Here is a 121,896-nt window from a genome sequence, read left to right on the forward strand (position 1 = left end):
GGGCCCTGTACAGTGTTATACACGAGATACCTCCTGATCTAAAGTGACCTGCAGTACTTTTGAGACCATTGTGTCTTCCTTTTTCTTGTTGGTTGCAAATCTGATTTTCCTCATCTTATACTTGAAAGATGCGCACAGTGCCGCCCGTTAACGGACATTATGTACTGTGGATTTGGGGAGATGGAGTGGAAGGTGGATAACTTCACTTGGTTCTGGTTTCTGTTGGAGAGCAGAAATAATTTTTGCCCCTCATATACAATGTATTGCTTATTTTGGGGCCCAGTGAGGAATGGGAGAATAGAGTGGGAGTGAAAGTTGCCTCTTGTCACAAAGTGTACTTGTACTGATAGGCATTTACACAGTACTGCTCAGGGTATTAGGCTTTATTTCTCTCTGCTGGCTTTATTTAATCCCTCACTAGTTTTCAATTAATCAGGCTTTGTAGAGGCTTGATGTCCTACCAGCACTTTGAGTGTCTCTCTGGTGTTCAGAAGTGCTGTGGAAAAACAGTGCTTTTTCCTGCATGCGTGCGCCTGTCCCATGACTGCACATTTTTTACAGGGGGGGGGGTTCTTATTTCTATGTTAACATGGGTTTTGTGCATATATTTAGAGCTTTACATGGAAGCACTTATTCCTGAGATGGAGTTGAAGTGGAGTTTAGTTAACCTGGTATTCTTTTTTTTTTTTTTTTCTTCTCTGAAAACTGCAGCTGTATTCAGAGGGTAAAAGTCATGCTGCTTTAGTCAATGAAATCAAGCTGTAAAAACTGAATTTTGAGTCTCTTGGATCTGTAAGCTCCGTTAAAAAAAAGTGCAAAAACTTTAGAAGGGGTAAATATATTAATGTGGTGTAACAAAATTGAGAGGCAGGTGGCACCTGATAGACTGACTGACTAATTTATTGAGGCTCTGGTCCTCGATAGCTCATGCCTCAAATTGGCTCCGCCTCTGTTAGTTTAAAAAGGTGCAGTATGTCAAATACATGTTAACATCTCCAGAACAGATGAAAGGCCCTGTTTACTAAAATTAGCATGTGCTAAACGCAAGAGACACCTATATATTCCTATGGGTGTCTTTCGTGTGAGTGCATGCTAATCTTTAGCATGTGCTAAAAACGCTAGCGCGCCTACAGCACGGCTTAGTAAACGAGGCCCTAAGAGACATGTCTTAAAAGTACAGTTGGTAATATATAATAGAAATAAATTAGCCCCTGAGGATGTAAAGCTGATTGATCTGCAAGGCTCTCATTCTGGGGTCCTTATGTAGCTTGACATGTCACGGAGAGAGTTTTGTGTCTGGAAGGCACAAACACAATTTTAATTCTAACCAAAGGGATTTTAGTTAATGAAGCAATGTGATTGATTGGGAGTCTCAGGCAGCACAATGCAGTGCTACCTTTTGCAGATCTTGGGGTCCCCCCCACCCTCCTCCTCCATGCCAGAGAAGCTTCTCCAAATGGTGCTCACTCCTGTTTTTCCGTTCTTTCATGCTTTTATCTTGAATTTGTTTCTCCATTAACTTGTTTAGTGCAGAAGTCAGGAAGAAAAATTTGGTTCATCCTCCCAGGTGTTTCCATTCTACTTTTCCCTCTAATTTTATTTGGAAAACAAAATGAAATGCATTGGCTGGTGCACTTAACTTCTCTATTGTCTGTCTCTTAATAGTTACATTTTTGAACTGGTTAGAACTTTGACTGTGAATGGATCAGTTTTTATAGATTTGGTTTTTTTTCAGATACAGGGAGGATGCCTTTTTATTTTACATTTTTTTTTTAATTTTCAGTTTTTTATTCTTTCCTTCCAAATGAAGACTGCCAAAGTTGGTTCTATGTAAGCGGTGTTCTGTATATTTGAAACCCCCCAGGTAAGGGGGTGCAGTACAAAGCAAACTTTGAAAAAGAAAAAAAAAGCACTTTACATTATGTATCAGGTGACTGACAGTTCAAATGAAAAGTTATTTTTTTCTTTTCTTAACTGTTGATGCAAAAATTTCTTTTGTATTCTGTTTTTTGTAAGGATTCAATAAAAGCCTCAAGGCCTAACTATGATTATGCATTCTTTATTATGGCTACATCTCTACAGGCAACTAGTTATATCATAATACCACCATGTATATGTTACAGATGTTGAGAATCTTTTAGCAATATCTTTAATTTTTTTATCACAAAGATTTACTCCCCTCTCTTTACAAAGCTATGCTAGTGGCTGCCGGTGTGGTAATTCTGACACAGCCCATTCAAAGTGAACGGGCTGTGTCTGGATTGCTGGTAGTGCGGCTTTGTAAAAGGGGGGGGTGGGGTTAATTTAATTAAGGTAGGAAAAAGCCTCAGAAAATTTGGGTTGCTTTTACCACAAACGTATTATATTGCTCCCTTCTTTTCAATCACTAACTTAAAAAGCCTCCCATCAATAAATCCTATCAAAATGTGTATATCAAAAAATCACCCCTTTAAAACATTCCAGCATCTCCCACAGTCTTTAAATATCAGTACATTATCAAAATCAGTTCTAAATATGGCTCAAAAAAATCCGCTTGTCTTTTAAAATTCCAATTCTCAGACTGGCTGACTTGACAAATTAAAAGTTGTGTAGCATGGATGCAGTCGGTCACAAACAGAAAGGAATGCACCAGGCGAAAGTGAAATCTCTCACAGGTGGTATCCAACAAACTTCTTTATGTATACAGCGTCAAGCCAGTGGTTTGTTGTCCAAGTGCTTTTTCATGATTGCAAGTGGAGACTTTATCTGATGGTCTTTATGGGAATATGTAAGATTTGACTTAATTCCTAGACCCCTGATGCAGGCCAGTAGGGCCGAAACACGAGTCGTGTCACGTCTCCTTTATTGCTTTTGAAGTTTGCTGAAATAAAGAAGTTTGTTGGACGCCACCTGTGAGAGGTTTCCCTTTCTTTCCTTCTACTGTTTTTGCCTAGCATGGATGCAATCCATCAAATTAGCTCTGACATGGCTCTCCCACCGCTGTGTCAGGTATTCTTCAGTCATGCTGCATAAATTTCTTATTCTTTCACATTACATTACATCTGGACTTATATACCGCTACCATCTTTGAGTTCTAAACAGGTTACAGACATAAAAAAAATAGACCAGAACAAAACCACTTAAAAATCTACAAAGCCTACTTATAATATGTATTTCTTAAAGAAAGTTTTGATCTTTCTAAATAGAAAATGTGATTGTGAAAAGGAAAACATTCCAACAATATCCTTCCACAGTCTTGCGGCTTGAACAACCAAAGACTTTTCAAAGAGCAATAGTCTCATTTTATCCTAAGCAGAAGGAAAAGTGAAAAAAATTGGCGCTATCACATCTCCTAGTTCAAAAAGGGGCTGCAAAGCAAAAGTGGATGAGCAAATAGGAAACGAGCCTTATGTTTTTAAAAGAAAACAAGATAATTTAAAAAGCACTCTAGCTTCAATTGGTAACCAGTGAAGTTTAGCATAAAACGGGGAAACACTCAAATTTAGGGCCTCTTTTCCAAAGCCACACTACCGATTCTCAGTACGGCAAATGAGAGGAAGCCCATTCAATTCCTCTGGGCTTCCTTTCATTTGCTGCGTGGGAATCGCTAGTGTGGCTTTGGAAAAGAAGCCATTAGAAAGCCCAAAGATTAGTCAAATAGCTGTATTTTGCATGGTTTGAAGGCTCTTCGGTAGCCTCTTCATGCAACCCAGATAAACCGAGTTGCAATAACGCATGTGCTAATGTATTGATTTGTGCTTCCAAGGAGATGGAACTGGCTTATTTCACCTACCAAGATCCTAACAACTGAAGAAAACTTGTATTCAACTTGATTAATAGTAATAGTCTTAGGAATTTGCTCAGGGTACTATTGAAACATAGAAATTTTGTTGATTTTTTTTGTATTAAGTTTTAACCTGTGGGCATGTGTCCATTTTTCTAACAAGTCAATACAATGTTGAATCTTGGGAAAATCAATGTTAGACAGATGGAATCAGGATCAGCACAGAAATGTCATCAGCATTATAATGAAGACAACTGTTTCTGTTGTAACAAGGAGCCCAAAGATCGTAGAAAAACATTGAATACTGGAGAAAGGGGAGAGCCTTGCAGTACTCCACATCGATTACTCCAATTAAAAGATAAATTCGCATGCAATTAACTATACAATCTACTGGATAAGAAGCCTCTGCTTGTTCTCGACAGTGCAAGTTGTTAGTTTACACCACTGTGCTCATATTTTGCAGTGATTTGTACATCCCTACAGGCCCATTGACAAGAACAAAGTATGGGAATTAATATGTCCAGGTATGTACAATCCAGATGTACATGTATTTGCTTACTTATGCAGTGGGAGCTGCCATTCTAAAATAACACGTGCTATTCATTAACTTCTCGATTTTCATTTTGGAGAGCTCCCTTAATCCCTCTATCATAGGAGCCAGCTCTGTGGGTGCTTGAGCACCCTCAATGTTGAGCAAATTCTTTGACTGTGTCCAGGGAAGGGTAACTTCCATTGGGTTTAGCACCTGCAATCCTTTTGAAAAGTTTAATCCTAGGCCCTCCATTGAGGGGTGCCCCAAAAGAGCAGTATGCAGGTCCCTGGGGGGGGGGGGAGGTATGTGTGTGTCAGCGTAGGCATAACGAGGGCGTGGACATCCTTTCAAACATTTTGGACGTCCTGAACTGCCCCCCTCCCCCCCACAGGGATGGCCAAATTTCAAGGGAGTGAAATGAAATGGAGTGGCTTAGTGGTTAGAACACTGGTGAATTGTCAGCAATATTCTTAGAAACAAATTGCTATACATTGCAAAATAAGATAGTAGATGTAAATTCTCAAAGTGGGCATATTCCAAACACTAAAATGAAAATAAAATGATTTTTTTCTACCTTTGTTGTCTGGTGACTTTCTTTTTCTGATCATGCTGGCCCAGTATCTGATTCTGCGGCTATCTGTCCTCTTAACTCCGTTTCCAGGGCTTCCTTTCCATTTATTTCTTTCCTTTCGTCCTTCATTTCTGGTCCTCAGCTTCTGCCTATTTTCTTCATCCATGTGCAATTTTTCTCCTCTTTTCCTTTTCCCTCATTTCATCTCCTTCATCTCTCTTCCCTCCCCTTTATGTCCAGCAATTTCTCCTCTCTCCCTGAGCCCTGCCCTCCCAATCCATGCCCATCCATGCCCATCTGTCCCCTGCCCCCTCCATTCATCCCTATCCAGCAATTCCCCTCTCTCCCTGAGCCCTACCCTCCCATCAATCCATGCCCATCTGTCCCTTGCCCCCTCCATTCATCTCTGACCCTATCCAGCAATTTCCCTCTCTCCCTGAGCCCTGCCCTCCCAATCCATGCCCATCCATGCTCCTCTGTCCCCTGCCCCCTCCATTCACCCTATCCAGCAATTCCCCTCTCTCCCTGAGCCCTGTCCTGCAATCCATATCCATCCATGCCCCTCTGTCCCCTGCCCCCTCCATTCATCCCTATCCAACAATTCCCCTCTCTCCCTGAGCCCTACCCTCCCATCAATCTATGCCCATCTGTCCCTTGCCCCCTCATTCATCCCTGACCCTATCCAGCAATTCCTCTCTCTCCCTTCCATGAACCCTGCCCTTGCATGCTCCTCTCTCTCCCCTGCTCTCCGGCAACTATTCCCTTTCTTTTTTTTTTCTTTTAATTTTACCTCCGTGACCATCCGGCAGCGCAGCATCAGTGCAGGAGGAGGTGCTCCCGATGTGTCTAGCCTTCCCCTTCGCTCATGTTCCGCCTTCTTCTGACGTCAAGGAAATGACGTCAGAAGAAGGCAGAACATGAGCGAAGGGGAAGGCTAGACCGGGAGCGCCGCCTCCTGCACTGATGCTGCGCTGCCGGACAGAGGTAAAATTAAAAGTATTAAAAAAAGAAAAAGGGATCTTGCTGCAGGAGAGAAGAGAGCGCGGGCAGTTGGGCAATGGGAGTGGGAGGGCGAGGAGGTAAGCAGGGTGCGGCGGCGCCCCCCAAATGACGGCGCCCCCCTGCCATGCTTACCTCGCTTACCGTATTGGCACGGCCCTGGGTCTTGCAATCCAGAGGTGGCTTGTTCAAATCCCACTGTTACTACTTGTGATCCAAACTCTAAATAAATAAAGGGGGTGTTGGAGGCATAGCAGGCATGGATGTCCTTCTCACAAACATCCACATTTTGGACCTCCATAGCAAAGGACATCCTCAACTAAAATCTAAATAAATAGCAAAGGATGTGCTCAACTGCCATCACGGAGGCATAGCAAAAGACATCCTTCACCCATACTCTAAACAAAAAAAAAAGACAAAAGTTTTTAAAGTTGTTTTTTTCGGGGTAGGAGGTGGTTAGTGACCACTGCATGCCTTTTTTCATTGTTAGTGCATTAGTTAGTCCACTGCAGTGCCCCCTAGGGTGCCCGGTTGGTGTCCTGGCATGTCAGGGGGACCAGTGCACTACAAATGCTGGCTCCTCCCACAACCAAATTACTTGGATTTGGTTGTTTTTGAGATGGGCATCCTCGGTTTCCATTATCGCTGAAAACTGGGGATAACCATCTCTAAGGTTGACCTAAATGTTGAGATTTGGGCATCCCCGACCGTATTATCGAAACGAAAGATGTATGCCCATCTTGTTTCAATAATATGGGTTTCCCCGTCCCTTCACCGGGACGTCCTTAGAGATGGGCACCCTTAGAGATGGTCGTCCCCATTTGATTATGCCCCTCCACGTGTACGGTGTTGGCTCCACACTGGAGACTCCTGGGTCTCTTTAGCTGGTGGAGCTTCAGCATCCCTTCCAGTAATGGAAACCTGTGCTGTAATTGACATGGGGCTATTGGAAGAGATTGAGGCAGATGTAGAGGGGTCTGCACCCTTTAAGGTCCACCCAGGTTATACCCTTGGCTTCAGGCCCTTGCTTTCATAGGGAGAGCTGGAACTCCTAGACCTATCCGTTTCAATTACTTTGAAAACAGGAGGTGCATTGTGAGAGGAATCAGGAAACTTCTGCTTAACAGCTTCTCTAGGATGTGGGAGCTGTTTCCCCTCTTGATAAGAATCTCTCTCTGGCCTAATCTTTAAAAGGGCATAGGGAAAAGAAGTAATTTAGAGGGTTGAGCAAAGAAAGAACTGGATCCCGAATCCATGACGCTTTTAGCCAAGGGCAGCAGAATTGGGTTGGCCAATGGGGCCATGCCCTGACCAATATTTTGCTCAACACAAAACTGACAACTAGAGAACTTGAGGACAGGGCTGGAGATCAGTTTCTTTGGACCCTTCAACCTTACAAGTATTGGTTTTATTCAGTTATTTGCTATCATCGTTTGTGAACAAGCAGCAAAGTGGTTTATAGGAGGATATAGAAGCAGCAGGTTAGGTAGCATCACAGACTCCAGAAGGCAAAGTTGTCGCTCTTCCCTCTCAAGCTAGCAAAGCCCAAGGGGTCCTGTCCTGTTCTGCTTATGCTTCCAAATACAACCACAGAGAAACTGATTTTAAGTCTTCCAGAATATCACCTTCTGGAGAAACAGAAGCTGAGCATTCCAAGGGTTGGCTATAGGAAGAAAAACACCATTTGTTAAACCTAGACTAAGGAAGGTTCGTGTTATGAGGGAATAAGAATGGATATAGGGTATAAGGTACAAGCCAAGCTGATGAGATGGGGCAACAGTTGAGATTGCTCTATGTATTAACAGAAGGATCTGAAAGAAGACAAGTAACCAGTGATTTTGAAATAACAAAGGAGTAACATAGTCAAACTGAAGTACTTTATAGAGAACCTTAATCACAGTGTTCTAAATGGATTGAAGCTATTTACAGAGATACCCAGTTCCAAGCTGGAGACTTTTTGGCCGGTCCTGGTTTTGAACTTACATCTCAATGCAGTGTGGGATTTGTAGTGCCTGATTCTACCCATTGAAAAATCAGTTTTGCAAGTCCCATAATACACCAGGATGGCATGGTCAGAAATCCAGGACTGTCCCAATCTCCAGTCTGGAACTGGGTAACTTGGCATCTCTGGGTTTAGGGTCTCAAATATTAAACACAAAGTAAATGAGAGTTGTGTAACCAGCATGAACAAGTGAATGGTGAGATGGAGTTGCATGCCACGTTCTGACAGTGGCAGATTCTTAAGCCTGAGTCCCAGATACTTGGAGTCTGTTAAAGGGACAGCAACCCTTGCAGAAGACAAAAAATAGATGGATGAGAAGACCTTCCAGTATCCCATGTGGCTACGGGTTTAGATGGCTTAGGGCAAGTTTATTATTTTCAAGTCAGAAGGAAACTTCCAGGCAGTTCTCCAGGCTGAAATCAGGAGAAATAGAATCTATGTAGGAGACTAGCAGAACAGTGGCTTCATAGTAATAGCCGCTAATACTAAGATGCTTAACTATACCTGAGAATGGTGAGAGAAAATATTAGAACAGAACAGCAAGAACTGACCCTTGAGGCACCCTGCAGCTTAGCAGATGAAAGGAAAAGGATGAACTCACAGAGGAGCCACACATGGATGGCTGAGCACCTATCATAAGTATAATACCATGTCATGCTCACCTACAACTAGCCCTCCTCAATGCCTGCTCTGAGGGGGAAACACTTTCTACTGAGGGATATATAGACATTTTCCATATTATGGAGACGTGCCTGACAGACAGTAATCTCTCATACTTCAGCCAAGCAGCTTCACTAGGATACTCATATCTCTATACTAATAGAAGTGATAAAAGAGGAGAAGGGCTGGCCCTCCTGTATCCTTCCACTCTACCTATTCGTCCAACTTTCCCTATCATCCCCCCCAACTGAATTCCTACCTTTCAGACTAACCCAGGGGTTCCAAAAGCTGGTCCTATTTGCATACACTGTAGTGGAGGCAGTGTATGCAAATCTCTCTCATTAATATTGTAAAGGGGTCCACTTCCTCCACTCTGGGTTGTGGCCAGCAGCCCTGTTAGGTTCACAGGTTTCCAGCAAAGAACCAGACTGCCATATGGACTTAAGACCAAAGTGCTTTATTCTCAATTCAGTTCCACTCTCAAAATTGAAATGCAGTTCACAAACAGGGAAGCTCCAGTGGCAAGCTCTTTCCATCCTCCACCTACTCCATGGCAGCTTCTCTCTCAATCAGTTTCCTCTCCCTCCTGGTGGCTGAGAACCACCCAGAAATCTCTCCCATTCTCACGTCTGGAGGGAATTATATACCGGCGATGCAGCTAAGGGACAGCTTCACTTCCCCTTCTCCCTCTAGTGGGGAAGGGAGTAACTGGCTCCCCTAGCACTGAGCCACTGCTCCCCCTGCTGGGGTTGGAAATACATTCCACCTTTTTGGGGCTACCCTCCTCTCTCCTGCTTGCAAGGGCTTCTAGGAACTGTAGTTCAGGGATTAGCTGCTTCTCTGTGGGGCCCCGAGTGCTAGCTTTGTCACAATATTCATTGTGGATATCCTGTAAACCTGACTGGCTGGGGTGCCTCCAGGACCAGCTTTTGGAACCACTTGAACTAGCCACTTCCTCCTTATCTATCACTGTCCACTGCTCACCATCCAATACTACCAACGTCTCCAATCAACTATTATTGATCACTACTGACATTTACAAAATCCAAGTGCTTGGCAATCTTAACCTACATCTAGATGTCCCTAAAGCCCCTTTCAGTGAAGACTTTCTTCATAGCCTACCCCTCCACCTTCACACAACTGCTCCCACTCATAGCATTGGGCATACCCTTGTTACTATCATCTCTTCTTCCTCATCCCCTGTGGAGCTACAAGCATCTAAACCAATCTCTCTTCTGTTAACATATCACCTTATAAACTTCAATATTAAAATTAATCCTGTTGCCAAAGGAGCCCACACACTTCCTAACTCATTTTGAGACCTTGAGAATCTCAGAACTGAACCTTTCTCTGATAACCTTTCCCTTTTTATGCTTGAATTCTAGAAGCACAAACTAAACAATGGAACCAAGAACTCTACAACATCTATAATACATTAGCCCATTGAAATCCTGTGCCTGTTCCACTCTTTAGATTTAAAAAGGACTCCTGGTTTATCTCTATTCTACTTGTACTCAAATGCCAACTTAGACAACATGAATGATGATGGAGAAAACATCAGACCATCACCTGAATATATATCATTCTACTGCATACTACTATAAATCAACCATTAAAGAGGCAAAGAGAAAGTACTTTTCCTCCCAAATTGCTCATGCCCCTAACGCTGGCAAGTTCTATTACGTACTATCCTCTCTTACCCATGATTCCAGAGAGCCCTCCAACTACAGTCCTTCACCATCTGCTAACGACCTAGTGTCCCATTTCACTAACAAAATCACCTCTCTTCTATCTTCGCTGTCCTCTCTGGCTTGTCCTACCATCTCTTCTCCTGCCCCTAAGAACCCACAGCATTTCAGCAATTCCATTCTTGGTAGTCATCTAACCTCTTTCAACCTACCATCGACTCGCACCATCTCATAAGCCCTTCAGACCATGTGGACTACAGCCCCTCATGATCCTCTTCCCTCCTACTTTAAGTGCTTTGAATCCACCTTGCTCACTTCCTTCATATAATGATCTCTAATTCTCTCAAAACAAGGATACTTCCCTATGACATGAAAGACAGCTTGCATTTATCCTAAACTTAAGAACCCAAAATTGGGCCCTACTGCTGTCTCCAATCTCCATTAAATTGCACAGTTATCTTTCCTATCTAAACTGGCAGAAAAAAAATTGTGCTCAACTAGCTCAAAGACTACGTTGATAAGATAAACGGCTAAACATACTTCAGGAAAAGCCGTTGTAAGTAAGCCTTGCTCCTCAGACTCATTATTCACATCCTTCAGAATCTAGATCAAGAGAAACTGGTCATTCTCATCTCTTTAGACTTTTCTGCAGCTTTGATCTGGTTGGCCACAACCAACCCCTTACCAGACTTTGTTCTATAGGTATTACAGATAAAGCCTCTCCAATAGATTCTACACTGTTCATTAGCTCATACAGAATCGAATCCCTATACTTTGACAAGCAGTCCCCAAAGGCTCCATACTGGCCCTCACCCTATTCAGTATCTCCCCCTCCCCACACACACACACTTTCCTTGATACACTCATTTTATCTCACTGCTTTCATCTATGCAGATGATATTTAAATAATTGCTTGCCTTCAAAACAACAATGCCCAGGAGATCTGAACCTTGAATGACAAATTGGATCAGATAGCAGAATGGTTTCAAATCTATAAACATAAGCTTAATACTGAGAAGACAAAAGGACTCCTCTTATGTGATGCAAACTCCCCTACCCTTTCCGTCCCAATCACTATGGCCAGCATTCAAATTACCTTTCAAGAATCCCTAAAGGTGCTGGGAGTAACTTTAGACAGCATCCTAGCTTTCAAACAACACATCTCCAACATAGTACATACTGGTTTTTACAAGCTTAGAATGATCTACCTATTATTCATCGCCTCTTTCCCAGGACTACCCTCTGAATCCTTGCCACTCCCTAGTAATATCACATCTAGACTACTGCAACGCTCTTCTCCAATGTGCCAGAATCCATGGCCTACGCCATATCAAACTCTCAGCGATCAGATTAGTAACTGGATTTCATAAATATGACCGTGTCACCCCACTCCTTCGAGTAGAACACTGGCTCCCACTTTCTCACCAGATAACATATATAGGTGTTCATGTTTAAAGCACAAGGACTTACAAAGTTACATAATAATCTATGTAACTTTCAAAATGAGCCTCTAAATCTTGCTACTGATTTTCAAGGTATATCTCTCAGGATTTCCTCTTTATCTTTCTCACCTTCTCATAACCTACATACTGCCTAGAACACTCCAATTCTCCAACCATAACCACTTGATTGTCCCTGTCATTCGCCAAGTCTGCAGACCAAAATTTTCAGTATTAACAGCTCTTCCTTATGGAACTGTCTCCCCATACAACTTCGCCTTGAACATTCCTCTCAATCTGGACTGAAGACATTCTTGTTCATGGGTGCCTTTGGCTATTAATTTACCAAGCCCTCCTCACACCCCCTCTGCACATAGCACAGCGGATGTACCTAGAACTGAGCCCCTACCCTATCCTCACTCTCTCTTCTCTGTCATATTTACTATTGTACTTCTTTTCCATTCAGACTATTTGTTTATTTTCTATTGTAAACCGCCCTGAAAGGAACCTCTAGTGCAGTATAACAAAACTTAACCCTCCATTGCCTCAGGTACAAACTTAGATTGTGAGCCCTCCTGGGACAGAGAAATATCCAGAGTACCTGAAAGTAGCTCACCTTGAGCTACTACTGAAAAAGGTGTGAGCAAAATCTAAATAAAGAAATAAAACTGAATAAAACTTTAAACTTAAATGTATTCTAATTTTATGCATAGAAAACTTGTGGCTAATAGGGGGAGGGGGGAAGAGCGTGCCGGACGCATATGCAGATAAGTTTTGCAGTAAGTGCAAGTTTTCTGCACATATCAAAAAGAAAACAGAAGAGCCAGCACTCATTGGCACCTGATCTTCTGCGTCTAAATATGAGCCTCACAAAAATTTGTGGGCAGGCAATTTTTGCCAGGCTCATATTTAGGTGCAGAAGAACAGGCACCGATATGTGCTCTCATTTTCGGTTTTGTTCAGACACTCACCTGTCTGTAACCTTCTGTTTGCCTTTGAAATTGCAGGAGCTTCCTTTTGGTTGCAAAATGTATTATGAAATCCTCTTCAGGGCCCTTGTATGCAAACTGGAACCTATAAAAAAAATGTTTCACAGTAATCGCATGTCAAAAGCCCCTGTTACTTCTCTGCATTGCTGTGGAATACTCAATGGCCTCATTAGCATTAATTTTAATGTGCTCAATTCCTCTGCTCAGTATGTATAACCTTTGGTAATCACACACTTAGGTCTGCTCTAGCTTTCTGCATCAGCCCCAGAGTCTGGACACTGGAAAAGATCCCCCTTGGAGAACAGAGGTAAAGCACTACCCCTGTGTAGAAATGGCTATATAAAGTGAAAATTCAGGGTGGAAACTGGGTGGAGCTTAGGCTTTCCCAGATGAAAAGCCATTCCATTGCCCCTATTTTTACCACTGACCTGAAGTTAATTTTCTTGGCCTTTCGGCTAAGATAATTTCTTCACCTTATTGAGGTCCTATACATTGTGTGTGGAGGGGAGGGGGACATTAAAACTCTGCATTTTACCCTGTTAATTACATACTTGGCAAAGCAAAATGATTATTCATTTATTTACTTTTAATACTGCACCTCCTCAAATGACCTAGGTAAGTCACAAATCAAGTACATAAAAAAGACAACTGTCTATTAAAACAACCAATTGTACTTCACAAAACAAACACTGCTATAAAAGTCACTTTGTTTACTTCAGGCAACCAAACTGCAATGTTAGAGATATTCTACTTTGCCTGCTAGAAGTTTAGTAGAAGACCAGAAACGGAGCACTCACATTATCCACTGCTGGAGACTGGGTTCTAGATTGGCCACTGTTGGACCAACACACAACAAAGGGTAAGAATGGCCAGAAGAACCACAAATGCAGCAGGTCGAAAAACCAGAGCCTTTGTTCCAAATGGTGATAAACAGGTGCAAGTGATAATCCTGGACCCAACATAGGGTCCTTTGTGAATGCGACACACAGCACTAAAGTCCAATGCTAAGGATAATCGGCTCTTGGCACAAATCAAGTATCAACCGCAAAGAAAGCTCTCAACCAGGTACAAGGAGCCAAAAGTGGTTTTTCATCCTGCTGCATTTGTGGTTCTTGTGGCCATTCCTACCCTTTGTTATGCGTTGGTTTATGTGGGAGTGGACTGGTTCTTCTTTGTGCATTGTATTTGGCCACTGTTGGAGACAGGACAGTAGGATTAATAGACTTTTAGACTGTCCCAGTGTGGCATTTCTTATGTTTCTATGTTACACACTAAAGGGAACAATCTTTCTCATGGAAGAGGTGCCAGATTATAGGTCTTTCTGGTCTAGGTAAATTATTGTTTAAAGCTGATCACGTCTTCTAACATTTGTCTGCAAAACCACCAAGGTGGAAAAGAATGACGGTGTCCCACAAATAATCTCAGGAGCAGATAGAGGAGTGGGAACAGAACCAGGCTCTTCAAGAAACAGACCGTAGACGTCCAATATTTGATGTACAATTTATTGAGAGAAGACTCTACAAGGTACCCTGTTTTTGGCACTAAAAGTGTCCGTTACGTTTTACTTGCTTATATGTTTTTACTTATTGTTCTTTTGCTAATATGTTTGTATATTTTTCATATCAATATAGACTCCTGAAGAAGGCACTTTTAGTGCTGAAACAGGGTACCTTGTAGAGTCTTCTCTCAATAAATTGTACCTCAAATATTTGACGTCTCTGGTCTGTTTCTTGGAGAGCCTGGCTCTGTTCCCACTCCTCTATCTGCTTTTAACATTTGTCTAACACCCCAACTCTACACGCTCTTCCAGTTACATGTCTTGTCTTTTGTTTTCACTCCTCCTTTATTTTTATATACTCTGTAAAGTACTTCGATGCGTTTCTTTTGATTTGTGATATATAAAAATTGAAGTATGAATGCCTGACAAGACAAAGTGCTAAGAGGCTTAGACTTAAAACAGGTCCAGTGATTGGGAAGATCTAAAACAAATAACTTTATTGTTTTCAAGTGGCAGCTTTGCTATTACAGGGGTATGTGCCTCAGGAAGGCTTCAGTACAGTGACCTAAACACAGCAGGGATGCTAGACAAACCTACACTTAGAACAAGCTCTGACAAAATCCAAGCTTCAAGGAGTTGGTGATTGCTGCATGACTTTCCAGAAACACGTCAGCGACTGGCGGAGTTGCGCAGGATGTGGATATCATGCTTGGCTCCTTAATGCAATTTCAAGCAGCAATCTTGTGTGTAATTGCTACAATTCTAACATGCAGCAAAAATCACACGGAAAGCCAGAGATGTGGGGGCTAGGGTGCCTAAGTGCCTGTTTAAAAGAAGCTCCTAGAATGACCCCCAGAAGAGCATAAATGCACATATTTACACCTGTCAAAGCAGATATGCATGTACTGTACGTGTGTATTTCAACCATGAATTTTCAGTGGGTCATGGCTGGCTATGTTCTGCTGAAAATTCACAGATTATAGGGCATTTAACTGGCCAGGTGACGATTCTGCCGGTTAAATGCTTTTGAATATCGGGGGGGGGGGGGGGGCACATAAACAGCAGTCCTATATTTATGCGCTAATGAATGGTCAATTAGCTTTAAATTATGAGTTAACCGAGGATGTGCTAGCTGGCTTAAAAAAAAAAAAAGGATATTCAATGCTGGTGACCAGATATGGCCCGGCATTGAATATCCAGGATCCATGTCAACAGCAGACATTAACAGCGCTGCTCGCCACCAGCTGAATATTGGTTTGTTTTTTTGTTTTTGGTGGGACTGTTAATATCTTTATTTTTCATAATTTAATCATCTCTCTAACCTCATGTGCAACTTTCTTTAAATTAGTCTCCTTATTTTCCAACTCCTCCTACTCTCTTACATATCAATATGTTCCATCTTTGCTCATACCCTTCACTGTCAATTAAAATGTTCTATTACGCATTGTGTTGACATTGTAAGTAGTATACTATGCCATACTTTGTATAGTTATTTGAACATTTTTACTGCTGTAATTGTGTATTGCTTATGTTTGATTTATTCTTACTGTACACCGCATTGAGTAAATTCTTTCAAATAGGTGGTAAATATAAATAAATCCAAATAAATAATAAATAAATAAATGTGTCCAATACAACTCCACCCAATGATTCTAGGAACACTTACACCCCAAGTAATTTTATAAGAGCCTTTTTCTGCATGTAAAAACATGCTTTATAAATCTACTGCCTCCTTTCCCCATTATAGAAAAAGAAAAGAAACCTAACAAAAAAAAAACTTTAGTACATCTGCACAGCTCCTTGAGTCAGAAGAACATAAGAATAGTCATACTGGGTCAGACCAATGGTCCATCTAGCCTATTATCCTGTTTCCAACAAGTAGCAAATCCGATCACAAGTACCTGACAGAAACCCAAATAGTAGTGACATTCCATGCTATCAATCCCAGGACAAGCAAGTAGCTTCTCCATGTCCATCTCAATAGCAGACTATGGACTTTTCCTTCAGGAACTTGTCTAAACCTTTTTTAAACCTAGATATGCTAACTGTGGTTACTACATCCTCCGGCAAAGAGTTCCAGAGCTTAACTATTCTTTGAGTGATCTGAGAGAGTTCTGAGAGAAGAGGACATTTCTCTGGTAAGTGAACACTATTTTGCTTTGTGCTTTGGGAACTTAATGATTGGGGTTTAAAGGAGGAATTGTAGGTTAGTGATAGGCAAAATAAAAATATAAAAAAGCAAATTTTATCAACTAATCTCCATAGTCTTTCCCCCTTAGTTTTAAAAACTTTGTTCCACAGCATTAACAGATAGACTCTAGCAGGCACTGCAAAGAGGTACATAGAGGAGACCTACAGGGATGTTGTAGAGAAGTCCCACCTCCAGTCTGGTAGCCCCTGTGCTACCTTGGAGGAGGGAGGTCTCCTAGATGGAGAGCATCACCCTGGTGAAGTAGGAAGTACTCCTGTAGCTAGGACTTGCTCACCAGGGGATGTACTATCCTCTCGCACCGAGGATATGTCTCCAAGTGTTTCCCGGGAGGGAAGGGTTAGGACAGCTGTTGTAGTTGGTGATGCGATAATTAGGCATATAGATAGCTGGGTGGCTGGTGGACGTGAGGATCGCCTGGTGACTTGCCTGCCTGGTGCGAAGGGGCGGACCTCACGCGTCACCTAAATAGAATTTTAGATAGTGTTGGGGAGGAGTCGGCTGTCTTGGTACATGTGGGTACCAATGACATAGGAAAATGTGGGAAAGAGGTTCTGGAAGCCAAATTTAGGCTCTTAGGTAGACAAGATTCAATTTACATAGACATCACATGAACAATACTGGTGCCAGTAGGGCTCCCACCCCTGTTGGTCAGCATTTTACAGGACCAGGTCACTGTACCAGTGACTTCACAGTGACAATCCTGAAAGGTAACTTTAAAACCATACAAGAATGTAAGACCTTTGAAGTCAGAATGATTGAATATTTTAACACCCAACAGAAAGGACAACAAGGATCTGGGGTTCCTAGCCCATTATAAACCATAAAGCTGTATTCCTCTATTGATCACCCCACCCCTCACCTATCCACACCCATCCTGTTAGAATATCAATGATATGCTTTGATGTCCCCATGCATACCTCCTACCCACCCCCATCCTCCCACCCTGTCAGACTGTCATAGTAATGCTTGAATGTTTTCACTTATATACACTGTCAGCTAGCACATTTGCTTATTTCCGATCTGACGAAGAAGGGCAACCTTCGAAAGCTAATCAAGAAATATATTAAGTTATGTCCAATAAAAAAGGTATCATCTTATTTTCTTTTCCATGTTTTATTTTGTTTGATTTATATTGATGGCTCTTAGGTAGAAAGCTCAAATCGAGAACCTCTAGGGTAGCATTTTCTCAATGCATGGATGAGATGATGGTGCAGGGAGGAGGGTTTTAGATTTGTTAGGAACTGGGCAACATTCTGGGGAATGGGGAGCCTAATCCAAAAGGATGGGCTCCACCTTAACCAGGGTGGGACCGGGCCGCTGGCATCGGCATTTAAAAAGGAGATAGAGCAGCTTTTAAACTAGAAATGGGGGGAAGGCTGACAGTCACTCAAAAGTGCATGATTTATTTATTTATTTTATAGCATTTATACCCCGCTCTTTCCCACTCGATAGCAGGTTCAGTGCGGCTTACAAGGTGTGGTACAAAGTATAACAGAGATAACACAAAGTATGGTACAAGGTATGGTACAAAGTATCACAGAGATAACACGAAGTATGGTACAAAGTATCAAAAGATGATCAGTTAAAAGAGTAGGACAATAGGAAGAGGTGTGGAGGAGAGGATAGGAGTATGGGTAGTGCCAGGACCGGTCCTAGCAAGTGCGGGGCCCTGTGCAAACCAATTTGGTGGGGCCCCATCCTAGCCCTGCCCCTGCCCTAGCCCCGCCCCCACCCCAGCTCCACCCCATTGATATTATTCAATTTTTAGAATTTTTTTTATTTATTAAATTTCAAATAAAGACAAATGAAGCTAAACTTGTACAGAAAAGCTGATTGAAATAATAAGCACAATCCTTTCATGAAATCCCCCCTTCCCAGAAATTATTCAGTTCAAGTCCACTACAATTAGTAGTTCCAATTCTCATAACCCCAGGGGGTCAGAGGTGCAGACACACAATCTCTCCACTGCAAAACACTATACACAAACTTGTGCAAAAACACACTCATAACCTTACCAAACCATAACAGCACTAATTCCAAGGACAGGACGAGCTACAACCTTATGCGTGGAAAGGCAGAACTGTAATTACACCAGGCTCTAAAACACCAATACACTACCTCGTGAAAAAAAAACAAAACAAAAAGGGCTGCAAATATTACACGCTAGCAGGATACTGCACCTTGATCACACATGAAAAACACATGACACAGCAGATATGAAGGCAAAATACTGAACTGGAAAGTTACCTCAAGAAGTCAGACTCAGCATGCAGCAATACTAGAAAAACTGAAACTTACATGTAAAATATCACAGATGCGCATTTCCAAAAGCTGACATATTCCAATTAATAAATTCTGAATAAAATAGTTTTTTCTACCTCTGTTGTCTGAGCATTTAGTTTTTCTGTTCACTTTGGAGGCAGGATGAGTGAGAGCGGAAGGATGAATGATGTTAAGGGAGCACTGCAGCAAGGATGACTAAGGCTGTAATACAGGCTACTGGGGAGATGAGAGGCTTGGACATAAATATTGGGAAAGGATAACAGGATCTGGAGTGGGAGAGCACTAAGGGAGGAAGATGGATGGGGATGTGTGGCAGCACTAGTGAGAGAATGAATGATACTGGGAGGGTGGAGGGTGACTGAGGTGTAGTGTGGAATACAGGTGAGACTTGGGGTGAACCCTGGGGAAGGATGAGGCATATGGGACCACTTAGGGGAAGATGAGTAAGGCTCAGAAGGAAGAATTAATAAAATTAAGGTGCACTGAAGAAGGGAGGTAAAAGATGATTAAAAGGATATCTATGGGTAAAGGTGGGCAGGGACTGAAAGGGGAGGAAGGGGACTACTGTGGCTCACTGGAAGCAAGGGTGGGTCCCACAGGCAAAAAAACCTTTGACAAAATGGTGGACATACAGGCAGCTGAAACATTTCTCAAACCACCACAGACAGAGACAGACAGACAGACAGTACTTTAATTTAAAAAGGTTCTTCATAGAAAAAAAAAGCTATCAATCATACCTGACTTGCTGCCTGCCTGCCTGCCTTAATGGAATCCGATTGATTTTGTTGCAGGCATCAGCAGCGACGATGGCTCACCTCACCACCTCGGACCAGGCTCCAGCTTTTCCCGCTCAGTGACTCCCGCCCTCGCGGTCCGGAAACAGGAAATACATCAGAAGGCGGGACATTGAGCGGGAAGCTGGAGCCTGGAGGTGAGCCGTCGCGCTGCAACTGCCTGTCGTCGCTGTCGGGGGCGGGGCCATCGCTGCCTGGGCTGGCTCGCTGGCATCACTGCAAAGTTAGTCGCTGGGGTCCGGGGACTCGGGAGCTGATGGCAGGCTCAGTGGGCCCAAGCTGGGGGTGGGCGCTGCGCCGGTGGTGGCAGGAGCGGAGCGGGAGTGGGATGATGATTATGCGGACGGTCATCCGAGGCGAGCAGCGGCAGAGGTTGGAGCGGAGGCACGAGTGAGGCAGAGTTGAGGCGTGCCACGCGGGGCTCCCTTAGGCGCAGGGCCCTATGCGGCCGCCTTGGTCGTCTCTGCCTAAGACCGGCCCTGGGTAGTGCTAGTGGTGTGGATTAAGTTTGAGAATTAAGTTGGGTTGTTTGGGTAAGCTTGTTTGAAGAGGTAAGTTTTCAGCAGCTTTCGGAAGGGTAGGTGTTCATTGGTTGTTCGGATGTGTCGAGGTATTGCGTTCCACAGTTGGCTGCCTATAATGGAGAAGTTGAATGCATAGTATGTTTTGTATTTGAGGCCTTTGCAATTGGGAAGATGAAGATTGAGATATGTACAAGAAGATTTGGACCCGTTCCTGGCTGGAAGATCGATCAAGCTGGTCATGTAGCTTGGAGATTCGCTATGGAGGATCTTGTGGATCATTGTGTGGGCTTGGAAGTTTATGCGTTCCTTGATAGGGAGCCAGTGAAGTTTTTCACGAAGTGGTGTTGCACTTTCCAATCATGATTTGCCAAAAATGAGTCTGGCTGCTGTGTTTTGGGCGGTTTGGAGTTTTTTCATGATTTGGGCTTTGCAACCGATGAAGATGCTGTTGCAGTAGTCGGCATGGGTGAGTACTGTGGATTGTACTAGGTTGCGGAAAGTTTTCTGTGGGAGGAATGGTTTTACTCTTTTCAGTACCCACATCATGTTGAACATCTTCTTCGTTGTGGCTTTTGCATGAGTTTCCAAAGTTAGGTGGTTGTCTAATGTTACTCCTAGGGTTTTTAAATTGTCAGATATTGGGATTGTAACGTTGGGGGTGATCAGGGTGGTTGGGAGCAGAGTAGCGTGTTGTGATGAAAGGATTAGGCATTGAGTTTTTTCTTTGTTCATTTTCATCTTGAAAGCGCTGGCCCAGGATGTTAGGATGTTCATGGCAGTGATTATTTTCTCCGAGATTTCTGTAAGGTTGGATTGGAAAGGGATGAGTATTGTGACGTTGTCAGCGTAGATGAAGGGGTTAAGGCTGGATTTGGATAGGGATTTGGCCAGAGGAATCATCATGAGGTTGAAGAGGATCAGGGATAGAGGTGAGCCTTGGGGGACTCCGCATTTTGATGACCACACAGGTGATGTTGATGAGGTTGATTTGACCTGATATGCTCTGGTAGTGATAAAGCTTTTTATCCACTTAATGATGTTTCCGCCGATCCCTAGTTTGTCCAGTAATTTTGTGAGAATGGTATGGTCTACCATGTCAAATGCACTGGATAGGTCGAACTGTAGAAGGAGTATTTTGTTGCCAACTGAAATTTCCTGTTTGAACCTGGATATCAGGGTGAGCAGTACTGTTTCTGTGCTGTGTGCAGGTCGAAAACCCGATTGTGATTTGTGTAATATGGAGAACTTTTGAGTGAATTCGTTAAGTTGGAAGGTTACTCTGTTTTCCATCAGTTTGATTAGAAGCGGGATGGGGGCCACAGGTTGATAATTAGTGATGTCATTCGCTGGTTTCTTGGGGTTTTTCGGTATTGGTGTAAGTAGGATATTGCCGTGTTCGGAGGGGAAGGAGCCTTGTTGAAGTAGGAAATTTAAGTGGGTGGTGAGTTCTGTAATGAATCGTTCTGGGGCATTTTTCATAAGATAATTGGGGCGTGGGTCCAGGTGGCAGTGAGACTTGGAGAGTTTGGATAGTGCTGAGGAGATTTCCTTAGTGATGAGGGGGGTGAAATTTGTCCAGTAGCGACCTGCTGGGATCTCTTCGGGATCTCTTCAGAGTCGGGGTCCAGTTCATCAAGGAAAGAGTCAATATTGGTATCATCATGGGGAATTGTACTACACAGATTAGTGATTTTTTTTCATTGAAGTATGATTCAGGATAAGGCATCTTTTAAAGATATCACCAAAACAGGGAAGATAGGGTATCCCGATAGTGAGGTTGCAAAAGAGACCGTAGTAGATCAGATGTCCTTAAATAAAAATAAAAATCAGACAAAAGATTGTAAATTAATACTGTCAAGTACTGAGCATGATGTAAATAGGAACAACAAACATAGTTTGAAATGTCTATATGCGAATGCCAGGAGCCTAAGAAATAAGATGGAAGAGTTAGAATATATTGCACTAAATGAAAAATTAGATATAATAGGCATCTCTGAGACCTGGTGGAAGGAGGATAACCAGTGGGACACTGTCATACCGGGGTACAAATTATATCATAGTGATAGGGTGGATCAAATTGGTGGAGGGGTAGCATTGTATATTAAGGAGAGCCTTGAATCAAATAGATTGAAAATTCTGCAGGAAACAAAACACTTCTTGGAATCACTATGGATTGAAATTCCACTTGAGAAAGGGGAAAAGGATAGTGATAGGAGTGTACTACCATCCGCCTGGCCAGGATGAACAGACGGATGCAGAAATGTTAAAGGAAATTAGGGCCGCAAACAAACTAGGCAACACATTAATAATGAGTGATTTCAATTACCCCAATATTAACTGGGTAAATGTAACTTCGGGGCACGCTAGGGAGGTAAACTTCCTTTATGAACTCAAGGACTGCTTTATGGAGCAGCTGGTACAGAAGTCGATGAGAGAAGGAAAAATTCTAGACCTGGTCCTTAGTGGAGTGCATGATCTGGTGCGGGAGGCCGCTTGATAACAGTGATCATAATATGATAGGATTTGATATTAGCTTTGAAGTAAGTATACATAGGAAATCAAATACGTTAGCGTTTAACTTTAAAAAAGGAGACTATGAGAAAATGAGAAGAATGGTGAAAAAAAAACTTAGAGGAGCGACTACGAGGGTCAAAAATTTACATCAGGCATGGATGCTGTTCAAAAACACCATCCTGGAAGCCCAGGCCAAATATATTCCATGTATTAAAAAAGGAGGACGGAAGACTGAACAACAGCCGGCGTGTTTAATATTTCAATATTTTTATTGATGACATAATACAAAGGCAATAAACCATATAAATATAAACTTAAACAGCGCGGTAATAAACTCTCATGTAACAGGGTTAACGATAGTGCAAAACAGCCATCAGATTTGTGGTTTAACAACTTTTTCCCCCGACTCCCTTTACCCCCCATCCCCCCTTCTCAAATTGTTATGCTTCTATAGCTACATAATGATATTAGCATATATCATCCAGAAACTTCCTTGTAACAGAAGGTAACACCATGGGACATATTGAAACACGGATAATATAGACAATAGGAAATCCTTATTAACAGGACCAGAACTTGTCTTTAATCTCTCTAACCCAAAGCTCTTCTTCCCTATCTCCCAAAAACTCCCCAGCCGGCGTGTTTAAAAAGTGAGGTGAAGGAAGCTATTAGAGCTAACAGAAAATCCTTCAGAAAATGGAAGAAGGAACCGACTGAAAATAATAAGAAACAGCATAAGGAATGTCAAGTCAAATGCAAAGCACTGATAAGGAAGGCTAAGAGGGACTTCGAGAAAAAGATTGCATTGGAGGCCAAAACACATAGTAAAACTTTTTTTTTAGGTATATTAAAAGCAGGAAGCTAGCAAAAGAATGGGTTGGACCGCTAGATGACCGAGTAGTAAAAGGGGCGATCAGGGAAGACAAAGCCGTAGCGGAGAGATTAAACTAATTATTTGCTTCGGTCTTCACCGAGGAAGATTTGGGTGGGATACTGGTGCCAGAAATGGTATTTGAAGCTGACGAGTTAGAGAAACGTAATGAATTCTCTGTAAACCTGGAGGATGTAATGGGGCAGTTCTACAAACTGAAGAGTAGCAAATCTCCTGGGCCAGATGGTATTCATCTCAGCATACTGATAGAACTGAAAAATGAACTTGCTGAGCTATTGTTAGTAATATGTAATTTATCCTTAAAATTGAGTGTGGTACCGGAAGATTGGAGGGTGGCCAATGTAACGCCGATTTTTTAAAAAGGTTCCAGAGGAGATCTGGGAAATTATAGACCGGTGAATCTGATGTTGGTGCCAGCCAAAATGGTAGAGACTATTATAAAGAACAAAATTACAGAGCATAATCAAAAGCATGGATTATTGAGACAAAGTCAACATGGATTTAGTGAAGGGAAATCTTGCCTCACCAATCTATTACATTTATTTGAAGGGGTGAACAAACATGTGGATAAAGGTGAGCTGGTTGATATTGTGTATCTGGATTTTCAGAAGGCGTTTGACAAAGTACCTCATGAAAGACTCCAGAGGAAATTGGAGAGTCATGGGATAGGAGGTAGTGTTCTATTGTGGATTAAAAACTGGTTAAAAGATAGAAAACAGAGAGTAGGGTTAAATGGTTAGTATTCTCAATGGTGAAGGGTAGTTAGTGGGGTTCCCCAGGGGTCTGTGCTGGGACCGCTGCTTTTTAACATATTTATAAATGATCTAGAGATGGGAGTAACTAGTGAGGTAATTAAATTTGCTGATGACACAAAGTTATTCAAAGTCGTTAAATCACGGGAGGATTGTGAAAAATTACAAGAGGACCTTATGAGACTGGGAGACTGGGCGTCTGGCAGATGACATTTAATGTGAGCAAGTGCAAAGTGATGCATGTGGGAAAGAGGAACCCGAATTATAGCTACGTCATGCAACGTTCCACGTTAGGAGTCACAGACCAGGAAAGGGATCTTGGTGTCGTCGTTGATGATACGTTGAAACCTTCTGCTCAGTGTGCTGCGGTGGCTAAGAAAGTAAATAGAATGTTAGGTATTATTAGGAAGGGAATGGAAATAAAAAAATGAGGATGTTAAAATGCCTGTGTATCGCTCCATGGTGCGACCGCACCTCGAATATTGTGTTCAATACTGGTCGCTGCATCTCAAAAAAGATATAGTGGAATTAGAAAAGGTGCAGGGAAGGGCGACGAAAATGATAAAGAGATGGGACGGCTTCCCTATGAGGAAAGGCTAAAGTGGCTAGGGCTCTTCAGCTTGGAGAAAAGGCGGCTGAGGGGGAGATATGATAGAGGTCTATAAAATAATGAGTGGAGTTGAATGGGTAGATGTGAAGTGTCTGTTCATGCTTTCCAAAAATAATAGGATTAGGGGGCATGCAATGAAGCTACGAAGTAGTAAATTTAAAACAAATCAGAGAAAAAGTTTCTTCACTCAACGTGTAATTAAACTCTGGAATTCGTTGCCAGAGAATGTGGTAAAGGCGGTTAGCTCAGCGGAGTTTAAAAAAGGGTTGGATGGCTTCCTGAAGAAAAAGTCCATAGACCATTATTAAATGGACGAGGAAAATCCACTGTTTTTGGGATAAGCAGTATAGAATGTTTTGTACTTTTTTGGGATCATGCCAGGTATTTGTGACCTGGATTGGCCACTGTTGGAAACAGGATGCTGGGCTTCATGGACCTTTGGTCTTTCCCAGTATGGCAATACTTATGTACTTATGAGTGAAAAAAATATTTCCTCATGTTTGTTTTAAAAGTATTTCCTTGTAATTTCATTGAGTGTCTCCTAGTCTTTGTACTTTTTGAAAGAGAAAAAAATCGACATCTCCCCTCAGCTGTTTCTTTTCCAAGCTGAAGAGCCCTAACCTCTATAGCCTTTCCTCATATTAGAGGAGTTCCATCCCTACTACTACTAATCATTTCTATAGTGCAACTAGATGTATGTAACGCTGTACACATAATATGCAGATACTTTCTCTGCCCCTAGAGGGCTCACAATCTAAGTCTTTGTACCTCCTGCTACCGTAGTCAGAAAAGCTGGGCAAAAATATTATTTGATTATGTTTGACAGTTTGCCAAAGTCTGGCCTGATGTTCCCTGAATTCCTGGAAAGTTTTCATTTTATTGAAGATGAGAGGGAGTCAGTGTTTTGCTTCATGTCCGAATTAGGATTCAAATAAACTAGGAGTACAAATATGTCTTTCAGTCTAAAAGGGTGTCGAGCATAAAATTAGTCCAAAAGCACTAACACAAAAAAATAAAAAAATGAAGGGAGCTGAATGAACAAATTAAAAAAATAAAAAGTGAATGCAGAGAGGCAGCTGTACAATGCCCCATTAGTAAGGCAATGCTTCTCAACTAATGCAGCTTCCTTGATCCACTTCCCTTATATTAGGGGTTCCTAACCTTTTTGTGCTATAAACCATTTTGAGATGATGGTGTAACCACTGGGTCAACAGGAGTCTACCCAGAGGTGGCGCACCCTTGCTATGGCTGTTGAGGATCCCCAAGCTCCACCAGCTGAAGACTACCAGCATCATCTCTATGTCTCTCCTCTCCCACCCTCAGCTGACACAGGATAACATAGGATAACATATTAATAAAGCCATGTATTAAACGGGATATAAAGCTGAGCAACAAGCATGCATTGAAATGTTCAATTCTGGTCGCCGCATCTCAAGAAAGATATAGTAGAATTGGAAAAGGTGCAGCGAAGGGCGACTAAAATGATAGCGGGGATGGGACGACTTCCCTATGAAGAAAGATTAAGGAGGCTAGGGCTATTCAGCTTGGAGAAGAGACGGCTGAGGGGAGACATGATAGAGGTATATAAAATAATGAGTGGAGTGGAACAGGTGGATGTGAAGCGTCTGTTCACGCTTTCCAAAAATACTAGGACTAGGGGGCATGCGATGAAACTACAGTGTAGTAAATTTAAAACAAATTGGAGAAAATGTTTCTTCACCCAACGTATAATTAAACTCTGGAATTCGTTGCCAGAGAAAGTGGTGAAGGCTGTTAGCTTAGCAGAGTTTAAAAAGGGGTTGGATGATTTCCTAAAGGACAAGTCCATAAACCGCTACTAAATGGACTTGGGAAACATCCACAACTCCAGGAATAACATGTATAGAATGTTTGTACGTTTGGGAAGCTTGCCAGGTGCCCTTGGCCTGGATTAGCCGCTGTCGTGGACAGGATGCTGGGCTCGATGGACCCTTGGTCTTTTCCCAGTATGGCATTACTTATGTCTATACATAAATGCAAGGAGCCTGAGACATAAGACGGGAGAGCTGGAATACATTGCACACAATGAAAAATTGGATATTATAGTCATCACTGAGACCTTGTGGAAGGAAGATAACCAGTGGGACACAGTCATATCAGGCTACAAATTATATCGTAGTGATAGGGTAGATAGGATTGGAGGAGGGGTAGCACTCTATATTAATGAGAACCTTGACTCAGATAGGCTGCAAATATTGCAGGATACAAAACCCCTATTGGAATCTTTGTGGATCGAAATTCTACGTGAAAAGGGGAAAAAATAGTGATAGGAGTGTACTACCATCCGCCTGGCCAGGATGAGCAGATGGACGCAGCAATGTCAAAGGAAATTAGGGAAGCGAATAAAATGGGCAATGTAATAATAATGGGTGATTTCAATTATCCGGATATAGACTGGGTTAATGTAACATCGGTACACACCAGGGAGATAAAATTTCTTGATGAAATCAAGGACAGCTTCATGGAACAGCTGGCTCAGTGTGGGGGGTAACGGTGCGAGGGCCTCTTGATAACAGTGATCACAATATGATCAGTTTTGAAATTGGCATTGAAGGAAGTGAACTTAGGAAATCAAATACAGTAGCGTTTAACTTTAGAAAAGGTGATTAAGATAAAATGAGAAAACCGGTGAAAAAAAGACTAAAAGGAGCAGCTCGCAGGGTAAAAAACTTGCATCAGGCGTGGATGCTGTTCAAAAACACCATCCTAGAGGTACAGGACAAATATATTCTGCGTATTAGAAAAAGAGGAAAAAAGACCAAACGTCAGCCGGCGTGGCTAAACAGTAAGGTAAAGGAAGCCATTAAAGCCAAAAAACAATCCTTCAGAAAATGGAGAAGAGAACCGACTGAAAATAATAAGATAAAACATAAGGAATGCCAAGCAAAATGCAAAGCGGAGATAAGCAGGGCTAAAAAGGACTTTCAAAAAAAGTTAGCGTTAGAAGGGAAAATACATAGTAAAAAATTTGTTAGATACATTAAAAGCAGAAAGCTGGCTAAAGAATCAGTTGGGCTGCTGGACATAAGTGGTGTTAAAGGGGCGATCAGGGAACACAAAGCCATAGCGGAGAAATTAAATGAATTCTTTGCTTCGGTCTTCACCGAGGAGGATTTGGGAGGGATACCGGTGCCGGCAAGGGTATTTGAAGCAGGCGAGTTGGAGAAACTAAACGAATTCACTGTAAACTTGGAGCATGTAATGGGTCAGTTCTGAAGAGTAATAAATCACCAGGACCGGATAGTATTCATCCCAGAGTATTAATAGAACTGAAGAATGAACTTGTAGAGTTACTGTTAGTAATATGCAATCTACCCTTAAAATCAGGTGTGGTACCGGAAGACTGGAGGGTAGCCAATGTTACGCTGATTTTTAAAAAGGGTTCCAGAGGAGATCTGGGAAATTATAGACCAGTGAGACTGACGTCGGTACCAGGCAAAATGGTAGAGGCTATTATTAAGAATAAAATTACAGAGCACGTACAAAAACATGGGCTGATGAGACAAAGTCAGCACGGATTTAGTGAAGGGAAGTCTTGCCTCACCAATCTACTGAATTTTTTTGAGGGGGTGAACAAACATGTGGAGCTGGTGGAGTGGAGGAGTGGCCTAGTGGTTAGGGTGGTGGACTTTAGTCCTGGGGAACTGAGTTCGATTCCTGGCACAGGCAGCTCCTTGTGACTCTGGGCAAGTCACTTAATCCTCCATTGCCCCATGTAAGCCGCATTGAGCCTGCCATGAGTGGGAAAGCGTGGGGTACAAATGTAAAGAAAAAAAAATATTGTGTATCTGGATTTTCAGAAGGCATTTGACAAAGTGCCTCATGAAAGACTCCAGAGGAAACTGGAGAGTCATGGGATGGGAGGTAGGGTATTACTATGGATTAAGAGCTGGTTGAAAGATAGGAAGCAGAGAGTAGGATTGAATGGTCAGTATTCTCAATGGAGAAGAGTAGTTAGTGGGGTCCCTCAGGGGTCTGTGCTGGGACCGCTGCTTTTTAACATATTTATAAATGACCTATAGATGGGAGTAACTAGTGAGGTAATTAAATTCGCCGATGACACAAAGTTATTCAGGGTCGTCAAGTCGCAGGAGGAGTGTGAAAGATTACAGGAGGACCTCGCGAGACTGGGGGATTGGACGTTCAAGTGGTAGATGAAGTTCAATGTTGACACGTGCAAAGTGATGCATGTGTATGAGAGGAATCCGAATTACAGCTATGTCATGCAAGGTTCTGCGTTAGGAGTCACAGACCTAGAAAGGGATCTGGGAGTCATCGTTGACAAGATGTTGAAAACTTCAGCTCAGTGTGCTGCGGCAGCCAAGAAAGCACACAGAATGTTGAGTATAATTAGGAAAGGGATGGAAAACAAATACGAGGATGTTATAATGCTGTTGTATCGCTCCATGGTGCGACCGCACCTCGAATATTCTGTCCAAGTCTGGTCGCCGCATCTCAAAAAAGATATAAAGGAATTGGAGAAGGTGCAGAGAAGGGCAACGAAAATGATAAAGGGGATGGAACGACTTCCCTATGAGGAAAGGCTGAGAAGGTTAGGGCTCTTCAGTTTGGAGAAAAGGCGGCTGAGGGGTGATATGATAGAAGTCTACAAAATAATGAGTGGCGTAGAGCGGACAAATGTGAAGCATTTGTTTACACTTTCAAACAATAATAGAACCAGGGGACACAAGATGAAGCTAGAATATGGTAGATTTTCTTTACTCAGCGTGTAGTTGGACTCTGGAACTCGTTGCCGGAGAATGTGGTGGCAGCGGCTGGCCTTACAGAGTTTAAGGGGGGTTTGGACAGATTCCTGAAGGAAAAGTCCATTGAACATTATTAAATTTTTTTTGGGGGGTGGGTGGGGTTGCCAGGCTCTTGAAGCCTGGATTGGTCGCTATCAGAGACAGGATGCTGGGCTTGATGGACCCTTGGTCTTTTCCCAGTATGGCGGCGCTTATGATGCAACATCTCCCACAGCCTGTCAAACACCCCTCCCCACTGTACCTTGGAAAACTTCTCTATTCTTGCAGAGATTGGTGGTAGCCAGCAGTGATGCCCACCCAAAATTGGCCATCTGGCAACACCACTGGTGTGACTTAGCCCAAAGTGGATGGACATGCAATTCTCTCTCCTCACACCCCCCCCCCCCTCTCTGCTCCTCAAAATGTGACACACCTGCAGTACTTATTGAACAGATGCGCTTTGCCACTAATGCTGACATGCCGTCTCTCCTGTGCATGCTCATTTCAAGTCTAAATAAACATATGTGAGAGAGACTACATTAACGGTGAAGCGCGTCTGCTGAATAAGTGCTGTTACAGGCGTGACTCAGGCAGGAGAGGTCTTCAGCTGGTGGGGCTTGGTATCCCTGCCAGCAAAGAAAGCAGAGAGGTCCTGAACCAAATGTGAGGGGGCCTAGGCCCCAAGATGGAGAAATGCTAGACCAATGGACAGAGGAGGGGGGAGAGAAACTTTTGTACCCACTCACGTTGGGCTCAGGCTGACTCAAAATTGGCCATCTGGCTACACCACTGCTTCAGTTTATTAGAAAGGAAACTATTATATTCAAATACAGTTATTAAAATATTGAAAAATAATAAATATGTGTTGGACCATTATCAATTACATGCCTTCAGAGAAAATGGGATTCACACAACCAAATTTATTTATTGCATTTGTATCCCACATTTCCCCACCTCTTTGCAGGCTCAATGTGACTTACAATACATCATGAGTGGTGGAAATATATTAAAAAATAGACAATTAGTGTTATAGAAGGATCAGATTTTTTCTGGTTCAGATTTTTTGGGGTATAATAATTTTAGATAATGTCTTTATTGAAGTTAAACATTTTTGGAGTCTAGAGGCCATAAATTACTTACTTGCCTACATTCATTATTGAACCAAAAGCTAAATTTCAGTTGGATGGGAAAAATATAACTTTATTTTCACTAACCTCTGAATTCAAGGACTACAGGTTCAGAAACACTGCGTTAGGTGCACATGGGTCAGTATTTAAAACCACCTGCTATCCTGTGCTTAGCAATATCCAAATAATGCTGTGACCACAAAATTGGCTCAAAAATCAGTGCCGACTAACTGTATTCTATAAGCAGTGCCTAGATTTAGGCGCTGTATATAGAATATACTTAGTTGATATCTTGGCGCCTAAACTATGCACCTCCATTTACGCCATCGAAAACATGGTGTAAATCCCAGCTCGTAGATTTAGGCGCACTTGGCCATATTCTATAACTATGTGTGTAAATTTCAGAATGCCCATTCCCCCACCATTTTGTCTGCATGCATTAGAAATTAGGCACACCGCATTACAGAATGTGCTTAGCGAGTTGTGTGTGTAAATTATAATTATTGCCCAATTAGCTCATAAAAGCTGTTATCAATGCTGATTAGCTTGTTAAGCCAATTAAGTTATGCGCATTGTTATACAATACGCTTGGATTTTGTTGCAGATCTCTAGGTGCGCTATATAGAATCTGAGAATATCTGCATAGCTACAGGGCTGAGCATAAACAGTCCCTGGGATTATCCACATAGCAGCGATAAAATGCCCACTATACTGTCTGGATAACCTATCCAGATAATCCCCAATGCCCACTATCCGAATTTTTTTTTGTAAACCACCGCAAGAGCACATCAATAATATTTGGCCAACAGTTCCACATCAGTAAAGCAAGACGGATTGGAGCGCCCCCCAACGGTATTCATGTGACAGCCACTAACAGATTCAGTCGAACAAGGAGGAGACAGCACGCAGTTAAGGCCCCGCCCACTAGTCCCCTTCTACCAGAATGAAAAATGGCGAATTGGGAGGCATCTTTTAATCACTGATTCCTCAACCGGCCTCTTTTCCCAGGCACCCGCCACTCACTCATCCTTTCAATGCCCACTTCACCCCTGCCTCCATCTTCCCCCCACCTGTTCTTCCTAACCTCTAGTTTATTTACCTAGATCACTACCCCTCTAGCATCCCCGACTTGTGTGCTCCCTTTCTCCGCCCCCATACTCCACTGCGACCCTATTTGTAAACAGCTTGGCCCCTCCCATTTCCCCACAGCCATGGCAACAGCCGCCCGGCTCTATTTGTACACTAAACATCCGGTTCTTCGTCCTTCCATTCTTCCAGCTCCATGGCCCGGTTTCATTTGTAAACAGATTGAAACTTCGCTCGGCTTCTCTTCTCAGTCTCCACACACATGCATCTCTGCTGCCCGGCTGTATAATTAAACAGCTCGGCCCCTCCCCCTCTGTGGCTCGTTTCCGCCCCCATGCTCCGCTGCTGCCCGCCTCTATTTGTATACAGTCCAGCTCTCCATCTGGCTCCTCCCTTTTCCTTGCCCCCTATTTCAAGCGCTCTGCCGCTCGCCTCTATTTGTAAACAGTTGGGCTCCTCCCTCTCTGTGGCTCCTCCTCTCTCCACGCCCCCATGCGTCGCTGCTGCACAGCCCTATTAGTAAACAGTCTGACCCCTCCCTCTCTGGCTCCGCCCCTCTCCCCGCCCCCATGCGCCGCTGCTGCCCGGCTCTATTTGTAAACAGTGCGGTTCCTCTGCTGCGCCTTCGGTGGCCTCCACACACCAAGATGGCGGGGGGCGGGAGCGCCGGCTGCGGCCTCTCGTGCCCGGCCGCGGCGGGCAACGATGTTGGCAACGGCGTCACCAGCGGCAACAGTAACGGTGGCTCGGGCCTGACGTACAACCGCGGTGGGGCAGTCTCGTCCATCTCCGGCGGCCCCGGTAATCCAGCGGCCGCGGCCTCGGCCTTGGCCTCCTCCTCCGCCGCCTCCTGCCCGCCAGCCGCGCAGGCCGCAGAGGCGGCCCCTGCCCCGTCTCCGTCCCCGGTGCTGGTGTTTCGGGAACCCGTCTACAACTGGCAGGCCACCAAGACCACGGTGAAGGACCGCTTTGCCTTTCTCTTTAACAACGAGGTGCTGAGTGACGTGCACTTCCTGGTGGGCAAAGGGATGGGGAGCCAGCGCATCCCCGCGCACAGGTAGTGGCTTCCCAGCCATCCTCCTCTATCCGCATAAATGTGTGCATGTGTACAAATTAGAGAGGGCAATTTCTGCACACTTGCATCACTTCGGCAGGGAGCAGAGGGTAGTTAGTGTGTGATGTTTACATTTGCCATTTTATTTTTTTGTGATTTTTATTCTCTGCTTCTGTTGCATTGTGTATTGATCTTTAGAGCAGCATTTGTATTTATTTGGATTTATTAACAACCTTTATGAAGAGATTCACCCAAGTCGGTGTAAACTGTTTTGTGCAGTCACAGTAACACAGTCAATGATGACAGATAAAGACCGCATGGGCCATCCAGTCTGCCCAAGAAGGTAGCCAGACCCGCACCCTTTGTGCGGGCCCCAGTCACCAATTTTAAATGCTGGTTGTCAATCATTCTACCATGCCAACCATATAGGCAGCCAAACATTATGGAGCCTTGGTTATAACCACATATCATCCCCAAGTATTGCAGACAGTATTCAACTTACTAATCAAGATAGCTTCACTTCCCCCCCCCCCCCCCCCCCCCCCCCCCCGAGTTGCATAGCATCCTCATTTATTGCACATGACAATAAAGTGATCACTTGCCTTTTGCCATTTGGGACAGACTGTAGAAGTCTGTCCAGTATCAGCGTCCATTCCCACTACTCTTGCCCAACATAATACCTTAACAGCCGTGTTGTGTTTCTATTGCCTTTCTATTTAGGCATTCCCTGTGTCTATCCCATGCATTTTTAAATTTGCGCTCTTATTTGACTCTACCACCTTTGCAACCGCACCTCGAATATTGTGTTCAATTCTGGTCGCTGTGACTCAAAAAAGATATAGTTGAATTAGAAAAGGTGCAGAGAAGGGCGACGAAAATGATTAAGGGAATGGGACGGTTTCCCTATGAGGAAAGGCTAAGGCGGCTAGGGTTCTTCAGCTTGGAGAAAAGGCGGCTGAGGAGAGGTATGATAGAGGTCTATAAAATAGTGAGTGGAGTTGAACGGCTGTCATGAAGCGTCTTTGTATGCTTTCCAAAAATACTAGGACTGGGGGGGCATGCGATGAAGCTACAATGTAGTAAATTTAAAACGAATCAGAGAAAATGTTTCTTCACTCAGTGTGTAATTAAACTCTGGAATTCGTTGCCAGAGAATGTGATAAAGGCGGTTAGCTTAGCGGAGTTTAAAAAAGGCTTGGATAGCTTCCTAAAGGAAAAGTCCATAGACCATTATTAAATCGGACTTGAGGAAAATCCACTATTTCTGGGCATAAGGAGTATAAAAAGTTTTGTACTTTTTTGGGATCTTGCCAGGTATTTGTGACCTGGATTGGCCACTGTTGGAAACAGGATGCTGGGCTTGATGGCCCTTTGGTCTGTCCCAGTATGGCAATAGTTATGTACTTATGCATCTCTCCTGGAAGGGCATTACAAGCATCCATTACCCTGTCTGTGAAAAAGTATTTCCTGATGTTACCCTTAAGTAACCTCCACTCAAATCCTCCTCCACATGTCCTCAAGTTATACATCCTTTCTGTCCTTTTTGGATTGAAAAGTCGAAGTGTAAGTTCCAAAGTAGAAATAGCTGTCTAGATATCTATTTATATTTTTATGTAATAGAGATGTAGGTTTGCAAAGAATGTATACTGGTTGGATCTGAGAGCCCTTATTTTATATTTTCACATCTTTTATTCTTGCTGGGTCAACGGTCATTATTATAATAACTTGTATTTTATTGCGTTATGGTTCATTATTCTGTCTCATTAATTTATTTAATTTAAAATGTTTTTATTGATGGCAAATAAACATGTGCAACAATACACCAGTCATCCCATTTTAAGTATTATAAACTCTCCCCCTGCAAACCCTACTACCCCCACATCAAATACTAACAAACAGCCTGTACGCTTTTGATTCAGAATAATTGACAGAGCAGAAGGAAAAAAAAAATCCTATGCTTCTTGAGTTCCATAGCAAGATCCCCACTACCCTTTCAAAGGGTATATTCAACACTCCACTACAAGCTCTATGAGAAAATGATTGGATATAGTTTCCCAGATCTGTAGAAAAGCCGTGTTGGGATGTTCTGTTTCCATGTTTTTTCATCAACATCAGTGAATGGAATTTGTTTTGCCAGGCTCAGTAAGAAGGTTAATCGGCTACTGTCCACACTCCCAAGATTTTTTACCCACAATACCTGCCTTCTGAAAACCTAAACAAAAAATCCAAGAGGAAACCCATTGGATAAACTGGTATAGAAGAGCGTAGTATCTTCTCCAAATATAATATGACTGACTTAAAAAAGCATGGGCATAACCAAAAAGCATGAAACATTGAATTGTCAGAAATGTCATTTGGAAGTCATATTGGTGAGTCTACTCTCCCCATTTTGAAAAGTTGTTCCTGAGTTAAGTAGTCCCACTGTGTAACTCGAAATTGACATTCTCTATAATCTGCATTGATATACTTGGGCTTCGTGCATCGTTAATTTATTAAAATATTTTTATTCTGCCCATCACTGATAGTTGTAGTTAGATTACAGAGCATATAGGAAATATGTTCTTATTCACTCAACTTACAGTATAGATGCCAGCTAGGTATAGCAATGAAACCTAAAGACCAAGTCAGATTCATGTGTGTTGATATAAAAAAAAACAACAAAAACTGATGAGCCAGAGACATCTTGTGATGGCCAGATATGTTTCCCCCATGTGTAGGGGAAGAAATCTCTCTACATGAAAATAATTTATTTTTTAAATTCTTTCCATACATAGATAGCATGGCTTCATAGTTCTGAATGTTCAGTTCAGACATGCTTTTCACATGCATTGAGCATATTCAGATAAAACAGAAATGTCTTTAATAAGGTCCATGGTAGGTCAGAATGAAGAGAGAGCCAAAGACCTTATGTAGCTGACACAATATGAGTGTAAAATTCTCCACAAAGTTAATACATGTGGAGGTGTATTTTCAAAACACTTAGACTTACAAAGTTATGTGGAGGGGCATTTTCGTTATGATGTCTAAGTTGGACTTTGGACGTTTTGCGCTAAATGTTCAAAATTTGAATAGGAAATGTAACCATGTTCAAAAAAGCCAAACACTTTTTTTTCTAAATACTGTTTGTAACAAGGTTTTGTGTTCTGTCCAAAAAAACCCATAAGTGAATAACGTAGAAAATTAAGCCATTGGGATGTAGGAGGGTCCAGCATTTTTAGCTGACTGCTTCCCCAGACATCCCAGGAGAGCAGTGGGGCACCCTAGGGGACACTGCTGTGGACTTCATTTAAATACTCCTAGGTACACATCTCATTGTTGCTCCCTTATCTTGTCTGCTGAGCCCTCCAAAACACACCCAAAACCCTGTACATCACCACCACTACAATAACCCTTATGGCTGAAGGGGGTACCTATATAAAGGTACAGTGGGTTTTTAGTGAGTTTTGGAAGGCTCACAGTTTCCACCACAAGTGTAACAGGAAGGGGGAGGAATGGGCCTGGGTCCACCTGTGTTAATGCACTGCACCCACCTCTACACTACTCTAGGGACCTGCATGCTGCTCTAATGGAGCTGGCTATAATGTCTGAGGCTGTCGTAGAGGCTGGTGAGTATTATTTTAATTACATTTTATGGGGGTGGGAGGGGGTCATCCCATGATTCCCTTCAGTGGTCATCTGGTCTTTGGACCAAAACGTTGAAGTTTTTGCCCTAAATGTTTTCTTTTTTTTTTTTCCACATTATGGCTGTAAAATGTCCAAGTGTTAGGTGTGCCCTAAGCCCGCCCTTGAAACGCTCCCCACATGCCCCCTTGTGATTTGGACACAGTGCTGATGAAATGTATAGATGTCTGCAAAACGGATTTCGAAAATACTGATTTGGACGTTTTAAGAAGAAATGCTTTCAAATAGTGCTTTGTGACACTTTTTGGACGTTTTTCTCTTTCGAAAATGAGCCCCATAGTAACCTATGGAACTTTGTAAGTCTAAGTGCTTTGAAAATGAGCCCCATATTCACTTATAAAAGGAAGATAATAGCAAATTCTAGGTCACTAAGGATTAGTCTTGCTTACTTTTTATTCAATATTTATTATTTTCATAAGCAGAAGATGGGAATAAGTCATTTTTGAATAAAGTTATGTGTATGAAATAGTAGGAGGCCCCAGGGATCTATACTGGGACCAATACTTTTTAACATATTTATAAATGATGTAGAAATGGAAATGAATGAGGTGATCAAATTTGCAGATAACACAAAATTCATAGTCACTAAATTACAAGCAGATTGTGAGAAATTGCAGGAGGACCTTGAGAGACTAGGCATCAAAAATGGCAGATTTAATATATTCGTTTAAAGTAATGATCATAGGGAAAATAATCCTAATGTTGATGGTTTTCATATCACTGCATTGGTTGAATCTCTTCATAATGACAGGCAGTAAATCCCAATAAATAAATATCAGGTGGTATTGCCATCCAGGAAATTTTCGATAATGTGTCTTGAAAGTTTATAGTTTCAGCTCTTTGTGTAGCAGCGGTCAAGAAAACAACATTTTAGAAATTTTTTTTATTAGAAAATGGATGGAGAATAAAACAGAGTATTATGATGTCCTGTGCGTAGAATCATGGTTTGAGTACTGTGTGCAGTTCTGGTTGTCCTATCTTCGCAAAGACATAGTGGTTAAATTCAACTTGGAGAGGGGATATGGAGTTACCCATTCAAACATGGGACGCTACATAAAACTAAGAAGCAGTATATTTAATACAACTGTACCGAATTACATATTTTATTATTCGGCCAAATGAATATGAATAATGGCATTGAGTTTTAACATAACACATAATAAACGAAGTGACATGAAATCGGAGATCAAGGGCCCTGCTTACTAAGTCACGCTAGCGTTTTTTAGCACACTCTAAACACTAGAGTTGCCCATATATATGGACGACTTAGCGTTTAGCGTATGCTGATCAGCATGTGCTAAAAAACGCTAACACTCCCTTACCGCTGCTTAGTAAACAGGGCCCCAAATGTTTATTTCAATAGAATTTAGCACAGTAGAGCTCTGGATTTAATTTAAATCACTATGCAGCCGAATATGAATATTCGGTACAGCCTTAATATTTAGAACAAATCAGAAGAAGTTTTCACTTGATGCACAATTGAGATCTGGAGTGATGATGTGGTCAAGGCATTGGTTGATTAGCTATGAATGATGCCATAACCAGGAACTGTAGCCTTTTTGTGGTAACTGGTCAGTTATGCTATGGACGTTGTACTCTTTAACTGCAATAGTCCTCTTTTAAAGGTAAAGGCAGTCCCCTGTAGGTACTAAGTTGCAAATGACTTATGGGGGCCATCACTTGCGCATGATGGTTTCTTGGCAGACTAGTACAGTGGTTTGCCGTTATCTTCCCTAGTCATCTTTACCTTTAGGTAGAAAAAAAATGTCAACTGTGACTTGAGTGCTGCTTTAATAACTAATGTACTCTTGGATTCTGTTATTTTCAAATTCCTTATCTAATGAACATTTCCTGAAATCCTGTTTTCTTCAAGTGCCTATTAGTGGCACCAGAATCCTGTTTATAGTTTTCAATTAGCATAAAATATGCTTATGGCTGTTTAAGTTCTTTTTATTTATTCTCTGTGGTATTCATCAGTTATGTTTAAGTTCACAGATTGAGGCATCTGTTCTCTGCAGATATAATAGATTTTGTGAGGGATTGTTGGATGGAATTTATGTCTAAGGGGCCTGTTTATTAAGATGTGCTAGAGGCGTGCTAGCATTTTTAGCATGCGCTAACCGTGTAGGTGCCCATAATATTCCTATGGGCATCTACACAGCGCACGCTAATTTTTAGCACGCTTAAAGAAGCTAGTGCACCTTAATAAACAGGGCCCTAAATCTATGGACATAAGTATGAGGATGATTTTAGAAAGAATTCTTTATGTGCAGAAAATGAATGTATACAGGTGTAAGAATGAGATGTACTTTTATGTGATTTGCGCAGAGGTGAACAGAGCTAGGGTGGAGTTGTATTTTATACAATATGCAAATATACTGTTGCCCCCTAGGTAGAGGTTGTGCGTGCGCCCATCCTCAGGCCCAATCCTCTCTGCCTTGGCAGAGGTTGCCCACTGGAGCCAACACCACTAAAGAGGGAGCTCAGTCCACTCATCACACTGCCCTCTAGGGGCAGCCATTCCCTCCCTTCATCCTAGGCCACTGTTCCTCTGGAAGCTTCTTTTCCACATAGTAAAGGACCACGCTCTAGATTATAATTTTAAACAAGCTGCCAGCTCTTCATTGAGCTTGCTTAACTGATACAAACCTCCTCCCTTTCACATATGAGGATGGTTATAAATCTCCTTACTTAAACATTTTTCCTGGTTTTTCCTTCCTTTTCTTGGAGATAGGGGAACTACTGGGTTTTTCCTGCTTGCTCACTTTTCTCTCCTCCCTCTCCTCAGTGCATGCCCCCCCCCCTTAGTCCCCATGCCTCTTGCCTTCTCCCTCATAGGGAAAGTCTCTCCCTTTCTCCTTAGGGGTATGGTTCCCTGAAACTATGGGCATTCAGAGCCCATCTTTCTGATTAGGGATCATCAACTCATATCTAAACCTAGGTCTTTTGTTCAGCCCTAAAGATCCATCTGGTTGGAATTTAATCCTTTGCCTCTTCCTTTTTCCTTGCTCTAAGTACTTCCCCTGGATATTCTTTACCATTCAGGCTTGGGATTCTTCTTTCCTTCTGTTACTGGAATCTGCTTTCTCAGTCTCCCTAAATGGCTTGCTCTTGGTGATTTCAGTTTGGACGACCACTTCTACCATTATGGTTCAGAATCCACCCCAGAACTCTGTTCTCTAAACTACTAATGTCTTTGCTTGCTGAAATCCTCATTTCTAGGGAGGTTCAGCCCTTCTAATTGTAAAGAAATTCTGGGGTCTCTTTCTACCCTGAGAGTCAAATGTCTGTGAGGGCTGCCTCTTTTTGGCTCTGCATGAGACCTGCTTTACCAGACTTCTGGCTAGGAGTCAGCCCTTTCCACCTTCCAGGATTCCTCAAAGCATTCATCTGTTCTTCTGGGCTCAGAATTAAGTTTTTCTTTTTATGGATCTCCACCAGCATCTTTGCTGTAGGGTTAGGGATCCCCTCACTTCCCTGAGCCACCCTCAGTTCTGCAGGCTCGATCTTCCCCTGCACTTCTCCAGGGTCCAGAGCACCATTTTTAGGAACATCTTCTCTTGGAAGGCACTTTGCTTGTCCTCAAAGGTGTCTCTGGGATTTCTTTCATGGCTTCATTAGGGCATTCAGCACCTAACCCTGGCTTTCTTGCTTCTGCGTTAGGCGAGGCCTTTACTTGCTGTCCTCCCACACTTGTCCTTGCTGAAGGTGAGCACTTAACCCCACTTCCAACTGGGTTATGTTCCTGTTCACCCTTGGCAAACCTTGGAGTAGTCTGAGAACCTACCAGGTTTCTCACCCCCCTGGAGATTCTCTCCTCTTCCTTGCTATTCTGGAATGTCAGGCATCCTAAGCGGGCTTTGTCTCCCTAATTCCCCAGGACCTTTCCTTGTCGAGCCAATGGTTTGGGCTTCCTGGTTAATCTGGGACAGCCTGCTAATCCTTTCTCTGGGCCTTTTCCTCATCTGTTGGATAGAGTCTCCTTATTTATTACTATACTAGCCGTTAAGCCCGTAAAAACGGACGAGTATTGCAGCACTCCTCTCTCCCCTGGCCTCACCCCGTCCACCGATCCTCCCCCCCATATCCAGCAACCCTCCTCTTTCCCTTGGCCTCCCCCCTCCCCCCATGTCCAGCAACCCTCCTCTCTGCCCTGCTCTCACCTCATGTCCAGCAACCATGCCCTCTCCCCCTGCCCTCCCCCCATGTCCAGCTACCCTTCTCGCTGCCGCTCCCTCCCCCCTCCGTATCGGGCCCCCTGCACTGACCTGACAGTGTCTCTCACCTCCGTGTGAAAGCGCTACAGGCAGCAGCAGATCGCTCTGCTGCTGCCTGCAGCGCTTCCACACGGAGGTGAGAGGCGCTGTCAGGTCAGTGCAGGGGGCCCGATACGGAAGGGGGCGGGATGGGGGGGGGGAGGGTGGAGGTTGGTTCGAGCGCTGTTCGTTTCCAGGTGGCAGCGGCGGCATCCGACAGTCCGACTCTGTTTCCCTCTCTGTTCCGCCCTCTGACGTCATGACGTCTTGACGCGAGGGCGGGACAGAGAGGGAAGTCTGTACTGCGCATTTGCAGGTGAGTCAGTCACTTGCCATTTATATGTTTGATGATGTACCACCAAATCATAGTCAGGCCTAGGCACTTTACAAAAAATATACATTGAAGTCAGAAGACCAATAAAAGAAAAAAATCTGAAAATGGGAAAGCCTAACACACAAAACAAAAGTATAGGCACATTTTACAACTGAGTTGCTGTTGGGTTAAGAATTTAAGTTTAAAGTCTCCTTCCTGCTCTGCCAGCTTCTGACTTTATGGACAGGTCTGTTATATCAGCAGTAGCATACCAAGGGTGGGGCAGTGGGTGCAGTGCGCCCCAGGTGCATTGTGCAGTTGTGGAGCCATAGTCTACATGTGCAGGGCTGTCGGCTCTGCTGGTCCCCTGCCCTGAACTTCTGATATTAACTTCCTGTTCAGGGGAGGGGAACAACAGAGCCCTTCAGATCTCTTAACATCCCCTTGACCTGGGCCAGCTCCAGGTTTCTCTGCCTTTTCTTCTGCTAGCTCATCCCTTACAGTGGCCAGCATCCACTCACTGACCTCCTGCTGGTGATGAGACTCTCACTGAATGGATACCTTCTCTCTGTTACCTCTCCTCCACGTACAACTATGTCCAACCAATCTTAGCAAACTACTATTATATACTGCCCCTTTTAGTTTCCCGCTGGTTCCTTCCAATGTATCGCCCCTTTTAGTTTCCCGTTCTTTCGTTTCCAATGTCTCAATGATCTTTTCCATTGTTATATTCCTTAATGATACTAGACTTTGTCTCGCATAACACCTCATAATGTAATCCATAACTGAGTTGTAACAAACTGTACTTCCAGCTTTCATAACGTATTGTAAGCCACACTGAACCCGCAAAAAGGTGGGAAAATGTGGGATACAAATGCAATAAATAAATAAATAAAATAAAATACCTTAAGCTTGACTTCCATCTGCTCCCTATTCTGACAGGCTGCCCCCAATTTCTGAATATTTCCAATGTAAGACTTGTATTAAATTCTTATGCCATTCTAAAACTTCCTTCAAAAGGTGCTTTACGTTGATGTGTTTCCTTCCAGACTTTTTTTTGTTTTTTTGTATTTTATTTTAAACATGTACAGGTCTGTTTCCAAACAGGTAATATTTTCCTGCAACCTCTCCTGCACCATCCATGCATTGAGTTGCTGGTGGCGTTCCATGAAGCTATTTGGGAGAAGTAGCCTAATGGCTAGTGTAGTGGGCTGAGAACTTGGGGAATTGGGATTGATACCCACTGTGACACCGAGCTCATTAGGGACAGGGAAAGTACCTGCATATAATAAACGAAACCAATACTAGAAATAGACAATAATGAACTTTCAATATCTGACTACTTCGCCTACTCTGTCAATTACCGAACTTCAATGCAATTCCACTGAATCTCTTATCTCGGAAAAGAATCTTCACATTTGAATGCTTAACTTATATAGCCATGTACGATCGTTACTGCAATTTCACTCTGTATTTCTTAATCCAGAACTGGCTATCACCATTACGGAACAATATAAGCCACATTGAGCCTGCAAATATGTGGGAAAATGTGGGATACAAATGCAACAAATAAATAAATAAATGTAAACTGCTTTGGTTGTACCACAGAAAGGTGGTACATAAAAAAAAAAAAAAAAGAATCCATGACCCTTCTGGTTAGGTTTTCTAACCATTTTCCAGTTTTCCATCTCCCCCATGACTTCAACTCCCTCCCCAGGAAACGTATTACTAGCTTTTGCTAATCCGGAGATACACAACAAGGGTCTTCCTTTTGTATTCTTCTGGCTCAAGGTAAGCATCCCGCATCTTTTCTTGGAGCTTTCTCTCCTGTAGTGCTATATAAGGGTTCTTTTTCTCCTTTTCTTTTCTTTTTGGCCTGATTCCCTGAATGTCCTCAGTTTCACTGGCCTTGGTAGGTTTTTGCTTCCCAGAGCTTCCTTTAACTGTGTTGCGGCCCCTAGTCGTGCCCAGCCATCCTTTGTTCGTTCCTCTTGCTACCTTATTCTGTTCCCTAGGGGATGAAGGTTTCTGGATGGTCTTTCTCATCCCCTTTCCTAAGCACACATGCATCTTCCTGAAAGGGGCATGCTCTGTGACCCCTGTGCCCAAATAAGATACAAACCAAAGAATAAGCCTCTTCATCCCACATGTCCAGGATGTGGTCAACTAGGCACCATTCCGCAACCTGGCTTAGGACACCAACAGCCTGTTCACATCTTTTACCTTTTGCCTTCAGCCCTCTTTCAGAACTCCTCTGACTTTCCTACCTTCCCATGCTCTCCCTCAACCCGGGTCCTCCTATTACTTTCATAAGGGAAGAGACACTTTCCACTGAACCACCAGTCAGTACCTAATAGCCACCCTTCTTCTTTTTCTGCCCTTTATACCTTTCTTGCCTGGACTCATCTGTAACACAGAGACAGCCCAACACTTAAAGGATTTGAACTTCCCTAGTAAAAAGCAAAAACACTAACCACTATGCCAGTGGTCTTTGCTGATTTTTAAATTGGGGCTATTTTGGATCCAGTGAGCTGAACGAGAGCCACCAAATATCTTCCATGTGAGGTCATGACAGTACTGACCTTTGCGTGTCAATGACATCCACCCCACCAGCTCACCTTCATACCCTTTATTGGGCATATCCTCGAGGAGATGGGCATTTCTAGATGCATTTTCTTCACTTGTTGAGAAATGCCTTGTCCTTTAAGTATGTGGTTCTTCCTCCCATCCTCTTCCACTTTTCTGTCATGAACTTGGTTAGAGAGGCAGAGAGTCGCAGAAAAAAAGCCAGAATGATATGAGGGCTGCCCCAGAGGTCTGAAATGGCCCGCCGTTGGCTGCTGGTCCCTGCATGGAAGAACACTGCACTAGGCTATCTGCTAGTAACTGTGACTGTCTGTCACCCCCCCACCACACACACACACACAGACCTTTGTAAAACAGAGAAGGTGAAAACACTTAAATGGGTTGAATCCATAGACTTCCCAATATAATTTCAACCTTAACGTGTCTTCCCCTCCCTCCCCCACTGAGATACATAGCAACTGCAATCATAGCATATGATCGGAATGTGATATGAAATACACTGTGCAGTAGGGTTACCATATTTGCTGTGACAAAAAACGGGGCACAAATTAAAAATGCAGCCACGTCCCTGTGTCGCACAGTCACCTTGACCCCCCCCCCCCCAGAAAGCCAGATGCTATAAGAAGTGCATTTTCTTCCGTACTCTGCTAAATACAAAATGAAATATATACATTTCAAAAAACAAACAAACATCCATCCATTAGCATATCCCCCTTTTCTTTCCCTCTCATCCATAAGCAGCATATCCCCCTCTCCGCTCTAGCCCCTTTTATCCATATGCTGTATTCCCCACTTTTCCCTCCCTCGTGTACGTCGTCCTCCTCAAACTTTTTTCCAGCCTCCCTCCACCCACCTTAAAAAAAAATTTTTTTTTATCCCCATCCCCTCACATAACTCATTGTGCCCTGGTGATCTAGTGGCCTCTTCAGGGCAGGAAAGAACCCCACTCGGAATTCTTTCAAGGGCCACTGCTTGAATTCTTGGCAGCCATTTTGAAGCAGCGCCAGCAGCAAGCAGGTCAGTGGCAGAGTGGGGTTCTTTCCTGCCCTGAAGAGATCATTAGACCACCAGGGTGCATCAAGATATGTGAGGAGAGGGCACCCTGAGGCCTGCCAAACAGCCAGCCTGCCCAGAAACCTGGACAAACAGGCAGGCTGGTAAATCCACCCAGACCTCCGACAGTCCTCTGAAAAAGATAGCTAGGAAAGGGGAAGTACTACTGATAGGTGACTTCAGTATGCCAGATGTTGATTGGGGTGTCCCGGCTGCAGAGTCATCTAGAAGCAAAGAGATCTTAGATTCCATACAGGAAGAATTGTTCCAGCAGTGGGTAATGGAACTGATGCAGGATGGAGCTATTCTGGACCTGGTGCTTACGAATGGAGAGAACGTTTCTGACGTCAAGGTGGCAGACCATTTGGCATCTAGCGATCATCGTATGGTGTGGTTCAGTATTAAAACAGAAGAGAAGGCTCACTCGAGATTGAAGGTCCTGGATTTCAAAGGAACTAACTTTGCCGAGATGGGGGAATTTCTCAAGGAACAGCTGAAGGATGTAGAACAGCAATGGACAAGACTGAAAGGAGCTATATTAAAGGCAACTAACCTTTATGTTAGAAAATTACATAAAAGTAAGAGGAAAAGAAGGCCTCTCTTGTACTTGAAAGTAGTAGCTGAAAAGATAAGGAAAAGGAGGTTAGCTTTCACATGTTATAAGATGACTCGGAAAGATGAAGACATGAGAGAATACCTGAGTAAGCGAAAAGAAGCTGGAAAAGCTATCAGGAAAGTGAAGCGGCAAATGGAGGAAAAGATAGCTAATACAGTAAAATTGGGGGATAAGACCTTTTTCAGATATGTAAGTGACAAGAGGGGGTGCCATAATAGCATTGTGAGGCTCAAAGCTAAGGGAGAGAAATATGTGAAAGATAAAGCTGAACTGCTTAACAATTATTTTAGCTCTGTGTTCACAAATGAAAAACCGGGGGTAGGGCTGCAGAAAACAAAGGCTAAAGGGGATGGATGCATGGTAGACCAAGACCCGTTTACGGAGGACTGTGTTTGTGAGGGGCTTGCCAAACTAAAAGTAGACAGAGCGATGGGGCCTGATGGGATACACCCGAGGGTGCTCAAGGAACTCGGAGAAGTTCTGGCGGCTCCGCTGACGGACCTCTTCAATGCTTCCTTAGAAACTAGAGCGGTCCTGGTGGACTGGAGAAGGGCGGATGTGGTTCCTTTCCACAAGAGTGGAAGTAAGGAGGAGGTAGGGAATTACAGACCTGTCAGTCTGACCTCGGTGGTGAGTAAGCTAATGGAAACACTTCTAAAGAGGAGGATTGTGACATTTCTTGAACTACATGGAATGCGAGACCCAAGGCAGCATGGCTTCACTAGTGGCAGGTTGTGTCAGACGAATCTGACTGTCTTCTTCGACTGGGTGACTGATTAAATTGAGTGCTCTCGGTGTCAGGGCTGTGGAGTCGGAGTCGGCAGCAGTTTTGGGTACATTGAGTCGGAGTTGGAGTCGGCAAAAATGTACCGACTCCAACTCCTCATACATTTGAATAAAGTACTTCTCTGCTGTGAATAAAGCTTAGTACCTAGTTGTTTCACTAGTGTGAAGTCCAGCTGAAGTATTTTGCTGGAGAGCTTCCCTCTGCTCAGTCTCCCTTTGCATTTACTGACCTGCTGTAGAGCACCTCCTCTCTGACCCCACAGTGAACTTAAGCTGCAAGAGAAGATCATTCAGCACAAACAGATAAGTTAGCAGAGAGACTCCACCCAACTTCCTCTCTCTCTGCAAGAAGAGCTTTATATTTTAGTGGAAGTGGCACACCATTCACAATGACAAAAAGAATGTCAAGAAACATGACAAAGCCTGCTGTTTATGAACACTTTACAATATCAACATGGGAAACATTATGTATGTCAATGTATTATAGAAGATGATGATGGTGAAAAAGCATGTGATGCAAAAATTAGCAGTTTCAGTGGTTATGAAAAAAATGCACCTACAAGAGCATCAAATTTAAAAAGACACTTGCAGCGTTTCCATCCTAAAGTGTTAGAAGCTGTGAATGAGAAAGATAGCAATGAAAACATTCCATCTACTTCAGGGTCAATAAAAGATCAGAAATCTACTGGAGGCCAGACACAACTATCAAGATTTTTTACAGCTGATAAAGTTACTATAACAATGACACCAGAAAAATTAAAAAAAACCACATCATTGAAATGGCAGTAAAGAATAGTATACCACTATCTTTTTTTTCACAACCAGCCTTTTTAGGCTTAAATGGAGAAATGGCTAAAAAGCTTGGAGTTTCTCTGGAACGAGAAAGTATAAGGAAACTTATACTTGAAGAGGCCAAATGTAAGAAGGAAGAACTAAGAACTAAGAACTAAGAAAAAGTCTGAAGGGACGTTTTGTCTTTATTAAAATGGATGCATGCACACGTCACAGAGTCAATTATTTTGCAATTAATGTTAGATTTGCTGATGAAAACAAAAAAACAATAACCCGGACATTAGGAGTAAAGGACACTCAGGCACATCATACCAGTGAGTATCTGCAGAAGTTAGTGGAAGGTGTTTTAGAAGATTTTGAAATTAAAAAGGAACACATTCTATGTATTGTAACTGATAATGCTTCAAATATGTTAAGCACAATTGAAAAAATGAAGGAAGTCGATGAAGAAAGCAGCATACAGATATCAGAAGATGACAGTTCTGCAATTCAAGAAAGCTGTGAAAATTTGGATGATATTGCTGAAGAAGCATCTAAGCTTATTACCATTCAACATATGCGTTGTGCTGTTCATACTCTGCAACTAGCAATAAGAGATGGATTGAAGGATCGTCATGCAGCTACACTAAGCTAGTTGAGGCAAGTAGCTGTTGCAGCCAGGATCCCTAAAACAGATGCTATTCTGAAGAGACGTGCTGGAAAAGGAGCCATTTTGGATCAAGCAACGCGCTGGGGAAGCACGCACTTGATGATAAAGCGTTTGCTTGAACTAAAAGACTTTCTTGAAGAACTGGACAATGTAAATGTTTCATTAAAAGAAAATCAGTGGGCTCAAGTTACAGAATTAGGCTACTTTCTTACCCTTTTGCTGTTACCAAGAAGCTGCAATATGAAGATTTAACACCAGGTAAATTCTTCTTGGAATGGAAGGGCTTGATATATAACCTTAACAAAAGTGGGGGGTTAATTGCTGATGGCATTGTATCTTCAATGAGGAAAGAGAGGAGCTCTTGCTGGATAATCAATTTCTCTTAGCTGCTATTTATGTTGATCCAATGAGCCGAATTTTGTTGAGCAGTGACCAAATTGCTACAGGAAAACAGGCACTCTATGACATAGCAGTTCGCATGAAAGGGTTGCTACCTGAAACTCATAAACTACTGGATGAAGCTAAAGCTATAAATACTGGTTGTAATGGTAACTCAGGTTCATCCTCTTCAAATGAAGAAGAGAATTTTCAAGCCTATTTGGACAAAATGGAAGCTTCAAAAGCAAAGCGATGTCGGTTAAGCATGGAAAAGCAACCTGTAAATGTCCATATAAAGAAATTCATGCAAGAGTTTTTTTAAAGGATTAAAAGAAGTGGAAAAGTTTGACCGCTCATCAAAACTGACTATAGAAGAAGCCATCATTGTTTATCCAGAGATTGTCAGTGATGCAGCTAGAACCGTAACAGCAATGCCACCCACCCAAGTCAGTGTTGAAAGACTGTTTTCAGCACTGAAAATAATCAAATCAGATTTAAGGGCTTCTATGAAGGAGGATCTGGCAGAAGCAATTCTGTTTCTAAGAACAATATATTAGTTAATTTTGGATTATGTTTAACAGCTATTCTACAGCTATTTATGCCAAGTTTAAATAATATATAAGTTGTTTTAGGGTTTCCAAATGTTTTTGGTTTATGTAGGTTAACTTTGATTTTGTTCTAATTTCCAAAGGATGTTCTAGAATTTCCAAAGGATGTGGTTGTTCCAGATTTTTATACTTGCTAATGCTATGATGACTTTATACTTGATAAAAAAACAATAAACATAACCTTGTTTTTTTATGTGTGTTTTTTTGTTTAAACTTTAGGATTAATGAATATTTATAGTTTCTTTAATAAATAAAATAAAAAGTCACAATGACATAGATTTTAAACCCAAACATTAACATGCAGCCTTGCATGCTGCACTCTTTCAGTCAACATGCAAAAAAAATACATATTAAAAACTGAGGAGTCGGAGGTACCATAAACTGAGGAGTCGGAGTCGAAGGATTTTTGTACCGACTCCACAGCCCTGCTCGGTGTGGGACCTAGAGTAACTGACTGGGTTAAAAATTGGTTGAATGGTAGGAGACAGAGGGTAGTGGTAAATAGAGTTTGCTCTGAAGAAAAGGAGGTTGTCAGTGGAGTACCGCGGGGATCGTTCCTGGGGCCAGCTCTTTTTAACATCTTTGTGAGCGATATTGGGGAAGGGCTGTCTGGTACAGTTTGTCTCTTTGCGGATGATACCAAACTCTGCAACAGGGTGGACACGCTGGAGGGTGTGAATCGAAATGAGGAAGGACCTAGCAAAGGACCTAGCGAAGTGGAGGAGTAGCCTAGTGGTTAGGGTGGTGGACTTTGGTCCTGGGGAACTGAGGAACTGAGTTCGATTCCCACTTTTCAGGCACAGGCAGCTCCTTGTGACTCTGGGCAAGTCACTTAACCCTCCATTGCCCCATGTAAGCCGCATTGAGCCTGCCATGAGTGGGAAAGCGCGGGGTACAAATGTAACAACAACAAAAAAAAGCTAGAGGAATGGACCGATATTTGGTAACTAAGGTTTAATCCCAAAAAATGCAGCGTCATGCACTTGGGTTGCAAGAATCTGAGGGAAGGATACAGTATATGGGGTGAAGTGCTTCATTGTTTCCCTCCCTCCCTCCCTCCCACTCCCACGGTCAGGCAGGCTCCCTCACACCATCGTTCAGGCTGGGAATGTGGAAGTGTTAAATGTGTGTGTGGTTTTTTTTGTTTTGTTTTTTGGTGGGGAAAGAGGGGGGAAGTGGGTGGTGTGGGGGTGAGGTGTGGGTGCAGGTGTGTGAGTGTGTCTGTGTTATACTCAAATTGTGTCTGTGGGGGGGGGGGGGGGGGTTTGGTTTTTGCAAGTCTGAGTGGTAGTGTAGCTGCCCTTGTATGTGTTTCTGTCTGCTCGTGTCTGTGTGTCAGAAAGTGGAAGTGGGTTTTTTTTTTAACTTGGAGCGTGGTGCGGGGGAAGGGTCAGTCCATAGGAGTGAGGGGGAAGACTTTCCTGTTGTTTTTTTTTTTTTCTCCTGTGTGCACAGCAAGATAGCGGGTTTTTTGTTTCCTTGGCTGCGGGCGGGTTCAATTTTGTGAGTGGCAGCGGGAGGGCTTGGGTGCCTCAGAGTGCCAGTGGTCGTGGTGCAGGCGGGCTTGGGGGTTTGCGGTGTTTGTGAGTAGCAGCGGGAGAGCTCGGGTGCCTCAGAGTGCCAGTGGTCGGTTTGCTGCGGTGCGGGCGGGCTTGGGATGTTTCAGCCCGGGTATGTGAAGCAGCAGGTAAACGTGAACTTCCTAGCAAATGGTGGCAGAGAGCTGCTGCTGCTTGTTGCATCGGTGCATCTTATCTACTATAATAAAACTCACCCTCAACGTTTGCTCCGCCCTCAATGTCATGACGTTTGACGCGAGGGCGGGGCCTGGTAGCTTCACCACGAACCTTCGAACCTGAAGGAACTGTTGTCAGTGGCTTGGCTTCACTGACGTCAGGGTCCTCAGAACGTTGAGGGTGAGTTTTATTATAGTAGAAGTTCTGCTATCCCTATCTTGAGGCCCTTGGTGCATTTTTTGCTGCTATTTTCTACTGTATTGTTTGGACTCTCTACTTGCTGACTTGAGGGGCAGAGAGCAAACCTTATCCCAGCTTCAGAAAGGAAGTGAGAGGCACTGTCACAGCAGCCTTACACAGCCCAACCTCATTTCCCCAACCCTGGGGCCAATGTAATATAATAAAGTTCAGTAGGCTTATTGTGGGTTTTGCACAGCTGTAGGTGCCCAATGTTAAAACAAGTTTGTGCAGGAGCTGTGTGTAGACTCACACTCGCATTCCACAGCACATTTAAATCCCATGATAATGAAGGAATTAGCTGTTAAACCCAGATACAAAAAAAGTGCGCAAAAGATCCAAAGGCTCAGCACAGATTTCTGCAGTCAGTGTTAGTGAGGATTTCATGCCTGCCTCTTGCTGTGAGCATGATATACCTGCACTTTTTTCTTCTGGCTCTGTGAAAGGGGATATGTTTAAAAGAGAAAAAAAAAAAGGTGGAGGATGAGAAGCTGAGGGGGACTGCTGACAATATAATATTTTTGTATATATTAACATTGATGTTTATATTCAAAATGGCATTCTAGTTGCAAGAGGTATAGTCCCTGCCAGGATTGAATCTGTGTATCACAGACCTTAAATCTGACCAAGCCTGAATCATAGGCCAAAGTCATCAACACGAACACCCTCTTGGAAACATTTACTGCCATTCATCAGCCGAGAATGAGACTTTGACCTTGAACCTGGAACAGAGTATGCCAAGTTTGCAGATTATGCAGTTACTTAGGGGTAGATGCACAGAGGCAGCTGTAAAATATGGCTGCCTCGGGAAAACATATTGAATCGCAAACAGTGACCGATGTACAAAGGGGATTGCATGCAAATGAGATTCTTGGACACCCCCCCCCCTTTGTGCATCAGTCGTGTAAGAGCTGTCTCCGAGTTCCTTGAGCACCCTCGGGTGTATCCCATCAGGCCCCATCGCTCTGTCTACTTTTAGTTTGGCAAGCCCCTCACAAACACAGTCCTCCGTAAACGGGTCTTGGTCTACCATGCATCCATCCCCTTTAGCCTTTGTTTTCTGCAGCCCTACCCCCGGTTTTTCATTTGTGAACACAGAGCTAAAATAATTGTTAAGCAGTTCAGCTTTATCTTTATCTTCTACATATTTCTCTCCCTTAGCTTTGAGCCTCACAATGCTATTATGGCACCTCCTCTTGTCACTTACATATCTGAAAAAGGTCTTATCCCCCAATTTTACTGTATTAGCTATCTTTTCCTCCATTTGCCGCTTCACTTTCCTGATAGCTTTTCCAGCTTCTCTTCGCTTATTTAGGTATTCTCTCCTGTCTTCATCTTTCTGAGTTGTTTTATAACGTGCAGAGGCTAGCCTCCTTACCCTTATCTTTTCAGCTACTACATTCGAGTACCAGAGAGGCCTTCTTTTCCTCTTACTTTTATGTAATTTTCTAACATAAAGGTTAGTTGCCTTTACTATAGCTCATTTGTCTCGTCCATTACTGTTCTACATCCTTCAGCTGTTCCCATCCCCGCTAACTGTTCCTCCATCTCGGCAAAGTTAGTTCCTTTGAAATCCAGGACCTTCAATCTCGAGTGAGCCCTCTCTTCTGTTTTAATATTGAACCATACCATACGATGATCACTAGATGCCAAATGGTCCACCACCTTCACATCAGAAACGTACTCTCCATTCATAAGCACCAGGTCCAGAACAGCTCCATCCTGCATCAGTTCCATTACCCACTGCTGGAACAATTCTTCCTGTAGGGAATCTACGATATCTTTGCTTCTAGACGACCCCGCAGCCGGGACACCCCAATCCAACATCTGGCATATTGAAGCCACCTATCAGTAGTACGTCCCCTTTCCTAGCTATCTTGCATATGTCTTCAATTAAGTCCCTGTCAGGTTCCTCCGACTGTGAGGGAGGTCTGAATATCACTCCGATATAGATACATTTTCCTTTCCCTCTTTCCAGTTTAACCCACAGCGCTTCTTCCTACCCCACATGTCCTGTAGTTCCAAATCTCAAGGCAGCGTGTTGGGGTTGTATTAAGGGCGGGATTTGGGCATTCCTAAGACTTAGACGTTTTTCAACCATAATGAAACAAAACTAAAACTAAGACGTTTTAAGCTGGACCTGTTTTTATAATGAACAAGGCACAAAAAGGTGCTCTAAATGACCAGATGACCACTGAAGGGAATCAGGGAAGACCCCCCCCACCAATACCTCCCCAATGGTCACTGACCCCCCTCCCACCTCCCCAAAAAATGTGAATAAAAATATGACTTACGAGCCTCTGACAGCTTCATAGCCAGGTCTATTACAGCACCATGCAGGTCCCTGGAATAGTGTAGTGGTCGGTGCAGTGCACTATGGAGTGGGGGACTCAGGTCCTGTGGAAATTGTGACCTCTCCCAAAGTCACTAGAACCCTACTGTACCCACATATAGGTGCCTCATTCACCCATAAGGGCTATTGTAGTGATATACAGAGGGAGGGGGGCAATAGGTTTTGTGTGGGTTTTGAAGGGCTTAGGGGACAAAATAAGGGAACAAAGGTGAGATGTGTACCTGGGAGCATTTTTATGAAGTGTGCAGAAGTGCCCCTTAGGGTGCCCCATTGCTCTCCTGGGATGTGTGCCAGTCTGCCAAAAGTGCTGATTCCTCCTACATACCAGTGGATTGATTTTCTATGTTTTGAACTTTTTTTTTCTTTAAATGGACCAAAAACAAACATCCAAAGCACAAAACCTTGTTCAAAACAGTATTTTCAATAAAAAAAGGTACACATTTTTCTTTAGACATCTTCAAAATGGCCTTCTTTCCTATTTGGAATTTGGAAGTTTTGTGCAAAACGTTCAAAGTCAGACTTAGATGTCGTATCAAAAATACCCCTCCACGTGATTTAGAATATTGTGAAAATAAGGAATTAAAGGTGTTTCAGTCGACAGAAGAAAAATCAACCCATAGTCTATCACCAGGGGTACCCTTTACAACAATATCAGCAATACTTGTATTAAGCTCCATTAACTGATTTGAAAATGTAGGTCTTACCATCTGAATTTTTGATTGGAAAAAAGTAGCCAGTTGTAAAACTGTAGGGGGCGTATCCAGATTAAATGAATGATAATAAGACGTATCAGTTAACTTGTTGACTAACTGAAAAAGATATTTAGTATCAGTTACATACAGTCCAATTTTCTTTTATAAAAGGTACGTATTTTGGATATAAGCATAATTTTATAGGTGTGAACAGCTGATCTCCAATTGGATCTATCTTCTAAAATCCCACTTTTAATCCATTTACGTTCTGTCTACACCTTTTTTTAAAACTAGAGAGTTCTTCATCAAAGCAATCATTAATCTGTCCTCTAGTTTTAGTTTTAATATGGATTGGAGCAATGTCTCCTAATACTAGTACATTGGAGTTGGGTACGCAAGTATTTGAGATGAAGTCCTTGAGGTTTGATTGGCTTTCATTCCAATTGCATGATGGTCTGTAGAACAGGACATAGTTTAACACAGTTAACAGTGAAAGGATAAGAGAAAGAGAAAAGAATTGTGGTCAAAATAAGCATCTAACTGAACTCAGATGGCAGAGAATAGAGAAGCCAGATTTACAAACAGTTGAGATTTGTTGGGGAAAGGAGAGGTGAGAATCGAGCATAACACCCAGATAGTGGAATGACTCTGAAGGTTGTATATTGGTACTAAACAATTTTAAAGGATAGTTAGGAGTAGGTAACCCACCCGTGAACCAGCAAGCGACTGTCTTTTTTTTGTTTATTTAGGACCAGTTGATGATCTGAAAGCCAATTTGCAACGAGTCTAAGCATTTTTGTAAGGAATTGGATAAAAGAGAAAGAGGCTTCAGATATCATCTGAATAAAAGTGACAAGAGACATCCAGAGATTGAATAACAATGGTAAGGGGGCTGAGAAACAGGCTGAACAATAAAGGGGACCGTATAGAGCCCTGGGGAACACCAGAGGTCACAGAATGAGATGAAGAAATGGAAGAGCCCAGAGTGACCCTATAGGAATGGTGTCACGAAATGCCTAACACCCACCTTGGATTAACCCTGTGGCCATCTAAAGGGTCAGTCCCAGCAGTGCTCAGGCCCGCCTGCACCTGTGCACATGCACTACACTGGCATACCCTCCACCCCAGTGCACTTGGGTTTCTCTTGCCTCTGGGCGAGTCTCCCAACCACAAGTTATTTCCTCAGTGGTTTCTAAGGACACTGGGGCCACAGTCCCAGGGGTCCCACAGCTCTTAGAAAACTCTCACAGACCCAAAACACAAACCACCAGGATTCTTAGTCAGTCCAGGACAACAGAGCTAATAAACTAATTTTTTTTTAAATCAGAAAAATGGAACAGTAAATGGTGGAAAAAATAGATGAAATTAGCAAACAGTAATTGGTAAAATAACTGGTATCAACAGTAAAACTAACTAAACATTCAATTACTACCTGAGTAGCACCTGGGGAATTCAGGAATATAAATATGAATTCCTTAACCTCTTGGGCCAATGCCTTTAAGATGAAAATGAACAAGGAGAAAACTCAATACCTAATACTATCATCCCCACAGTCCTCCCAACTATTAGCACCCCTGACGTCACGATCCCCATATCCGACAACCTGAAAATTCTAGGAGTAACATTAGACAACTATCTATCTCTTGAAAATCATGCAATAGCCACCACGAAGAAAATGTTCAATATGATGTGGGTGCTGAAACGTGTCAAACCATGCCTCCCCATTAAAACATTCCGCAGCTTGGTACAATCCACAGTACTTACCCATGCTGATTACTGCAATAGTATTTTCATTGGTTGTATGGCCCAAGTCCTGAAAAAACTCCAGACTGCCCAAAACACGGCAGCCAGACTCATTTTTGGTAAGTCACGATTTGAGCAAGCAACACCTCTACGCGAAAAGCTCCACTGGCTCCCTATCAAAGAACGAATAAACTTCAAAGTACACACACTGATTCACAAGATTATCTACAGAGAATCCCCAAGCTGCATGGACAAACTAATTGACCTTCCACCCAGAAACGGATCAAAATCTTCGCGTACCTATCTCAACTTACACCTTCCCAACTGCAAAGGACTCGGGTACAAAACCTACTATGCATCCAACTTCTCTGTCATAGGCAGCCAACTCTGGAATGCCCTACCAAGACCCATTTGTGCAATTAATGATCACCTAACCTTTCGGAAACGGCTGAAAACCCACCTTTTCAAGCAAGCTTACCCAAATGATCCAACTTAAACTTATGTACCCATCCACTCAACACCCAACCAAGCGTTAATGACAATGAACTAGATCCCCTCCCACCAGTCTTCCCACAACCTCCTCCTTCCCCCTACTATCTTACAACAAATCCCCCGACTAATACAACTCATCCCCTTCCTACATCTCCCACCTCTACTACCCCTTCTTTTGTTCTATCACCTAACTACTTTTATCATTCTACGTTACTACAGCTTTACTACAGCTTGTACTTCTCTTTGCAATACATTGAAACCCTATCTACTATGTAAGCCGCATTGAGCCTGTCATGAGCAGGAAAGCGCGGGGTACAAATGTCATAAATAAATAAATGCTCGCAGGTTTTGAACAGGGTCTCAGTGTACAGATCTTTACCCTCCACACTCCCTTGCTGAGATTAAAATTTTCCAGCATATTCTGGCTGGAGTTTTGAACTACAAGGCCAATCAAAGCCCATAGTATTAACACTGAGGGGTTTCTGGCCAATAGCAGTGCAGGTTACTTTCCCTCAGGGCTTTAGCTGGAAAGAAACAGTCACCTCTGCAACAGTTTTTAAAACCAAGGACAGACGCCACCTGCTGGCCAAACAGGGAAATGCATATCCTAAAAATAGCTATACAGATTTCAAGCAGGAAAATCCCCCGTTTCTCCACAGATAAAAGAATTGAACCAAGCCAGAACAGTGCCATGAAAACCAAGGGATGAAAGACGTGAAAGCAGAAGAGCATTGTTACCAGGTCGAATGTGGCAAATAGATCAAGAGATGGCCAGGGCACGGATATGGTTGTCAAGATAAGAATGGGTTTCACTTAGGATTGTTACTGTGTCTGTGCTGAAATGGGATCTAAAACCAGATTGTCGTGGATGGAGGGCAAGAGACTGTTCTGCAAAAGAGGAAGTTTGGATCAAAACAATTTTGCCGAGAGCTTTAGACAAAAACCATAAGTTTAAAACTGGTCAATTTAATTATTTGGAACTTGTTGAAGGTTTTTTTTCAAAAGTGGTTGAACAATGGCTGTTTTCCCAAGTGGTTGGAACTTGACCAGATGAAAAGCTGTTATTAATAAGTAGCAGTAGACTAGGTAGGAGATTTAGATTAGAAATTTTCCACCAAGAAGAGGGGTCTAGTGAACAGAAGTTGGGTCTCATAGTTGAAATAATTTCAATCAGAGAGACAAGGGATTGAGGTTGGAACTGAGACCAGGAAGGTGAAACCAGACACTAACTTGGACCCCTGGGATTCAGGGATTAGGTGATCAATAGCTAATGGGAGTGAAGCAGGGGATGAGATGGAGTTGAGAAAATCGGTAGTTTTTGTGGAGAAAAAGAGAGAAAGAGACTCTGCAGATGGTGCCAAAGAAAGAGAAGATTTGTATATAGGATTAGTTAGGGTACAAAATATAGAGTAGAGTTCTCTGGAAGGATTAGGGGCCCTTTATAATTTGGTTAGAAAAGTAATGTCCTTTGGCTCTTCTAAGCTGAAAGTTGTTGTCTTTTTAAGTCTAGATTTATAGAAAGTGAGATTCGCTGGAGATTTAGTTTTTCTCCAGTTTCGTTCAGCTTTATGAAGTTGGCATTAAGCAGGCGGAGAACACTATGGTACCATGGTTTATTATGATTTGATGAGGAGGAGGTTTGTCTTAATGGTGCAATAGTATCCAAAACATTTGTAAGTGTAGAGCATAAGCAATTATCTTGGTTGTCCAGGTTTAGAGAAGAAAATTGTGGGGGAAGAGAGAAGAGTGATGAGGCAAGGGTTTGGGGGGGGGGGGGGGGTCAATACAAGATAGATCCCTAGTCCATTTAGAGGGTTGCAAAGAAGGGGGGCACTATCACAGGGTGAGATAACGAGAAATACATAGCTAAGTGGTCAGACCAAGGAACCAGGGCAGAGGAAAGATTTGAGGGAGGGAATGAATAGTGGAAAGCACTAAGTTAAGGGTATGACCACTCTGATGTGTAGGAAAGGAAATCCATTAAACCAAGTCAAGTTCTGAAAGATGAGGTCTAAAGGATAGGATAGGATAGGATGGGCTGGATTATCCACATGGATATTAAAATCACCTAGAATAATAGCATCGAGATAGTGAATGGTTACTTTGGTAAGGGCCTGGAAATAGAAATCACATTGGGACTGGGTCAAAGGAGGAGAACAGTAGAAAAGAAATAGAGTAATGAGAGATGAGCAGCAAATGCGGACTGCTAAAACTTCAAGGTAGGATAAGGAGTGAGAAAGTTCAGTAAGCTTTAGTTGAGTGGAATAAAATATTGCAGGGCTGCCACTGATTCTGGAGGGCCAAGCTAAATAAACCACGTCAAAATTAGCTGGGACTCATATAGATAACTTTCTTCGCCATTTCTCATCCAGGTCTCTGTACAACAATATAAATTAACACCTGACATTTCAATAAGGTCACAAAGAGCTGGGACCTTAGAACATATAGATCTACAATTTAGGAGGCCAATTTAAAAGGCATTTGTCTAATGGAGACAATGTAGTAAGTGGTAGGAGGGGGGAAAGAAAACGTACCTGAGGCAATAGGTGTGGTCTGGAGAACGAGTCATGTCGCGCAGAGATCAGTACCGGGATCGGGAAAATTTCCAAAGCGTTGTGCAGGAGGGCAGGTGAAAACCACCAGCCCAGAAAGGGCCCTGGTAAAAGGAGAAAAAAGTATGTTATAGTTTACTTGCTGTGTTGTATATTTCTAAATATGCAATTGCAAAAGTGAAATACAAGTTTGTTTTGGTTAATCTCTTGTGTCTGGGATTATGGTTAGAGGCTTATCTTTGAGTGCAGAGTTGACCGTAGTAGAAAATTTATAGGCCTGTTGCAGGTATCCCTTGGATTGCTAAATTTATGGAATTTATAGTTTATCAGCAGTTTCAAGATTTTTTTTTTTTTTACCAACAACTGGTTACATTTTTTTTTCAATGTTTCCGTCCTTTATATAGTATAGAGACCTTGCAGTTGACCTTAACATCTGAAGTGAAAGATATTCTAAGTAAGTAAGGGGTGGTCAAGCAGCTCTTTTACAGTTCGATATTTCAGCAGCATTCAACACCATAGAACACTCACTAATGCTCCATCATCTTGGTAAATTGGGTATGGGTGGAAAAGTGATTATATGGTTTGAGGAATTTTTGAAGAAGAGAACATAGAGTTCAGAAAAATGGTGTTGTTTCTGGGTCTTGGCTCCCTGGTTGTGGTGTTCCCCGTGGTCCCCCTTGACTCCTTTGCTTTTTAGTGTATATTTGAGACCATTAGGTGCATTCTTAACTTCACTTGGTATTAAGTTAATGTCCTACACTGATGACCTATTCCTTTTATGTCCAGCATTGGACACCTTTGAAAACACCGCACCTATGTTGACTGAGAATATTTTATTGATTGACTCATGGGCCCATAAAAATTATCTTAAATAGGTTGAAAACAAATGTTGTTTTGCTTCAGGGACTTTGATTCTGTGCTGCAAAAATTCTTGCAACTTACTACAGGGGAAATTTTAAATATCGCAAATAAGTCTAAAGTTTTAGGTATTATACTGGAATCGAAGTTAACCTTCGAAGACCAGATTAATGCTCTTGTTAAGAAGTTTCATTTTCATCTTTGTCAATTAAGGGCAATTCGGTCCAGTCTCAATGTGGAAAGTTTTAGAAGTATTGCTCAGGCTGTCCTTCTGCCTTACCTTGATTATTGGAGGAGTAGCCTAGTGGTTAGTGCAGCAGACTTTGATCCTGGGGAACTGGGTTTGATTCCCACTGCAGCTCCTTGTGACTGTGTGGGCAAGTTACTTAACCCTCCATTGCTCCAGGTACAAAATAAGTACATGTATATATGTAAACCGCTTTGAATGTAGTTGCAAAATACCACAGAAAGTCGGTATATCAAGTCCCATTTCCCTTTCCCCTTTATATGGGGGAGTTACTACAAAACTTTTAAGGAGATTACACCTACTCCAGAACATGGCAGTCAGATTAATTTTTAAGTTTAATAAATCTGAAAGTCTCTCTACTCCTTAAAAAAATTTACACTGGCTTCTAGTCTCCTTGCGTATAAAGTTTAAAATTGCTTGTATGGTTTTTAAATGATGGGTCAAAACTCTGTAAGCCTCAGGAAGGACTTCTCGTGTAGTTCACTCTTATACTGTAATGTTTTTGAGTGCTAGAGGTGTGCGTTTGAAAAGTTATCTGATCAATTTATTTTTAATATTTGACTGTAAAGATTTGGAATGATATTTTCCACCAGATTAGGTCTGTTTTGTTCTTACCTTATATTTAGAAAGTATTTGAAGGCTTTTATGTACTCAGATATTGACTCTGTTTGATATTGTATTTTTCTTGTGGTTTTATTTTGTTCTGTATTTCCTTCTGAATGTGATGGATTCATTGTGGATTACAAGAGAAAAAAAACAAGTGAGATATAGCGGAATATAAGTTTTGAATGGAACGGAATCAGTAAACATAGTGTGTATGTGTTGCTGACCTTCATTTCTCACTAGCTGGCAAAGGGGAAAGTTTTCTTTTGATTTTTCATTTAATCTAAATCTATATTGTATATTTTAAAGTATCTGGTTGCGTTTTGTCATTATGGCAATAGTTGCCAGAGGACAAGGCATCCTTGACTTTTTATAAGGTCATCCCTGTGTACTTAGAAACAGTGGTTGCAGTGGTTACTGTTGATGAGATAAAGATTGGAATTTCAGAGGTATGCTCGACTGTGGTGACAAGTATACAGACACATGTCACCTTCAACACGCTAACTATTATGCATGTGAAATGGCTCTAACCAAGGACAAACTACTAGATGCTCTGAAGGCCTTAACCATGCTTGTGGATAAAATACAATATGAACTAGAGCTAAGTGGATCAAACAAGAGAGATGACATTTTAGAAGAAAAACTGGCTTTGGAAGTAGAGAATAATATTCTCCACCAGGAGCCTGATAATGTGAAAGCAGGGTATGACTTATAGGAACAGCAAGCACAAAAGCTTAATGACTCCATTGATAGTGAGGCTCAAAGTATTAAAGAACTGGAAGCTCATTTCTAAACCATGCAGGAGGTGGGCTGGTTCAGGTTGATTTCTGCCATTGAAGGCCGAAAATGGGCTGCTGATATGGGAAATGACATCTCCCTAAGTCTGGGGGATCTGTGGAAACACTGCCTCAGTGTGGAGAAAAGGAGAGAGATGACCTTTTCCAGTTGGTGGGGAATAAGGCCAGTACTGGGCAAATGTCTATGGTCTGTGCCCTGAAAATGGCAAAGACAGATCAAGATCAAGTATGCATATAAAAAATAAAATAAAAAAACATATGTAATACTGCACCATACCATCTACTGTGAATTTATCTTGTTGGGCAGACTGGATGTTAACATCTATGCAAGATAAGATTTCTGTTGTGGAGTACTGATGCTCCAGTTTACAAAAATGCTAAATTGCAGGTAAATCATGATTTGATGACTATGTCCACTTAAAGAAACAAGCGAGAGATAGAAACTCTACAAGTGAGAATGACTGCTATGGAAGATAGAGTGTGGGTTAGAATCTCAAAATGCCCAGTTTAATAAAAGAAAGAGGAAAGGTGCATGCCATCATAGTTGAGAAGTGTACATGAATTCTGGATGCCCTAAATAAATAGCAAGGTACAGGAATGGAAAATAGCCCAAGAAGACAGCAGTGAGGGCACAGTCGATGAACCCATTTCCTTACAGGAACAGGAATTTCTTAGCTGCTGCAAGTGGGCAGCCCTCCTGAAAGTGGGAAAAGAGCGTTCCTCTACCCGTGGGAGGACCTGGGTTCTTGTACAGACCCCAGAGGAGAGCACAAGCAGACCATCCACTCCTCAGTCTATGTCACCATGGGGGGATCTGGCCCATAGGCATGGAAATGTATCAGTGGGGTTCGGAGAAATGGTGGTCCCTTTTTGTAAAAGATGTAGTACCACTATAAAGGAGCACCTCCACTGGGTATACACCAAGCACTGAATATCTTAAAAGTGGACAGAGAGCAAGATATGCTGACATTATTATCCTGGATGTTCTTAGATGCTTGTCAGCCATTTTTAGCCACCATAGTAGTGGATTAAAAAACTAACCTAGCAGTTTTTGAGCAGGCTGTGATCAAACATTATGGCCCATTCCCAAATTCTGCTGCTTGTCAGACTGCCTATAACCTGCACTGTAGATCAATCACCCAGTAATTATGCATACAAATTAAAGCAAATCTTTTTCTGCTTGGCCTAATCCTGATAAAGCAATGAGCATAGAAATAAAAAACTTATTTTTTACAAACCCTGCCACCTGACATGAGACCTTATCATGTAAGGAATATGGGCTTCTTTCCTACTTGAACTTGTAGAGAAAATATGAGGTCTAGTGATTAGCGATCGTACATGAAAAGACCAACTTCCTTGTCACTTGCAGCAGATGAATCCAGGAACTAGTGGGTTAAGTCCCCTACCAGCAGGTTGAGATAGAGATAAACAAACTAAAGGCAGTGATGCCAGACAGCCAGATCCTTCCTCAGTTAGTATGTCTCTATCTCAGCAGGTGGTGGATGGCTTTTTCTCCAGCTCCTGGGCCCAAGGCCTCTGAGGGTGCTCCTCGGCTGGTGGCCAGTTTGAGCCCGGGGTGGCGGACTGGTGGTGTCCCCTTTGGCAGCATACGCAGTTGCTGGGTCCGTGCTGCACCTCAAATTCCCTCTGAACAGGCTTTTGCTGTTCGTTTCCTTCCCTGTTTGTTTCTGCCTCCAGGGCCGTGCCGATGCGGTAAGCGAGGTAAGCGCCGCAGGGGGGCGCCCACCTCTGGAGGGCGCCGCCGCGGTGCTTACCCTCGCCCCGCCGAGGACTTTAAATCTTTTGGCACCAGAGAGGGGGGTGCCGCCGCTCCCGCTGCTCTTCACGATCCTGGCACCCCCCCTCCCGCACCAGCCCTTTAAATTTACCTCGTGTGCAAGTAAAAGAAGCGGATCCGATCATCTCATTGGGCCTTCCCTCACTGTCCCGCCCTCCTCTGACGCAACTTCCTATTTCCTCTAGGGCGGGACAGTGAAGGAAGGCCCAATGAGATGATCGGATTCGCTTCTTTTACTTGCACACGAGGTGCTGCGCTCACTATCGCGTCGGCATTGGCAATTTCTTTTTAAAGACGGGAGGGAGAAGACGAGGCAGGGTGAGGGTGGGGGACAGATGGGGTGACCGTGAAGGTGGGGGGGGGACTCGGATAGCAGAAGGGACTGGATGGGAGACAGATGGGGTGAGGGGGACTCGGATGGGCAGAAGGGACTGGGTGGGAGACAGATGGGGTGAGGGTGGGGGGCACTTGGATAGCAGAAGGGACTGGGTGGGAGACAGATGGGGTGAGGGGGACTCGGATGGGCAGAAAGGACTGGGTGGGAGACAGATGGGAGAAGGGGCATGGAGCTGGAACTGGGGTCTGAAAAGTGAGCAGGAGGGAGAATGGGGTCAAGCCTGGGGCAGGGGTGGATGGGAGAATCAATGGATCTGGAACTAGGGGCAGCCGCAGGTGGGAACTGGGAGCCGAAAAGAGGGGGCAGTGAGAGAGGGGGGATAGATCCTGGATGGAATGGGGAGTGAGAGGGAGGGCAGACCCTGAATGGATGGGAGGGCAGAGAGGCATGGATGGGAGGGCAGGGCCCAGGGAGAGGACAAATTGCTGGAAGGGGAGGGGAGAGAGGATTGCTGGCTATGGATGGAGGAGGGAAGGGCAGAGAGGGACAAGGATGGACATGGGGGCCCAGGGAGAGGACAAATTGCTGGAAGGGGAGGGGAGAGAGGATTGCTGGCTATGGATGGAGGAGGGAAGGGCAGAGAGGGACAAGGATGGACATGGGGGCCCAGGGAGAGGACAAATTGCTGGAAGGGGAGGGGAGAGAGGATTGCTGGCTATGGATGGAGGAGGGAAGGGCAGAGAGGGACAAGAATGGATATGGATGGGAGGGCAGGACCCAGGGAGAGAGGAGAAATTGCTGGAAATGGATATAGAGCAAGAAATGAAGAAGAAAGGAGAAAAGTAAAGAAATAAATGGAAAGGAAGCCCTGGAAACGGAGTTAAGAGGACAGATAGCAGCAGAATCAGATACTGGGCCAGCATGATCAGAAAAAGAAAGTCACCAGACAACAAAGGTAGAAAAAAATCATTTTATTTTCATTTTAGTGTTTGGAATATGTCCACTTTGAGAATTTACATCTGCTATCTTATTTTGCAATGTATAGCAATTTGTTTCTAAGAATATTGCTGACAATTCCTTTCAGTGTGGCAAGTGGTGAGCGATCATTTTCATGGGGGGGGGGGTGATCATTTTCACGGGGGGGGGGGGGGGGGGGGGGGGGGGGGGGGGGGGGGGGCGCCAACTGATAGTCTGCAGGGCGGCGCCAGAGACCCTAGGCACGGCCCTGTCTGCCTCCTCACTAAAAAAAAAGAAAAGAAAAGAGAACCATAGAATTTATTTAAAAGAGAAACACAGAAGCACAGGGAAGTGTGTTTTTGCTGAGAGCAGGTTTGTGTTTACTGCTGTCTAAGGCCCAGATGCATCAACCAAACGTAAAAAAAATGTAAAACGTAAAAGTGCTTACCGAATTTGAAAAAACAAAGAATGCACCATAAAAACAAGTCGCACATGTTCAGTACGATATTGAAAAGTGCAGTGTATCAAAGATTTGTTAAACTGGTGGATTCCTCGTCGGTAATCAGCCCCTAAAGCATGCGCAGAGCAACCAAGCGTTATGCTGGCTGCTCTGCGCATACCACAAACGTCAAAACAACAACAAAAAAACCCACACAAACGTGGCTCCCAAAATCAAAACAAAAATCGAAAAAGGATCGGGAGGGAGCAAAGGCGCTCGTCAGGAGCGTCCTTTCGCTATTATCAAGCTGCCGACTGGGGGAAGAAAGAATGCTCCTGGAATATTTGAGATTGTCCTGTGTGCCTGTAGCTTTTGCCAGTTTCTGCTTCATATCTGGTTTCAGCCAATTTACAATGAGCTGCTGTCCACAGAGATGCAAATGATCTTCTACTAGGACTTTCTTAGCGGGGAGTATGACAGCTCAGGCCTTAACGGCAGCTCTGACTTCACGTTAAATATATTGCGGTAAATGATTCGGTGCAATCGTCAGTATGGTTAGTGCATCCCGAATTGTCAACATTACAATGGTAGTTACTCGTTTGCATTCCGTTTTCGTTAGCTGCTAGCATAGTCGGAAAATGGCCTTTAATGCATGCTACGGTTGAAAATTTCTTCGTTAAAGGGTCGTTAAAAGTTTAGTGCATCTGGGCCTGAGTCCTGTTTTCTGTTGCCTGCTTGTCTGAGCCTGCCTTGAAGTGGAGTTGGAGAGTTTTTTTTCTTCGGCTCAGCTGTCAGTTCCCATGCTTTCCCGGTCCAGGGTAAGTCCTGATGGGTTCCTGTTTGGGGACGGACGATGGCAACGGAGGTGGTAAAACGCTGTTCCCGATGTGGGAAACGGCATTCAGCGGTAGGCCTTTGCAGCACGGGGTGAGCTGATTTTGCAGGACTCGACAAAGCGGTGGACCCCCCCGAGAGCGTGCTTTCCCGCCCAGAGCCTGGCTATTCTTGCGCCATTTTGCGATCGGTTGCGGAGCCGGCTCTGGTAGCGGTTTTGGGCAAAGCTTCTTCTCTACTGGTAGGGGAGTCGGGGGGGGGGGCCATCAGGCACTGTGGGCGGTGGTGCAGGTGTCATGGCTGCAACCTCCATTGCAGGGGAGGGGTTTTCGTCAGAGTTTATTTTGCTAGTCCAGGCATTTTTGTTGAAAAGGGCCTTGCCCCCCCCTCGCGCGGCAGTGACAGCTTCGGCCTTTGATTCTCTCAGGGAGTCTGGGGGTAACCAAGAGATTTTGGGTTTTCCCCCAGAGGATTTCTCCTCCCTTAAAAAGCCTAGGCTTTCTTTGCGGTCTGAGGAGGGGTCCTGCATACGGTCGCCTGCAGCTTCCTCCGTGGTGGCTCTCTCGGAGCAGACGGGGGTAGAGGACGTGGAGGACGGTGTCCTCACTGACCAACCAGAGGACTCTTCCGCCGTGAGGATTTTCCATAAGGAGGAGTTGTCCTCCTTTATCTCTCAGGCGCTGGAAGCCCTGAATATAGAGGACCCTGAGGTTGTGGCTTATCAACCCCAAGATGGCTAGTACCACACAACCTTCTAAGGCCTTTCCGGTACATGAAGCTATTGAAGAGTTGATTTTGGCCCAGTGGGCGGATCCGGATGGGGGGCTGAAAGTAGCCAGGGCTATGGCCAGGCTGTATCCGGTTTCAGCAGACCATTTAGAGGAGTTTGCTCTACCTAGGGTGGATGCCCTGGTGACGGCGGTCACTAAGAAGACTACTCTTCCAGTGGAAGGTGGTGTGGCACTTAACGGATATGCAAGACAGATGGCTAGAGGCCTCTTTAAAACGTACCTTTGAGGTGGCCGCTTTGACACTTCAAGCTTCTGTTTGTAGTTCTTATGCGGCTAGAGCTTGTCTCAGTTGGCTACATTCTGTCATGGATTCGATTTCGGAGTCTGATATGCCGGGAACTTCTCAGATGTCACTGATGGATATTGGGCTGGCGTACTTGGCGGATGCCTTGCATGATTTGGTCCGTGCTTCGGCCAAACTCATGGCCTTGACAGTTTCCACTCGGCATCTTCTGTGGCTCCGTCATTGGGCCGCAGATATGGCCTCTAAGCAACGGCTCATCAAATTGCCTTTCCGAGGGAAATTGCTTTTTGAGGAAAACCTAGAAAAGATAGTTAAAGATTTGGGGGATTCCAAATCTCAGCGTCTTCCGGAGGATTGACCCAAGTCTACTTCCAGGCAGGGAGCCTCGAGGTCATGTTTCGGAGAGATGCAACGGTATCGCCCGGGGCGGTCCAATACAGCCTTTCAGCATCCTCGTTTTGGGCAGCGTTCTTCCTTTTGCAACGAGAAGCGTCTGGCTGGCCCCGCTCTCGTCAGGGGGCTCCTTTTCGGGCCTCCCAATGATGGGGCGCAGGTCCACTCAGGAGGAGAGCAGATCGGTGGTCGGCTTTCTCGGGAGGTGGTGGAGATGAAAACGGTAACTGAGTTCAAACATGCATGGGATATGCATAGAGGAATCCTGTGCAGAAGGAATGGATCCTCAGAGGCTTAGCTGAAATTGGGTGGCGGAGCAGGTGGGGGGAAGAGGGGGTGGTGATTGGGAGGTGAGGATAGGGGAGGGCAGACTTGTGCGGTCTGTGCTGGGGCCGGTGATGGGAGGCGGGACTGGTGGTTGGGAGGCAGGAAATACTGCTGGGCAGGCTTGTATGGTCTGTGCCCTGAGGGGGACGGGTACAAATTCAAGGTAAGGTATACACATATGAGTTTGTCTTGGGCGGACTGGATGGACCATGCAGGTCTTTTTCTGCCGTCATCTACTATGTTTCTTCCAGAGTGGGCCAGAATTACTGCGGCTCACTGGGTCCTCGATGTGGTGTGAGAAGGTTACAAGCTAGAATTCTTCTCTTCCGTCACAGACTTTTTTCTGGAGTCCCGCTGTGTATCGCGAGCCGAGAGGACAGCGGTTCTGCAGTGTTTGCGAGACCTGCTAAGGGTAGGGGCTATCGTGCCTGTTCCTCCTCTCGAAAGGCGCACAGGTCGGTGCTCCATCTTCTTTGTGGTCCCAAAGAAGGGAGGGGTTTTTCGGCCTATTCTTGATAGGGTTACCATACGTCCGGATTTCCCCGGACATGTCCTCTTTTTGAGGGCATGTCCGGGGCGTCCGGCGGATTTTGCCCGCGCCCACGTTTGTCCGGATTTCTGGACAAACGTGGGCGCGGGTGCGGGCAGGCGCGTGCGTGCGGTGGGCGCGCGATCGGCGCCGTGGGTCGTGACCTGGTCTCCCATCCCCTCCCCTTCCTTACCATGTTCCCTGGTGGTCTAGTGACGTCTTCGGGGCAGGAAAGAGCCCCCTCTTTCCTGCCCGGAGCGCTGCCTCACCTGTCTATCATCCTTCTCGGTCTGGCTGGGGATTCAAAATGGCCGCCGAGATTTGAACTCTCGCGAGGCCGCTTCAACTCTCGGTGGCCATTTTGAATCCCCAGCCATACCGAGGAGGATGCAGCAGGCAAGGGCAGGCAGCGCTCCGGGCAGGAAAGAGGGGGCTCTTTCCTGCCCCGAAGAGAAGACGCTACTAGACCACCAGGGCTAGATAGTAAGTGAGGGGGGGAGGGGACTATGTGACGGGTGGGGGGGGGGTGTGGCGGAACCCGACCTGAAGGGGGCGTGGCATGTGGCGGGGCGGGGTAGGGGGCGTGACATGTGTCCTCTTTTTCAGAGGACACAAAATGGTAACCCTAATTCTTGATCTCAGAAAAGTAAACCAGTTTTTGCAGGTTCGTCACTTCTGCATGGAGACATTAAGGGCAGTTATTGCTGCTGTTCAACCAGGTGAGTTTGACAGCTCTCGATTTGAGGGAAGCTTATCTGCACATTCCCATTTGTCAGCCCCATCAGAGATTTCTCAGATTTGTGGTGCTGGGTCAGCACTTCCAGTTTCGGGCCCTTCCTTTCGGAATGGCCACTGCCCCACGCACTTTTTCCAAGGTCGTGGTGGTGGCGGCGTTCCTGCAGAAGGAGGAGATTCGAGTGCATCCATATCTCGATGACTGGCTGATTCGGGCGATCACAACAGAGGAGAGTCGAGTGGTCACCGACCGAGTGATTGCGGTGTTGCAATCCTTAGGTTGGGAGGTCAATATGGACAAGAGTCATCTGGTTCCTACTCAGAGTCTGGAGTATCTTGGAGAGCCATTTGATACGAAGTGGGGGAAGGTGTTTCTCTCCGAGGGGTGAAGGATCAAATTGCTTTCTCAGGTACGGACCTTATTGAGTCGTTACGCTCCCCGAGTGTGGGACTATGTTCAGCTCCTCGGTTCCATGATGGTGACCTTGGAGGTCATTCCATGGGCAAGTGCTCACATGCGGCCTCTTTAGAATTTCCTTTTGAGCAGATGGTCGCCGACGTAGCTGGATTATCAACGACAACTTCCTTGGTCGAGCTGGGCCAGGGACAGTCTCGCGTGGTGGCTCCGGTCAGCCAGTTTGCAGAAGGGTGTTTCTCTGGCATCTCCCAATTGGGTGGTAGTCGTGACGGATGCCAGCCTTGCGGGCTGGGGAGCCCATTGTCTTCATCAGGTAGCCCAGGGATCGTGGACCCCTCTTGAAGCGACTTGGCCGATAAATTGTCTGGAGTTGCGAGCAGTCGTGAATGCGCTGCTGAGTTTTCAGGACCTTCTGCAGGGGCAGGCGGTTCGTGTATTCTCGGACTACACCATGATGGTGGCCTACATCAATCGGCAGGGGGGCACTGGCAGTCATGAATGCGCTGCGGAGTTTTCAGGACCTTCTGCAGGGGCAGGCGGTTCGTGTATTCTCGGACTACACCATGACGGTGGCCTACATCAATCGGCAGGGGGGCACTCGCAGTCTTCCCTTGGCAGTGGAAGCGTCTCGTCTTCTAGTATGGGCGGAAGCGCATGTTCAGAGCCTGTCGGCAGCACACATTGCGGGTCAAGACAATATTCAAGCGGATTTTCTCAGCCGGACTCTTTTGGACGCAGCGGAATGGACGCTGTCGGACTCGGCTTTTCGGCTGATCTGTCAACGTTGGTGAAGACCAGTAATGGATCTCATGGCCATGGCCATGGCTTGCAATGCCAAAGTTCCCGAGTTCTTCATCCGCAAATGGCAGCCAGGATCCGCAGGATTGGACGCTCTTCTCCTGCCATGGCCAGAACAACAGCTACTGTATGTTTTTCCTCTGTGGTCTGTGATAGGGAGAGTTCTTTGCCGCATAGGGTGGCATCGTGGGCCAGTCGTTCTAGTGGCCCCAGACTGGCCCCAACGGCTGTGGTATGCGGATCTCGTTCGAGCACTCTCAGAGCCACCATTGTGACTTCCGGTGACTCCCGATCTGCTGCATCAAGGGCCAGTTCAGATGGAAAATCCCACCTGCTTTGGTCTTACGGCCTGGCTATTGAGAGGCAGCAGCTGAGGAAGAAGGGATTTTCAGGACCAGTCATTGCCACTCTTTTGGGGGCATGGAAGCAGTCTACTTCAGCAGCATACGCGCGAGTGTGGAAAGCTTTCTCGGCGTGGTGTGCTTTGCGTGCAGAATTGCTTTTTCGGGCGGACATTCCGGTTATTCTGGAGTTCCTTCAGGATGGTCTTCAAAAGGGATTGGTATATAATTCCCTTCAAATGCAGGTGGCCGCGCTAGCTTGTTTTAGGGGCAAACTGGATGGTTCCTCTTTTAGCAGCTCACTCTGATGTGGTCCATTTCCTTCGCGGGGCTCTTTGGTGTCGGCCTCCTCTGCGACAGCTGTGCCTGTCGTGGCATTTGAATGTGGTACTGCGAGCCCTCCAGTCACCACCATTTGAGCCGTTGAATAAGGTTTCTGAGAAGGATCTAACACTTAAGACAGTGTTTTTGGTGGCCATTGCTTCGGCTAGGAGGATTTCTGAAAGTCAGGCGTTGTCTTCCAGGGATCATTTTTTGCAGTTTTCTGAAGCCAGGGGTGTTGATCTGGACGGTGCCGTTGTTTGTACCTAAAGTGATTATGGCTTTCCATGTCAATCAGGCGGTTTATCTTCCGTCTTTTCGAAGAGAGGATTATCCAGGGGAGTTTGCCTTGCTACGTTTCCTGGACGTGCGGAGAGCCTTGTTTCGGTACTTGCAGATCTCTAACAAGTTTCAACACTCGGATCATCTGTGCTCTTGTCGGATCGAAAAGAGGTGAGGCGGCTTCTAAGGCTTCCATTGCTTGCTGATTAGGGAAGCCATTGGAGCGGCGTATCTGCTACAAGGGTGGGCGTCTCCAGTGGCCCTGAAGGCGCATTCTACTCGGGCACAGGCGGCTTCTTGGGTGGAGGCGGAGGCCTTATCTCTGGAAGAGATTTGTCGGGCGGCTACTTGGGCGTCATACTTTTGTGAAGCATTACAGGCTTAGACGTGTCTGGATGCGAGTTTTGGGGCGGGAGTGTTGGCGCAGGGAGCGTCGGCTTCCCACCCTACTTAAGGAATGCTTTGGTACATCCCACTAGTTCCTGGATTCATATGCTGCAAGTGACAAGGAAGGTAAAATTATGTCTTACCTGATAATTTTCTTTCCTTTAACGCAGCAGATGAATCTAGGATCCCTCCCTAGTTCAGCCGACGGTTTTTTTCATTTTCACCTCAGTGTGGCTATTTTTTCCTTCCAGGTTCTCTTTTGCAGAGTTCAGACAGATATGGGAACACGGAAAGGATTCCGATTTCTGGATCAAGTTGTAGTTATTTCGAAGTTCTTATTTGGTTCTCTGTTTTTCATAGTGAGGGTGGTTTCTGGTTGTTATTGGTTTCATATTTTTGGCCTTGGCAAATGCTTACGAATGACATACTAACTGAGGAAGGAGCTGGCCGTTTGGATTCACTGCCTTTAGTTTGTTTATCTCTATCTTCAGCTGCTGGTAGGTGACTTAACCCACTAGTTCCTGGATTCATCTGTTGCGTTAAAGGAAAGAAAACCAAGGAATGGAAACTAGGTGTCAATATGGTGTGAAACACCTTGTCACTGGAAGCTGACATTTCTCCTTTCGGTACAAAGAAATGCACAACCAGCCACTCCAGTGGATCCTGTTATCAACATGGACCCTCAAGACAAGAGCAGTTGTAGGCCTTTAGGAAGAATTGGAAGGGGAGGAAAGGTTATGGAAGAAATGCAAAACCAGAAGGATCCATATTACAGGAGCTGAGAAACAGCCAGCATAGCCTTCATTTTCTGTGTCAGCGATCCAAGGATAACCAACAGTGGATCCTAATCTTTGTCTCAAAATTAGGCCATAACAACTGGATGGAGACGATGGAGGTTACTTCATAAGAACCTCAGAACCAAAGCAAGTCCTGGTCCTGGTACCATTCAGGCAGAGCCAAAGGGTGCAACTCTTGTAGTGAGATCAAAGCCATTGACTCTTCAGTGATGACTCTTGTTTATCTGCACCTGGTTTCTGAGAACAGATTTTAAAACCCTCCAGAGGGTAATATATGGTTATACATCAAATACTTCCTTGGTAAGCTCAAGCCTACAGATATACCTTTCTGATTTAGGTACAGAACGGATTTTGGTGTGAGGATATAATAGACGGCCTCAGAGATTACATTGATGACTCATTGTCTTCTCAATAGTCTTGAAGTTTCCTTAGAGGGGGGATTGGCAGGTCTAGCTGCTTCACGATTAGTACCATGTGTTCTCTGGTTTGTTACCCATGGTGAGTAAACCATTGAACCTGTTGGTTAAGTCTGGTTCCGTCTCCATTTGGATAAGAACATTAAAACATTTGGTAATCATTACAGGTATTCTCAGAACTTTTGCTAATTGGTAATGAATTTCTCAAAAGGCTATGGTCCAATCTGGCCTACATTCAAGAGATCATCTGGACACAAGTGAGGTGCCCTATTCCAAATGAAAGGGTGATACAGGGTAAAGGAGTTAGTGGATTCTTTATGAGAGAACGTATGGGGAGCTCCATCCAAATTAATTTCAGAGATCAACAGATCTCTGTATTCTGGAGCTCAAATTGGATGTGGCTGCAGATAAGGAACCGAAAGGCAGCAATGTGATATCTGTCCAAATGGAGCTGATAGTTGATGTCATACTCAGTGTCAATAGTTTGCAAATATGTTTGATTATCTTGTGGAGCCAGCAGGTTCTTCAGTCTGTACCTTTGAGACACATAAGGAAGTACCACCTCATGTTCTGATCCACACTGGTTTCATCCATGAAAACTGACTGAGATACTCCAAGAAATAGATGACTTAAGCATAGATGCCCATCTGGGGAATACTTGGTAATGAAAGGCCTATTTGATGGTACCAAGTGACTTCTCACATTATTGGGGAATTCCGTCTGACAGCTTCAGGACACGATGTACCTGGAGTTTGTGAAGCAGTCTTTCATGCTGCTTCTTGTACCTAATCTAGGGGTCAAACCTATTGTGGGAGTCTGTAATATCCTCCTGATATTAAGGACCAAGAACTGCGCCCACAACTTTATCATTGTATGAGGGCATTAATACCCCCATTCTCTGCTCTGATTTGTCTTAGACTGGGGAGTTATGTTGACCTGGTGAACATACTCTGGAGTAGGATGGAAGAAGAACCAGTAAGCTCACCTGAGGTATGCTCGGCACTCATGGCAAGTTAAACTGTTCCATAGATATGTAAAGTGGAGAGCAATGATGAGGTCACAATTCCAGGATATGTGCAGGACTTCTAAGGCTCTGTATAGTCAAGGGTCCAAGTGCCTTGGACAAGGTAGTGTTTTTTCAATCTGAAGTCATGTTTCTGGGAACTGTGGTTGACTATCTGCACATTGCCTTGTATGAAAACAATTGGGTCCCCTGTGTACTTGTTACTAACCTACTACCAGAAACAGTTACAGTCCATAGGGGAGAAAGCAGTAGGATTTCTGGTCAGGGAATCCTTCCCCAATATAGAGGTGAGTTTACATGTTGTTATTCTGTAGGATGTAGAGGAAAGAGTGGAGATCTCGCTGAATCAACCCTTTCTAGATTTGAAGAAATGGTCAGTTGTAGTAGATGCATGTACTACTGAGATGGGGAGATATCAGTTAAAGGACCTCTTTGGTGTTAATTCCTATGATTGTGGCTTGATGGATCCACATGGCATCCATGTGTCCACAGATCCCAACAGTAAACTAGTCTTTGTGTGGCACTATTAAGATTCCATTGGCATCCTATGAATCCATCCAGGAGGTGCTTAATATCCTGGAGGCAAGAGGTATCATCTGATAATATAACAGTACCTACAACTCTCCTCTGTGGCCTAATCTGAAAAAGATCACTATCTAGATGGTTGCATTGGATTACTGCCAGCTGAACAAGAAAGTACTTCTGTTTAGATGGCCCATTGCATCCCTGCATCTTTAATCATGGCTAGATTTTGTTCCAAAATATTTCACCAGCCATGATCTGGCATCAGGCTTTTAGACTATGCCAGGGCATCCTCAGGATCAGCACAAACAGTCTTCATCTTACATAATAACAATGTACCTGGAACAGGATACCTTTTGGCTATTTAAATTTACCAGCAGAGTTTAATATCTTTCTACATAATACATTTCCCAGTGTGGAAGCTCGAGCACTCTGGTGCATGTGAATGACATCTTACCTTAATGAAAAGTGCAACTTTTCCAGACCAACTCACTGAAATAGAGTATTCCAACAACTGAAAACAGCTAGTGCAAAGGTGACAGAAGCAAAAGGACAAAGGTGTTGTAAGTCTCTTAACTACTTGGCATATGAGATTTTTACTGAAGGCCTTCATGTACAGAAGAAGAGAATCATAGCATTGTAATAACTGAAGGCCTACTAATTTCATTGAATTCATTTCTGGGAATCTGCAACTACTCATAATAATTTGTGATCAGTATGTGGAGATCATGTAGCCCTTTTTAAACTTCTGAGTAAAGACCAACCTTGGGAGTGGGGCCTGGAGCAGGAAATAGTGATGCCTATCCAGAAAAGTGTAGAGAGGTTTTCCTGGAACTTGATTTTACTTATTGTATGAGTGCAGTTTTGTATCAGAAGTATGATGCTTATCGACGAGTAATGGTGTATGCTAGCAAAGCGCTGACAGAAGTGGAGAAGAAATATACCGAGTGTGAAAGGGCATGGCCTTATTGTCAACTGTCTGGGCCTTGCAACACTTTCATATGTACATGGAGAGAAGTTGATTGTAGAGACTAGCTACCAACTGATTAGCGTTCTTGGTAGTAAGCACATTAAGTCCAGGCCATGTTTCCAACAATCGAATCTCTTGCACATTGGCACTCCAAGGTGAGATAATGTAGGAATGTGGTAGCACAAGTCACAACCCTCCATTGCCCCAGGTACAAAATAAGTACCTGTATATATGTAAACCGCTTTGAATGTAGTTGCAAAATACCATAGAAAGGCGGTATATCAAGTCCCATTTCCCTTTCCCCTTCCTTTACACGATTGCACTGTGGGTGAGTCTATGCCTGAGCATAATGCCATAACTTCGTATTCAAAACTGCAACTGAGGGAGCTTCACCTTCATTATCTGTATGTGCTGTCATCCACTGTTGTGTATTGAAAGTATACCTATTAGTGTTATTAAAATCCTTCCATATAATATTTTGTGGGTTATTGTTATGATATGCCAAATATTCAGGAGTCTTAACATACATACATACATACATACATATTATTATTCCAAGTGCCAATGTTGTGGGTTATTGTTATGATATGCCTAATATTCAGGGGTATTAACACATACATGCATACATATTATTATTATTCCAAGTACCAATACTACATGAGAACACACCTAAATCACACTACAGCCAATGTACAAACTGTGAGGGGTTTGGTACAGTGTGGTGTGAAAAGATTATTTCATTTTACTACAGTTTCTATTTTGCTATTATCCATAGCGGATTACAAACAAATCATACATAATAAAAACATGTAGCACACAATGCAAAATTATAAAGACAACAATACAACTGAATTCACCATGAGTATTAATCACAACCACATAATTCAGAAATCTGCGTGCATTAACAAATGCTGTTTCAAGAGTATTTTTTAAATGCTGTCAAATTCCTCTGCATTCTGAGAGCAGCTGGTAGCTTATTCCACTCTGTGGGTCCAGTGATGGAAAAAAACTCTCCTCCTTTGTATACTGAAATTGAAAACGCCGAAAATCGGGCACTTCCAGTAAACAGGAGTCTTCAGACTGGGGAGTCCGTCTAGGCTTGTACCAGTGTAGACACTGTAAGATATTGTGATGACTCCTGGAACAAACTCAGATGAACCAATACCAACAGTTTATACCTTCTCCTCTCTGACAGTGGCAACCACTGCAGTTTCTTAAAAAAAAAGGGCAACATGATCAAATTTAGACAACCCACACAGCAGTGAGACAGTAGCATTTTGCTACAATAGTTTAAACCAGACAGAATCAAACTTTGCAAAACCTTTTGAAAGTCCACCTGAGAAATCAATGGACATAGCTTACTTAACAATTGTAAGTAAAAAAAAAAAAAGATTTCCGTACAGCAGATTGAACCTGTGGTTTAGAAGACATTGCTGAATCAAACATCCCCCCCCCAATTTTTTACCACATGGGACACTCGCAGTATTAGTCAATACAGTTTCAGAATGAGAGATGAGAATAATCATGTCTAGGGCTGGACACACCAAAAACCAGGTCCCTGAGTTCAAACCCCTTATCTGCCCGTAATGAAGCTATTAGACTAGGAGAGAACCATGAAAACCAAGCTTTATTTACAAAGCAATACAGAGGAATAGCAGAAAAGATTTCCTTGCAATTCCTAACACTAATGCCTACAACCAACATAAGCAAGCACGTTGCCCTTTATTTAAACACATACTTCAATTCCAGATAAAATCTGATAACTACCTAGTTTGATCGCAGCTCTTAAAATATGATCTGCAAATGCCGTTAGTCCTCCATTCACCGATGTTAGCTGGATAGGTCCAGTAGCAGGTGACAGAACTCGGAACTGAGCTGAATCCTTTCACAGCCTTGTATGCGATTTCTTATCAGTCATCATGTTCTTCAAGGTATGATAACTCCTTGGACAAATATTGGCCAGGGACACTGGATTATGTGAACCTCCGATATCCCGATATAGGGTGGAACCCTCACATCGCACATTCATAATTGTGGCCGTTAAAAACCTGTGCATGGCTTCAACTTCTGATACCAACAGTATTTATGCACAGAATAGCATTCTGCTACATTCACAGATGTATGTACATGTAACTCCAAGTGTTGATAATGCTTTTTTTGTGTGCAAAATACAGCTGCTGCTAGTGTAGACCTGTGTGTGTATGTGTCCAGTGTGTTTCCCATATTAACACATGTTGTGTTTTTTGTTTTTGCATGCTTTTGTAACTGCATCGAGCAGCAAACATTTTTCTTTATGCTTGCGTTAGGAAACTGTGCACTGAACTTAACACATGGCTTTAATGCAAAGTTACTACACTGGCCATCTGTGTGCTAAATGCCTCAGTGGTAGTTGCGATGTAGCTAAAACATGGCAGAGTCTTAAGCCTCCTTTTTAATCTACTTTGTTTTGTGGAATAAATGGCAATTTAATTGTGGTACTACCTCTTTTTATAAACCTGTTTTCCGAGTTCACTCTGTTTACACTTGCATTTCTAAGTGTATGCCTGCATTGGGGTCTGATGAACATAAGTGATAAATATTTAACTATTTCCAAGTGTTTGAACAGTAACTAAAATCTTATTCAGGCCCTGATGCTCAAAACTCCGGTGCTTTTCTGAATAGTGCCGTAAAAATACCACCAGAACAGCGCAGAACAACACCCTAATGCTCGGCGCTAATGAGATGCAAATATAGGCACACTCATAGCATTGAGCATTAGGGAGTTTGGCGGGAGGATTGTGCTGGCGCATTCACAGAAGAGTTCTGCAGTAAGCTTGGCTCCTGTGCCCGGTAAAATCCAAACATGAAGCACACATTAGTGTCTTCTTTTTGCGGCCTAAATATAAGTTTGTGTTTAATTATTTATAGCTTGGATGCTTATTTAGACGCAGGAAACAGTTGCCAATCTGTGCTTTCACTTTGGGCGTTTAAAAAATATATATATATATTTTTAGCATGGATGCTTTAACAGATGCCAGTGTATGCTTTCGCTTGAATCTGCTGTTTCTCATGACCAGCGCTTAAGGGCTTGCATAGGCTTCCTTCTGCTTTCAAAAGCAATCACATTTCATTAGGTTTTGCAGAAACAATCATGAGAAATCCTCTCTTCTAAACACCCTAATGCCTACTCTGACCTGGCTTTATTTTTTGCAGCGGTAAGGCAGTTTTGTTTTGGGCGCTCTTTTCTGAGCACTGGGAAGGAATGCAAAATGACCTCTTTAACATGAGCTTGACTACACTTGCATTCTATTTGCGCTAGTACCTGGCGCACTCGTTTCCCGCTTTAGATCCCTCTGAACATTCTATGCAGGTAAATGTGGGTGCTAGTATAGCGCTAATGGCCTCTAGCGCCCGCGTTTACTTTTGAGCATCGGGGGGGGGGGGGGGGGTCCTTAGTGCATTAAACATTAGTATTGTGGTTGGGGTACCAGGACCTGTTAAAATTGGCCTGCTGTGCTGTTCTTCAGGCTGAGCTGCTATTCATTAAAAGGGGTGGGAGTATGTGAGAATAGCAGGGAGGGAGGGTGAAGGGGCGAGAGCCTGTTAATATGTCAAGGGACATACTCCTTCCTAACCTCTCCCTTCAACTGCAGGCATCAATTCCAGCTATAAGGATTGTATAAGCATTTCAACAATTAACTCTCTAAATTTCAGTAGTTCTGAACAGTTCATTTTAAAAATATATATTTACATCCCTTTTCAGCTGTCTGTGTTGTAGTGGAGGAGTGGCCTAGTGGTTAGGGTGGTGGACTTTGGTCCTGGGGAACTGAGGAACTGAGTTCAATTCCCACTTAAGGCACAGGCAGCTCCTTGTGACTCTGGGCAAGTCACTTAACCCTCCATTGCCCCATGTAAGCCGCATTGAGCCTGCCATGAGTGGGAAAGCGCGGGGTACAAATGTAACAAAATAAATAAATAGTCAGGCTTTACATGTTTTAGTGTGATAGAAGTATGGGGCTTAGAGGATCAGTAGAGAAATGCTTTATTGTACCTAGACTCATAATGATGGATGTGCATGAGTGGGAAAGCATTCACCAGCTTTATAGAAATTTGTTTGGGTATCTTCAGCAGTGAATAATAATAACAGTAGAATAAATTGGTAAACAGTTGTTCTAAGTACCAGCTGAATTAGGTCTTTTACTAGTACTGCAGTATATTGGGCCCACTGTTTTCTCTTGTGTGCTTTTAAAAGGCTGGGTCCCATGTAGTCCCTCTTCCTGTGATGAGAAACATCCTTGTTGTGCAGCAGTGCTCATAGTTTCAGTAAAGGAGCACAGCAGAGAAAGACACTGGTTTTAATTTGCAGCCTTTCCTTTCTTTTCTTTAATGGTAGATTTGTGTTGGCGGTGGGCAGCGCTGTCTTCGATGCAATGTTTAATGGGGGAATGGCCACAACTTCTACAGAGATTGAACTGCCTGACGTGGAACCTGCTGCCTTTCTAGCCCTGCTGAAGTAAGCCATGGAATTGTCCTCGTGGGGGTTGTTTTATAGCTAGTCACTGGGAGAAACCCTTTTCTGTTCTTATTGTCTTATATCTGTATTGTGAAATATCTGTATTGGGAAAGCTGCTCAGTCTGATTTTCTACAGATGGGTACAGATATTCTGTTAAATCTTGTACTCACAAAGTGGAAGGGGCATATAGTTTGTGAATACTTGTATGGTTGTCCATAGACTAAATGAGTGAAACCTTTTATAAGGTGTGCATGAATTATGAGTTCTGTAGAATTTACAAGCATACAGTATTACCTGGCTTGTACAGCCACTGAAAACCAATGGAGGGTTGCATTCTGAGCAGAGAAAATTCTGTAATGATCCTGCACTTTTCAGCTCTGGTCTCCCCTGCACCAGTTCAAACTGCTTTTCTGTCTTAATGAGAAAATGTTGCTGTCTGCATGCCTTAGGTTTCTCTATTCTGATGAGGTTCAGATTGGTCCAGAAACTGTGATGACAACACTGTACACAGCTAAGAAATACGCTGTGCCCGCCCTAGAAGCACACTGTGTGGAGTTCCTGAAGAAAAATCTCCGAGCTGACAATGCCTTCATGCTTCTAACTCAGGTACGAGGAAATGCCTGGCTGTGCTTGTGATACTGTATTTTTATCCTGGAAGAGGATTGCCTGAGCAGTTTTTGGCTTGCAGTTTAAAACATTTTGCGCAAATCCCAAAGCTAGAAATCTGTTACTGAGCTTGGCATTGTTCTTTGGGTGTCATTTGAAAAATTTTTTTTTTAAATGTGTTCCTTCTCTTATTTTATTCCGTTTGAAAATGTTTTTGTTTGGATTCTCAGTTTAATTTCCAAAGTGTTAATCTCAAAAATTGCATAGCCAAATCCTTTTATTATTATTAAATAAAATTTACTACTACTACTACTTAACATTTCTAGAGTGCTACTAGGGTTACGCAGCGCTGTACAAAATACACAAAGAAGGACAGTCCCTGCTCAAAGGAGCTTACAATCTAAAGAACGAAATGTCAAGTTGGGGCAGTCAAGATTTCCTGGGTAGAGGTGTAGAGGTTAGGTGCCGAAGGCGACATTGAAGAGGTGGGCTTTAAGCAGGGATTTGAAGATGGGCAGGGAGGGGGCCTGGCGTATGGGCTCGGGGAGTTTGTTCCACGCGTGGGGTGAGGCGAGGCAGAAAGGGCGGAGCCTGGAGTTGGCGGTGGTGGAGAAGGGTACTGAAAGGAGGGATTTGTCTTGAGAGCGGAGGTTACGGGTAGGAACGTAAGGGGAGATGAGGGTTGAGAGGTAAGGAGGGGCTGCAGATGAGTACATTTATAGGTTAGTAGCAGAAGCTTGAATTGAATGCGGTACCTGATCGGAAGCCAATGAAGTGACTTGAGGAGAGGGGTGATATGAGTGTATCGGTTCAGGCGGAAGATGAGACGTGCAGCAGAGTTCTGAACGGACTGAAGGGGGGATATGTGGCTATGTGGGAGACCAGTGAGGAGTAGGTTGCAGTAGTCAAGGCATGAGGTAACGAGAGAGTGGATGAGAGTTCGGGTGGTGTGCTCAGAGAGGAAAGGGCGGATTTTGCTAATGTTATAGAGGAAGAAGCGACAGGTCTTGGCTATTTGCTGGCTGTGCGCAGAGAAGGAGAGGGAGGAGTCGAAGATGACACCGAGGTTGCGGGCAGATGATACGGGGACGATGAGGGTGTTATCAACCGAAATAGAGAGAGGAGGTAGAGGAGAAGTGGGTTTGGGTGGGAAGACAAGAAGTTCGGTCTTGGCCATGTTCAATTTCAGGTGGCGGTTGGACATCCAGGCAGCAATGTCGGATAAGCAGGCCGTCACTTTGGCCTGGGTTTCTGCAGTGATGTCAGGTGTGGAGAGATAAAGCTGGGTGTCGTCAGCATAAAGATGATACTGGAAGCCATGAGACGAGATCAGGGAGCCCAGGGAAGAGGTGTAGATAGAGAAAAGAAGGGGTCCAAGGACAGAACCCTGAGGGACTCCAACAGAGAGCGGGATAGGGGTGGAGGAAGAACCATGAGAGTGTACTCTGAAGGTACGATGGGAGAGATAAGAGGAGAACCAGGAGAGGACAGAGCCCTGGAACCCAAAAGAGGACAGAGTGTCAAGAAGTAAGTCGTGATTGACAGTGTCAAAAGCAGCGGATAGGTCAAGGAGAATGAGGATGGAGTAATGACCTTTGGATTTGGCGAGGAACAGGTCATTACAGACTTTGGATAGTGCCGTTTCTGTCGAGTGAAGTGGGCAAAAGCCAGATTGAAGCGGATCGAGGATGGTATGAGAGGGCGAGAAAATCAATGCAACGGCTGTGAACGGCGCATTCAAGTATTTTGGAGAGGAAGGGTAGGAGGGAGATGGGGCGGTAGTTGGAGGGACAGGTAGGGTCAAGTGAAGGTTTTTTGAGGAGAGGTGTGACTACAGCATGCTTGAAGGTGTCAAGGACAGTTGCGGTGGAGAGAGAGAGGTTGAGGATATGACAGATGGGGGGGTGATAGTAGGAGAGATGGTGATAAGTAAGTTAGTGGGGATGGGGTCTGAGGAACAGGTGGTGCATTTCGAGGAGGAGAGAAGATGGGCGGTTTCCTCTTCGGTGATATCAGGAAAAGAGGAGAAGGAGGCCTGGGTTGATTGGTTGAGGGAGTGAGGATGAAGAGGAGGAGAAGGTTTAGTGGTGAATTCGAGGTGGATCTTCTGGACCTTGTCGCGGAAGTAGTCGGCCAGTGATTGAGGAGAGAGGGGGGGTGGGAGCGGAGGGCACTTTGACGAGGGAGTTGAGGGTGGTGAAGAGACGACGAGGGTTAGAGCTGAGGGAATTAGTCAAATGAGTATAGTAGTCCTGTTTGGCGAGGAATAGGGAGGACTGGAAGGAGGATAGCATGAATTTGTAGTGAATGAAGTCAGTATGGGTGCAGGATTTCTTCCATAGGCGTTCAGCCGATCGGGAGCAGGAGCGAAGGTAACGGGTGCAAGGGTTAAGCCAGGGCTGGGGATTAGTGCACCTTGTGGGACGGGAAACAGATGGTGCAAGGGTGTCAAGGGCGGAGGAGAGAGTGGCATTGTAATTGGAAACAGCCTTGTCAACAGATTCGGAGGGCGTGATGGACGGGAGGAGATCAGAGATAGTAGCGGATAAGGTGGGGGGGGGTCAACAGCCTAGAGATTCCTGGAGGTAGTGGTTAGTGTTGGGCGGGACTGAGGGGGAGGGTGATGAAGTGTGAATGTGATCAGGTGATGGTCAGAAATGGGAAGAGCAGAGACGCAGAGATTAGAGGGCGAGCAGGTAGAAGAGAGGACGAGATCAAGACAGTGACCAGATTTGTGAGTAGGGGTGGTGGAGCTCAGTTGGAGGTTGAAGGAGGAGGTTAGGGTGAGGAATTGAGAAGCGTATGAGTCGGATGGGTTATCCGTGTGTATGTTGAAGTCACCAAGAATGAGGGATGGGGATGAGGGCTTAAGAAAAACGGAGAGCCAGGCATCAAAGTCAGTAAGGAAGGAAGGGAGGGACTTATCAGGGGGGGCGGTAGATGACTGCAACTCGGAGTGGCAGTGGGTAGAATAGACGGATGGAATGGACTTCAAAGGATGAGAAGCAGTGATACTGTGGTAGGAGGAGCAGTTGAAAACTGCAGGAGGGCGAAAGCAGTAGGCCAACGCCGCCACCGCGGCTAGCTGTGCGGGGCGAATGGGAGAAAAGGTAGCCTCCGTGGCAGAGGGCTGCGACTGAGGCAGAGTCGTCGGGGGTGAGCCAGGTTTCGGTTAGGGCGAGCAGATGGAGGGAATGGGAGATGAAGAGATCTTGGGTGAAAGTAAGTTTGTTGCAGATTGAGTGGGCATTCCACAGGGCACACGAGAAGGGGAGGGAGGAAGAGGGGAGGAGGGGAATGGAGATGAGATTGGAGATATCGCGGGAACGTTTGCATTTACAAAATTTGTAAATATTCATAAAACTACCCATCACCACTGCTTCTAAGAAAGAGTAGAACAACGTGTAAGAAATACAGTCATAATCTTCACAATATTCTTTCTGTAAAAGTATAGCTTGCAATGTTTCAGTTATCAGTATAATCACTGAAGTACAAAAATACTCGTAGGGGAAAAATCCTCACAACCCTTCCTTCACTTCTGTGTATAAGAAGAAAATGTGGTAGGATTATCCAGGGTAAAATCATTTCACAGGCATAAAAAAAACCCTTGTGTTAATTTGATAAAGCTTCGGTGACATCAGCTTTCATGGGTCCTATACCCAATGTGACATTATCAAAAGTTATAAATATAAACGCAAACATTACTGAGTGGAGGAGTGGCCTAGTGGTTAGAGCACTGGTCTTGCAATTCAGAGGTGGCCAGTTCAAATCCCACTGCTGCTCCTTGTGATCTTGGGCAAGTCACTTAACCCTCCATTGCCTCAGGTACAAACTTAGATTGTGAGCCCTCCTGGGACAGAGAAATATCCAATGTACCTGAATGTAACTCACCTTGAGCTACTAACTGAAAAAGGTGTGAGCAAATTGCATGAATGTCTGCATCAAGTTTATAAGTTTTTTTGATAGTCACATTGTGTATCGAACCCATGAAAGCTGATCTCACTGAAGTTTTAACAAATTAAGGGCCCTGTTTACTAAGCTGTGTTATAGGCATGTTAACATTTTTAATGCACATTACCCATGTATGCATGTTAACTGTGGACGTGCCTACACGGTTAGTGTGCGCGCTAATTGTAGGAGCATTAAAAACGCTAACATGCCTTAGTAAACAGGGCCCTAACACTCAGGTTTTTTTTTAATGCCTGTGAAGTGGTTTTACCTTGGATAATCCTACCATATTTTCTTCTGATACACAGAAGTGGAGGAGGGGCTCTGAGGCTTTTTTTCCCTATGAGGTGGGGTTTATTTTTTTGTTTGTGCTGCACTGATAATATTGATATCTGAAACACTGCGAGCTATACTTTGAGAGAATATTGTGAAGATTGTGTATATTATCTAGTTCCTCTTCTACTATTAGAAATACAATCATAAACAAAAGGCAGTAAAACAGCAAAAGCAGAACAAAATTAGTTAAAACTCCCAAGAATAGATATTTCAAAAGAACAGAGCAGTAGTGCATCAGTAAGACAAATTTCTGGCAAATATTTATGTAAAATAAGTCTTCACGGAGGAAGTGACGTCACCGATGTGAACGGCAGCTCAAATTTGGAGCTCCGCGGGGACGCGTCGAAAATAGCAATTAATCCCCCACATTAAACGGATTTCATTCCGTTAAAAGTTGAGTTGAACTTACCGGATTACATGGCAGCAAGAAAGAGACTTTCAAAATTCAAGTTCACGGCCGAATCGGCGAAAGCGGGAGGCAGAGCGCTGGAAGTGCAGCCTCAGCGCGAAAACAAAATGGCGCCGGAGGACCCTGAGTCAGATAATGAAATCGAGGAACGGAGCGGCAGAGAGGCGGAACTTGAGAGGAGTGAGATTATCAAATGGTTCCAGGAGTTGAAAACAGAGATGATTAACACTAGAAATAGTATTCACGCGGCGGTTAAAGAACTTCGTGAAGAGGTAAAGGACATTGGTAACCGCGTGGGTGAGACTGAGGAACGCCTGGAGGAGATGGAGGCGGGGGTGCAGAGCCTGGAGAACATAACCAAAGAGGAGAAAAAGAGGCGAGAGGAAATGGAGACCAGGCTAGAAGATCTAGAGAACCGCTCACGAAGGGGAAATCTGCGTTTCAAAGGAGTGCCTGAGGAGGCCAAATATATAGAAGCAATGAAAGTGGTGGAGGAAATTTGTCACTTCATTCTAAGGCAAGGTGGAGACCCCCAGGATAGCACAGATAAGACTGAAATTAAAATTGACCGAGCGCACCGGAGTCTGGGACCGCAGCGGGGGGAGAACCCCAGGGATATTATTGCCTGCTTCCATGACTTCCAGGTAAAGGAGTCTATTTGGAGAAAAGCTCGTGCCCTGGGGGATATACAATGGCAAAGCAACAAAATTCAGATTTACCAAGATCTGGCGCAATCTACTTTACAAAAGAGGCGGGAATTTCGCGAAGTGACGAGATACCTGCAAAAGGCTGGCCTGCGCTACAGATGGATTTTCCCTAATGGCCTTATGGTCACGGTGGGAAATCAGACAAGGAAAATACAATATCCGGCTGCAGCAAGGAAAATCCTGGAGAACATGGGATGTACAGATCTTCCGGAGGAGATAAGAGGACCTGCTAAGGGAGGCAATGGAGAGAACATTTCAAACCCAGGCAGATGGCTCCAGCAACGGAAAAGGGGTGACAGCATAAGCAAAGCGAGGAAGGAGCGTGGCACGGAGCAGCAAGCGGACACTTGAATGGACCAAAGTAAATGGGCTAATGCCAGTGTGTAAAGTTTGATCATAGGATCATCTGTAGTAAGTGATACCATGTTGGTAATGTTTAAATGCTTATAGAAGTATGAAGAAGAAAGAATATATAAGGAATGAATGAGGGAGAGGGTTTCACTGACTGAGAGGGGGAGATAAGAGGGGTCGAGATCCCCAGGAGACGACACTTCCCTAGGGGTAATTTGGCAGCTTTTGGTAGCGGCCAGTTGGGGGGAAGGGGAGGAGGGAGGGGGGAGGGGGGGAAGGGAGGGGGGAAAAAGGGTGGGATCACAGTGGGGTCATGGAATGTAAATGGCTTGAATACACCTGAAAAAAGAAGTATTGTAAGTAGGGAGATACTTAAAATGCAGTGGGACATTATTATGTTGCAGGAGACACATATTCAAAGGAAGGATGCACGGCTTATTCAATATAAAAACCTGGGCCAGAACTTTATATTGGCAGACCCTAGAGGGGGGAAAAAGGGAGGCTTGGCAATTTATATTAAAGAAAGGGTGCCTTTTGTACATGAGCAAACCTTTCTGGAGAATCAAGGACGATGTATTGCAGTCACGGGGAAGATTAATGAACAACAGATCACATTAGTTAATATATATGCACCCAATGAAGGACAAGGTGCATTCTTTGAAAAATTAAGATTAGAATTAACCAATTTTGTGAGAGGGGAAGTGATTCTAGGAGGGGACTTCAATTGGGCATTAGCGGATTTAGACCATTCGAAGGGAAAGAAAAAGGGTGGAGGTTCGGCAAATACGACTAAATTATTGAATATGGTCAAGGACCTGGATTTGATAGATGTATGGAGATTGCAGCATCCCGGGCAGCGGACATATACCTTCTATTCGCACGCCCAACAAACATACACTAGGATTGATGCAATTTGGGGTTCCCGTAACATCTGGGGGGAGGTTGGAGATTCGAATATAGGAAATATTCATATATCGGACCACGCCCCTATTTGGGCATCATGGAGAGGTTTGGGGAGAGAAAAAGGTCACACCTTCTGGAGATTGAATGAATCTCTGCTTGACTTAGTAGAGGACTGTGAAGAAGTTCGGAGGGTGATAAAGGACTATTTAGTTTACAATGATAAGGGGGATGTGACAGAGGGAACGCTTTGGGACGCTCTTAAGGCCGTGGTGAGAGGACATTTGATAAAAAAAGGTAGCCAGAGGAAAAGGGAGGGGCAAAAGAGGGAACTTGAGGTAAGACAAAGACTAGCGACCCTAGAGGCTCAACATCAGGGTGGTCAGTGCCCGGAAATACTCTCAGAATTGAGGGAATGCAGAGTTGATTTACATCACATTCAAATAAAACAGTTGGAATTCCACAGGAAGTTAGTTCAGCAAAAGTTTTTTGAATACAGTAATAAATCAGGTCGGATGCTGGCACGTTGCCTCCGCCGGAGACGGGTGGGCAATACTATAATGAAACTGAAGGGGGAGGGGGACACAGTATTATATCAGGATAAAGAGCTTAGGGATCGGTTTGCCCAATTTTATGAAGCTTTGTACACTAAGGAAAGTGGGGAATCCGGGGAAATGATTAAAGAATATCTAAGCGGGTTGGGGTTGCGGAAATTGACCGAGATACAAAGAGACTTTTTGGACAAGCCCATATCATTAGAAGAGATAGAGAGAGTTATCAGAGGATTAAAGGGGGGGAAAGCGCCGGGACTCGATGGGTACACGGCTAAATACTACAAGTTAATGAGCAAGGAAGTAGGACCGCTGTTGTTACGGGTAGGAAATGAGTGCTTCATATCAGGGAAGCTGTCGGGTAGTATGTATGAAGCGGGAATCTCGGTGATTCCTAAACAGGGGAGGGATCCCACGCTGTGCGCATCCTACAGGCCTATATCTCTTATAAATATAGATATTAAAATATTAGCGAAGGTTATGGCGGAGCGGATTAATAAATTTCTGCCCCAATTAATCCACGAGGATCAAGCAGGCTTTGTCCCGCATAGGCAAGTAGCGGATAATATACGGAGATCTCTTAACATAATATGGGAGGCCCAACGTAGAGGTGGGGACTTTGTACTCTTGACAACAGACGCAGAAAAGGCCTTTGATCGGGTGGAGTGGTATTATTTATGGGAGGTGTTGGAGCATATGGGGTTTGGCCCAGGGGTACTGACATGGCTTAAGGGGCTGTATGCAACACCAAAAGCTCGTATAAAAGTCAATGGGGGATACTCTGATCAATTTCGGATACAGCGGGGCACACGTCAGGGCTGCCCTCTGTCGCCCTTGCTCTTTGCTCTGGCGATTGAGCCGCTGGCGCAGAGGATTAGGGAGACGGCCAGTATTGAGGGGATTGTGGTGGGTGCTCAAGAGCATAAAGTGGCGTTATTCGCCGACGATATTCTTTTCTATGTGAGTTGCCCGGAAAAGACCCTACATCATATATGTATGGAGCTCCGAGCATTTGGGGGAATATCTGGATTTAAAGTCAATTATGACAAGTCCGAGGTGTTGGGTATTATGGGTCATACTCATGATTTGAAGAGAATATTATCCAGATTCTCCTTTAGGCAAGCTAGAGAGAGCTTTCGTTATCTTGGGATCAGGCTCCCGCGAGATCTTGGGTCTTTGTATGGAATTAATTATGTTCCCTTGATCAGAGAACTTAGAGCAGATTTAAGCAGATGGAAAAATGGGCTACTTTCGTGGTGGGGCAGAATAGCAGTGATTAAGATGAACCTACTTCCCAGACTGCTATTCCTCTTCCAGACGCTGCCATTGGAAATTCCCTCGGGTACCCTGAATAAATTACAATCTGATATATCAAATTTTGCTTGGGGAGAGAAAAGGGCGAGGCTATCCAGGCGAATTATGTGGAGCGGAGTGGAAGAAGGGGGAAGGGGGATGCCCAACATTACATGGTACTATCAAGCAGCACAGTTAAAACAAGTGGCGGAATGGAGCAAGGGGGACAGGGCACCCATAACGATGTTAGAGCAACAATTGGAGCCTAGGTGTAATTTAGAACGGGGACTGTGGGGATCGGGAAAGATGTGCGCCACCCGGGGGGGAAAGGGCAACCCATTTATAGGGCACCTATTACATACCTGGGAGGTGCTGAAACGCAAATTTAAAAAAGGAGTTAAAACCTCTACACTGGCTCACATTATTCATGAGGTCGAGTTCCCAGCTGGAGAAGCGGGGGGAGCGTTTCATGAATGGTATAGAAAAGGCCTGCGAAGATTCCGAGACTTAATGTCGGATGGCACACTAAGGTCATTTGAGACATTAAGAAGGAAGTTTGACCTGCGGGAGTCTGATAACTATGCATATTTGCAAGTCAAACACTATATGAACAAACAGGGGTGGTTGCGGGCAGACCCGAGGGAACGGGAACCCCTAGAGAACATCTGGGTTACACTGGAGGGGGGGAAGAGAGGCATTTCAAGGTTATATAATTACATGAGAGGCAGCACACTGACTAAATTACCTTACATGAAGGCCTGGGAGGGCGATTTGCATTGTGAACTAAATGTGACGGAATGGGAAAGGATATGCATGGAGGTGAAAAAGGCATCGGTGTGTGTGTTGATAAAGGAAAATGCCTTTAAAGTCTTAAGCAGATGGTATTATACGCCAGATAGGCTAAAACGAATGTATGCGGGTGCCTCAGATAGGTGCTGGCGATGTGACAATGACATTGGGAGTTTTATACATGTGTGGTGGTCTTGCCCTTCAGTACGCTCCTTTTGGGAAGAAATAACTTTGTACCTGACCTCTATTTTGGACACACAATTTCCTGCAGAACCTAAGTGGTGCTTGCTGGGGTGGGGAAATAAAAGGGGCAAGAAGTGGCAGAAGCGGTTAAAAAGACTAAGCCTATCAGCTGCGAAACTGGAAATAGCAGCCCATTGGAAGCAGAGAGTGGGACCTACGGTTCCAGAGTGGAAAACGAGGCTCCGTACCATAATGGGGCTTGAACAGCTGACGGACAGACGGAGGGGCAGATTTGACCCTGCAGCGGAAGAGTGGTCACACTTGGAGCGTTTATGGACTACTGCAATCACAGTACAGAGTATTCAGCCATGATGGGGGGGGGGGGGGGGGGGGGGGAGAAAAGTCATTATGTTTTCACATGGTTGTATTGCAGTTCACTTTAATATTATATGTGGTACAGCGGTTAGCTGAATATGTGTATGTATTTAGGAACAATGCGATTTAATAAAACTACTTTTCAAATCAAAAAAAAAAAAAAAATAAGTCTTCACGTGTTTATGAAATTCCAGCAAATTGGATTGTAATGTAACATTGGAAGGGAAGGAATTCTAAGTAATTAGATGTATTGTAGAAAGTTTCTGAACAAAATAAAGGGAAGAAAGCATTGCCTTGCCCTGCCTTTCTGAGCACCAGTTAACAACCTTTTAAAGCATAGTTTCCTGTAGCCTTATAAGAGCCAGTCTTTCCTGTTCTCGCCACCCCCATAACTTTTGAATTGGTCATCCAGTTTTAAGAAGATTTGTGTCTCAAACATTGGAGTGCTCAGAGACTCAGTTTGCCCTTTTTGTGTTCCACTGAGTGAGACCAGTCACTGATTTTTCAGTGGCATTACCTGGATAATGCTGCTGACAAGCAATGCAGACTGTCCTGGGTCCAGTTCCAGGCAGAGGTGGAAAGTATAAAGATAAACGGCAGTATCCGGGTAATTCTAAATAGCATTTTTGCTGACCTGTCTGAATATCTGTGCTGGATAACTGTAGTGTCTAGCAGCATACCCGATTGCTTTGCTTTCCACCGATATCCTGTTTAAAGGCTGGTGCTGAATCTGGGTATATGTTTAAATACTACAGCAACCATTAGTTAAAAAAAAAAAAAGAAGAAAAAAGACAGTATTTTTCCTTTAGGAAAACAGGTCTATTCTATTAAAATGGGTCATAGCATACAGTGATGTCCTCAGGCATTTTTAAAGGTGCCCTGCCATTGGTTAATGCCTGTGGCTGCTAGCTGTCTCTAATGTTTAACCCCCCACACACCTTTTATAAAGCGTGCAGTAATGCTGACACAGCCCATTCACTTCAAATGGACTGTGTCAGCATTACTGCACCGGCAGCTGCTAGTGCGGCTTTGTAAAGGGGGGGGAGGTGGTTAGTGTTATATCTGTAATCCAGAAATACACATAAGAAATGCTGTGATAATCCTGTGCAAATTTCTGTCTGCAGTGGAGGAAAAAGGTGTCGAGAAATGTTCACACCTTTTCTTGTTTTATTTGTGACAGGCAAGGCTCTTTGATGAGCCTCAGCTGGCCAGTTTGTGCTTGGAAAACATTGACAAAAACACAGCAGATGCGATCACTGCGGAAGGATTTACAGACATTGATTTAGGTATGTTTTGGAACAAGATCAGGAGATGCTTTTGGAATACCTTTTGGTCACCAAACTGCTGTCTCATATTCTTGGAGAAAATTAAATTTTCCTTAATCCTGGTGTCTGTTCCACTGTCTGGTAATCTTGTCTTCTGTTTTGATTTGGTACATTTGGTTAAATTTTAAATTAATTCATTTTGATATACTGCAAAATCATTATAAAATATCTAAGCAGTTCACGACGTCAGTTAAAACTAGGTAGTAGTTTGTCTGGTTTTATTAAACCTAAGAAAAAGCAAAATATAATAGAAGGAAAAACGCTAGGAAAAAACAAAAGGTAAAATATACAGTATAACAGGGGATTAAGAACAAAAGTGAAGGAGTACAAAAAAGGCAGGGAAGTAAGTTACAGCAAAGGGCAAAAGGACTCCTTTTTGTTGAAAGGTTGAACAGATAAGTCTTGAGGTTGGTTCTCTTAACAGCTACTGCCTTCTCTCTCCACCTCTCTCTTTAGCAGTACCTTTTTTTTCTGGAGTGTGTGAGGGGTGAATATAGCATTACTGTGACTGCTCATCTCCTCTGATGATTACCCTGCAATTAAGAAATAGACCCAGCTGCTCCAGTGTGCTGATGTCATCAAATGGTCCCATGCAGGGAAGGGGCAGCAAGGACAGCAGTTGCTGAGACAGTGCCTAATAGACTCAGGAAGTTGTTCCAGTGGCTGTGCCAATTGGCTCCCCTTTCTCATTTTGCATGCTTTTATTATTTTATTATAATTATAACTAGGAGATCCTTATCACCTCAGAGGACTGAGCACAGCGGTTGCTCATCTCATTAGTTACACTGCTGCAGCAGGCCTATTTCAGATCACACTAGTTCCTTTCTGTTTCTGCCAGTCTGTATTACCACACTGATTCTGAATTATCAGTTTGTTTTTCTGTTTTGATGAAAGCCATTTTGCTGGTGGGATGGAGGGGAGCTTGATTTCTTTATCCCTATTTCACTGACTAAGTGGAGTTCAAGTATGGAGATGACAGGTTAGTTGTCTAAGGGGGAGACAGAAGTATGTGCTTTGGGTAAATCGGTGCTGAATATATTTATATAATTCAGAATAAGTTCCTAAAGTCACTGCTGGACAAATAACCAGTTGATGTCACAAGGTGATTTCTAGGCAGCATGTCATTGCTGTGCCCCTCCTGGCTGACAGGAATAGTATTAACTTCTTGCCTAGTTTTTTTTTTTTTTTTTAGGGGGGGGCAACCTGGCATCTATTTCAAGGTGGTTCTTGATCTGTTCTAGACCTGCTTAGTTGGACTTTCAGGTGGTATGCACGAAATCCAATTTAAAAATCTGGGTAATCTGGTACCATATGTAGCGGTCTGTGGCTGTGAAGGAAAATGGAAGTGAAATGAGTTGCCAGCTGCCAGTGAAGCATGGTTTATTTAAATCTTAGGTTGACCCATAACCGTATCATTTAGTACGAACCCAAGCAGAAAGATATGAAACTGATATTTCTCAAGTTATGACCACTAGCTTGAAATTCAAGCTTAGGTTGCTTTTACATGATTTCATTACTAAATGTCCTTTCTGGCTAGCTATTCAAGCATGAATAAAATTCAGCTAAGGTGACAGCTTGGTTATGGCTACGGAAAGCATATTTCTGAAAATACTTGGGTAAGCATGATCAGTGATAACTGCAATTTACCCAGATGCCTTGCAGCACAGCTAATGTTGTCAGTTAATGATGCAAGTGTTACCTTTTGACAAATTACCATGCTTTCACTTCTAAACTGGAGTGTTTACTTATTACTAAATCTAGATTAGTATTACAAGTAAATGCAAGATACTTCTCCAGAACAGTAATATTCAGACGCTAGATAAAATACTATATGGTTATTGAAGAGGTACAGAAAATGTTAAACTGATTAAAATTTAACAAATGTTTTGTAGGTTAATCTTAGATTTAGCTTTATTCCAGTGATATTCCGCAGTTTTTTTCACAATAGGTTGTAGGCATGATAATATGGAGTAGAAATGCCGAGCATAACATGGACTTGATGGAAAATGCCATATTAACTGTGTACTTCGCCATGCACATTTAACATCTCATCTGTAAAACATGTATGACAAAATTGTTTTTGGCTTTGATAATGGCTGGTGCATCATGACATCAATGTGGTGCTTTTTTTTTTTTTGCTTATCTATGTTGTAGCCATAAATTTAGTATTCTACATCCCTTATACTGTGTGCTGGAATCTTTAAATGTCTGGCTATCAATAGAAATCAAACAAAATAAAACATGGAAAAGAAAATAAGATGATACCTTTTTTATTGGACATAATACATTTCTTGATTAGCTTTCGAAGGTTGCCCTTCTTCGTCAGATCGGAAATAAGCAAATGTGCTAGCTGACAGTGTATATAAGTGAAAACATTCAAGCATTACTATGACAGTCTGACAGGGTGGGAGGATGGGGGTGGGTAGGAGGTATGCATGGGGACATCAAAGCATATCATTGATATTTTATCCACACCCATCCTGTTAGAATATCAATGATATGCTTTGATGTCCCCATGCATACCTCCGACCCACCCCCATCCTCCCACCCTGTCAGACTGTCATAGTAATGCTTGAATGTTTTCACTTATATACACTGTCAGCTAGCACATTTGCTTATTTCCGATCTGACGAAGAAGGGCAACCTTCGAAAGCTAATCAAGAAATGTATTAAGTTATGTCCAATAAAAAAAGGTATCATCTTATTTTCTTTTCCATGTTTTATTTTGTTTGTTTTCTATTGATAACCTTAAGAGTGGACTAACACGGCTACCACACTCCTCTACTTTAAATGTCTGGCGAAACAGTTGTGTAAATTTTTTAAATTAGCAAATGCAAAACTAAGACAAATAACTCAGTACAGTTAGCTGGGAAGATTTTATAGTAGATGTCTACTGATTAATTTGTATGTCTGTAATACTAAATTACTGAATGGTAATGGCTATAGACCTAAAACATAACTGAAAAGCTACATTTTTAACTGAACATTTTAAGAATGTAAGGGGGAATATTTTAACATATTGAGGAAACAATCCTACAAAACAATTTGAGTAAGATAGTTTAAAATGTACAAGACAAAGATTTCCATAATGTTGCTGACTGAAAATGTAAAGGAGTATTGCCTTTTAACAGTGTAATGGGAATTAATGCAAGCTTCAGTTTATCATTTATAAAATCTGTTGTTGCAAGAAAACATTAAGTTGGTTCTTCTATCTGATTAACAATTTTTGTGCAATTAAGTTGGCTTTTAGTGACCAGGGCTGTTTAAAATTAAATAAATCCAGTAGCTGCTTGTGTGGCATCTCAGTTTCTGAGAAATGTTTATTCTGAGCTTGCTCCATGGGTGGGTGGATTTAGATTTTCTGGGGGACATGGAAACATCTAAACTTATGTAAACATACCCACCTTTAATTTTTTTTTCTTAGTTCTGGTTTTTGGGCTTTAAAGAGTTTACATAAATCTAAAATTCATGTCCTGTTACCTTCCAAAACTTACACTAGTTTTGATAAAGTATAATTTTGCACATTGTTTGGTCCTGTTTTCTAAGGTTCTAGTGTATTTAAATGTAACTTGCCATGAGCTAAATCTTAATAAACTTAAAAAAAAAAAAAAAAAAAAAAAAAAGAAGTATGTGCTTTGGAACTTTTCTGATCATGGAGTTAACCACTGGAGACTTATTCCCACCTCCGTTTTGAAAGAAGGTGAAGGAGCAAGTGGGTGTTAGGTCACTGGTTCAGGATAAATGTGGGCTAGACATCCTTGGAGCAGTACGGGAAGGATAGGATCACTTCTGCTGTCATCCCCTAGGTTATGGATCTTTCCTAAAAGACAGCCTAAAGTACTTCTGTCCTGTATTCCAGACACATTGATCGCAGTTCTGGAGCGTGATACTTTGGGGATTCGGGAAATCCGTTTGTTCAATGCAGTGGTTCGCTGGTCCGAAGCAGAATGCCAGCGCCAGCAGTACCAAGTGACACCAGAAAACAAACGGAAAGTTCTGGGAAAAGCGCTCTCCCTCATTCGCTTCCCACTCATGACTATAGAAGAGTTTGCAGCAGGTAACTAATGAACCCCCCCCCCCCCCCCAATATTTCAGGAACATAGAACCTGTCTTAGCCTGAATCTGTAATTATCTGGAGTGGTTTTTGGTTGTAATGGGCATTATAGCAAAGCACGGATCTCCAACAGTAACTTTTTATCTGTTATAGGGTATGTTTGTGTGTGTGTGTGTGTATGTATATATATATATATATATATATTTCGATAGATAGATAGATAGAGATATATATATTGTTTGGATTGTGTTCATACCTTTTCAGTAGTAGCCCAAGGTGAGTTACATTCAGGTATACTGGGTATTTCCCTGTCCTGGAGAGCTCACAGTCTAAGTTTGTACTTGAGGCAATGGAGGGTTAAGTCACTTGCCCAAGATCACAAGGAACAGCAGTGGGATTTGAACTGGCCACCTCTGGATGTCAGGACTGGTGCTCTAACCACAAGGCCACTCCTATATATCTATATCTAGGAGTGGCCTTATGGTTAGAGCATATAATGTTTTTTTTAACTTGAGACCATTTCTGCATCTAAAAAGAGCACCTGAAACACTTCACATATTTGTGTCCAGGAGACATTTTAAGGTGCGTTTATATAGATGAGTCTTAATATATAGTCAAGCTTCCCTTGTATCCTTCACCAGCTGAATATCGTGGTTGGCTGGTAGCATGGCAACACTGCGCGGCGTGAAGTAAGCTTCCACGAAAAACCGACAAGGTCAACTTAATGACATGATTTTAGTTCCTCAATGCGAGACCGCATTTTGTGGTGTACTTCATCAGGAGGAACCACTCCCAGAAACCATCGGGACAGTTGTCTAAGTGGGAAATCCAAATTTCCGCCTCCACCTGTCCCGATGGTTTCTGGGAGTGGTTCCTCCTCATGAAGTATAACACGAAATGCGGTCTCGCATTGAGGAACTAAAGTCATGCCATTAAGTTGACCTTGTCGGTTTTTCGTGGAAGCTTACTTCACGCCGCGCAGTGTTGCCATGCTACCAGCCAACCACGATATTCAGCTGGTGAAGGATACAAGGGAAGCTTGACTATATATTAAGACTCATCTGCATGTGGAGTTCTATGATTTTGGAATAACCGGGACTTTGTCCTTCATATTATAAAACTGTGGGCTGCTTTGAGTAAGCCGCTCATGGCAGCTGTTTTGGAATTTTGTTTGAATCCAGTGCAAGGAAAGAGCATTTTATATACACCATCAAAAGTCAAAGGAAGACGTTGGATTTGAACTCTAAGTATAAGCATTGCAATGTCTTGTTGGGGTGCTGTATTTTGCGGGTGGTGTGTATGAGTTTGTTGTGCTTGCGAGGGTGACGGTGTGAAAGGTGTGTGGAAGTGAATTCCATGGAAATCGAATAAGTTTGTTGATAATATATTGGCAATAATTAAAGTGTTGATGTTTAAGTAATATTGGAGTACTTTTGTAGTAGATCGTAGCAGTGATCATACTCTAATGTAAAGCTGGTTCCCCCTGTGTGAACTGGATTTTTACCACACTAGGAGGTGACAGAAAAGCAGCTTTCAGAGGTAGATTTTGATGGACCTTCGTGTCCTCGCAGGGAGCTATGAGAGACCAGTGACAAGCTTAACCCGTATCTTTTGCTTTCCTTTGCAGGTCCGGCTCAGTCAGGTATTCTCACTGACCGTGAAGTAGTTAGTCTCTTCCTCCACTTCACCGTAAACCCTAAACCACGCGTGGAATTCATTGACAGACCTCGCTGCTGCCTGAGAGGGAAGGAGTGCAGTATCAACCGTTTTCAGCAGGTGGAGAGCCGCTGGGGTTACAGTGGGACCAGTGACAGGATAAGGTGCGGCTCCATGTAGGAGGATCTCTCCATGCCTCCCACCTTGTGAAATTTAGCTTTGATGTGGGGTAGAGATGAGACAGTTATGACCTGGAATGAACTGTTTTGTTTGTCAATCTTCTGTACGCAGCTATTCTCATTACGTGGGAATTCGCCCTTACTTTAGGAGTGATCTTTGCACAGGCAAGGGCAGGAGAGGTACAATTATGTACAAAATTAACATTATGGACTGCATTCTGTAAATAGTGACAAAAAAATCAGTGCCAACTAATAAAAAGTGCTAAGCGCTATTCTATAAATGTTAGGAGCCATTTATAGAATAGCGCTTATGATGGGAACCAATGCCCAGTGCTTCCACCAGCTGCCTTTCAGGTGCTGTGGAGGACTTGCAACCCATCTGCATATCCTCACAGTGTAGTCCAGGGTGACTCCCAGGTCCACCACGATCCTTCCAGGGCCTTCGCTCCAACATCATCTCAAATCGTTCATACTTTCTTCCTGCTGTTTCTTATGGCTCCAGAACAGTTCCTCCTCTTGGCACTTTCCCTTCCCAATCTTTCTTCATCTGAAACCACTGTATACTGCAGGAACACATTGCCCACATTCTGCTTCCATCATCTCACCATCCCTTTTGTCTTCTCCGTACCTCTCATTCAACCATCTCCATTCTGTCTGAGTACATCTCATTTTTGTCGCTGTTTTGCTTCTCCTACTCTTCACCGTACTCTCTTGCTCCTTCTCCCGCTCTTCTGGGGATATCGATCTCAATCTTGGTCCTCCACATCAGCTCTCATCCTGTTCCTGCAGGTCACACAGTGATGTCTCCAATCTTATTTCTGTTCTTCTCCTCTCCTCTTCCCTTTTTCTCTCCCTTTCTCATGGGCTATGTGGCATGCCCGCTCTGTCTGTAACAAACTTTCCTACTTTCATGATTTCTTTATCTCTTGTACTCTCCATCTGCTTGCCCTAACTGAGACTTGGCTTTTCCCTGAAAACTCTGCTTCAGCTGTGGCCCTGTGTCATGGAGGTTACCTTTTGACCCATATTCCTCGCACGGTTGGCCGTGGAGGTGGTGTTGAGCTACTACTCTCACCCTCTTTAGATTTCAGCCTCTTCTTCCACCTCAGTCTCACTGCTTTTCTTCCTTCGAAGTCCACTCCATCTGTCTATTCATTCCTCTGCCTCTCAGAGTAGCTGTCATTTATCAACCCCCTGATGTCCCTTTCTTTCTTTTTTTTTTCTCATTGACTTTGACTCCTGGCTGTCATTCTTTCTTGAACCTTCATCTCCTTCCCTCATTCTTCTGGATTTTAACATTCATTCTAATGATCCCTCTGACTCTTATGCCTCTCAGTTTCTCGCTTTTAACATCCTCTTTCAATCTTCAACTGTGCTCCACTGCACCTACTCACCAGAATGGCCACTGTCTTGATCTTATCTTCTTCTCCAACTGCTCATTCTCCATTTTTTGCACCTCAGCTCTTCCCCTCTCTGACCATCATCTGATAACTTTCACACTTAAAACACCTTCCCCTCGCCCTGTCTCGTTCAATCTCCACCATTCATTTAGTAATCTTCAGGCTATTGACTCTTCTACTCTGTTCTTCAGTGTTTCAAACCTCTGGTCAACCACTGTGTTATCCAAGTCTGTCAATGAGGCTGTCTCTTCCTATAATACTGTACTATTCTCTCCTCTGCTCTGGATACTTTCGCTCCTCCAATTCCATGTTCTGTAAGGCGTACAAAACTCCAGCATTGGCTGACCTCTAGAATCTGCTACCTATGTTCCTGTGCCCAATCTGCTGGATGCTTTTTGCTGAAATCCTGTGCCCATGCTGACTTCATACATTTCAAACTCTTGCTGACCTGTTGCTCTTTCACTTGCCAAACAGGACTACTACATCCAGTTGACAAACTCTTAGCTCAAACCCTCTGTGTCTCGTTGCTACACTGAACTCTCTCCTCAAAGTGCCTTCACCTCCTCCTTCTGTTTCTCCCCAGACTCTGGCTGAGTACTTTTATGATAAGGTTCACAAGATTAACCTTGAATTCCATGGCATCCCACAGATCAATCCAGAGGCTTGTGGGTTGTGTCCCTCTACCAGCAGGTGGAGATAGAGAGAATACCGAGGTTCAGCTGGCTGCACAGGTCCACATATAGCAAACCTTGGAGGTTCTCTCTATCTAGCAGGTGGAGGGACATCTCTGGTTTGATCTGGCTACTGGGGTCCTTTGGGCCTAGTTTAGCACAGACAGGGGTTGAGTGGCTGTTTGCAGCTTGTGGTGTACACCTGGTGGTGCCAGGTCCCTCCAGGTCTCCCTCTACCTTTCCTCCGTTGCCCAGGGCTGATGGCCTGATCGGGTGTTTCCTTTCTCTTCTGACTAAAAAAAAAAAAAAGGTAAGAGACTTTGTTTTTGTTTAATCATACGGAGGAACTGGACGTTCTGCTGAGTCAGTTTTGGGGTAGGCGTTTGTGGAGCATGTCAGTGCCTTCTGAGGTGGCTAAGCACTACTCCCGGTGTGGGGGCCGGAGAGCAGCATCGGGGGAATGTGATTCCTGCCGCTGTCAGCCCGCAGTGGGTGTTCAGCGCGACGGGGGTTCCCCTCAGGTGTCCAGAGAGTCGGAAGCGCAGGGGATAGTTTTGGTGGTTTCCTTGGGGCAGTTAGTGCAGCGCGCATTGGCGGGCGCCATTTTTCCTCTCAGGTGCGACCCGCTCCGCACGTGGCAGTTGATAGACAAGAGGCGCAGCGCGCTTCTGTGGCACAGGCTCTGATGGAGGGAAGCGATGTACAGGGAGCAGGGGAGTTCATTTTTCCCCGGATTTTGTTTTATTAATGCACAATGCCTTTCATTTGAAGAAGTCAGGAGCTTCTCTTCAGGCAGCCCCGTCTCTTCCTCAGCAAACTTCGGTTGCTGCAGCCTCTAAGTCTTTCCTGCCAAAACATGCCTGGGTGGAGATTTTGGATCCCGAGAAGCTATCTGACACAGATGGCCCGGTTTTGTCTCTGGGCTCTCTCCAGGGCCGTGCCAAGGGTCTCTGGTGCCCCCCTGCAGACTATCAGTTGGTGCCCCCCCCGTCTCGCTTCTTCATTAGATGTTTCTCCATTGCTACCTGTCTTTCCTTTAGACTGAAAACTACAGGCCCAGCTAGACCTGACAAAAGGGTCTATCACACCCTTCAGTGTCAAGCATATACTAGAAAACTGTAAATTAGCTTACACAGGAAAGCAGTTTAAAAAAAACAAAAACACAATTCCTGCTGTTTCTTAACACTGCTCTCCAGAGAAAGCACTGCCTTTATAAAGAGGCTTTTCAGTGGGACTTAGCCTATTAAAAACTATTAGCATAATTAGGAATGGCCAGCTCTTGTAACTGCAGAAACCTAAGCTTTGATTATGCATGTTCCTGTCTTTGTTACAGTGGGGGAGGGGGGGGTCTCTTCATCTCATTTACAGAGTCTGACCTCCCTGGCTCACTGGGAGCCCAGTCTCTTGGAGACTGCTATACATTGCAAAATAAGATAGCAGATGTAAATTCTCAAAGTGGACATATTCCAAACACTAAAATGAAAATAAAACTATTTTTTTCTACCTTTGTTGGCTGGTGACTTTCTTTTTCTGATCATGCTGGCCCAGTATCTGATTCTGTTGCTGGTATCTGTCCTCTTAACTCTGTTTCCAGGGCTTCCTTTCCACTGTATGTATCCCTCATTGATAAGTCTCTGACTCTAAAGTTTAGCAATTTCATTAAAGCAAAATGTATTTTCAAATATCACAAACTCTCCCTATCCAAGCAGAATGTTTTATATAAAAGCAATCAGATTTTTACTTACCAGCTATTCTACACTATACGTCAGCTAAACTTCCTCTTTGAACCTCAGCCAATTAAATGGATTTTAGCTGTAGCTATGATAATTATGTACACATCATTGCAGTCATGCCCTCCTCTCAGTGTACATGCTCAAAAAACAAAAACTTTGAACCACTTACAGATAACAATTACACTATTTATTTTTTATTTCTCCCCAGTCTCACTTGCACACCTGCCTCCAAACCTGTTCTCTTTAATTTGAATGTTGTTCCAAAGCCATAAATAGCTGCTGGTTGTACTCTTTGAAGCAGCTTTAGCAGAGCAGCGTTTCTGTCTCAGCACTGCTGGGCTACCTTCACTTCCTGATGCGGGAAGGGCAGGGGAGAGAGGAGAATCACAACTTCAGGTAAAAGATTTTGCAAGTGAGTGGCGCCCTCTAGAGGTCGGCGCCCCCCTGCATTGCTTACCTCGCTTACCGTGTCAGCACGGCCCTGGCTCTCTCTCAGAATCTTTGGATTTGGCAGATGAGGTCACCCTGCCCTCTGAGGAGGTGGATGATTCGGCAGCTTACCCGCAGGGAAGAGCTTCCCTCCCTGATTGTTAGGGCTTTTTAGGTTTTGGCCATTTCCCCCCTGAATCGTCAGGGGGAGCAGGTCCGGTGCCCTCTATTATGTCTGGCACCAAATGCCCACCTCGTTCCTTTCATGTGTATGAGGCCATGAAGATCCTTATTTCGGTGCACTGGACTGGGCTTAAGGTTGTTTAAAGCTATGTCGCGTTTTTATGCGCTACCTGCTCCTGACTTAGAGTTGCTGAAGGTCCCTACGGTGGATTCCTTAATCACAGCGGTCACTAAGAAAACCACTTCCTGTGGAGGGTGGCACGGCGCTCAAGGTCTCTCAGGATCGTAAGTTGGAGACTTGCTTGAAGCTGTCCTTTGAAGTAGCGGCCCTTTCCCTGCAGGCCTCAGTTTGTGGCTCCTATACGGTGCGGGCATGCTTATCGTGGGTACAGAAAGCCTCCTTTCCAGAAGATCTCGTGGCTGTTTTGCCGACCTTGGAGTCTGGTTTAGTCTTCCTTGCGGATCTTCCTTATGATCTTTTGAGGGCTTCGATGAAGGAGGTTTCCCTAGTGGTCACCGCGCATCACTGGCTGTGGTTGCGGCATTGGGCTGCAGATGTGGCCTCTAAGTCACGTTTAGCAAGGCTTCCTTTTAGGGGAAAGCTTTTGTTTGGGACAGACAGAACAGATTGTGAAAGACCTCGGTGACTCTAAGGGCCAGCGCTTCCCAGAGGACAGGTCCAAGTTTGTATGACCGGTGGGACCTAGACCTAAGCTTAGGGATACACGGCGTTACCGTCCAGGTCGTGGGGCCTCTTTTCAGAGAGCAAGGTCTTCTCAGAGGCCTCAGCCCTTTCGAGATGACAGATGGGCCTTCCTTTCCGGTAACAGAAACCAGCCCGCAGCCAGGTCCGCCCAATGATGGGGCCCTGGTCCATATCCAGCCGGTTATAGGGGGCAGACTGTCCCTATTCCTGGTGGAGTGGACCAGGGTAACATCCGACGAATGGGTCTTGGAGGTTATCAGAGACGGCTACAAGTTAGAATTGGCTTGTCCAATAGTAGACTCTTTTCTGGAATCTCCTTGCAAATGTCCCGTCAAGGTGCGGGCCGTTCGACACACCCTCTTCAACTTACAACGGCTGGGTGCCGTCCAGCCTGTACCCCCAGCAGAAAGAGGGTGCGGTCGATACTCCATTTATTTTGTGGTGCCAAAAAAGGGCGGTTCTTGGCGACCCATCTTGGATCTCAAGTACATCAACAGGTTCTTACGAGTTCAGCTTTTCTGCACGGAAACCTTCCGATCGGTGATCGCAGCGGTACAGCCAGGGGAGTTTTTGACCTCTCTCGATCTCAAAGAGGCTTATTTACACATTCCAATCTGGCCTCCCCACAGGCGCTTTCTTGGCTTTTTTAGTGCTCGGCCGTTATTTTCAATTCAAAGCGATGCCATTCGGCCTAGTCTCAGCGACTCGGACCTTTTCCAAGGTCCTGGTAGTAGTGGCGGCCTATTTCAGGAAGGAAGGGATTCAGGTCCATCCCTATCTAGACGACTGGCTTGTGCGGGCGTCTTCTTTTGAGGAGAGTCGGCGAGCAACTGACAAAGTGGTTGGGTTGCTTCAGTCGCTTGGTTGGGTGATCAACTTCCCGAAGTGGAGCCTAACGCCTTCCCAAATGCTGGAATACTTGGGGGTGTGCTTCGATAACCCGAACAGGGATAGTTTCTCTTCCTTCAGCTCGTGCACATTGGTTACAGGCTCAGTTACGAGCACTGTTTCAAACTCCGAACCCGCGGGCTTGGGACTGTGTATAAGTTCTAGGTTCCATGGCCTCCACCTTGGACGTGGTAAAGTGCACCAGAGCTCACATGCGCCCCCTCCAGTGGCACCTTCTGAGCCATTGGTCTCCGCTCTCGGAGGATTACGAGGTTCGGGTGCCATGTTTAGTTCGTCTTCACACAATCATGCACTGGTGGTTCATTCAAAAGAATCTGGTGTCGGGCATTCCTCTGGCAACCCTGGACTGGAAGATAGTGACCACGGATGTGTCACTGTCTGACTGGGGGGCTCATTGCCTGCAACAGACGGCCCAGGGCGTTTGGACTTCGACGGAGGCGCCATGGTCCATCAACCGCTTGGAGTTACGGGTGATTCATCTGGCCCTTCGGGAGATTCTGTCTCTTCTCCGTGGTTCCCCAGTTTGAGTTCTTTCGGACAGTGCGTCGGCGGTCGCCTACGTAAACCGTCGGGGAGCACCAGGAGTGCACCCCTAGCGCGCGAGGTGGCTCTGATCTGCCATTGGGCAGAGACTCATCTCTCTTTCTTGGCAGCGGCTCATATAGTGGAGTCACAGAATGTGCAAGCGGACTTTCTCAGTTGCCACCAGTTGGAGCCGGGGGAGTGGACGCTCTCCCCTCTGGCCTTCGATCAGATAACTGCTCATTGGGGGAGGCCAGAGATGGACTTAATAGCCACCGCATTCAATGCGAAGGTTCCCCGTTTCATCAGCAGGGGATGAGAACTGGGCTCAGAAGGCATCGATTCCCTTCTTCAACCTTGGCCCAGGGGCCTGCTCTATGCCTTTCCCCCATGGCCAGTGGTGGGCAGGTTACTGACTCGCATTGCTAGTCATCCCGGTCGAGTGATCCTAGTGGCCCTGGATTGGCCCAGATGACCCTGGTACGCAGATGTGATCAGACTTCTGTTCAGTCGTCCTTTTCTGCTACCGGCGCAGGACAGTCTCCTGCTGCAGGGGCCAGTCACGATGGAGGATGCCCTCCCCCTTTGGTCTTATGGCCTGGCCCCTGAAAGGGTGAGGTTGAGAAGAAAAGGGTATCCAGATGCGGTTATCGGTACGATGCTGTAGGCTCGGAAAAGATCCACCTCGATAGGGTGTGGCGTGGTGTGCAAGTTTGGGATTGTCAGCAGCTTCGGTATCAGTTATCCTCATGTTTCTTCAGGAGGCTTTACAAAAATCACTCTTGTTGAGTTCTCTTAAGGTGCAGGTGGCAGCTCTGGCATGTTTTAGAGGCCGGATTCAGGGGGCGTCCTTCACCTCCCACCCAGATGTGGTTCGTTTCTTGAGGGGCGTAAATCTTTTGCGCCCTCCTCACGTGCCAGTTCTGCCATCCTGGAACCTTAATCTAGTTCTCAAAGTGCTTCAGCGTCCTCCTATCGAAACCCTTATTGGGGATTACGATTAAAGATCTCACCTTGAAGGCGATTTTTCCTAGTAGCCATTACTTCAGCTCGGAGAATTTCAGAGTTGCAGGCCCTTTCTTGCAGAGACCCCTTCCTGCGTTTTACGGAGGCGGGGGGTATCAATTAGGACAGTTCCTTCGTTTTTGCCCAAGGTGGTTTCTTGTTTCCACTTGGGGCAGTCCCTGCATTTGCCGGTTTTCCGCCGGGAAGATTACCCTGAGCAATTCCGGGCTCTTCGCTGCCTTGATGTGAGACGGGCTCTTCTCAGGTATTTGGAGGTTTCAAATGAATTTCGTCTTTCTTCCCCATCTCTTCATCCTTTTTGGAGGCAGTAAGAAGGGTCATATGGCGTCCAAGGGACACTATAGCCTGTTGGTTGCGGGAGGCCTTCTCTTCGGTATATGTGGCATTGGGTAAGCAAGCCCCTTTGCAAGTTCGTGCGCATTCTACGCAAGCTCAAGCTTCCTCCTATGCGGAGTCCCGTTTGGTTTCTCTGGAAGATATCTGCAGGGTAGCTACATGGGCTTTGGTCCATACATTCACTCGTCATTATCGGGTGGATGTGTCAGCTCGACAAGATGCGGTGTTTGACTCGTCGGTGATTTCTGCCAGGTTGGGGGGTGTCCCGCCCTACTTGAGGACTGCTTGGGTACATCCCACTAGTCTCTGGATTGATCTGTGGGACGCCATGGAAGGAAAAATTAATTCTTAACTGATAATTTTCTTTCCATTAGTCCCAACAGATCAATCCAGAGGCCCCCCCTGGGTTTACTGTCTGCGGTTTTGTTGCGGTTAGTTAGGTTTTTTTCGGGTTCCGTTCTGAATGTTCCTTTGTTTGATTAAAAAATAAAATAAATAAATATAGAAGTGGTGGAAGTATGCTGGACAATTGGTCTGACACTGCTTTGGTATCATTCATACTGAGGTTCAGCTGGCTGCACAGGTCCACATATAGCAAACCTCTGAGGTTCTCTATCTCCACCTGCTGGTAGAGGGACACAACCCATAAGCCTCTGGATTGATCTATTGGGACTAATGGAAAGAAATTTATCAGGTAAGAATTAATTTTTCCTTCTCAACCAAGTCACCTCCACCTCTCCTTCCCTCAATCCATTCTCTCAACCCTGCTTCAACTCCTGTCTCCTTTTTCTTCCTTTTCCGAAATCTTGGCCAGATCCAAAGGTCTCTATTCTATCTCATCCTTCTTGATCTATCTGCTGCTTTTGACACTGTTGATCACTGTCCTCACTTGGATTCCAGGGCTCTGTTCTTTCCTTGTTTTCTTCTTATCTCTCCTATTGCACTTTTAGTGTGTATTCTGGTGGATCCTCCTCCACTTCTGTCCCACTACAGTTGGTGTACCTCAGGGCTCTGTCTTGGGACTTCTTGTTTTTTCCATTTATACATCTTCCCTTGGTGCTCTGATCTCATCCCATGATTTTCAGTATCACCTTTATACTGATGACTCCCAGATCTACCTCTCCACACCAGAAATCTCAGAAGTACCAGCCTGCCTGTCTGACATTGCTGCCTGGATGTCTCATCGCCATCTGAAACTAAGCCTGACCAAGACTGAGCTTCTTGCCTTTCCCCCTAAACCCACTTCTCCTCTTCCCCCATTCTCTATCTCTGTGGATAACACTCTCATCCTCACTGTCTCATCAGCTCGTAACCTTGGGGTTATCTTTGACTCCTTTCTCTCTTTCTCTGCACATATCCAACAGACTGCTAAAACCTGTTGTTTCTTTTTCTATAATATCACCAAAATTTGTCCTTTCCTATCTGAGCACACTACCAAAACCCTTGTCCACACTTTATCACCTGTTGCTTAGATTATTGCAGCTTGCTTCTCACAGGTCTCCTAATAAGCCATTTTTCTCCCCCTTCAATCTGTTCAAAATTCTGCTGCACGACTTATATTCTGCCAGTGTCGCTATGCTCTTATTAGCCCTCTCTTCAAGTCACTTCATTGGCTCCCTATTCATTTCTGCATACAGTTCACACTCCTCTTGAGGACTTACAAGTGCATTTACTCTGCAGCTCCTCAGTACCTCTCTCTTCTTATCTCTCCCTACACTCCTCCCTTCATTGGGTAGATCTCTCTTATCTGTACCCTTCTCCTCCACTGCCAACTCCAAACTCTGCTCCTTTTTTTTTTGCTGCACCATATGCCTGGAATAGACTTCCTAAGCCAGTACATCAAACTCCATCTCTGGCTGTGTTCAAATCTAGGCTAAAAGCCCACCTTTTCGATGCTGCTTTCAACTCCTAACCCTTATTCACTTGTACCCTTGTATGTTTTATCTTTCCCACCTTATTAATTCCCTTATCCCTTTTGTGTTTGACCTGATTAATTGTAAGCTCTTTTGAGCAGGGACTGTCTCTTCATGTTCAAGTGTACAGCGCTGCATATGTTTAGTAGCACTATAGAAATGATAAGTAGTATATTGTTTTACCTGGTGTAAATCCTCGCACCTAAATTAGGTGCAGATCCCCCTTATTCTATAACAGTGCACATAAATTATAGGAACACCCTGATCCACTCTTGACCATCCCATAGCTATGTCCCCTTTTATGGAGCCACATGTAAGTATGCATGCATAAGTTGTAATTGATACCAATTAGCACAGATCAGAGCCCAATTATCAGTGCTAATTGGCTTGTTATTCAGTTAAATTGCACACGCAAATTTGTGTGCACAATTTTTAACACCATTTATAGAATTTAGAGGTGAATGTTTTTCAGTATTTTATATTTCAACATTTTTATTGATGAAGACAAAAATAACTACATCCAATATCTGGCATAAACATAGATGCCAGCATCAAACTTTCAAAATAGAAATACAATGATAAAGTCCTTTATCAATCTTTTTAACAATTTCTCCCGTCCCCCCTAACCCTCCCTCCTTCCCCTGTTTTTCAGTATTTTAATTACTTAGCTGGGCTAAGTTATTTAGTAGTGCCACATCTACCAGGGGATGCCATGCAAACCCCTGCATAGGCACATTAGGATTCAGAGTATATTTTACAGTGTGTGTACAGTTTGCAAACCACAGCTACTATAAAGGAAGTCCTGCATTCAGAAGGGGCAGAGAGCACTGGGGTCACATGCAGATGAGGTGCTCATAGACTCTGGTCCTGGTTCTTAAGATGCGCCTTTCTGCTCTTTGGTGATTTTTCATTTGGGGCACAGGTGCTATGTTGGGATCTCTTGCCTCTTTCTCTTCTCTCTCATCTCTGCAACCTAAATATTTTTCACTTTAAATCCTGCAGGTTTTCAGTAAACAGAAGGATATTTGTGGTTGGGTTTGGATTATATGGATCGATCCATGGGCCAACAGATTACCAAGTAAACATACAGGTACAGAGAGAAAGAGAGCAAAGCCTCCTGTAATCGGTTTGGGGTCAAGGGTCATGGATTTGATATACTACCTTTCTGTGGTACAACCAAAGCGGTTGCCATTTATTATATGCATTTATACTGTTTTTATCCCTAGTGGGCTCACAATCTAAGTAACATTTCCGTAGGTGTATAATCTGGTTATATCTTAAAGAATTTGTCAGTCATTTTATGTTGCATACAGGTATCACACAGGAGCTAATGCAGAAAACACCTAATGGATTAATCAAATAACCTGTGTGTAAAAGAAAAATGTGCTATTAGAGAGGAGAGTGTGCCAGATACATGCACACGTGGTCCTGCACCAGCTACAGCCATATTTTGCACAGATCAAGTATCTGTACTCACAGCTGCATGTGTTGGAATGCTCCAGCCAATGTAGCTGCAAGTGCACACTTCCTTCTCAGCTCCTCAGTCTTGTTTTTTTTTTCTTTTCTATCCCATCTTCTTCAAAGAAAGTGGCAGGCCTTTGTATGCTCACGATAAAGAAAAATAAATAAATTCCTGTTTCTTATGTTAAAAAGTTATAGTTCACTCTGTCTAGAATCCTAGGCAGATTACAATAACACATACATAAGAGTAAAATAAATAAAACTAAAAACACAAAATAATAGATCATCTTTTATTAAAAAAAAAACCCCCTCACTATTGCTGACTGCAGAAGAATGAGCTAAACTTTTCCTCCTCAGGCATTGCATGAAAACCCTGTACTTGACCCTTTGTATATTTTTCTGCCTTTCGATTTAATAGCAAATACTTTCCTTACCGTGGGATTTAAATGAGTTATGCAGTGTCGGTGTTTTGTACATAACTGGCATATAAAACTCATTTGTTATATAAGTCACCCACAGGGCTGCCAGGGGGTGGGTGTGGGGGAAGAGTTCCCCAGACCCAGTCACTAAAGGGGGCCCAGCCAGAAGCATTGATCTGGGGTGGCACAAATGCAAACCAGCATTAAATTCTCCCCCATCCGGTTCAGTATCTCTCTGGTCTTTCCCTCCTCCCCTCGGCAGTGTTCCTGCATGCTACTGGCAGCATCAAAAAAGAAAGCAACCTGCATCCGGCTGGCCTCAGAAGTATTCCCTTTGCTTTGTCCGCCTCCTCTGACACAACTTCCTGTGTCCGCACATGTAGGACACACAACAGAGGAAACACTAGCCAGAGATATGTTGCTTCATTTTTTATGCTGCAGGCAGCCTGCAAAGGGATGGGGGGAAAGACGAGAGATATTGACCCAGGTGAGGGGGTGGTGCTGGAGGCAGGCAGGCTGGGGTGCAGTGGCAGTGACGGTGGTGGAGGCAGTGTGTGTGTGTGGGGGGGGGGGGGGGCATTGTTTGGCTCGGCTTTGTCTCTTGGCAGTCCTAGGCACCCTAATTACTAATGCACTTTATTACATAAACCTTTTAGTCCAGTGGTTCCCAATGCTGGTGGCACCTCAGCCAGTCAGGTTTTCAAGATATCCATATTGAATATTCATGAGAGGGATTTGCATGTAACTGAGGCAGTGCACGCAAATCCCTCCTCATGAGTATTCATTGTGGATATCCTGAAAACCTGACTGTCTGAGGTGCCTCCAGGAGCAAGTTTGTGAACCACTGTTTTAGTCTGTAGTAGTTTTCAGACTGGACACAGCTACTTTTTTTACCCATGGCTTTTGCACCAGATTTAATGGGGAAAGTACATGATATTCTTTCTCTTCCCCATTCAACCGGCAGAACTACAGGTACGAGCTACATTTGTACCTGCCTAAGTTTTAATGGGTAGTTTTTTTTGTACGAACTTTTCAAAGTTAAACATATAACCTGCATATCTTACTAGTGGGTGGCTTGCTGAAAATCGTTCCCTAACTATCCATATCGGTCTTTCAACTAATTCTTTCTGTGGAGCACCTTTTCAGCTGTCTATGCTTTCAGGAAAGTCACTGTTGCATCTGGCTGGGGTTCTGATTACAATCAGTTCATCTAAATTCATAATGGTGGGTATGGCTAACTGGAAGGAGCTTTCTGTCCTCAGCAGTACTGAAATAGAAAAGGGACAGTACAGGATTTTGATACCTACAGCTAAATTATTTTAAAAGAGTAATGATTCTTGCTCTGTTTCTAGCTGTTCTGCCAATCTATGTTGTAGATTATCCACACTGACAGCAACACGGTCTTGGGGCAGAATGACACAGGATTTAGCTGTGATGGATCCTCCAACACCTTCCGGGTCATGTTTAAAGAGCCAGTGGAGATTTTACCTAATGTAAACTACACAGCCTGTGCTACACTAAAGGTACTCTTCCCCCTCCCCTTCTCATCTAATCTGGTTGTTTCGCTTAATCCCTACATCAGGTGCAAAGTAGTTTAGAGCAAGAGAGAAACTAAAAAAAAAAAAAAAAAGCAAGCAGAGAGAATAGTCATTTTTCAAAAAGATATTTCTTCAGATGTTTTCTAAAAACCATACAAGGTGTTTGAAATTTAACAGTGGCAAACCATGCCGGACCTGTACTGTACTGCTTGGAAAGAAAAAGAGGTTTCAAGAAATTTGTTTTATTAGCATATGTTTAAAAGAAGGAAAGTTCAGTAGAAAACAGTCAGTGGATCTGTGTGTATATCTTTTAGTGGTAAAAGTAACCAAATTATTGAGATGTATAGGAGCAAAGCCATACAAAATCTTAAACACAAAACAAGATAATTTAAAATTAATATGAGCATAAGTAGGTAGCCTGTGCAAGGAGGCTCAAGGCCCTGTCCCAATGCAATAACTGCCAGTGGCAGCTGGCGAGGAGGTGGTACACGTAAGAAAAGCAATGCTGCCGGGGGGGGGGGGGGGGGGGGGGAATGGCTGTCAGCACAGGGGGAGAAGTGATGGAAAGAAATGTGTGCTGACTCGACTATGAGCCAAGGTCCTAGTTTTTGGGCTTTTTATTTTTTTGGATGGGGGGACGACGACAATAAATTCTTGGCTTATAATTGAGCATGTACAGTAAATATCCTGTGAAGCCATCTACCAGCCAGTATATCTCAGGCTCAAGCAGGTGATAGGAAGTGGTATCCTAAGCAGCTTGGTTGGACTGGTAGGCAAAAAAAGAAAAGCAGACAATAAGTTGGTCAAGGAGAAGGTGCTATAATTTTGGCATTTAGGCATGTTAGAGGCTTGAGCCATTTTAGCAGTCCTAGAAAGCCGCAGGGTGTCACACCCACGTGTTCCATGATCCCTACTTCTTTCCCTTGAGCACCATTTGTTGGGAGGCAGTTCCCACAGCCAGAGGAAATTTATTTAATTAATTTAAATACCCAGTGTATCTGAATGTAACTCACATTGAGATACTACTGAAAAAGGTGTGAGCAAAATCTAAATAAATAATTTAAAAAAGGAACATGCTCTTTGCTTTATAGGAGCAATGGTTTGCAAAGCAGTCCACTGTTTTGCTTTTAAGAACTTGGGGAGTGGGGTTGAGTGTGAGGCCGCTTTCTGGGGTGGTTTTGTACATGAGCTATGAGGCCGCATTGCTTAATAGCATCGGGGCTTGTTTGCTAGTGCTGATGCCTGCCACGTGGGAGCTGCCAGGCTATTAATACCATTAGGGAAGAAGCTGCATGTGTGAGAGAGAGTATGGGGTTGGTTGCGGCGGTACCACAGATTAGCAGATCAGCATAGTCAAGGTGAGTGAGAGGCAGAACTTTGAAAGGGTGGCTGACCTACAGTTGGCAGGAACCACTGCCATTTTGTCTGACAGTCCCCAGAGCATGTGAAAGTCTTCCACTCTCATCCCTAGTGCAGACTTGGACAGTGCTTTGGTTCCTTTCTCCCCTGAATTTGGCCTACTCATGCACCGGGCATTTTGCATGAAGCAGGATAATGGGACTGCTTATAAGGTGAAAGCAGGTGCTACCACTTCCTCTGTGCATGGAAGGTCTGCATCCAAGCACCCGAGCTTGGCCTGAGAAGATGAGGAAGATGATGTTGTATTTTGAGATCTTTGGGCTCTCCGGATCTGGAAAAAGACTTTGGAAGACTGGTGGAGGAAGAGGTGCGACCAGGTGTTCCCAGGCTAATTTCTCATACATTTTCTCTGAAGATCTCAGAGGAGTGGACAACAGAAGCTTCTTCTGGGACAGTGGTGGATCAGGAAACCTTCAGGGCAGATAAAGAGATAATAGCTGCCGAGCAAGAAACCCTTGAGTCAGGGTTCAATGTACAGAGGTCCATGTCTGTCTAGATTGTACCTTCTCCTATGGGGGGGGGGGGGGGGAAGAAAGTTCTTACACTTTTCCAAGGTGGATGCCTTGGTAATAGTTGTATCATCACAGTTGTATCTAATAAGACTATGATCCTAGTGGAAGGAGGTGCAGCACTTAAGGACTCGCAGGACCATCCGTTGGAGTATCTTTTGAAGTAGGCTTTTAAAGTGATAGGGTTCCAAGTGGCAGTGTGTGACAGTTATGTGGCCAGAGCTTGTTTTCATTGGTTTGAACAGCTGTCCGATACGTCTCTGTTAAATGCCTCTGGAGGATATTCCCAGATGGTGACCTCGGAAACGAGCATGGCCTTCCTGGCAAACACCTTTTATGATCTTAGAGCATTGGCTAAAGGTATGGGCTTGTTGGTGATGGCTTGTCGTTTTCCTTAGCTAAGGAATTGGGTGTCGGATATTTCTTCTCTTCAAGGAGAATTTGTTTGAGGATGTGGAGAAGTCAGTTAAACGTTTGAAGGAGTCCAAAGGGTCCAGACTTCTGGAGGACAGATCTAAGATGGCTAGAGGGTGTTTGGCCAATGGAGGTCAATTCCAGTAGATCAGGGAGTCAGTGGATCCCAGAAGGGGGGCATTTTGCATTCGGGGGGGGGGGGGGCAGTCCTGTTGGCGAGGGCGCATAGGCGGTCACGAATCTGAGTCTAGGGCCACTTGAAGCAGATAGTGTCTGGGGGCCCACACTTTTTTTCTGGAGAAGGGGTTCTCGTAGTCATAAGAGAAGTTTATACCTTAAAGTTCATTCAGCCTGTTCCCAGCAGCTTCTTAGAATCCCCTTGTCATTCAGGCGTGGGTGGTCAAAGCAACCCAGGACAGGTTAGTTCAGCAGTACTCAGTGGTTCCAGTACTGTCTTTAGAGGAATTCAGAGGTCATTATTCCATTTAGTTTGAGGTTCCCAAAAAAGAGGCTACATGCCATCCTATTTTAGATCTCAAATGGGTAAACAGAGCGCGTCGAGTGCCACATTTCAGGATAAGACTATAAAGTTGGTTAATGTGGTGAGATAAGGGGAATTTCTCCAATTTGCAATTCTGATAAATCGTTTCTGGTTTTGGGCTAGCTACAGCACCTTGGAATTTCTCCAGGATGATGGTGGTTGTAGTGGCAGTATTAAGGAATTGAGGGGATGTTGGTTTATCCTTACTTGGATGATTGACTCATTTGGGCAAAGTTGTGCAGGAGAGCAAAAAAGTGACTTGCTGGGTGCTGCAACTCCTGGATTAGGTAGTGAACACATCCAGAGCAATATAACACCAACGAAGTCCTGGAATATTTAGGAGCCCTTTTCAACACATGACGAGGAAAATTGTTTGACTGGTCAGAGGGCCCAGACGTTATGGTTATAGATCATAGGCATCTGTCACAGAGATCTCTTTCTTGGTGGTCTCAGGACTTCAGTGCACCTGGATCCTGCCATGAGAAGTGAGGTGCACTTTATGGTGGTGGATGAATCTTGGCAACTTCATTCATGAAATTAATCTGGAAACTCTGGACTGGATTGTGGTGACAAGAGACTCCAATGACTCAGGCTGGGATGCTTGCTGTTGGGAAGAGCAGGTATAGGGCTCTGGTCAGGAAGCTTCTTGGCTGATTAGTCTGTTGGAAACAAGGGCTATACATGATGCTGTACAGGCATTCCTTCCACTGAACTAGCACATGGCAATTCAAGTGCTGTCCAACAATGCAATGGCAGTAGCCTATATAAAATGACAAGGAGGCATCAAGAGTATGAAAGTGGCAGAAGTAGTAAGCCTCCTTATGTGCCGGTGGAAGTTCATTTTCTGCAATTGTCAGTGGCAGGAGAAAACATTCAAGTAGATTTTCTAAGCATGAATCTGCTGGATCCAGGTCTGTTGGCTAAGGCGTTTGCTTGTATGGTCTAGCACCAAGGGACTCCAATTATGGATCTCATGACAACAGCTAGGAATGCCAAAGTGCCCAGTTTCTTCAGGTGACAGAACACAGGTCAGAAGGTAGGGAGGCAATGGTTGACAGATGGGTTGCCATATGTGTTTCTGTCTTGGCTCCTGTTGGGTAGGATCATACAACGATTGAAGCACATTGTGGGCTAGTGGTCCTAGTAGCTCTGGATTGACCATGGAGACCAGGGTATGAGAATCTGGTCTGTCTGAGGCTCCTCCTGGTTCCAAATCAGTTTTGATGCTCTGCTAGTGTAAAGTCCAGTGGTGATGCAGGATATGACTCCTTTTAACAGCCTGGCTCTTGAAAGGGTGAGATTAAAGAAGAGAGGATATTCCAATCAAGTTACAGGTATCTTGTTGCACTTGAGGGTCTAGTGCATGTTTGAGGAGTGGTATGAGGAACGCCAATTGGTGCCCCCGAGAGCTTTAGTTTCAGAAAGGGGAGAGATTCTAGACCTAATCCTTAGTGGAGCGCATGATCTGGTGTGGGAGGTAATGGTGCTGGGGCCACTTGATAACAGTGATCATAATATGATCGGATTTGATATTAGCTTTGAAGTAAGTATACATAGGAAATCAAATACGTTAGCGTTTAACTTTAAAAAAGGAGACTATGAGAAAATGAGAAGAACGGTGAAAAAAAAAACTTAGAGGAGCGACTGCAAGGGTCAAAAATTTACATCAGGCGTGGATGCTGTTCAAAAACACCATCCTGGAAGCCCAGGCCAAATATATTGTGCATATTAAAAAAGGAGGACTGAAGCCCAAACGACAGCAGGCGTGGTTAAAAAGTGAGGTGAAGGAAATTATTAGAGCTAAAAGAAAATCCTTCAAAAAATGGAAGAAGGAACCGACTAAAAATAATAAGAAACAGCATAAGGAATGTCAAGTCAAATGCAAAGCACTGATAAGGAAAGCAAAGAGGGACTTCGAGAAAAAGATTGCGTTGGAGGCCAAAACACATAGTAAACATTTTTTTAGGTTTATTAAAAGCAGGAAGCCGGCAAAAGAATCGGTTGGACCCCTAGATGACCGAGGAGTGAAAGGGGCGATCAGGGAAGACAAAGCCGTAGCGGAGAGATTAAATGAATTCTTTGCTTCGGTCTTCACCGAGGAAGATTTGGGTGGGATACCAGTGCCAGAAATGGTATTCAAAGCTCATGAGTCGGAGAAACGTAATAAATTCTCTGTAAACCTGGAGGATGTAATGGGGCAGTTCTACAAACTGAAGAGTAGCAAATCTCCTGGACCGGATGGTATTCATCCCAGAGTACTAATAGAACTGAAAAATGAGCTTGCGGAGCTATTGTTAGTAATATGTAATTTATCCTTAAAATCGAGCGTGGTACCGGAAGATTGGAGGGTGGCCAATGTAACACCAATTTTTTAAAAAGGTTCCAGAGGATATCCGGGAAATTATAGTCTGATGTCGGTGTCGGGCAGAATGGTAGAGGATATAATTAAGAACAAAATTACAGAGCATATTCAAAAGCATGGATTAATGAGACAAAGTCAACATGGATTTAGTGATGGGAAATCTTGCCTCACCAATCTACTACATTTCTTTGAAGGGGTGAACAAACGTGGATAAAGGTGAGCCGGTTGATATTGTGTATCTGGATTTTCAGAAGGCGTTTGACAAAGTACCTCATGAAAGACTCCAGAGGAAATTGGAGAGTCATGGGATAGGACCAAGTGTTCTATTGTGGATTAAAAACTGGTTAAAAGATAGAAAACAAAGAGTAGGGTTAAATGGTCAGTATTCTCAATGGAGAAGGGTAGTTATTGGGGTTTCCCAGGGGTCTGTGCTGGGACCGCTGCTTTTTAACATATTTATAAATGACCTAGAGATGGGAGTAACTAGTGAGATAATTAAATTTGCTGATGACACAAAGTTATTCAAAGTCATTAAATCGCGGGAGGATTGTGAAAAATTACAAGAGGACCTTACGAGACTGGGAGACTGGGCGTCTAAATAGCAGATGACATTTAATGTGTGCAAGTGCAAAGTGATGCATGTGGGAAAGAGGAACCCAAATTATAGCTACATCATGCAAGGTTCCAAGTTAGGAGTCATGGACCAAGAAAGGGATCTAGATGTCGTTGTTGATGATACGTTGAAACCTGTTCAGTGTGCTGCTGCTTCTAAGAAAGCAAATAGAATGTTAGGCATTATTAGGAAAGGAATGGAAAACAAAAATGAGGATGTTATAATGCCTTTGTATCGCTCCATGGTGCGACCACACCTCAAATATTGTGTTCAATTCTGGTCGCTGCATCTCAAAAAAGATATAGTGGAATTAGAAAAGGTGCAGAGAAGGGCAACGAAAATGATAAAGGGGATGGGATGACTTCCCTAAAAGGAAAGGCTAAAGCGGCTCTTCAGCTTGGAGAAAAGGCGGCTGAGGGTTCATATGATAGAGGTCTATAAAATAATGAGTGGAGTTGAACGGGTAGATGTGAAGTGTCTATTTACGCTTTCCAAAAATGCTAGAAATAGGGGGCATGTGAAGAAGTTAGTGTAGTAAATTTAAAACAAATCGGAGAAAGTTTTTCTTCACTCAACGTGTAATTAAACTCTGGAATTCATTGCCAGAGAATGTGGTAAAGGCGGTTAGCTTAGCGGAGTTTTTGGACGGCTTCCTAAAGGAAAAGTCCATAGATCATTATTAAATGGACTTGAGGAAAATCCAATATTTTGTACTTTTTGGGGATCTTGCCAGTTATTTGTGACCTAGATTGGACACTGTTGGAAACAGGATGCTGGGCTTGATGGACCTTTGGTCTTTCCCAGTATGGCAGTACTTATTTACTTATGTACTTATGAAGGGGTTGGATTATTCCCAGTATCCCCCAGGCCTGTGATATGCCTTAACAGGCCCCTGGGTCCTTTCCCTTGCCCACCTTAGCTCAACCAGGATGGGGGGGGGGGGGGTTGGATAGAGATTTGGCTTATAACCCACATCATTGCTTTCCGTTTGATACAAGAGTTCAGACCTTCCCACCATCTGGGTAGCATTAAAAAATATGTTGTTTTTCTGATTGTATATAAAGGGAGTTCTGGGGCGGGAGATTGTTGGAGGAAAATTTATGTTTATATACTTGTGCATTTGTTTCAATAAAAAATGCCATCTCCAAAAAAACACTCCTCTACAAAAAAACTTTGAAAGTAATAAGTCTTTCATAATTGTCATACTAGCCATTAGCTTCTTAGCTGTTAAATAGGCACTTATCAAATATGGTTTTAGTGATTATAAACCAAAAATCAGTGAGTCAGTGAAAATATGTGTTTTACCATATATAACAACAAACAAGGTTTCGTATCCTTATCAACTATTCAATTGATTAAATGAGACCACTGACCTGGACTCCTTCAACTGGCCAATCCAACTAAACCTGATAACATAAGAGTAGCCATACTGGGTCAGACCAATGGTCCATCTAGCTCAGTTTCCAAACAGTGGCCAAGCCAGGCCACAAGTACCTGGCAGAAACCCAAATCGTGGCAATACTCCATATTACAAATCCCATACTACATGCTTCCCATGTCTGTCTTACTGTCAGACTACAGATTTTTCCTCCAGGAATTTGTCCAAACCTTTTTTTAAACCCAGATATGCGAACTGCTGTTAACTACCTCCTCTGGCCTTTAGTTACAGAGCTTAACTCTTTTTTGAGTGAAAAAATATTTCCTCCTGTTTGTTTTAAAAGTATTTCCATGTAACTTCCTCGAGTGCCCCCTAGTCTTTGTACTTTTGGAACAAGTAAAAAATCTATTTACTTCTACTCGTTCTACACCACTCAGGATTTTGTAGATATCAATCATATCTCCCCTCATCCATCTCTTTTCCAAGCTGAAGAGCCATAACCTCTTTAGCCTTTCCTCATATAGGAGTTCCATCCTCTTTATCATTTTAGTCGCTCTTCTTTGAACGTTTTCTAATTCCGCTATATCTTTTTTGAAATATGGCGACCAGGACTGAACGCAATACTCAAGGTACGGACGCACCATGGATCGATACAAAGGCATTATAGTATTTTCAGTATTATTCACCATCCCTTTCCTAATAATTCCTAGCATCCTATTTGTTTTTTTGGCCGCTGCAGCACACTGAGCAGAAGATTTCAGCGTATTATCTACAACACCCCTCAGATCTTTTTCTTGTGCACTGACCCCCAAGGTGGACACTAGCGTCAGGTAACTGTTATTCGGATTATTCTTTCCAATGTGTATCATCTTCCATTTGTCCACATTAAATTTCATCTGTCATTTGGACGCCCAGTCTTCCAATTTTCTAAGATCTTCCTGCAATATTTCACAGTCCGCATGTGTTTTAACAACCTTGAATGTTATGGGACAAGAGGTTTCAATGATTATATTTTACAAAGAGTCTATTTAACAGCTGATGGCTGGTATAATAATTATGTAAGACCTCTTCCCATTTTAAAAGTTTTCAGGACCTATTTTAATGTTGGTTTTGCTATAATATCCTATATAGGTTTTAACCTAAGCATTAAAAAAAATGGCTAGCCTTTAAACAAATGCAGTCGCCATTGCTGCTGAAACTTGAACCAGTGGTGCTTTAGCTTTACAACACCCAGCTCTTGATCACTTGGTAGCCAGATTATTAGTCAGTGGGCATAATAAAGGGGAGAGATTTAAGTATGACTATTACAGTTTTATATTTACATCTGATTAATTCTTTGGTTTGTGGATATAAGGGGCTCAAGTGTACACTAAGTTATACTGTAGAGAAATGCATATTTTAAAATATAATGGTTGCTTCTGTGTTTATAAGGAACTCTTATCTTACAGGGTCCAGACTCTCACTATGGAACCAAAGGCCTGCGTAAAGTCATTCATGAATCACCAACAACGGGTGCCAAAACCTGCTTTACTTTTTGTTATGCAGCTGGCAACAATAATGGCACTTCAGTGGAAGATGGACAGGTCCCAGAAATCATCTTCTATACATAGTGCAGCAAGCAGGATCCCCACCTGCAATGTTCTGTGTAACCTCACTTTCTTCCCTAACCTCACCCACTGAACTGTGTCTGTAGTCATTCCACCCTGCCAACCAGAGGTTCTTATTAAAGAAACTGCATCCTTATCTCCCCTACCCTGTTCGTGCTGGTGCTGCTCGTGTTCATCTATTATCTCCAGAGCATGGTTCTCTTGAGAGAAAGCATTTCTTTTAAAACTGTTTGGAAGCACTATGCAGCTGTATTTATTTATGCCTGTTCTAATGTTATACCAGCAGGCACAGATTGCAGGCCTGGATCTCTGAAAAAGAATGGACAGGTAATGTTAAGCTTGAGTAGAAACACTCAGCTCTACAAGATGCTCTATAATTTCTAATTGTAGCTGCTTAATCCACACCCACCACTGCAGTATTGTTAACATGTTAGGAGTGATCCTTGCAATACTTTTTCAGTTGTATGTTAAACCTTGGAGTGACCAGGAGCCTAGTAAGTGTCTTGTGGTTAGAATGGCTGTTAACTATGGGAGTGATTAGGGGATGTGAACATTATGAGGGATGTTTCTACACACTCAGGTAGGCTTAATTGCCTAGCACTATGTACCTAGTTTTTTGTAATGTAGGGAGGCGTTCCTGGGCTTAAAATTAGGCAGAGCTGGGGCAGAACAGAGATGTGGGCATGGAATTTATAAAAAACACTGAGTTTTACCAGCACAGGTCAAAACCTGTCACAGGAACTGTAAAACATGTGTGGTGACTTCCCCTGCCATTAGCATTATTCTCCACAAGGCTATAGGTTGGGTGGGGAGAAAGTTACCTCCCCTAAAAGGTATAGCTGTTCAGGTTCCTGCTTTGTGTGCCTACATACCTCCCTTAATCCCCTTGTAAAGAAGACAGAACAAAATGCCAGGTCTTGCTACAGCCTTTTTGACTGTTCTAACTCTTAGGATTGCTGAAGTAATACAGCATGTCTCTATGCCTGATACTAAGTAAGCCTGACATAGGTGATGGTATGTTGCAGGGGTGTGGGTTGATTAGAAATCAGTACCTGCAACAGAGACAAAGGAGTCATGTACCAAAGCTGAAGCTTAGATTCTATAAAGGACATTACACAGTAAAACCAACCCTGAAACACAGTAGCTTTGGCCTCTAAAATCCCTCCCCAAAGGGCCAGTGTGGATGAATGTGGCTATTACAACAGCTGTAGCTAAAGCTTCTGTGAATGAAGGATAGCGGTGAGCTATGAAACAGTGACACGTGAAGGGTTTGCAAGCTCTAGCACAGAGCCAGGGTCTGCTAGTTTTCAAAGCTACCCATCTACATTGCCTGTAGTTTAGAATAGATTGAGGGGATGCAAGCTCAGGGCTATTATTTTTAGTAGCTTTTAAAACACAATGTGTATGTTATCTTTCTTAAAGCTTTTTCTCCTAGAAAGAAAACGCAGAGGATGAGAATGGGCCCTAGAATTTAAATATCTTCTCTATCAAAGTTGAATAGTTGTTAACAGCTCAGCTAAGATTGCCAAAATTGCTGTTCCTCAATCCACCTGAAAATACAGCTTCCATTGTGTGCATAGTTTTATGAACTACATGGAGACATTTCTGTATTTAATTGTATAGTACACCTAGGATTAGAGAATTACTTGGGGATAAGGACACACACAAATCTGCAGTAGGTATAAAAATTTTAATGGATTTACTGCAGCTGTGAGAGAAGAGCTGCCCTGGATGAATGGTAAAATGTGTTTTCTTACAGTAAATTCAATAAACCTAAATGTAAAGCACTTACTGCTGATTACCATGCATCCCCACCCCTCACTGATGTGGTCAGTGGCCTCCTGCCCACCAGCGCAGTGGAGGAAAAATAGGCACAGGCTTTGGGCTGTATCCATCCTCTTCTCTGTATGTGATCTGCTTGCATCACTACCACATCTGGTGCCTTCTTTGACAGCTGGAGACAAAAATGGAGGAAGTTGCCAACACAAGTGGATCTCCAGTCCACAGGTCAGTTGCAACATCCTGGTCTTTGTAACACAGTTGTTATCCACCATTTGTCCTGAATAGCTTCCTGAACACTTAATACACCATTTGCTCAGCACTGCAGCTCCCTATTAATTTTCTCTGACTGCAGAAACCATGTAAGCCAAAGTGTTGATAAACAGCACTTCTGAAGGTTTCTGATTCTCATTTAAACAGAAATTCAATTCCAGATGTATTGCTACGGTTGTCACTGCTTATCCATGTTTTTGTCTTGTTCTTGCCTTTAATCTTTTTCTCTGTCGGCCTTGGTGCTACAGCTAAAAGCAGGCTTTTTGTGAGATCACTGCCCAGTTTTCACAGGACTCTCAATTGGCTACTAGCAGCATTGATAACAGGCTCTTAAAAGCAAGTTATCTCCAAACTTAGGAGTACAACAGTGCCAGTAACTCAAAACCTTAAGAAATAGTGCTGATAGCTGGCAGACATTTAAGTTTCTAGTAGGTCAATGCTCAGAGTGCCGGAGCTAGGGGGGTGGGGGGAGGTCCTGATGCTCAACACTAAAATAGCATGCAAAATATATCCACACAGTGAGTGAGTGTTGAGCGTTGGGGAAGTTAAGGGAGAGGAACATGTCTGGCATGTTCCTAAGAGCTATACACTAAGCAAAGCTCTTGTGCTCAGGCTCAGTCAAACTGGGGCACATGAAGGCCAATGCATGGTCAGAGGGCAGAGGCACTGGTGCTTTCTGGGACAATTATGATCTCCAGGACCAGATGAAAACATTAAAAAATGTAAAGGAACTTTCCCCAATTTTCTTTTTAGCAACCATGCCTGATAATTTGATAGCAAAGTGCCTGTGGTGGTTGGGCACAGAGAAGCCGTGAGCAGATCCTGCAGGTGTTTCACCTTTCAGAAGATAGCTGGCCTCTAGTAAAAGATCTTTTAAGCTAGGTTGTCATTGATGATGTCAAAAGCCGTTTCCCCCAAAGCCAGATGTCTAGTGCAACCTTCAGTCCCCCATTCCCTGGAAACCTAATATCAGCTCCGAGTTGGGGTTTGATTGCCATGCTGTTTCTGAGCAGTGGAGGGAGTATCCAAGGACCTCAATTTGCACAGGCTTGCACTAAGCTTTGGCATGCACCATACTCCCAGCACTAGAGCCCTGCGCATTGTGTGCTCACTAATTCTTGCCTTAGGTTTTGCACATC

At 43.9% G+C, this 121,896-nt stretch overlaps 1 protein-coding gene across 2 annotated transcripts; it reads left to right on the forward strand.

Annotated features, from left to right (window-relative positions):
* The first annotated feature begins 32,282 nt into the window (after positions 1 to 32,282).
* Positions 32,283 to 121,478, forward strand: BTBD2 (BTB domain containing 2). 2 transcript variants are annotated; one of them, XM_030220097.1, is made up of 9 exons: positions 32,283 to 32,776; positions 78,834 to 78,953; positions 79,404 to 79,560; positions 90,583 to 90,688; positions 94,587 to 94,784; positions 96,409 to 96,601; positions 107,447 to 107,534; positions 109,701 to 109,847; positions 118,547 to 121,478. In XM_030220097.1, exons 1-9 carry the CDS (start codon positions 32,289 to 32,291, stop codon positions 118,706 to 118,708), a joined length of 1,659 nt encoding a protein of 552 aa, XP_030075957.1. In that variant the 5' UTR covers positions 32,283 to 32,288; the 3' UTR covers positions 118,709 to 121,478. The 2 variants fall into 2 exon arrangements, with proteins under 2 accessions (XP_030075957.1, XP_030075958.1); XM_030220098.1 differs by lacking the exon at positions 107,447 to 107,534 and having other exon boundaries at positions 118,547 to 118,631.
* Positions 121,479 to 121,896: the final 418 nt, after the last annotated feature.

The sequence above is a fragment of the Microcaecilia unicolor genome, chromosome 11 (genome assembly GCF_901765095.1).
Source record: "Microcaecilia unicolor chromosome 11, aMicUni1.1, whole genome shotgun sequence".
Lineage (NCBI taxonomy): Eukaryota > Metazoa > Chordata > Amphibia > Gymnophiona > Siphonopidae > Microcaecilia > Microcaecilia unicolor.

Bases quoted from the DNA above. Each gene is read 5' to 3' on its own strand.
- BTBD2 (XM_030220097.1), top strand. From the start codon at position 32,289: ATGCGCCGCTGCTGCCCGGCTCTATTTGTAAACAGTGCGGTTCCTCTG. The intron at 79,561-90,582 runs GTACGAGGAAAT...TATTTGTGACAG, and splicing joins CCTTCATGCTTCTAACTCAG to GCAAGGCTCTTTGATGAGCC. The intron at 94,785-96,408 runs GTAACTAATGAA...TTTCCTTTGCAG, and splicing joins TATAGAAGAGTTTGCAGCAG to GTCCGGCTCAGTCAGGTATT.